Raw genomic sequence first — 143142 nt, 5'->3', positions numbered from 1 at the left:
CGCTCCTCTCTGTATACACGTGCCTCCACACAATCGTGCCTGTACTGACTACAATTTCGTGCCTCCTTTTGATCAATCCACGTGCCTCACATAAAACCAACAGTAACTCTACGTACTACACACACGTGCCTCTCGCATGAAACCCATAGTATCTCTATGTGTTCGGCACGCGTGATCGCCCGTGCAACTTTGGTGTTGCACACACGTTCCTCACAGTATACCCGTGCCTCCACACAACCGTGCCTGTACTGATTGCAATTCCGTGCCTCCGTTTGCTGAATCCACTTGCCTCACATGAAACCCACGGTAATTCTACGTGCTCCGCACACGTCATCGCCCGTGCAACTTTGGTGCTGCACATACGCTACTCTCAGTATACACGTGCCTCCACAGAACCGTGCATGTACTGACTTCAATCCACGTGCCTCACATAAAAGACATGCACAGCCGTGCCTCAGAGTAAACAACACACGTGCCTCTACTGTATTTATAACTATGACCCCAATTAAATAACATCCGTCCAAAAAAATATCTTTAAAAGAAATGCACAGCCATACCTCTTCTACAAACGAACAACAGCAATGAACAGTTAGGTTCATATCGTTTCATATATCTAAATAACATTAAACCGTAGCATAGATTTTTAAACAAAATCCATTATGTTCAAAGGCTATAAGTAACATCACTGCGGCAGAAGATTGAAGATAACAACAAGCCTCCCATCACGCTCTTTGAAAGTTATCAACACCAAGCTGTTTACTTCAATAGACGATGCTTGGAGAAAATCACTGAAACCTTCCTGTTTGAACACCATTCTATTACCCAAGCCAAAGAAGTAGGAGCAAGGAGTGCTCACATATATATCACCATCACCAGATTCCAAAGTAACTTCAAGAGTTAAAACGCCAGTCCTAGGAAAAGTCACAAACTCCTTCAAACTCCTCACAACAATACCAGAAATAACCTGACAAAAAACATCAAGCTATCAGAAATAGAACAAAAATTCAAAACTATAAATAGAAGAGATAATAAAAATAAATAATAAATAAACAGAAACAAAGAAAAAACAGTGGAAAAAAATTTGACCATATGATGACCATTAACATTCATGGAATCAATCCTGTGAACAAAAGGACAATAGGGTATGTAGTCATCATCAAAGAGTTGACACCTCATGAAATACATCTGCTGATAATTAAGAAAAACAACACGGGTGTAATAATAACTCCCAACAAGTTCCATCTCGGAGTCGCTCAAACCATCAAGAGCTACAAAATATAATTACACAGGCTCAAGGGAACAGAAAAATCATCATGTATAATAAAACAAGCTAAAAACTTACTTAAAAATAAACCTTACCAACATACGGTAAAGGAGACAACGCATCTCCATGACCAACACGATAAAAATCAATACCAATCCACGTTCCATAATGTTCAATCCTAATGGTCATTATATCACGAGGACGAACACCATAATCACTGACCAATCGTTCCCAGGAAGGACCATGGAATTTGCTCCTCACCCGACCATGACTAAACATAACACCATACAAATAACCCTCATTGCACTGAAGAGCAACATCAGTATCTTCGTCACCCCTCCTTATGGCTAAAGCCCTACACTCCTCGATGTAACGAGCAAGATGAGCTCTAACACTGCACGGAACATACTGCACAACAAATCAAAACAAGGATCATAATCAAAATCTAAACAGCATGGGCAGCACCAAAAGAAATAATCGTGTGTGCCAAAAATTGAACAATTATAAAATGATATTCTTACAACACGCCTCCAACAACGCCGATCCAGGACCACACTGAACCCATCTACAGAAAAATCAACAGAAGAACACGGGCCACCAAGCGTACGGCAAAAAGGACAAGCCATAACTGCAAGGAACACAATGGTTATCAAGAACTAATCCCACAAAACCCAGTTGAAACTTGACATCTGGTAGTGTTGGTAGTCCCCACCCGTAACTACCCCATAAATCTCCATATCCCGAAAATATAATGGGAACAAAAAGAGAAACAAGAAAGGGAAACAGGGAACCCACGAATGCAACCGGTAAGGAACGACGATATCGCGAACGGGGAAGCGCGGTCGACGCTAAAGAAGGACCGCCGTAAGAGCAGGCAACAAGCGCGGCGGCCGGGACAGGGGCTGCCGTAACCACGCGACAAGAGCGGCGACCGCGACGGGCGAAGACGACGGCAAAGAAAGAACAGTGCACGACGACGGTTCGCCCACACCAGAGAGAAACAGATCTCAAAACAGATCAAAAGGTATTACAAAACATTAAAAGTATAAGGACTAAAATGAAAAATAAAAAACCACAAAGGAAAACCGGAAACCGGAAATCACGGAAGAAGCCGTGCGCACGACAAGTGTCACGCGCGGAGCGCCTCAGAAAGGTCTCACGAGCGCTCCGCGGGTGACACTTGGCGCGCGGGGAGCGCTCCTCAATTATTAGTGATTTCGCTCTTCCCCTCTCCCTCGATTCTCCTCGGGCCACCACCCTCGTTCTGCCTCCATCCTTCCAAGCAACGTCCTCTCTCTGTCGACCGCGACGCTAGGGTTCCTAGCCGCCGCCGCCGCCGCCGCACCACAGCCGGCCGGAGCTACCTCAACTCTGGCGCACGTCCTCTCCACCGTCGCCCGAGCTGCTCCGCCCATCTCCGTAGGGTCTTCAAACTGGGGGTGCAGGAGCTGGGGAGGGCGAAGATGCAGACGGTGCGGGGTGGAGCAGGGAGGCCGAAGACCCAGGCGGTGGACGCCTGACGGAGTGGAGGAGAGGCCAACGATAGGGACAAGGAGGAGCAGCATCATGGATCTGCAAGGAAGGGGAGGACCGCTGGAGATGCTCGTCGGCGAGCCTCCGAACAGGGAACCGGTGGGGAGTACGCCACCGTAGGGGAAGGAAGGGGGAGACATGGCGGCGACTGGCTGGGCCAAGCCACGAACGCCTATCCGCGACTTCGGTTGGGGGCCATCCCGTTCTTCCTCCCCACACTCTGATGCCAAAACCAGTAGCATCAGCAAGAAGGTCAATCACCAACGAGGTGCACATGGGTGGCGTGAACAGATGGCTACCCCATGAACTAGGTGCTCATCTATCTCTATCTCTCACTCACTCACGTTTTATGTGATTCATGTTTTTCTTTATTTCTTGTTCATTTTCATCTTGATCCCATTCAGGTAGAATGCTGCTCTGTTTTTCTATAACTAAGCAAGTATGTGGCCACTATCTTATACATAGAGACAATGCTGATGCAGAAAGAATGTTTCAAGTGGTTCAGAAAGCTTATGAGGTACAGCTCAATTTGAGGGAGTACTTGATTTTTGTTCAGCGTGGATGCTCATTTTGATGATGTACGTACAGCTTTGAATAGTATTGACACATTCATTGTCGCCTCTTCTCTGTAGACTTTGAAGGATGAACAAAAAGAACACTATGATCAGGTAACAGTTTAATCCCTCTGATTATACACGTTTATGTTCCTGTGACTACCAGTGGCTGTTTCTTTTTGCATTATAAGGAATTACTTGCTTGAAGCTTAAGATAGTTAGACAACAATACCTTTTGACTAACTGTCTCATTTTTTTGCCTATACTATTTGCCAGGGTCATCAACCTGTCTAAAAAATTTAAACACCAAACTTTTAGAGTAAGCTTGCCCAGAATCTCATGCTAACATGGAATCTGCATTGATAACTTCGGCTGATTTTACTGGTTGGCGCCGAGAGAGCTTCAGCTGGAGGTGGTGGGGGTGGTTGATTCGATGTGGCTTTGGAAATCCTTTTGAGGATATTTTCCGTGCTGCTGCTGGATGTACCGGCGGAATGAATGATGTATGCCATCTGTTCTGACTTATTAATTTCATCTACTGTTTGTAGGTCCCAGTTTTGTGGTTGTGCTTCTTCTCAAATATCACGTTTTTAGCATTATTATGTATGTTTCTAACTAAACAGAAAAGGTTCTATCGTCGGAAAATTAATTTCATCTTTATAATTTTCAGTGTAGGTGCTGCATTTGTGTGTTAATCATTACGCACTAGATAGCCCCTTACATTGCTCGTCGTCAGCCGAGCAGTGATTAACGAGATGGTGAACCTGCACAGGGCGTCTTATCTTCGCGGGAGGTCAAGAAACCAATTTGGTTCCATTTATTGGACATTTTTTGAGAGCCAGCTGCATTGAAGGGTTCAATCAACAATCAGATATTCTGAAAAAACAACAACGAATTTGACAGATCGGTACTCTTTGTGACATAAAGATACCAAATCTCTAAGAAAATACTGGTGTTGCAGGCTATGTACACGGGCAAACGATGGCTAACATCTATAGCTTCTGAAACTGTTTTTCATCATCATGCTCTACAGACACCGCCGCAATTCAGAGATAGTTGAACTTCACTATTGCCTGGTGAGTGCTTCATTTTTTCCCTTTCAAGTTACCTTCCTGATTTCGGTGTGTTAAATGTAGCATTGTATGTGACATAGGGATAGATAGAGATAGATGTTTAAGTGCTTCGGCTGGCTAGATAACTTATCTCCTATAAACCGAACTCCTCTTATTCTCTCTTATCCCTTCCTCTCCAAGTATGTAATCTAAACAACTTGTATGCGCTGTTATCAGGGATGTGCGCCCCTGCCTATAAACATGCACATCGCCCCCTCATACGAGGGTAAGACGCTTTCCGCCTATCGCACATAGTAATCAGAGCATCCCTCTTCCAATACATCTAGTTTTTCCAATCTCCATTAGTGCCTAGCATGTCTTCCTCCGGCTCCTCCCAGATCGGCCTCAACAGCCAGGTCACGGAGAAGCTCACCCGTACGAACTACGTACTATGGCGCGTCCAGATCACGCCGCAGCTAAGGGGAGCAGGCGTCTTCGGCTATGCCGATGGCAGCACGCCGGAGCCAGCCCGCTACCTTCCTGGCAAGGACAAGGACGGCAAGGACTCCACCGAGCCCAACCCTCTCCACCCAATCTGGGTCCGGGAGGATCAACAAGTGCTCGGGTACCTGCTCAATAATCTCTCAAAAGAGGTGTTGGTGCAGGTGACGGCGATCACCACGATGCACGTGCTCTGGACAACTCTGGCGGCCATGTTCTCCTCGCAGTCGCTTAGCCGTGTCAACAACATCCGCACGGCTTTGCTTCATGCGCAGAAGAGAACTCAGCCGATCGCCACCTTCTTCGCCCACATGCGCGGCCTCGCTGATGAACTCGTCGCGGCCGGCAAGCCGCTGCAAGACGACGAGATCGTCTCCTACATCATCCACGCGCTGGACATGGAGTACCAGCCTCTGGTGTCGGCCCTCGATGCCCGCACCTCCCCCGTCACCCTAGATGAGTTGTTCACCATGCTAAGCAATTTTGATCAGCGCATGGCACTCTATCAGGGTTTGGGCGGGTTCAAGTCATCTGCGAACGCTGCCTCTCGTGGCCGCGGCGGCCGCCGCGGCGGACCTCCACGCGGCAAGAACCGATCGGGCGGCGGTGGCAACTCCTCCAACACCAACACTCCTCGGGCCGGCCGTTCCTCCTCCACCAACTCCAAGGGACGCGGCGGCGGTGGTGGCCGCGGCTCCAACTGAGCGCGTCCTGATGCGCCGCGCTGCCAGATCTGTGGCAAGCTCGGGCACACCGCTCGGGACTGCTGGTATCGCTATGATGAGGACGATGATGACTCCCAGGATGAGGACAAGGTGGCTGCTGCTGCGGACGGCTCCTATGGCGTCGACACCAACTGGTACGTCGACAGTGGCGCCACCGAACACATCACCAGCGAACTTGAGAAGGTGACCATGCGGGAAAAATACCGCGGCAAGGACCAAATCCACACTGCTAGTGGTGCAGGTATGAGGATTCGTCACGTTGGTCATACAATTATTAAAACTCCCCATCGCAAACTTCATCTTAGAAAATTTTTGCATGTCCCTAGTGCTAGTATGAATCTTCTCTCCGTTCATAGAATTGCCATTGACAATCATGTATTCCTCGCGTTTCATCCCTTTTTCTTTTTGATCAAGGATCAGGCAACAAAGAAAGTGGTTTATCGAGGTAGATGCATTCGAGGACTCTACCTGTTGATTCCAAAGCGTCGAAGATTCAATAAACATGCCTACAGTGTTGCCAAACTTTCGTCAACACGATGGCATGATCGATTAGGACATGCTTCTTTTTCTTTAGTTGAAAGATTGCTTAGGAAAAATAAGCTCCCGTTTGTTGGTGAGCGCAATGTTGAAACAGTTTGTGATTCATGTCAACGTGCTAAGAGTCATCAGTTGCCATATCCAATCTCAACTAGTGTGTCTACAAAACCCTTGCAATTAATTTTTTCTGATGTTTGGGGTCCTGCCCCTAGCTCCGTTGGTAGACACACATATTGCGTGAGTTTTATTGATGCCTACAGTAAATACTCTTGGATTTATCTTCTTAAGAAAAGATCCGAGGTCTTTCAAGTTTTCCAAAACTTTTAAGCTCTTGTTGAGCGCAAGTTTGACAGCAAGATCATTGCTGCTCAATCAGACTGGGGGGGGAGAGTACGAAAAGTTAAACTCTTTCTTCCAAAACCTTGGCATCTCTCATCACGTGTCCTGTCCCCACGCTCATCAACAAAACGGTTCGGCAGAACGTAAGCACAGACACATTGTGGAGGTAGGACTAGCTCTCTTAGCCGGCGCTTCTATGCCCCTTAAATTTTGGGACGAAGCTTTTCTCACGGCTGTCCACATTATCAACATGCTTCCTAGTCGTGTCATCAATAATGAAACTCCAACAGAAAGGCTACTTCATGTTAAACCTGACTACAAATCACTTCGTGTGTTTGGGTGTGCCTGTTGGCCTAATCTTCGCCCATACAACAATCGCAAACTCATGTTCCGCTCAAAGCAATGTGCTTTTCTTGGGTATAGTCCCCTTCATAAAGGTGTCAAGTGCCTTGGCATCTCCACTGGTCGTGTCTATATTTCTCGCGATGTGATCTTTCATGAAACAAAATTTCCTTTTGCTGATCTTCATCCTAATGCCGGCGCCATACTCCGCAAAGAAATCCTTCTTTTGCCATCTCATTTATCCGGCCTTGATCACGGGGGAGAAAATAATTGTGCTGATCAAATGCTGACTAACCCTCTTAACCATACCCATGAGCTTTGTGATGTTGTAGGAGAAAACAGCAGTGAAAACAGAGAAGAAAATGATGCACAAATCACTTCCCAAATGCCATATTTCATGTGTCATGGCGTGGGGGGCAAATCTTCCTTGGAACTCGCTGGATCCGCCTCGAGATCGCTGCAGGAGCAGCAGCGCAGGCAATCTGCACCGGGATCGGTGCGGGCTGACGCGTCAGAGCCGACAGCTGCGCCGCACGCCCGCGCAACCGCCAGCGACTCCGCGCGCGCCACGCAACCGACCGCAGCTGGAGGTGGCCCCGCGCCTGCTGGAGGTGGCCCCACGGCCGCTTCGCCCCGCTCGTCGCGTCACACCTGGCAGCCCCCAAGTGGCCAACGCGGCGCACGCTTCCCCGACGAGTTGCGCTGCTACAAGCGGCGCGCTGAGCCGCGGCTGACGGGCGCTGGATCTGGTGCTGATCTGCTCGGGCCCACGCAATCATGCGCACGTGATGAGCCGGTCGGCCAGCCGGGATCTTCTGCGGCCTCCACAGCGCCTGGATCACGAGATGCAGCCACAGAAGATCCAGGAGACGCACGAGGCGAATCTGCCTCGGCTGTCGCAGCGTCCAGTGCTCCTGTTCCTGCTCCGAGATCTTCTGCGCAAACTGATCCCGCTGCACTGTCACAACGAAGAACAAGACTACAACAAGGTGTGATCCAACCTGTTGATTATAAGCGTGTAACAAAATATGGCTTAGTTTGTTCCACAGGTGAGCCAGGTGAGCCAAGCACTCTTGAGGAAGCACTTCGTGATGAAAAATGGAAAAAGGCAATGAAGGAAGAATTTTTGGCACTAGAGAAAAATCACACGTGGCATCTAGTTCCTCACAGCAAGGTAAAAATCTTATTGATTGCAAATGGGTCTTCAGAATAAAAAGGAATTCTGATGGAACCATTGACCGGTACAAGGCAAGACTTGTTGCCAAGGGTTTCAAGCAACGGTATGGAATAGACTATGAGGATACCTTTAGTCCCGTTGTCAAAGCTGCAACCATACGTCTTGTTTTGTCCATTGCTATTTCCTGGAGTCTCAGACAATTAGATGTTCAGAATGCGTTTCTGCATGGCGTTCTGGAAGAGGAGGTATACATGAAACAACCTCCTGGGTTTGAGAATGAAAATACACCCTCATTTGTATGCAAACTTGACAAAGCACTTTATGGGTTAAAGCAAGCACCAAGAGCATGGTACTCACGTCTCTGTCATAAAATGTAAACACTTGGTTTTGTTCCTTCCAAGTCTGACACCTCATTGTTCATTTGTATGCAAACTTGACAAAGCACTTTATGGGTTAAAGCAAGCACCAAGAGCATGGTACTCACGTCTCTGTCATAAAATGTAAACACTTGGTTTTGTTCCTTCCAAGTCTGACACCTCATTGTTCATTTACAATAAATTGAACACAACCATATTTGTCCTCATTTATGTTGATGATATTATTGTTACAAGTTCATCTGATGAGGCAATAGCTGGATTGTTAAAGGATCTGAGTGCAGATTTTACTCTTAAGGATCTTGGAGATCTTCATTATTTCCTAGGGATTGAAGTGAAGAAACATGATGATGGGCTTCATCTCTCCCAGGAAAAATATGCCACTGATTTGCTGAAAGAGGCTGGCTTGCAAGGTTGTAAACCCTCACCTACTCCTTTGTCAAGTTCTGAGAAACTGTCTCTTACAGAAGGTACACCCCTAAGTAAAGAAGACAACACTAAATACAGGAGCTTAGTAGGTGCACTGCAGTACTTAACACTGACAAGACCTGATATTTCTTTTGCTGTCAACAAAGTATGCCAGTTTCTTCATGCACCCACCACTGTGCATTGGACTGCTGCTAAACATATAGTTAGATATGTCAAAAATACTTTGAGCATTGGTCTTAATTTCAGCAAGTCACCATCTACTTTGGTCAGTGCCTTCTCAGATTCTGATTGGGCAGGCAGCCTAGATGATAGGCGCTCCACTGGTGGTTTTGCAGTATTTTTTGGTCCTAACTTGATATCATGGAGTGCAAGGAAATAGGCAACTGTGTCTAGATCCAGTACAGAGGCAGAATACAAAGCATTGGCAAATGCAACAGTAGAAATTATATGGGTTCAATCCATTCTTAAGGAACTTGGTGTGAGAAATACTCAAGCTCCATGTTTGTGGTGTGACAATCTTGATGCTACCTATCTATCTGCTAATCATGTGTTTCATGCCAGAACAAAACACATAGAGATAGATTTTCACTTTGTCAGAGAAAGGGTTGCTAATAAGCAACTTGACATTCGGTTTGTGCACTCTAGAGATCAAGTTGCAGATGGATTCACCAAAGCTTTGCCTACACGGAGTTTTGAAGACTTCAAGCATAATCTCAACTTGATAAAGTTATGATTAAGGGAGGGTGTTAAATGTAGCATTGTACGTGACATAGGGATAGATAGAGATAGATGTTTAAGTGCTTCGGCTGGCTAGATAACTTATCTCCTGTAAACCGAACTCCTCTTATTCTCTCTTATCCCTTCCTCTCCAAGTATGTAATCTAAACAACTTGTATGCGCTGTTATCAGGGATGTGCGCCCCTGCCTATAAACATGCACAGCGCCTCCTCATACGAGGGTAAGACGCTTTCCGCCTATCGCACACGGTGGTCTGATATTGATTCCCTTAGGTGTATGGAGGCTATCCTGAAACCATCAAGAAAAAAACCCGACTCCTGTTTTCCATCATTTACCCGAGAAATTCTTGCGAACTGCTACATATTTCTGTACGTCAGAGATATAATGAGGCTGCACAGGCATGGTTTTCAAGATATAATGCCGATCTTTTATTATACTGCACCTGCCTGTGATCGGATGCTAATACATTGCATTGACATTCAGGTACTGAGTGTATGACCGACCGATCATTCTCAACCAACCAGCAGCTCAACACAGCCCTAGAGCAGCAAACATACTACAGTGTACAGGGAGAACGGTTTCTAACACAGATTGGACTGCAGGAAGAGCATGTACACGGAAGGCCCATTGCTTTTCACTTCCAAAGAGTTAGATCACTCTGCTTGACGATGATGATTGTTCTGGCTCCCAGAGGTCAGCCATATCACAATTAATATTTATTTTGTCCGTTTGTCCCCGGCGGCTGATTTGTATGTGTTCGGCTGATTTGTATGTGTTCAGTGTTCTGAATGTATTTTTATTTTCCTTTTGATTCAGGTGACAAAGCAATTTTAAGGTGCTGATTAAGTTCGCCACAATTGATAGTTCATACTTGTTCTTTTGATTATCACGCTGGATGCAATTGAGTTTAATTTATCACAAATGATACGAGTTTCTATTGGCGATGGCTCGAGCGATGCAGGACAGTGGTGAGCGCCGGTGAGTACAGCGGCCTCTACAGGTGGCGGGAGCGGCGGTCAATATCATGGGCATGGCTTGGGGAGCGGTGCTTGCATCAACCGGCGGGGAGCGCATCTGCTGCCAAAAAGCCAAGGTAAGCTTCGCTCAACCCTTCCCTCTCTCCCTCTCTGTTCCCATCTATGCTCACTCCATGCCACATCCTTCCCCATGCATGATTGACTCCATTGGGTGATATATGTCACATCCCCGGATCGATTTCAGCTACCCGGATCTAATCTCCTAAGTTTGGACATTCATGCTACCCGGATCTAATTTCCTAAGTTTGTAGAAAGTATTCTTGTGCACTTGCTACATGGTCTGACAAATATAGATGTAAGCAACATCAAGAACATAATTTGTTTATTTCGTCTTGCTTTACCTTACTGGAGTACTGTATTGATCCACACCATGGGCAGACACATATATTTAAACAATTAGAAAAAGGGCATTTAAGCCTTCGCTTCCATGATCGTAATTACTGACCGTGGAGGTCTTCAATAGCTTCCACAACTATATAAAAAACTCCTTGAGTTTCTGTCTCATTATCTGGTTATATTCAGTTAACGTTTTGAAGTTCTGTACTGCCTGGATGCCAAGAGGAGTTTTGTAGTCGTATTTATTTTTTAGACATTACCCAGCGCCAGAGTTCTTTATTTTTTTCTTCAACACTTTATCTATGGAAATATATTGAACAGAGTTAATAAGTGCAGAAAATTGGTAACACTGCACTCAGTTAGGATTATGAGACATCTGCTGCATGTACTCCCTCCGTTCCGAATTACTTGTCGCACGTATGGATGTATCTAGATGTATTTTAGTTCTAGATACATCCATTTCAGAGACGAGTAATTCGGAACGGAGGGAGTATTATTTATCAATACTACCCCATTTTCTTCCTATCGTATTTGTATGTATCCGATGCTCTTACTAATGTTTTAGCCTTCTATATTTTGTTTCGGAGTGAGCTCAGGACAATGGCTATGAGGAGGATGGAGACGCAGCTTGTACTTATTTATTGTCACAAAAAGAAACACATTATGCAGCAGAGGATTAATGAAACTGACGTGTCTTATGGTCCACGATGTTCACCTCTTCTGTTGCGGGGGAAGCCAGAAATGCTAGAAAGGCAGTGACGCAGAAGAGCTCACAGTGGAGCCCCTCGTGTTGATTGATTTTTCTCCTATGTAACTAAATTCATGTACTGAATCTTTTGCTTATGTAAGGGTTTCAATACTTCCCCAACTCTGCTCTGCACTGATGGTTGCTCAATGATTGATCGTCGGATGGTACTCTGTCTTTTATTCTGATTGTTCCTGATTAGTAAAATGGAGCTCGTAAAGAACCATGGAGGTAGAATCGCTCCTCCCTTAAGCCAGCCTGTTGTTCTCTTTTTGATAGGTGTTGCTGCTCTTCTTACTGCTCCTCTATGGTGTTCTTTTGCCAGGTTGGTGTTAAGTGACTGCCAGATCTCTTGATGTTCATCGATCGCTCTTCCTGTTCCTCCCTCTTCGCTGCGCCTTTCATCACCGCCGAGGTACGTTTCGTGCTCTGTTCATCTCTATTGATGTGTGTCCGTGTGTTCATTTTCGGTTCCTGGCTATATCGCTTCATTCATGCTCATCACGTGTTTGTTGTTATGTCTACTCCGTGTGACGCCTTGGATTTTCTTTCCTTTCTTCAGAAATCACAGTTCCTGGATCATCATCAGATTTGGTTTGTTTGTCTCTCATTCAGGTACTGTTTGCAATACCTTTCTTAGCATGGCGGTCAACTCTGCTTTTTGTTTTATGTGGTTTTGAGCAAGATTGTTGCATTTGGTTTCATGAAGATTCATGTCAAATCAGAAGTGTTGTGATGCAGACCATAAAATATGCTACTGCCATTTGCAACAAAATCTTAGAACTGCTAAAAGAAATAGGGTGTGAGATGAATTGAATAGGACACTCATGTATGAAGGTTACCCCTACCCTATTACATCTACCACACGCTCTTTGTTTTCTTCCGATTACACAGAATTCTTAAAAGGTAACTTCGAGAGCTTTGTATACTGTTTAATACAACATACAGGACACTCTTTGGTTTGTTTGAGAAAAGCAGTATATAGTCAGCTCAGATAAAATTCTATTTCAGCTCACATACCTATCATTGGCCCACTAAATTATGAAATGAGTGTATACTAACATACGTGGTCCCTAATATCTTATCAGCATCGTACAATGGATACGATTGAAGTTCCACCTAGGGTCATCTTTGAGACCATAATGAATAAACTCCAGTTACCTCCACCAACATAACCCAGCCATGGAGATGTCAATGGGAAAACAACAGTAGGTGTGCATTTCTACCCATCCAGGTCCACCATGCCTTATCCTTCCTGTGAGGTACGCCTATCAAGCAGTCCGTCAACGACACCGGAAGCTGCTGAACACGAAGCAGCAACTAAGGCTATAAGATACATGCTATCAATTGAGGAAAAAGGAAATGAAGGACCACAACTATGTAAAACTGAAGAGCATGGAAGATTCTAACAAAAAGCTCATCAAACGGTTAGCTACAAAAAATGGTATACTATGCGCGAAGAACAGAAGAATTGGGCAGCTCACAACAGCCTTTCGCATCTTCATAGCCACGTCAACACTGCATTGCCAAGAAATTCACACACTTGTAGCAGACAACCAATCGAATAGAGAAGCAGAGGTTGCCACACCTTCCGGCTCGTGTTTCATGGAACTGGAGAAGCTCACATCAGATCTTCAGTGTCTGATCATTAAAGCAACTGAGAAAGTGCAGTCCGTTGGTGGTTACGAGGATCAATCACAGTCTGACGATAGCGAGGCCGATCAGTTTCCACCATACTTTGGACCAGAAGATGAATACACTGGACCAAGCTGCCTTGCCGATGAACCTTACTACGATACAGACGAGTAGCTCTTTCAATCTCGAGGCTCCTAGGCTATATGTATCTCCTGTTAAAGGCATGTACTGTTTGCGCCTGTCGATGCCTGTCGATGCATGTATCGACAGAAGTTAAGTTGAACACTAAGTGTAACTATATCCAATACTATGTACTTCTGTTTACTTTTGAACACTGCCCTACAAAGCATCCGGTGTATCAATATATGAGTCATAAATTTGTATGCAATGCCATCTGCTATGATTATGTCCTTTACATCTCTATTATTTACAGAAACTTAAAAGGTTTGGATTTTGAAATGTTTAATACAAAAATTAGTGTTTAAATATTTATTTATCACCCATACCTTCTATTCACTCTTTCTTGATTATATTGACCACACATTGCCACATCAAATCAACCTTATTGCATGTTATTGCTCGTTCTTACTTGGTATCTTATTTTATCCCTGTAGCTCCTAGAGTGCTTGGCTAATTTTTTTAAAATAATACATTTTTTTATTAATTTGCACAAATATTACGCTGAAAAAATAATTTTCAAAAATAATACACCGTCGGCCCGCTGCAGGCCGACTGGGCCTAGTCAGCCCACAGCAGGCCGACTGGGCGTACTCGGCCAGTAGCAGGCCGACAGCTGGCTCACCTGCCACTTGTCGCACGCGCATTGGGCAGGCCACGTCGCGGGGTGGGGAGAGGGAGCTGTCGGCGCGGCGATCACGGGGTGAGCCCCTGTCAGCCTACTGCGGGCCGATCGGCCAGCTGCGGGCCGACAGGGTGCGGCCCCACCTGCAGCACACCCGGCTCCCTGCGGCTCGAGCATATCTGTTCGCTATCCCACTTGAGCATATATGTTCTTCCTCTGTTCTTTCCTTCTCCCTTCTGTACACGAAAATGCCTTCAATTTCTACACCTAAATGAGCCAGTTTTTTGCGGATTTGGCACCGTGAATGGATTCAACTTAGTTAGGGCAGCCAAAAGAGTCCTCAGTCTACTGATGGGGTAGCTCGTGGTGGTCGTGGTGAGCATTTTGGTAGCTCGTGGAGGTGAAGGTGGTGGTGGTGAAGTTGGGGCAGTGTGGTGGAGGTGGTGGAGGTGAAGCTCATCGTTCGTCGTTCTTCGTTGGAGGCGGAGTACCGGCAGTTTGGTGGCTGCCGTTCGTCGTTCTTCGTTCGCACGCACGCTTCAAGGGTATATTTTAGCAAACATTTTATTTTTCATAGGTGCTCCGGTAGTATTTGTTAATATGTTTCGATGTGAAATAAATTAGGTGTGCGATTATTGTTATTTGCCCCGGTAGTATACGTAAATATATTTAGATGTCAACTAATTATTTGTGTAAAAATGTGTAGTTGCTCCGGTAATATTCCGTACTATATGTGGATGTGAAGTATTTAGGAGTGTCAGTATTTGGAGTAGCTCCGGTAAAATCCGTAACATAGGTAGTCAAATATTAAAATCTGTAAATATTTGTAGTTGCTCCAGCAAATATTTGTAATATACTTGTAGGTGTGTGAATTGTATTAGTTGCTCCGTTAATATTTTGTAATATATATATAGACATGTCTAATATTTTTTAGTGAATTGTATTTCGTTGTTGAAAAAAAATAGGTGAGCCGAGATGTCTGATGTAGTGAAGTTCAGATTTTACTATGGTCCTGGTACTGTCCAAACAACTGAGATGGGAGCAGATCTGAGTGAATTTACTCACATAGAGGTGCCAATGAGCGCACCTCAAACATGGTCTGTCTGTCAGTTGAAAGAATGGATTGCGGTAAGTTTAGGTCTTGATACTGAAACACACACCGTCGGTGTTCATGCATTATGGACACGGTCAAGTACAATAATTTACTTTTATTTGAGGCCGATAGAGCGAGACTCCGATTGGGTGCGGTGGTTACAAGGTTGTGAACGAAGGGGATGCAATCATGTTGCTTTATTGCTTCCCGTCTTGAAGGAGGTCACTGCACATGAAGGCGATGGTGGCTACGATCCTGGTCATAGCAGTGTAGGGAGGCAGTTATCTATGTCAAATGCTGGAGATGATGGTTACGAACAAGGACAGAGCAGTCAGGTAGAAGGAGGAAATGCTTATGGTTATGAATCAGGGCAGAGTAGTCAGGTACAAGGAGGAAATGCCGATGGTGATTACAATGGCGAGGTGGACGCTAACGTGGTAGATGGGCACATGCAGGACCAGATGGAAGAAAAAGACACCGATGTTGAAAGGGGTCATGCCGATGATTCTGACGAGTCAGATGAAGAAGAAAATGCAGAGGAGGTCCCGAATCCTGCATCGTGGAATCATGACTTCTCATCTGCAATGACCGTGAATGATGGACATGACAGCCTGGCAATATCACCAGAACAATATTGCGACGGGTGCTATGTATCCGAACAAGCAAGCCCTGAAGGATGCAATAATTAATTGGGCAATGTCCATGCAAAGGGTTTTCACAGCTCAGGTGTCCAGTCAGAAATTCCTGACAATGGTATGCAAGAACGCAGATTGTCCCGCCAGGGTGCACGGCTTTCTCCCTAAGTATGGCACAAGTTGGGTGATAAGTGACTTAGTTAATCACACTTGTCTTATTCCCTGCATCCCTCAAGATCATGCCAACCTTTCATCCACGCTTATTGCTCAGTTGTTTTACGATGAGATAGTGCAGGGCAAAGCTATGGAAGTGAAGGTAGTCCAGACAAAAGTCTTCGCCAGGTTCAAGTACAGAATTTCTTATGGCAAGGCTTGGAGGGCTAAGCATGCGGCGCTTGAGAGGAGATTTGGTTCTTATTTTGATGCATATGACTCTGTTGTCCAGCTCCTCCACACCCTGCAGCAGCGGAATCCAGGCACCTATATCAATATCCAAGACATGTTCATGCCAGAGTTCCCAACTGTGAGGGTGTTGCATCGTCTCTTCTTCTCTTTCAGTGTATGCATCGAAGCTTTCAGGCATTGCCGACCGGTGATATGTGTTGACGGTACTTTTCTCACAGGCAACTACAAGGGTCAGATCCTGACAGCCATAGGTCAAGACGGCCAAAATCAAGTCGTCCCACTGGCATTTGCTTTTGTGGAGAGTGAGAACATCGAAAGTTGGACATGGTTCTTCAGGCAGTTGAAAATATCAGTTGTGAAGGAGAAGCCCAATGTGTGCATCCTTCATGACAGGCATGCAGGTATACTCAGTGCGATAAGGACACTGACAAACCCAGGCCCTGAGGAACAAGTTCCATGGCAGGACTTGCAGAGCCGTTGGTGCATGCGCCATCTGGGGGCTAATTTCTTCTCGCAGTTTAGAAATAAGAACCTGATGAATCTGTTCAAAAAACTCTGCAAGCAGAACCAGTTATGGAAGTACAATTTGATACGCGACAGACTTAATGTGTGCACGCAGAGACACGTGAGGGACAGGAAAGCTGCAAGAGATGCAGCGGTGAGGGCACATGTTGAAGCAGTAGCTGCATAGTTGGCAACAGGAACAGCGGCCGTGGAGGAGGAGCCTGTTGGGCTATGTGACCTGCCAGGCTTTGACCCACCTGGTACTAGGAGAAGGCTCGGGAGGTCGATTAAAACCTTCGAGCAGTGGATAGAGCATGAGCCTCTGGAGAGGTGGTCTTTGCTACATGACACACATGGAGCAAGGTACGGTGTCATGACAACGAACCTCGCGGAAACATACAACTTTGTCCTCAGAGGAAACCAGGCATTGCCACTTACAGCCATCGTTGAGGGTATTTTCTATGGCACCGTCAAGTATTTCAGAGATAGACGTCAAAAAGCAGAGCAGCATATCTTAAACAACCCAAATACACGGTACTGCGAAAGAGTCACGAAGTACATGGACAACAAGATGCAAAAAGCTAGGTCACACACTGTAGTCGCCATCGGTAATCAAGAAAGAAGGTTTGAGCTCCGCTTAGCCAACAACAAATTCGGATGTGCAAATGAATTGAGGACGCATGAGGTGAAAATTGGTAATGAAGCCTGGCCAACGTGTGAGTGCACATGCAACAAACTGAAATTGCTTCACCTACCTTGCTCACATGTACTTGCTGCTTGCGGGCAGCTTGGAATGGACGCAATATCGTTTGTGTCTCCATTTTTTCTGAAAGAGACTGTCCTCAATACCTGGACAGGTGAGCTGATGGGTTTTCGATCAATGGGTAATTTCAACAGCGTCAACCCCGCTGAAAGGCGTTACATTCCAAACCCAGAGCATATGCGTACAAGTAGAGGCAGACGGCAGTGTCAGCGCATCCGGAATGATATGGATGAATCTGAAGCAGGAGATCCGACTAGGCAATGCATTCTATGCAATGAATTTGGCCATAGGGACACTAATTGTCCCACTTTCGTCACTGGGCGTGGACGAGGCAACCGGGGAAGAAGAGGAGGTAGAGGCAGTAGAGGAGTAAGGGCGAGATGAAGAAGCTAAGCTAGCAGTAGTATGTTCTGAATTTGTATTAAGTGTGGCACTATGTTCTGAATTTGTATTAAGTGTGGCACTATGTTCTGAATTTTTATTAAGTGTGGCACTATGTTCTGAATTTTTATTAAGTATGGCACTATGTTCTGAATTTGTATTAAGTGTGGCACTATGTTCTGAATTTTTATTAAGTGTGGCACTATGTTCTGAATTTTTATTAAGTGTGACACTATGTTCCGAATTTTTATTAAGTGTGACACTATGTTCTGAATTTGTATGCATGCGGCGCTTGAGAGGAGATTTGTATTAAGTGTGACACTATGTTCTGAATTTTTTATGTGCAGGAATGTCAGGATTGTGGTTGCTGAATGGGGACATTGATAGGGGTCATCGTGCCGCGATATGGTATGAGCGCAAGCTTGAGCCTCTGGTCACTCGCACTCCTAAGGAAAACTGGATGATACACCCAGGATGGCTTCAGCGGTACGTGCTTTATTAATTTGCACACTGACATGCATATTAATGGGAGACACTAACTGAAATGTTCTCTGATGAAGGTTGAAATGGGCCGGCCTTTTACCTTTCGCGCGTCTAGTTGAGTCTATCCCGGGTGAGAAACGCCTCGCCATCGATGGGTCCTTGCTGAGCTGCTTAGTGGACCGTTGGAGGTCAGAGACCCACACGTTTCACTTCAGATGGGGAGAGATGGCTCCTACTCTGGAGGATGTGTCACTTTTGCTCGGACTACCGTTGGCAGGTCATGCCGTAGGACCGTTGGACGCACCGGCTGGTTGGGAGCGAGCTCTTACACAACGTTTTCATGGTGTTTTTCCGGATGCTCCGGATCCGGTATGGGAGCATCATGGACCTAAGTATGAGTGGTTGCTCAATTTCCGGGTAATTTCCCCTATCTCTTATCTTCAAGTTATCGTGCATACGGTTTTACAGAAAATAACTGCGGCTTACTAAAACTTTCTCTTTGCTTAATGCAGATCCAGAACTTCCGGGCGCCGTTGACTGTGGAACAGATCACTCGGAGCCTGGAGGCCTACTTAATGTGGCTTTTCGGCAAGGTGATGTTCACAGAGAACCATGTCACCACTATTAGCGCGCTCTACATCCCTATGGCACTCGAGATAGCGAGCGCTCAGACGGCTGATCAGATCGGACAGAGGAGTTGGGGTTCGGCGGTCTTGGCGGCTACATACCAAGGTATGTGCAACGGTTGCCAGCTTACATCGAGAAAGCCAGCCCTTCTTGGATGCCCTCTATTTCTACAGCTGTGGTCGTGGGAGAGGTTCTATATAGGGCGACCAGACGTACGTGTTCGTGAGCCTATAGACGCCATGTTTGATGTTGACGGCATCGACATGCCTACTTTCGGTCTGTGTTGGACACGTCGCGAGGTATGCACCGTGTTGTAGTTTAATGCAACTTTTTTCTGCACAAGAGATAGTTCGATGCTAGCGGCTACTAACTTTTGTTTTCTGCAGAGACGCTTTGCTAGTGATCAGACCAGGAAGGCATACACAGCATTGAACGAGCAGTTCGATGCGTACACCGGGGTCATCTGACAGCCCTACACGGAAGCAGCCATACAAGCGAGATACCCTGGTGGTATGTCTGTGCTATGCGCGCACAAGGGACCGAGATTACTGTATGACAAAATCAAAGATCATCTTCAATGTCTTCATCAAGGAGATGGCACAACAGAGGGTTATGAGGCAATTTGGTCTTCTGCAGTTGGAGCTGCCTCCCCCTATAGAGAACCCGACGCCAGCACACATCCACAGGTATTAACCAGTTTTTCAATGTTACATTATATTTCATAGTACTTCATTCGAAGCTTTAGGTAATTGTTGAACACACACCACAATTTTAGGACGACAAGGAAGGGCATGACCAGGACAACTGCTGACTGGCTAGTTAGACTAGAGCCGTATGTTATAGAATGGGAGACAGCAAACACAAATCTATGGCACGAGACGCGCGTTTTTTATCTCAATCAATTCAATCTCTATTTGCGGCGCTACATGACCGGAACACGGTTACGCATCGTTGAGCACTCCCACCCAGAGGAGATACCGGATCCTACTCTGTCAAATATGTACCCGAGCTATGACACTTCGGGCTCTAGGCAGTACGGGGTAAGATATATTTTCTTTAAGTAATGTTGTCACATACTTTGATGTGCAAGAGACAGACATTATTAATCGTCATGGAAATTTGCAGGCTACCTTGACACACGAACTCTACGAAGACGTGACCATCTTTGGACGATCACTGTCGTCTGGACCTCTTCTTCAGCACCGTCCAGTGCTACAGCCCTTCTTGGAAAGAATTCAGAATAAGATACGGACTGTGTACGAGGCTATCACGTGCACCCGGAGAACCGACGTTGTTCAGCACCAGCAGCAGCAGCCGCGTCACTCCACGTACCGACATCAACCACGTCCACGTCTAGCACATCAGCCGACAACCAGGCCACCCCGTCCTGACCAACCTGGCAGTTCAACGTGGCAGCAACCACAGCACTATGGTCCCACGTCGAGCTTCGTGTTTTCTCCACAGCCACAGCAGCACGGTCCCTCGTCGAGCTTCATGTTTTCTCCACAGCCACAGCAGCACGGTCCCTCGTCCAGCTTCGTGTTTGAGCCAGAGCAGCCGTCACATCCAGCAGGTATGTGGGCCTCATTCTTCATGATGAAACGTTCCATCGCGCAGGAGCATACGGATATCAGGCATCTATGTCGGCATCACATGATACGTGGGGGAGTGATCAACATCCCGAGGAGAACATACAGGCTCAGATGTCGCAGCACACCCAGTGGATGAACATGTTTTCGACTCCTCCACCAGGCCCCACACAGGATACACATCATGACCAGGAAGAGTTTGAGATTCCTCCTCGTCACATTAGGCCACCCGACAGGTGGGGATGGTCGCCGCTTCCAGATCCGCCTCCCCGCCAGGCCAGACGTCGTCACTGACGCTTCTATCTATCAGTACAGACATTACCATCTATTTCTGTGTGAGACTTATGTCTATTCTATGTATGAGACAAATGACTATGTACTTATGTATGAGACATATGCCTACTCTATTTTAGTACTCTGTTATCTGAACTACAAGATCATATTTAGATAGAACATAATGCTCATACAACAAGACATTACAAACAACTAGATAGAACTACATCTAAATTAAACCGTACGTACGATTGAACTTGCAACATACAACATAAAAACTACATGAAGTCATCATCGTCATTCTCGATCGATGCAGAACTCTTGCCCTTCGACGATGAAGAACTCTTGCCCTTCGACGATGAAGAAGTCGTGCCCTTCGACGATGCAGAAACCTTGCCCTTCGACGATGCAGAACCCGGAAGCGGCGGCATGAAGATATCATCTTCGTCCTCGCTCTCCTCAGTCCATAAACATGGATTATTTGCTGCAATCCTTCTGAAAGTTTCACTCTTCGGCACCACTACCTTCTTCCACCTTTCATGTAACCTAAGAAGTTCTTTACGTACCTCCTCATAGGTCCTTTCAGGCCACCCAGACCTACGTAATTCGTGAGCCAACTCATCCATTATGGTGTCACTACCGGTGAGTTCGTCCCATGGAACTATCCTATTGTCCATCCTGAAATCGGTAGCTAGCCTCAGAAGAGTCCTGCTCATCCCAGGGTGAAAACTACGATCGAAAGGATAATGCGACATCTCAACTACACTACACTGGAATGCTTATCCACCTCCGTCTGAAGGGGGTTTTATAGGTAGAGAGGAGAAAATGGCGGGAAAGAACGACTGCAGTATGGCGGGAAAGAGTTGGCGGGAACATATGGCGGGAAACGGGTGGCGGGAAAAAGTTGGCGGGAACATATGGCAGGAAACGGGTGGTGGGAAAGAGTTGGTGGGAATATATGGCGGGAAACGGTGGATAAGAAATGGGTGGCGGGAAAGAGTTGGCGGAAAAATATTGAGGGGAAAGGGTTGCGCGAAAATACGTCATAGTTTTGAAAAAAAATCTGTAATATCGTACGGGACAAAAAAAATCTGTAATATGGTATGCATGCACCAGTCGGCCCACAGCAGGCCAATTAGTTCCTGTCGGCCCACATCATGCCGACTGGACCTTGTCAAACCCCAGTTGGCCGACTGGACTTTACCTGGTGGCCGATAGGCCAATCGTCCAGCAGCAAGCGGATAGGCCCCTAGTCGGCCTGCTGTGGGCCGACGATGTATTATTTTTAAAAATCATTTTTTTGGCGTAATATTTATGCAAATTAATAAAAAAATTATTATTTAAAAAAAATAGCGAGTGCTTGTGTGTAAAACCGACGACTGTGGCTGTGATGGACTTGGACGAACTTGTCGAGCAAGGTTCACCTGGCTCTGCTTCATCCACCGACAAAAAATTGTCTCCACCTACAAAGGTTAGCCCAAACTTATGAATACGCTTTATATCTCGCAGCTCATTTAAAATTGATATATTCTCCTATGCTTAGACATCCCTTTGCTGCTCATTTATCAGTTACATATTTTTTCGTGTCTGAACCATTTACAAACATCCAGGTTGACCATACCACTTTGACAATTTCTGCAAGAATGATTCTTGATATTATGTTGGAGAATCCTCAGATTCCTAAAGCTGTTTATCAGAGAAGGATGTACAGCGCTGGTGCCTCTCCATCACAAATGGTGATTACAGGGGTCAATCTGCCAACGAAGAGATAGCAGAGGATTCCGCTGCGATGGAGGCTGTTAGATACATGGAACGCGCTACAGGTATTGTTGTGAAGGACCTAAATTATGGACGACTAGAGAAAATGCAACAAGAGAATGGTTTTCGAAAGCTTCAACTGGATGAAGCTTTTGACATGATCAACAAGCTAGTCAGACTTTGTATGCTTGCTGTTAGATACATGTCCTCCTTCTCAAACCAGCTCCAAAATATCATGGTAATTGGCTTTCCTCCCACACGTCTTGGCAATGGGCATTTCTACACACTTCCGACCAGAGCCCTCTAGGGTTTCCTTTCGCCGCCATGCGCGGCTGCGAGCGATGCAGGCTGTACGAGAAGCACCTCACGGAGGTACACGGTCACACAAAGACCACGACCTCGGCATCCACCTCGCGAAACTCGACCGCCACCAGATCCGCAAGAAATGAACACACCGGCACCGGCAACACGCTCCGATCGCGCCGGTCGCACTCAACGACGCCGTCAACCATCAGGTACGGTCATTCAACTCTCTAATCATTGAACTTTACATCAAAAAGTACAGATTCGCTGCTCATACATCACATGAATCGATTGACACTTCGAATCTCCTGTATGCACATTAAGATTCAGTTTCGCCTACTGTTTCAGTTACATGAATATCTTTGTCATCACTACATTGATTATATATTAATCTATTTTACTAACTGTTTTATATTTTGCCTTCCCGATTAATCACATACATGCTCACCTGCACACATAATTCTCATCACTGTCGGGGTGAGGTGTCGTTTTTTTTTCCTTTCCCGATCGAACTACCGAACGCCACGGTATGCGTACGACGCGGGCGTACGGGGCGGGAAGTACACGGGCGGACGGCCCTACGACGGATGGCGGTACACAAATACGAAATTTAGTATGGACAATTCCACCCCTTCCACGTTTATTGGGGGGGAGGGGGGGTTGTACTCTGCTCTACCACCATGTGTTGTCTCAGTCGTTATGTGGATGTACAACAACTATAAGAATAAATGATATATCTGTAACCTTATACATTCATCACAGCTATCTCTAAATGGTACCACCAGCTTTCCATATCGATTATATCGCCATTTTATCAATTGCTTCAGCGACATCTATAGCGCCATGGAGTACATATCATGCTTGCTTATTTCCTGCCTGTCCCATTGTATGAACGTCGCCCGCTACACAGACTAATTCAACCTAATTCAGAGAACATAGCTCACTAGCTTTCTGTGCAATTTTATAAGCAACAAAACATGTTTAACATTCTTCACTGCCGTTTTACTCTTCTTTCGAAGTTAATAGTTTCATTCTTATGTTTCACCATCTCCAGTGGCAATAATCACATTTCGTATTTCTAACGCTATATTTTATCATACGATGAACAGACCGAAGAGAATGAGCAGCAAGAGTGCATCATCCGCGGTGAGCACATGGCTTATTTTTTTTGTTTTTTATATGTGAAACAGCAAACTCACAGCTTCATAACCCACCATGTATCAGTGTATTTCTTTATGGATTTCTTTATGGACTGCCTTCAGCTATTTACTAAGTCTGCTAGATTAATATTTATTTCCTTTCCTACTGATTGGTCTCACCATCGGGAACGACTATACAATAGAAAAAGGCCCACAGGTGCAAAAATAGAAAAAACGAGTCTGGGCCTTCTGATCCTGGATGAATGGTCCAGATTATAGTGGAAGGATCTGAACGCACATGTACTAGGATCTTTGCAGAAAACTCCTTTGCTTCTACTTATTTCGCAGGAACGTTTCTTGGCCTTCTTCTTCCTAAGAACGCAGCAGCGCGAACCAAATCCCCAACGCGTAGCAGCCGGCTCCAGCACCAACCCTCCAGCTTGCCGACGGTGGCGACGGGCGAGATCCGGTGCCTAGCTGGCCGATTGAGCCCGGCGGAGGTCCAGATCCACATCCTCGACCGTCCTCTCGCCGGTGTTTTGGCGGCCCCGACAGACCTCCCTTGTTCGAAGCCGAGACCTTGTGCGGATCTCCAAGGTACTCTGCTCTGACCTCCAGAGAAAAACCTCACTCCATTCTTTCTCCTACCCCACCAGCCCATTCTCCACACGTTGCCCACACCCCCGCGTCTAGCTCCGCCATCTGGAAACGTCGAAGAAGAAATCTTCAGTCTTCAGGTATGCTTGTCTGAAAGGTTGGTACCAATTTGCATACTTGATTCTGTAGCATTTATTTAGGAAATCACTTTTGTTCAACTTTTACTGCAAACTGTGCATGTCATCTACTCCTCACAAACAAGAACATGATATTATGGACAAAATTTTATGACATGTAAGTCGAAAAAGTAAATGTCCTGAAAATAGACTTGTGCTTGGAGTTCAGACTGAAAGTACCAAGCATTCTGCAAATGTTATGTACCAAATTTCAGACTTGTGCTTGGACAGTTTGAAAGTACTCCACGGAGTAAAATTTCAGACTTTCAGACTTGTGCTTTGACATTCTGGAAGTACTTGTGCTTGTACCAAATTTCATACTTTTAGACTGACAGTCTACAAGATAACATTAACAAAGATGACAGTCTGAAAATTACTTGTGCTTGTACCAAAATTCAGACTTTCAGACTTGTGCTTGGACGGTCTGAAAATGCGAAATTTCAGACTAGTGCTTGGACAGTGTGAAAGTCTGAAAGTACCAAATACTTGTGCTTGTACATGTCATCTATGGCATACATAATATTAGTACTTCCAGACTTCTTCGGCGTAAAGAGTACTTGCAGTACATAATATTATGTTAGGAAATCATTTTTGTCAACTCTTACTGCAAAATCCAAGCACAATTCTGTATCATGTCATGTTTATTTAGAAGTACATAATATTTTAGCATAGATATCTGAAAGTACTCTTTGCTTTAAAATAGTGCTTGGAGCATATGTTGTATCCTCTAGGGTAAGATTAAAAAATTCTGGATCTTTGGAAATGATATGAATGGCAAGCATATGAACATTTTGTGAAAATGATATATTTTAATCGTCCGACTAACAGTATCTTGGAAGCTTACAATGATTTTTAGGCAAAGGCGAGCAGTACAATAGCTAACCCACTAGCAACACAATATGTTATACATACAGAGAGCTAAAAGAAATTACTAAGGACAAAACATCCATCAATCTAACAATTTATGAGGGGTGTGAAAATAATGAATTGCCAAGAATTTATGTTCTTAAGCGGTGGGAGAGAAATTGCAAAAGGTATATTTCTCTTCACGTAGATGTAGAAGCATTTATACTTATCTACCTTGACACACATCATGATGTAATATGTTTCACGTTGCTAGGGACATTGTCTTCGATAGGGAAGGGAACATGCTTGAAGAGAATTTAATTGACCCGGTTGACATGGCTATGAAAAGGAAGATAGCTCTCGTTAGAAACAAGCTAGAAGATCTCATACGGAATTCTAAAAGTTCAATGGAAGGAATTGAATTCTTGCACACCAGTTTGTGCAACGCTGAGATGGCTTTAGCCCAGCTTGTACCAGCTGTAGCATACAACACACACGAAAATGAGGAGTCATTTATCGGGAGCAACGGAGCATCATTCCAAAGCACGTTACCATCCACACACCTACTGATATCAATGCAAGGGGCACTTGCTCTATAATAAAGGGACACAGGGATGCTGTGAGGAGTGGGTCGGGCGAGAAGAAAAGAAGGCCTGGAATCCATCAAAAGGTCGCACGCAAATGTCGCATTTGTAAGGAAGTGGCGTTCCACGATGCAAGGACATGCTCTAAGAAACAAATGACACAACAGTAGAGGTTTGCACTTCTAGCTTTGAAGATTCCTTTAGTTGCTGAAATTCCTCACATGCTTCCATCAACAGAGGTAGATTAAAGTTCTGTGAGAGCTCATCATCATGTGAAAAGAAAAATAACCATTTTGTGGTTCACTGGTTATAGGTATTATTATTCTTCTCGAACTCATGACTGCTCTTAAGTGATTAAACTGTCCAGTAGCTTTCTCTGTCCAGCATAGACGCATTTAGGTTGTGTTTTGCGTTGAATTTGTCTCTAATTTTTCTTCCATCTGGTATGTGCAGCAAACAATCAAATGGTATTATTCATGCATATTCATTTCATTATATAATGATGATTAAAAAAATTAAGTACGAATGCATGACACTTGCATGGTCTTGTGCTAACTGAATCTCATTTGCTAGGTCTGACGTCTCCCAGGACAAGAAGATTGATAGGCAAGAGGCACTAATACGGGAGGCAAAAGGCTGTAGCTTTTCTGTTGTATACCATCAACAGAGCAAAACCTAATGCAAATTCTAATGGCAAGCTTGTTCAGTGGATATCGGTGCTTTCTTTAGTCCTTCATACTTAGTGTTGTCTGTGATGTACCAAAAATGCTTTTCTCGTGCTATGTAACACTTTATATGTATGTGTTTTTTTTCTGTTCTGTTTTGTCTGGGATCGTGCAATTTCGAATGTATGTTTAGTTATGATTTAAAGTGGATGGATTAATTTTCTCATGTCTCAAATATTTGTGATGATGTTCTCATACATTTTAGCGACCAACATGTTTGGATTTCTTGCATGATTCCGGATGTAGCAGAAGCTACTAATGAAATCAAATATATATCAAATTCCGTACAGTACATATGCAATTTTTTGTGGACCGGTACAGATCTGAGAATTTGTCTTATTTATGAGGTACAGAATGATTGATATATCAGAAATTTGGGGTGGTTATTGCAAAAGTTCCCTTCCATATGTAACTACTAGTAGGGGTTTTTGAAGAAATGTACACTTACAACCCTCCAATCAATCTGTACCAATCATCTTCCATCCAATGGCCATAGTTGGTTTTTCTATTCTTTCACCGTACACCCTTTTTCTATTGTAGTCGTTCCCCAATACATCTCTCACAAAATTTGCAATCACACTGCTCTGTTCTACTTTTTCTTGCTCAATGTTTGTTTCCTTTTGTAGTCATTACTTTCAGCATGTCAGACAATGCTGATCTGAATCTGTATGCAATCGTTTGTGTTTTCTCTATTCTACAAACTGCTTTCACCATCCGCTATATTTTAGAACTTCACTTCTCTATTTTAAAAATTAATCTTCAATTTTTACTTGTATGACCTCATGTCTAAGGTCCTGTTTGGATGGCTACCAAAGGCTACCCTTCCAAAATTCTCGTTGTTCACCAAAGCGTGGGCAACCGTTTCGAAGAGCCAGACATCAAGTACTATGTGTGCACAATCAACAGAACATTTGCCAAGCCAAGCCAGCGCATGGTAACCTTAAAAACACAATCTTATCTTCCATATCACACAACAATTTATGCCCATGTAAATCACTTGCTTTCTTGTACCAGTATTTTCAGGTACACTATACTGAAGAGAACTTGCTGGACTACATTGATCCAAACAATGATACACTCATGTCAGACTTGCAAATGGACGTCTTCTCGCCGAATGTCGCATCATGCTAGGAACTGACAAAAGGGCCACTATAACCACCAACTGGTCTGAGTTTTGTCGCGGGGCCAACATTCACGAAGGAGACATCTATGCTTTTCATTTCAGGATCACTTCAAAGCGCTGCCTGGTTCTCACTGTGCACCGCCTCTAGATGCACCATCGAAGACACCGCAACCCCTGTGTCAATATAATCGAGCACCAAGTACTCCTAATTATGCTCTATCCCAGGATGAATCTGTGGTTTGCTTTTGGGCCCTCTTATCGCATGCTTTTGAAGATGCTAAACTTATGTCGTTGCTTATGTAAACTGCACTATTCTCAGTCACATGGTTCATGTTCAGATCCATAATGGGGCTTATATATTAGGATCACCCAGAATGCAGAATAAGTTATTCTTCACCCGAGGTAATCTTACGATCACTTCATAAATAAATTACATTTGAAATACAAATAATTACATTCATATTGACTCACTATGTAAAATTTGTTTGGAATACAAATAGTTACATTCATATTGATTCACTATGTAAAATTTGGTAGAAAAAAAAGGTTATAAGGCCAGAAATATCGCATTTTATATATATTTCGGTTGCTATTCTCTGCTTCAGATCTCAGTTTCTTAATTAAAGCAATCATCTCACACGCTAATCAGAACAGAAAAGAGTGTTAAAGGGTCGACTACTACCAGGCACCGCCTAGCTCCCCCTCAAGAGGCGCGCCACGGGCGCGCCCCAACACCTAGTAGAAGACCAACGCGTGCATGGCTACCAATTTTTGTTGTCCACACCAAAACAAAACATTGCTATAGGATTGGTATATTTGGCTAATAGGCTCTGCACTAGCACAAAAGCAAAACGAACACCGTACCGCAGAACCCTAACCGTCCCGTCTGAAAATTTTCCATACTTGTATCGCCTCCCGCCATGACCACCACCGGCCATCGGGTCGCCAAGGAAGGCATCCCTGACGCGACCACTACTGCCGCCAGCCTCCCCACGGCTCCCACACTAGGCTAGCAGTCACCCCCCTATCGTTTTCACATTGTCGATGGCAAGAAGTCGAAGCCCGTCCGCTGCCAAGGGCATGCGCCACCACAAACCGTTGCCGCGACCGCCGGGGAAGCGCCCCAGGACCCCACCGTAGCAGCCGCCGTGGGATCGACGATCGCGGTTGCGGCCGGCGCGAAGAAGAAGGTGGCGACTACGCCAGCGGTGATCCCTCACATAGCGGCACTGGTTCCTCCAGCATCGCCTGGGCCACTTGATCTCCCTTCCCACCACAACACGAGGACGAGCCGGCGTCACACGTCGCCATAGTTTTTAGCATCTCCAACGTGTTCGATGAAATGACTGGGAGGTAGATGGAATTATCTTTTTTGTTTTTTCATTGATTTTTCGTGGGCCTTTTCATTTTGTATGCAATTATCATGTGATATGTATGTATTTGTTGTGGATGCATGGCAGAAAAATGGCCTTGATCTAGCCATCGACGTTGAGGAACAAATGTCAAGTTATTGGGAGTGTATTTATGAGTGCTTCAAGGCACGTAACAATAGCGGCATCTATCGATCACAAATTTCGCTCCAAAATCGATGGCAAGTTACAGCGGCGGATCGTCAAAAGTGGTCGGTGGCGAGGCGAACACGAGGAGCCAAGTGGCATTGTGTTTAATGCCGGCTGGCTAGCGAACGGACGTGTGGCCGGAGTAGGTTTCTTGGCGAATGCATGTGCTCAATGAAGGTAGGCGGGGCAGTCTGAAGCCGGTTGAATGCGGCTAGGAGGCTTGTTCAGCCGGGCGTGCAGGGGAGGCGCTCTCTCGGCCAGCGCGCCGCTTCAATACAGGCGCCAGTGAGAGGTCGCAGCCGCTCTGGCCAGCCTCAATGCGGAGCAGACGGTCTACAACAGCATGAATGCGGGCAGATGATGCCGATCAAGAAGCGTGCGTGGACAAGGAAGGATATTTTCGGTTGGCCAGAACAGTCAGGAGCAGGAGTGACAGTGGTCCGAATACCTGCGAAGTCTCCTAAATTCTCTTCAGTTTATGAAGAAAAGCACGTCGGACCATCGAGTGGACCGATCCAAGCCCGGCGCGAATCTGAAACACGCAGCAATCAGGAGAATCGTCGACCGCCACCGTCGGTGCGGTAAGAATACGTTATCATGCGCGAGGATGCATGCAGACAAATGAAAACGATTGGCATAGTTTGTTGCCCTGACAGCCCCATTTCGGCGGTACGGTGATTGTGGTGAGGTAAGCTAACACAGACAGTTAGCTAGCTGTTGAGTAATTTATGGACGGGTAGTGTCACTAATCACTGCAAACTTACTTTCAGGAAATCAACCCCAATAATTTTCATTTAATTAAAATACTATTTGCATAAGTTTTCAGTTTGTAAGCTTGTGGGTTAGTGGATGGTCGGCCGTGTCTAATCATGGCGAAAGGCATCAACCCAGCTTTCCCTTTCTTTCACAATCAACAGGCAAAAGATGAAAAAACGAAAACCAAAACCAAAAGAATGTTTCTGCTTCACAGTCATGTCAAGGTACCAACAACTGTAACAATGACAACGATGAAAACGTAATGGTAACTGTGATATAAATACGTTATAAATATGAATAAAATTAACAATAATACACAGGCAGCGTCCCCTCCCCCTCGCATCCGTCTCTCGTACCATATCATCTGTGACACTCTGGCTTCTCTCCCGTCTCTCTCAACACAAAAGCAAAGCAAAAGAATCGCGACACTGTGAATGTGAGCTCTAGTGCACGACACAGGAAAGGAAAAAGGCTCAAAGCCCATCACCCCTCGTAAATAATTACACAAAACCAAAAGAGAAAAAGGGTGACATGGCCGACGCGCGCATCATCACGGCCCGATCGACGGGGATCGTCGGTCTAGGCGAGCATCGCCGCCGCGCCGAGCGCCGCCACGATCACGGCCGCCGCCATCCCGGTGCTCCTCCCCGGTGCACTCTGCAAAACAACCATGGACAACAATGCACACGTTAAGTAGCTTGGATGCAAAACTGCGAGCCGACGATGAAGTAAACAATAGTGTGCATGGTCCAGGCAGCAGCCAGCAGGGACAGCCCTCCATGCTGGTGTCAACGGTGTGATTTGATTTGATTCTCATGTCAGGCAAGTTAATGCCCCAACTAATGTCATGTCAGGCAAGTTAATTAGCCAGTCAGGAGCACGTGCGTGTCGGGCTGACCCAACAGTGCGCGCCGACACACTGGCCGCCGTGGCCATGCCGTCCGGGTGGCAGCCTCGTAAATTTGCTTAATGGAGTGTGCATGGCTTGGACCCCAAACCCAGTGATCACGGTTGGCAAGTTAGTGAGCGTAGGACGTACCGCGGTGTCGGCGGCGGTGGAGTCGCCGCTGGGCCCGGGAGCCGCGGCGGCCTGGGCGGTGGTGGGCGCCACGGCCTTGGCCTTGACGGGGGCCGCGGCGGCTGGGGCGGGCGCGGGCGCCTTCGTCTTCTTCTTGGAGGAGCGCTTCTTCTTGGACGGCGCCGGCGCGGGGGCGTCGGTGGGCTTGGTCAACGGGGCCGGCGCGGCGGCAGGCACCTCGGGGACGAGCGTTGGCGCGGCGGCCGCGGGTACGTCTGCGGTGGGAGGGAGTGCTGCGGGGGCAGGGGCGGTGGCTTTGGCTGGTGGTGCGGCCGCGGGCGCCTTGGCCTTGGGCTTCGGTGCGGGAGTGGGAGCAGCCGCGGCGGGGGCAGTGACGGGGGCGGGAGTGGCAACTGGAGTGGTGGGCGGTGCGGCAGCAGGCGCAGGGGTGGCCGGGGCCTTGATGACCGGTGCCGGTGCGGCGGGGGTGGTGGGCGGCGCGGCCGCAGGAGCGGTGGTGGCCGGCGCCTTGAACGGCGCCGGGGTGGTCTGCGCAGCCGCGGGGGCGGGAGTGGCCGGGGCGTTGACTGGCGCCGGGGTCGTCTGCGCGGCCGCCGGGGCGGGTGTTGCCGGGGCCTTCACTGGCGCCGGCGTGGCAGGAGTGTTGGTCGGCGCCGGGGCGGCCGGGGCCTTCACCGGTGCCGGCGTTGTGGGAGTGGGAGTGGTGGTCGGCGCGGGGGTGGCCGGGGCCTTTACCGGCGCCGGCGTGGCGGGAGTGTTGGTCGGCGCGGGGGCGGCCGGGGCCTTCACCGGCGCCGGCGTGGCGGGAGCGGTGGTCGGCGCGGGGGTGGCCTGGGAAGACTTGGGCGCGGGGGCAGACGGGGTAGCAGTGGGCGGCGCGGACGCGTCGGCGGCGGGCGGGGCGGGGGAAGCGGTGGGCGTGGCCGCGGCCGCCGCGGGGGCCGGCGTCGCGCTGGGCGACTTGGGCGGGGCGTTGCCGGCCGGGGCGGGCGCCTGCGCGAGGGAGTGCGTCGCCGAGAGGAGGCAGAGCAGCGCGGCGCAGAGGAGGACGGTGGCAGCCCGTGGCGCCATTGCCAACTTTTTGTGCCTGCCGGTTTGTCCGAGTGTGAGTCGGGGAGTGTGAGTGTGGGAGACGAGGAGGAAGGAGGCGCGGGCTGCTGGTGATGGAAGTGGCACGGCGTGGCGCGAGGTATAAATAGGGCCTCCGCTCCGCGTCGCATTCCCGCCGAGTAAGGAGGCGCGCTCTGGAGCGTGCCGTTGGGGCGGTGGGTGCGGCGGGGCCGGGGCGCAGCGCGCGCGGGGGCCGGGCTCGGCTGTCTGTCCGGTGCCGTTGGCTCGCTCGCTGGCCGACGCAATGGCGGGCGCTCTCGTCCCGTTCGTCGGTGCGTGCGCCGGCCGTGCGCGCGGATGGTGAAGTGAAGCCGCTACGCGTTCGGTTACTTGGCAAGTAACTGGTGAGGTACAGTGGCGTGCGCCGTCGTGGTACGTGAGCATCGTCGCCGGGCCGGTGCGGCGTCGCATCGGCCTACTGGCGGTTGTTGTGCGTGCGTCGTAGGGGTATGCCTACGTGTACAGGCAGAGGCGTGTCGGTGCGTCAAGTTCTGGTTGGGAGTCCAGGTCCAGCCACGCGATGATCGATCCATCGAGTAGCCGAGCTTTCGGCTTCTCTTTCGTCGTCGATTGATCGTCGTGAGGTGAAAGCTCGGCAGTAGCAGTACTTTCATACCGACGCTAGAAGGGATCATACGAGCGCAAATCCGGGAAAGCGCGAAATCACTTGGCCCCGAAGGCTGGGACGCCGATACGTTGGACTAGCTTCCAAGCATCATTGGCAATGCCACACTAGTAGAAAAAGGGTCATCTGTCCAGGTTGGTAAGGGCCTTTTGTCCCGGTTTTTGAACCGGGACTAAAGGGTCGTTACTAATGTCCTAGCCCTTTAGTCTCGGTTCTTAGACGAACCGGGACAGATGGGCCTCCACGTGGCCGGTGCGGCGAGCCCAGACAGGAGGGTCTTTGGTCCCGGTTGGTGGCATTAATCGGGACCAATAGGCATCCACGCGTCAGTATTTCAGGGGCTGGGTTTTTTTTTTTTTTGGGGGGGGGGTTGAGGGTTTTGGGGGTTAATTTAGGTGTTTCATATATTGTGTTAGCTAGCTAATTAATAGAGAGAAGTGTCCTTTCTATCTCCGTGCTTGGTCGACGCTGCGTACTATATACGTATAGAGAGGACTAGACACGCTAGCTAGTAAGAAAATGAAGGAAACAGAAGATCGTCATGAACATATGCATACAGAGAGAAGTGATATCGACCACCTCTCCTTCTCCGAGAGATTGGTCGAACAACAAGTTCTCGTATATCTATCCGACACTACTGGCTACATATATACAATAATTATCTCTGACAATATAATCTCCTAATTATATACGAAGTCAAGGTCCACATGGTATTCTCCGTCTTCAGCGATCACGTGGTCAAGGAAGAATGCCGCCAATTCCTCTTGAATTGCTCGCATACGATCTGGTGCTAGGAGTTCATCCCGCATCCGAAAGATCTAATTTGAAGAAGGGGTCAATACATATATATATGAATAAATGAAACTCAACACAAATGATGGTAATAAAATAAAATTGTGAATATTATTGCTTACGCACTTCATATTGTTCGTCAGAGTAGTCCCGCTCACAGGTCGTGTGCACTACGGGAAACAGTTAATTTGCCGTCAGGAGGCGTCTTTGCCGTCAGCTTTTCGTCGGGCAGACGGCAAAGAAAGGGTTTGCCGTCATCAACAGACGGCAAAGAAAAACTAACGGTAAAATAGACTTTGCCGTCTGCAAAAAAAAACACAGACGATATATCGCTCACTTTGCCGTCTGAAAAAAAAACACAGACGACAAATCGGTCACTTTGCCGTTTGCAAAGCAAAACACAGACGGCAAAGATCTTTGCCGTCTGCTTTTTTTGTTACAGACGGCAAAGATCTTTGCCGTCTGCTTTTTTTGTTACAGACGGCAAAGAGCATGTTTTGCCATCTATAATATAAAACACAGACGGCAAAGATATTACAGACAGCAAAATATGCTATTTGCCGTCTGTAATAGAAAACACGGACGGCAAAGAAGAAACACACCTCGCGGATCGATCTCCTGGATCGATGAGGTGGCATGATCCTTACCACTCGCTGTATCCCGCATCTCTCGCACGCCCCCACGTCCTCTCTCTCTTCCCACGTTCTCTTTCTGTGTCCACCCACCGACGCAACCGGACGGCCCCACCCACCTCGCCCGTCCTCTCACCCACGACAGCCACAAATCCCACCGAGTGGCCCGCGCCCGTGCTCCCCCTGAGAGGCCCCCGCCCGTGCTCCCTCCGGCCGGCGCATCGCCGTCGCGCGCCTCTGGCGCGGTCTGCTGCCTCTCGCGCACCCCTCCCGCACGCATGCCTCTGCGCCGCCCGAGCTCTCACCTCCTCCCCCGACTCTCCTCGTCCAGGCGGGCACCAGCGCCGGCGGGCACCACGCGCCGGCCAGGCGACTAGTGCGGCAGGTCAACCGCCGCCGCCAGAGACGGGCGGCTCCTCGTACGCGTGCGGTTGACCCTGGCCGAACTACTCTGCGGCTGCCCCTCGCCGAAGCCCGCTGCGCTCGAGACTCCCCACCCTCTTTCTTTCCGCCCCTCGCCGGACCCAGCCACGGCCATCCCTCACCGGACCCCGCCACGGCCGCCCCTCGCCGGACCCAGCCGCGGCCATCCCTCACCGGACTCCGCCACGGCCGCCCCTCGCCGGACCACACCGCAGCCGTCACTCACCGGACCCCGCCGCGACCGTCCCTCACCAGACCTCACCGGAGACCGGACCCCGCCGTGGCCGCCCCTCGCCAGACCTCGCCGCGCCGGAGACTCCCCAGCCTCCTCCTCCCTGCCCCAAGCGCCAGAGCTCCTCCGACAGTGGTAGAAGTTGCCGGAGTTGGCAACTCCGGTGACCAATGAAGCAGCAGCCACCCTGTGAACGATTTGACTGGCGTATTTTTTTAAATAAAATACAATCTTCACCGTCTGTATTTTGGTCCGGATGACGGCAAGAAAACGTTTTGCCTCACGGCAAAGAGTGCATACTTTGCCATCTGTTATTTTTGCGGCAGACGGCAAATCTGTAGTTGGCTGTCAGCAAATTCTTTGCCGTCTGCCCGATGAAAAGCTGACGGCAAAGCAGCCTTTGCCGCGACCCTCTTTGCCGTCTATGTTTGCCGTCAGCCGGCTGACGGCAAACTCTTTGCCGTCAGTATTTCGCTCTTTGCCGTCTGTACTCGCCAGACGGCAAATTAACTGTTTCCCGTAGTGGTGGCGGATGGACTCGCAAACGTAGTATCCACAGAAATCATTCCCTTGTTCCTGCCACAACCACTTTACAAGAAATAGAGGTCAATCAAACTGATAAGCAAGCATGCTAAATGGTATTGATGAAACTAGCGCTTGAATCACTAGGAGATGCGCGGAACATGCTACTATAGTACTTACTTTCGGGTGTCTAAATTGCAGCTTCTTCGGCAGTCCCGGAGCTTTTTTGGTGAATTTTCTCCAAACCCTGCTAGACAAAGAAAACAATTACTCGATATTAGGAAATGAACAAAGTTGCTAATATGGTGGATAATGATCGATTTAACTTACTTCTCGAGCATTTGAGTCATGTCCGCATAATCCTGGGGATCTTTTCGTCTCGAGTCTAAGACGGTTACTACTCCTTGGTCAAGCTTAATCTCTAGGAGAATATAGTGGAAGCTACGCACGCATGCATAAGTCATCAATTACATTACTATAACCTGGACTAATAAGGGAAACCGAATATGCACAAGACAGTAACACTCACTTGAAGTTGTAAGGAAAGAGTGTTATATCTTTGTTTTCATTTATTACCAACGATCGTAGCAAGTTGGCCTCGGTATTTTCGGCATGATATTTAACCTCAGCTGTATCTATGAGATTTGTGTTAATGAATCCAATATCACCGATTTGTCTTTTCTTCAATTCGGCGATCTTCAATCTTCATAATATAGTGAGGGTAATTATAAATACATGCGATGAAAGAGCTGACCTATATAGAGAGACTTAATGACAGAAGTAGTACTACTTACAGACAGTAGCAAGTGACCGTTGATTTATCGAGGGCCTTTTGATTGAAAAACTGGAAGAACTCCTCAAATGGAACATTCAACGGTTCAATTCCAACGAGGTCATGCTCCTCTTTAACTCTCAGCATCAAAGTATCCCTCCCCCCAGACTCTCTGCAGGTTTTCATGTACCAATCATGTAATCTTCGCATCATCGTTGTTAGAGATCTTTCATCTTTGACGAGAGGCTTTCCGTAATGGTATTTTTGTTCGTCCACCTCCAAGAAATCATAATGTACATCGTCGGGCAGGTAATCTCCAAGATTGCTATAACCGGCCACCATCCTCGAATCATTAGCGACGATGTCGCTAGACACCTTGAGCGGGGGGCACGATTGGTTCGCTTGTTCGCCGAGCTGGGCAATTTTTTTCCCAGCTCGTCGTTCTTTTAACCTTTGATCACTGACAGTACTTCTCAACCGCTCCGCTTCGGCAAATGTCTTTCCAATAATGCGCTCATAGTTTCCTTTTGGCGGAGAATTTGGTGGTTTTGTCAGGGCAGCCAAAGTGCGCTTCGCTTTCACCGGATCTACCTTCTCCTCCGGAGGTGGATGTTTCTTTGCTTTCACCCCTTCAAAGAAGTTCTTCACTTCGGCTCGCACGACCTTCGTGGTTTCCTCCTCGGTCCTCTCGTATGGTAACTTCTCTGGAGTCTTCAGAGAAGGACCGAATCTGTATTGCCTCCCGCCTCTGGCTGTACTGCTAGACGCCGGCAGAGCAGACGGAGCGGCTGCGACTGTCTTCTTTCCTTGCTTACGAGGCGGAGGAGAAGGACTACGATGCGCCGGAGCAGCCGGAGCGGCGGCGGGTCTCTTCCGCCCTTGCTGACGAGGCGGAGAAGGAGCAGGCTGGCTGCTCCGGTGCGCCGGCGCAGGAGGAGAAGGAGGCGGAGTGCCGCCACGCGCCGGAGAAGGAGGCTGAGTGCCCTGATCACTCGCCGGAGGAGGAGGTCGAGGAGGAGGCGGAGTGCTGCCACGCGCCGGAGAAAGAGGATGAGTGCCCTGATCACTCGCCGGAGGAGGAGGCGGAGTGCCCTTACTCGCCGGAGGCGTCCAGTTCGGAAGGTTGATGAGCTCCTTCCGCCATAGGCATGGAGTCTTCAGAGCAGAACCCAGCCGAGTCTCCCCTTCACCGGGAGGGTGGTCAAGCTGGAGGTCCTCAAATCCCTCCGTTATTTCGTCCACCGTCACCCTAGCATATCCTTCTGGAATCGGACGACAGTGAAAAGTTGCGCCGGGTTCAGGAGGTCGAACAGAGCCGACAGCCGCCTTGACTTTGAAGTTCTCCCATCGCGTCATAAGGTGGCAATGTTGAGACTCCGTGATAGCATCAACGGGGTAGCTAGCAGGAGCCGTCAAGACATGCTCCGGCTGAAGCAGCTCGGTGGAAGCCACGCTGCTTCTCCGCTGAGATGGCGGGGTAGCTTCGGGGGTAGTTTCGGCAGGTCGATTGCTGCGAGCTACATCTCGTTCCTCTAGCGCTTGAAGCCTTTCGTGCAGCTTCTGAATTTGGGTCTGCTCCACTTTTTTCCTCCTCTCCTGGCATTTGTAACCGCCTGCGTCCGAAAAACCAGCCTTCCACAGAACGGAGCCTGGCGTGCCTCGTGTCCGTCCAGGGTACTCAGGATTCCCGAGGGCCATTGTGAGCTCGTCGTTCTCTCTGTCTGGAACGAACGTCCCTTGGTGTGCTGCATCGATATAGTGCTGAAGCCTCTTGACTGGTATTCTCATTTGCTCGTCCGTCCAAATGCACTTCCCTGATACAGGGTCCAAGGTTCCGCCACCCCGAAGAACCAAGTCCGGCAACGGTCTGGCCAGTTCATTGTCTCTGGTTCGATCCCTTTATCAAGCAGATCATTCTCAGCCTTGGCCCACTTAGGCCGGGCTTTGAGGTAGCCACCTGACCCCGTGCGATGGTGAAGCTTCTTCTTCGCAGCATTTTTCTTGTTTGTCGCTGACAACTTCTTACTCTTTTCCGATGTCTTGTGGGCCACAAATGCGGGCCAGTGATCTCTGGTCTTCTCATATTTGCCGATGAATTCTGGTGTCTCTTCTTTGTCGACAAACGTTTTCAGCTCATTCTTCCACCTCCTGAATAGGTCTGCCATCTTCTTAAGAGCATGAGACTTGATTAATTGCTCTTTAACTGGCTTCTCCGGATCCTCCTCTGGCGGTAGGGTGAAATTTGCCTTCAGCTCAGTCCAAAGATCATCTTTCTGCATATCATTGACATAAGACACCTCAGGGTCTTCCTTCTTAGGCTTATACCATTGGTGGATGCTGATCGGGATCTTGTCCCTAACAAGAACCCCGCACTGAGCAGCAAATGCTTTCTTTGTCCGGATGGGTTCAATCGGTTGGCCGTCGCGCGCGATTGCTGTGATCTCAAACCTTTCATCCGAGCGCAACTTTCTCTTCAGGCCTCGCCTCTTTACCGAAGTTGTGCTCGATCCGGAGGGCTAGAAAAAAGAAGAAAGACGAGAGTTAATTAATATGTGTACATACCAAAACAATGAATGCATCAATTAGCTAGTCAGCACAGGCTTAACTAATATATTTACCTGGCCGGACTCTGTTCGGTCACCGAAGCCGTCACCACGGGCTCCTTCTTGCACCAGCATTGGGTCACCGGAGCCATCATAATCATGTCTTTCCTCCTCCACTCTTCGATCACCGTAGCCTGCTTCTTCACCCTGTTCTTCCAGACTGTCGTTAAGATACGACAAGACATCACCTCCGGCTAAGATTATGTCCCCCAACACCTCTTCTGCTTCCTCGTCTCGTTCGTGCTCCATTGTTTCTGCAAATATTACAACATGGCAATTATTACACAAACATGACAGCAGGTGGATATATTAGTGCAAACGTAGACCTAGCTTATTCCAGGTTTGGGGTGGCCTCGGCAACGCTTCAAGGGTAGGGGCGCGGCGGGAGGGGGTAGGAGACCGACATCATTTTTTTCTAGGGTTTGGGTGTCCTCGAGAGTTTTGGTCGAGCGACAGGGCCGGGGGGGTGCTCCCGTGGTATAAGTTATCACGGTCGAAGTTATCCGGGAGGGGGTTATATCGACAACGACGACATACATACATGGGAAAATAATGTTATCGGGAGGGGGTAGGTCGAACCCCCCCCCCCCCTCGTGTTGAAGTTATCGGGACACGGGGTATATCGACAACGACATATCCAATAAAAAATAAGAAGACGAAGAAGAAATAAAAATAGGAGAAGAAGATATTAATAGAGGAGAAGATTGAAGAAAAAAAAGAAGAAAAAAAAAGAGGAGAAGAAGAAAGGAATAGAGGAGAAGAAGAGAAAATAGAATTCTATTTTCTCTTCTTCTCCTCTATTCCTTTCTTCTGCTCCTCTTATTTTTTTTCTTTTTTCTTCTTCTTATTTCCCTTTTTCCTCTCCTTCTTTTTCTTCTTCTTCATTATCTTCCTAGCTAGATATATAATACTTTTCTAAAAATGTAACTTTTGCATATATAAAACTTTTTCTTCTTCTTCCTTCTTCCTTCTCTTCCTTCTTTTCCTAAATATATAAAACTTTTCTAAAAATGAAACTAACCTAAAATGTACCCAAATGTACTAAAAAAATCTAACTTTTATATGCACAGAGAACATACATACATATATACATTTTTATAAAAATGCAAAAAACAAATCATCATATATATGAACAAAAAATCTGAAGAAAAAAAATCATATATATGAAAAAAAAACAGAGAGGAAGGCCGGCGGCCGGACCGAACGTGGCGGCGGTGTGTGGTCGGGGCAGGCCGGGGGCGTGGGGCGGCGTCGGGGCAGGGGCTCGGGCCGGGGCGGCGCGTCGGGGCAGGGGCGCGCGGGCCGGGGCAGCGCGTCGGGGCAGGGACACGGGCCGGGGCGGTGCGTCGGGGCAGGGCAACGGCGCGGGGCGACGGCGACGAGGAGTGGGCGGTGACGAGGAGCGGGCGGCGGGGCGGCGACGGCGAGCACGGGCAGCCTGACGGCGTCGGCGAGCACGGGCAGCAAGGGCGCGGGGCGGCGACGGCGAGCACGGGCAGCCTGGCGGCGTCGATGAGTTCGGCGTCGTCGGGGGGCAAATGTTCGATGGATCTGGAAAATTTACAAGTCCTGCTTATATACGGAGAGCATTGGTACCGGTTCATGGCAGCAACCGAGACCAATGCCCCTTTTAGTCCCGGTTGGTGCCACCAACCAGGACCAAAGGTCTCTTTTCAGCAGCCCAAAGGGCGGGAAGCGGCGGCCTTTGGTCCCGGTTGGTGGCACCAACCGGGACTAAAGGGGGTGCATTGGTACCGGTTAGTGCCTTGTGCTGCTGCGCCCGCGTCGAAAGTTTAGTCCCACCTCGCTAGTTAAGAGGGGCGCGCAGTGGTTTATAAGCCCCACTGCCGCTCCCCTCTCGAGCTCCTCTCCATTGCAGACTTACGGGCCTAATTGTCACTGCTATGCCTGACGGGCCTACTGGGCCTTCTGCGGGCCTGAATCCTGGCCCATCGATGGGTTTCTAGTCGTATTCAAGCCGTGGTGGCCCAATAGGTGGCATATTTTTTATTTTTTGCCTTTTTTGTTTTCTTTTTTGCTTTATTTATTTTGTTTTGTTTCTACTTACAACAAAAAACTTATTTATTTTATTTTATTTTGTTTCTAATTACTTATTTATTTTATTTTATGATAATTCTTTTTGCTATTAAAGTTTCTAACAAAAAAAGTTCTTTATGAATTTTTTTTGCTTTCAATGATTTTGAACGGAAAATACTTCGATAATTTTAGTTGCATCAATTTTATATAATTTTAGTTTCAATAATACTAGAGGTTGCTTATAATGTTTTGAATAGAAAATACTTTGATAATTTTAGTTTCATAAATTTTATTTATGTTATTAAAGTTTATTTTATTTTGTTTGTACTTATATATTTTATTAAAGTTTATATTATTTTGTTTCTAATTAATTATTTATTTTATTTGTTATTTTTCATGCACCATTTTTCATGGATTTACTGATTATTTTGAGCTATAAGACCCTAAAATTGAAAAACATTTCAAATGAACTCTGAAAAGGTTGAAAGTTGGCATGGTATCATCATTTCATCCACATAGCATGTGCAAGAAAGTTGAGAGGGTTACGGCAAAAACTGGATGCACTTCGTGTACAAAACGGACAATCTCTTTCGAAGTATCAGGATTTCATACGGAAACTCGTCTGTTACAAAGGGATTTTATTTTTAAAACTTATTTTAACTCCTGACTTTTTGTGTGTTCAAAATGCACCATTCAAAGCCACATTATCAATTTTCAACCCTTTCTGACTTCATTTCTTATTTTTCATGCATTTATTGATAATTTTGAGCTATAAGACCCTGAAATTGAAAAGCATTTCAAATGAACTCTGAAAAGGTTGAAAGTTGGCATGGTATCATCATTTCATCCACATAGCATGTGCAAGAAATTTAAGAGGGTTACGGCAAAAACTAGATGCACTTCGTGTACAAAACGGACAATGGTATCATACTCGTATGTTACAAAGTTGGCATGGTATCATCATAATAGTTGCGGGAGAAAGTCTTCACTTTTTCTTCGCTTGTGTCATTTGCTTATTGCGCCGTAACCATGGATAATCTTCATCGTTTATCAGGATGCTTGGGTCAGCCTTGACTTTGAAGGGAGGAATTTCATGAAACTTTTCATAATCTTCAGACATGTCTGTCTTGCCCTCCACTCCTACGATGTCCCTTTTTCCTGAAAGAACTATGTGGCGCTTTGGCTCATCGTATGATGTATTCGCTTCCTTATCTTTTCTTTTCCTCGGTTTGGTAGACATGTCCTTCACATAGATAACCTGTGCCACATCATTGGCTAGGACGAACGGTTCATCAGTGTACCCAAGATTTTTCAGATCCACTGTTGTCATTCCGTACTGTGGGTCTACCTGTACCCCGCCTCCTGACAGATTGACCCATTTGCACTTAAACAAAGGGACCTTAAAATCATGTCCGTAGTCAAGTTCCCATATGTCCACTATGTAACCATAATATGTGTCATTTCCCCTCTCGGTTGCTGCATCAAAGCGGACACCGCTGTTTTGGTTGGTGCTCTTTTGATCTTGGGCGATCGTGTAAAACGTATTCCCATTTATCTCGTATCCTTGGACAACGAGTACAGCTCATCACAAATAGTGTTGTCACCTCTGAGACGTGTTTCCAACCAACTGCTGAAAGTCCTGATGTGTTCACATGTAATCCAGTCGTCGCACTGCTCCAGGTGTTTGGAGCGCAGACTGTTCTTGTTTTCATCGACATACGGGGTCACCAAGGTAGAGTTCTGTAGAACTGTGTAGTGTGCTTGAGACCAAGAATGCCCGTCCCCGCATATTATTTCGCTGTCAACATCACCAGGGTCATCTCGTCTGATCTTATAGCGCAATGCACCGCATACCGGGCATGCGTTCAGATCCTTGTACGCACCGCGGTAGAGGATCCAGTCATTAGGGCATGCATGTATCTTCTGCACCTCCAATCCTAGAGGGCATACGACCTTCTTTGCTGCGTATGTACTGTCGGGCAATTCGTTATCCTTTGGAAGCTTCTTCTTCAATATTTTCAATAGCTTCTCAAATCCTTTGTCAGGCACAGCATTCTCTGCCTTCCACTGCAGCAATTCCAGTACGGTACCGAGCTTTGTGTTGCCATCTTCGCAATTGGGGTACAACCCTTTTTTGTGATCCTCTAACATGCGATCGAACTTCAGCTTCTCCTTTTGACTTTCGCATTGCGTCCTTGCATCGACAATGACCCGGCGGAGATCATCATCATCGGGCACTGGTTCCTCTTGATCTTCAGCAGCTTCCCCCGTTGCAGCATCACTGGGCACATCGTCTGGTTCCTCTTGATCTTCAGCAGCTTCCCCCGTTGCAGCATCACCATATTCAGGGGGCACATAGTTGTCATCGTCCTCTTCTTCTTCGCCGTCTTCCATCATAACCCCTATTTCTCCGTGCCTCGTCCAAACATTATAGTGTGGCATGAAACCCTTGTAAAGCAGGTGGGTGTGAAGGATTTTCCGGTCAGAGTAAGACTTCGTATTCCCACATTTAGGGCATGGACAACACATAAAACCATTCTGCTTGTTTGCCTCAGCCACTTTGAGAAAATCATGCACGCCCTTAATGTACTCGGAGGTGTGTCTGTCACCGTACATCCATTGTCGGTTCATCTGCGTGCATTATATATAATTAAGTGTGTCAAAAACCATTACAGAACATCATGAATAGATAATTAAGTGACCAAATTAATAGAAGTTCATCATCATATTAAAACCAAAGTACATACATAGTACTCATCTAACAACATATAGCTCTCCAGAGCATCTAATTAATTAAACCATACATTTAAACTATGTAAAACATTTCAATGCGAAAACAAATGCGATCATAATCGCAACCAAGGTAACAATTGATCCAACGGCATAATGATACCAAGCCTTGGTATGAATGGCATATTTTCTAATCTTTCTAATCTTCAAGCACATTGCATCCATCTTGATCTTGTGATCATCGACGACATCCGCAACATGCAACTCCAATATCATCTTCTCCTCCTCAATTTTTTTCATTTTTTCCTTCAAGAAATTGTTTTCTTCTTCAACTAAATTTAACCTCTCGACAATAGGGTCGGTTGGAATTTCCTGTTCACATACCTCCTAGATAAATAAAATCTATGTCACGTTGGTCGGCATAATTTTCATAAACAATAAATGAACCAATAGTTATAAAGATAATATATACCACATCCGAATCATAGTTAGGGACGAGGGCCGACGGGGGCGGATACCAAAACCATCGCACTATATAATAACAAGCAATAAAATAGTAAGAAAATTAGACAAGTATCTATCTAAAGTAAGAATTTTTTTCTTTCAGAAAGAAGATAAGAACAAGAGGCTCACCACGATGGTGCCGACGACGAGATCGGCGTGGGCGATCAACGGCGGTGAAGACGGGAATGGGACGTGACGGGCCGCTAAACCTAGACAAATCTCGAGGAAAATGGAGCTTTGAGGTCGAGCTTCGAGAGGAGAAAGCTTAACTAGTGTGGCTCGGGCATTTCATCGAACACCTCATGTGCATAGGAGGTGAGCTAGAGCACCACAAAGCCCTCCCCTCGCCGGCCAGAGAAAAACAGAGCACTGGAGTGCTCTGCTCACGGGCGAGGGGTATATATAGGCACCTCATTGGTCCCGGTTCGTGGCATGAACCGGGACTAAAGGGCAGCCTGTGGTCCCGGTTCAAGCCACCAACCGGGACCAATGGTGGTGGGCCAGGAGCGAGGCCCATTGGTCCCGGTTCGTCCCACCAACCGGGACCAAAGGGGCCTGACGAACCGGGACCAATGCCCCCACGAGGCCCGGCAGGCCCCTGGCCTCACGAACCGGGACCAGTGCCCCCATTGGTCCCGGTTCTGGACTGAACCGGGACTAATGGGCTGACCCGGCCTGAACCAAAGCCCTCTTTTCTACTAGTGGCAGCCGATCATGTCTCGTGTCTCATGCATGTTGTTTGTCGGTACGACATGGAGTTACCAAATACTCCCTCCGTGCCATAATATAAAAACGTTTTTGATACTAGTGTAGTGTTAAAACGTTCTTATATTATGGGACAGAGGGAGTAAATAGATATGCACGCATTTGCTCGATCGGCGTCGCAAAACGTGGTGCACGTTTTATATACTCCATAAAAAACTACTCCCTCCGTATGACAGTTTTGCAGTTTAAATTTAACCATAAAAATTTCTTATATTTAGATACAGAGGAAGTAGTGGTAAATTGTGCAATTGATTGTACTAAACCGTTCATTCGTACCCCTCCGGGTCTGAGCACACCCTTCTTCCCGCTCACTTTGCATCCTCGGTGCGTCATGCCTCCCTATGTATGTTGCCTCAGGATTGCACTCAGTATTTTCACCCCTTCTATCAATGCAAAGATACGCATCTAGTGTATTCGTGAAAAAAAACAATCATGCATTTCAACTCTATTTTTTCACGCGGGGGGGGGGGGGGGGGGAGGAACTTCTGATCTGTTAATCAAATATCATGACACTACAAAGGACAACAAACGTAACAAAATTATATTCAGGTCCATAGACCATCTCGTGATTGCAAGCTGATTAACCTACCCGGGATAATACAGGGAATAATCCCAAAAATGATATTAGCTATAGCAGCTTTGACAAGCATTCGTGAAAACACATCAGCTACCAGGTTGAAAAGCTTGGGTGACAGAGGGTCCCCTTGTTTCCCTCCTGCAAACAAAGGGCATTTTCATCATCAATTCTAACACAAAAGAACATCTGTTGTAGAAGAGATAGGATCCACCCAATCCATTTCTTCCAAACATCTAGAGATAAGCATTTTCACTAGGAAATCCCAGTTTGTAAGCTACCTCTTACCAACCTTCATGACAAGCTATACTGCTACATACATCGTCCACACTTAAACGCAAAAGGAGAACACCACGACAATGGTGTTGTAATCGGCAAAGCAGGGGGAAAACAACACTGTTGAATGCCATGATCCATGTTCACCCCCACCTGCCAGTCTTGCATCATTTTGAAGACTTCACTTGCTATCATTTTGAACATTCCTACTCCCCACCTCAAAGTTTCTTGACTTTTCTGTTTTTTCTGCAAAATCAGCCAATCATTAAGTCACCTCGCAATCATATTAACTGAAACACAATGATCATTTATCTTGTTTTTATCAGACACAACACTATTCCTTACTCCCTCCGTTCCTAAATATAAGTATTTTTAAAGATTTCAATATGGGACTACATACGGAGCAAAATGAGTGAATCTACAGTCTAAAGTATGTCTATATACATTTGTACGTAGTTTGTATTGAAATCCCTAAAAGACTTATATTTAGGAACGCAGGGATTAATTTCCAAAAATTGTCCAAAACAGGGCGAAACACCAGCCATCATCAATTGTTCCTCAGTTTTACTAAGAATTTTGATCTAACTATCAAACAAATCCTGAATGTTATCAGGCACATCCATCATGTTGAAAGCACATTTGAAAAATATTCCAAAGCATCCTGGAAATAAAACATTGCATGAAGAGATGATCAATCGACTCAGCCATCCCACAAAAAGGGCAAGCTTTGCTGCCGGTCCACACTCTTCTGATCAAATTCTGAGATCTACCGTACACTAGCTGGAGAACTTTTACGAACGCACTTGTGTCCATCAGAGGAGATTTGGCTCCGATTCCAATCAGGGGATGCTTAATGAAGTAGGGCGCTTTCTTAGTTGGCATGGCCGGCCATGCCTCATCACAACTGCTACTGGCTAGGCACATTTCAAATGGACCAGAGCTAGTCATAATCAAATAGTAGTAGCCGCTGGTCGGGTGAAACGTCAATGTTACGAGAAAAAGATAGTCACCGTGGAGGAAACTGTATAATAATGATCCACATAAGCTCTAGCCGTAGAAAAACTGATCTTAGGGTAGTTGTTGCACGCGTCATTACCATGTGGACTAAAGTGGAAATCAAAAGGGCCAAAAAGAAGACCCGCTAGAAGGATCGGCGGTAGTCGTTAAACCGTTACTGTCAACGGGGAATATGTAAATGGAATGAAGACATGTGGTCAAAAAGAAGGATCACTCGTCTCGTGCCCCAACATATGCGACCCTACCTACATTCCCAATTAAGAGCCACAATTCTTCTTCCCTTCTGCTTGATGCGATGCAAAGACTTATTATCTTGAACTGAAGGGATTACCTATGCTATTCTGATGTATTTCCTCCGTCCGAAAAAGTTTGTCCCTCAAATGAATGTATCTAGCACCATACATCCATTTAAGGAACAAATTTAGGACAAGATTTCTTGTACGGAGGAAGTAGATAATACTATAATGGTACTGTAATTGCTCGGACAGATTACAAGACAAGATAATACTGAGCTCCTCCTCGTGTCTTACCTGTTCATTTTCTTTTGATCGTTAGGGTAGTTATGTGCCCAACCGCAGGAGTTAGGTGCTCATCCGATCGATCGAGCTAACTATTCGGTGCAGTTCTCAAGAGCTTCTCGCCACATACGCTGAATAAAATAATACATAGGGACACGGATCTTACAACACACACTGATGCATGCACGCATGCATGCTAATCAAGTTGGACAGTTGAGAAGGGCCCCTTCCACAGCGTGTGGATTGAGAGCTTCGTTCAACCTGCAGCTCCAACAGCTACGCATGACGTCTACTCTGAAACGGCAGCCTTGATCTTATGGACTCGATGAATGACCGGATCGGTGAGTCGCAACGGACGCAGCGGGAGTAGGAGCGTCGCTTTCCATCCAGCAGAAGAAGGATGGACCGGCGTCCAAGTATTGGTTTGTTTGTTGTGTTGTTGATTGATCGTATGATTTGGACTGCATGCACGTCTTTGCGTAGCGTCACTGTCGTGCGATAATCTAGCAACCCAGAGGAGGTAAGTTCGGGCGATCGTTCAGTCCCGTCCCTGCACCGACAGTTTCTTTCCGACCATTACCTAGGCAGCTGTAGGTCTGCTGAAATGGCTGTTTTTCTTGCTAGATTTGCCCGCGGAGGCTTTGTCTTTGGATGTTTTTCTGAGTTTTCTTAGGGTTTGTGTCCTGCTCGGAGAGATGAGACGCCGGCGGTTCTCTGAAGATGGAATAAGTTTCTCCCCGCTTAGCCCTCGTCTCGTGGTGCTTCTATTGTCATTGGAGGGTGTGTGGACATTTGTCTCTGCGGGATTAGGCCGGCGTTTGTCTTCCGTGGATCCGGTCTTTGTTCGTGTGTCCATAGGTTGGATCCTTCCGATCTAAACTTCTTTTCAATGGCGGCGGTTGCTGTTCTGGTGCGCTGGTTCTTTATGGCCTTAGCACGATGACTTCCCCATTGTCTATTATAATAAGTTTTGCTCGGCTCCAGTGAGGGAGGGGCCATGATGGCGGCGCGACTTCGGCTTGCTTCGGTGATTGTAGTCGCCGCTAGGTGGTCCATGGATCTGGATGTATTTTTATTATTTTCGGCATTCGTTGTATTATCATGATTGATGATGAATAGATTGAAAGTTTTTCGCAAAAGAATATATTACACCTGATCGTACTCAATGTAAGGCTTAGAACATCTACAACCACAATGTTCTAATTACAAGCGCCCGTTCACCTCTCATTCGTCCGCGTCTACAATCATCTCCCTCCTACACAAACCTTCAAATCCATACAATATCATGCAAAGTAGATCAAACGACGTAAATTAGTCATAGCACATAGTTTATACGAGACATAACAAACTATATGGTGTAGCATAGGGAAGTTCATCGTGCATGCCGTCGGTCTACTAGTTAAAATCGGGCTATAAAGGAAGTTCACCCAGCGCCGCCCTTGCTCACCCATGCCCTTGCCATTGCGTTGTCTGGTTGGTAGAGATTATAGCGCTCGAAGACGACATAGAGGTCGAGGCAGATCTGCTTGGCGCCGGAGCTGGAGGTGTCGAATGTGGCACCAGTATCCTCCACCTCCTCTTTGGGAGGCAAGCCGATGAGGGCACAGACGGCCCGGGTTTGCTCCACCGTGAGCACACGCGCCACTGGGTTTGTCGCTTCGCTAAGAATCGAGCACAGATATCATCCACGGCCTTGTTGTCCTCCGCAGGCTTGTCCGACGTGGCCCGGTGCAACTCGCCCTTCGCGGCACGATGCCCTTGGCCATCTCAAGGCGGGCACGACGCTCCTCGGACTCGAAGCCCGGGACCGTGGGGACAAGGACCATCGTAGGGCTTGCTCGGCCGATGCCATCACCGCTTGCTCTGGCTCTGAAGCTGACACGCGCCTCAAGCCACCGATGGACTCATTGTCGTCACCGAATCCAAACCCCACTGGATCGTACTTCATGGAGGCATGGGTGAGGGAACGTCTGGCCCTCCAATCGGCGCATGCCTGCTGCTTGACTCATCGCGAGCTTTCGACATTTGATTCAAGCTAGAACGGATCCGACGCTGGAGCTTGGGTATCCTCCTGGGGCCGGCGGAGAGCCAGTGGGACAGCCATCCCCTCCTCGTCCATGCAGGGGACGAGGTCCCAGTCGACGGATCTGGATTTGTCGGACTCTGATCCGCTGCCCGTCATGCCGAAAATGGCCGGAGATCACCGGAAAGGAGCTGGGCGGATCGAACTGGAAGTGGAGTGGACTGGCAAAAGTAGCTAGGGTTTGGTCTGGAATGTGGATAGGGACATATGATATATGTGGGGTCGGGGTGGGCTAGTCCAACGTGGCAGACGCGCTAGAGCAGCCCCAAATCTGCCCCACATATGAGCTCGGGGTTGATGGGCGTTGGACAGCTTAGAAGTTTGGACTAGCTTTTGGGGGTCCGGTTGGATGGCAATTTCGTGACCAGGCAGGGTTGTCCGCCACATCCTCGTCTTTACTTTAAGAAACAACTCTTCTCTTTCTCTGTCAAATGGCTTGCGACGCGGATGTTTGGGGAGGGTTTGAGGGGTCCGGTTGTAGATGCTTTTACCAAAGCCTGGTCTAAAAAAATATCAAGCCAATCACAAAACAAAATAAACAATACCTTTTCATTTGACGTAATATTTTTTAGGATATAAAAATATTTTATTATACAATATATAATTTCAAGTAAAATAGGTTTCACCCGTTTCAACTTTTCTTAGAGTTTTGAGCTATGCCTTGGCGGGATAGTTAAGGCTAAACCTAGACTGGTTACCGGGCTTTCGAGGCCGGACCGTCGGGCCAGCCCACAAGAATAAATGTAGGACAAGGATCGTGGTCTCGAAATCATGATAGTTACATGAACTCATAAAGTAGTGGCGCGTGATTTGTAATTTTCATGTTTATTTTCTTTTATTTTTTCTCCTATGTGTTTCTAGTTTTCTGTTTTACTTTAATTTTTGTTAAATATTTTCTGGTATATTGTTTCTTTTTTTTCTTTCTTTCTTGGGATAAAAGCATGAACGTTTTTCCCAAAGTATGTGAACATATATAACGATATATGCGCAAATAACTCTTTTCCAAAGAGCGCGAACTCTTTTTCTAAATACATAAATAGTTTTTATCCAGGAACATTTTCTAATCACTCAATGATTATTTGATTGCATTTTTTTGTAGAAGAGGGGAATTTTATTTTGAATATAGGACCTTCAGGCGATTTGACCCCTATCCTTTTTTTTGGAGTGGAATAGGGTTCTTTATTCAACTGAAACGTTCAAGGGAATACAAAAAATATCAGGTACAAAACCCAACCATACATAACAGCCTGCGTCCAAAGATGATGCTGCCTTAGCTAAAATATGAGTTTCGGCAGTGGTCTCCTGCTTCTCATGCACGACGGTCAACTTGACGAAGATGCGAGGCTCGCTGCTCCACTTCCCGTAAGATCGCCGAGTAAGGGCATACCGCCTTCTTGTGGTAGTTTGTCACCATCTCTAAACAGTCCGAAGCCAAACACACGGTACCAATGTTCAGATCTTGAGCTAGTGCGAGGCCTTCATTGCATGCTACAGCTTCAAGGCAAGCTGGGTCATTCTGGCCATCAAGAATGGGGATGGCAATGGGTATCCATTACCCATGTACCCTGCAGGTAAAAACCCTATTAGGAAAAGGGTATGGGACAAAAATGTATCCATGGGTATATAAATAGAAAATTCTCAAACCCATTGGGTAGAGCGGGTATGGGTATGAGATCATATAACCCATATCCACATACACATGTACTCTTATAAAATCTAACAAGTACGGAAAAGTTACCTTTACACTTCGTTATGAGTTTGTGAATTTAATATATATGACGTTGCACTAGTGTTTATGACTATGTATTGAAAGTGTTGATGTTTATAGAATGTGTTCTTGTTTATGGTGTGTTGTTGCTTATAAGTATGTATTGATGTTATTATGTGTTGTAGTTTATAAATTATGATTATATGTTGTTGTTTATGATTATGTGCTGCTCAAATTTATGTTATGCAAACATGGGTATTTTTATCCGCGGGGTACCCATTTACCCTGTCGGGTGACGGGTATGAGAAAAAAAAATATACCCACTAGCGGGTATGGGTACGGATGATGGATAAATCAAAATAGGACGGGTAAGGGTATGAGGTGTTTCCACCCGTACCCAAACCCTGCGGGGCCAAATACAGTGTAAATGGTACAGGGCGCACCCCCCCCCCCCCCCCGCGCGACGCGGGCCAGCGCAAATTCCCTTTTTTCTTTCCTAAACTGATGCAAAAAACAAGTACGGGAGGATTCGAACCCGCGGGGCCAAATTCTATCGTGAAGTACGTTTTCTTACCTCTTTTGTTCTTTTTTTTCTTTTTCGTTTTTACTTACTTTTTTTCATTTTCTAATTTGGTGAAAAAGTTCACCGGATTTCATGAACTATTTTTCAACTTTTTCGATGAACTTTTCCAAAATTTGATGAACTGTTTTTCAAGTTCGATGAACTTTTTTCAAATGCGATGAATTTTTTCCAAATTCGGTGAACTTTTTTGGAAATGCAACGTTTTTTTCAAAACCAATGAACTTTTTTCAAATTCGATGAACTCTTTTTTAAGTCGATGATTTTTTTAAATTTGATGAAATTTTTTCAATTCGATGAACTCTTTTTTAAGCCGATGAACTGTTTTTAAAATATGATGAACTTTTATTCAAATTCGTGCACTTTTTTTTGTAAATCGATGATTTGTTTTTTCCTGAACGAACAACACAAGACAGCCAAAAAAAATTAAAAAAATGCAAGCGTGTTGATCGAGCGAATGAAGCGAAGCGGAAGCGAGCGAGGTAGCGACGGGTTAACGGGCCGGCCCACGAAGGGGCTTGCGTGGGCGCCGGTTGGTGGAAGTGGCGCTGAAGGCGCCGACGAGGAGGTCTCCCCTGCGGGTGGCATCCCTAATCAAGAACAACAGATGCTCCCACAATTTGAGCCCTATCCTTTCACGTGCTTAATTAGATTTCAAATTCGAGCCCATTTCCAGCTGAACCGAAGCACGCAGTCGCCGTCGCAGCGGCTGCCTCCACATCTCCAGCCCCCAACCTCCAAAATGGCTTCGACCGCCGAGGCGGCGGCGATAGGCTATGCGGCCCCCCGAAACTCCGTCCAGCCTGGGTTTTCCGGCGAGCTGCTCCGCTCGGCTGCCGTCCTCGTTGATAAATCGGGGGATCCTGATGGTGAGATCCCGCCTCCTCTGTTTCTGTTTTCTGAATAAATCCTCTGTTTCTGTTTCCTCTAGTTGAGTGAATGGTTGCGGACGGCAACGCTATCCGTGCTTAGTTTAGAAGCAACGCTGTCAGTGCTATCCGTGCGGCATTGTCACTAGTGATTCAACTACTTGCCTTGCTTTAATTTCAAAATAAATAAATAAATGTGTGTCATTCGGAGCAAGATGGATAAACCAATTATGACATGAGTGTCGATCAAGTGCTTCCCACTTCCCGGTGACGCCTCTTTAATTTCCTGGGGAGGTATGATTGGGGTGGGTAACCGTAGTACTAACATTCATAAGGACGTGCGTGGTACAGTATCTGATGATGTTGTGCTGTCCTCTAGTATATTTGTTTTAACATATGCGTTAGCGAACATGATATGGGAGATTAAGGCAATGCATGATAAAGCGTAATGGGAACAAGTGTAAATTGATCATTATTTGTTCCTACTGTATATGTTTTCCTTTGTTAACCTTCTCTTCTCGAACAATTTATACTGTTTTTAGAGTTGGACAATATTGGATTACTGGCGCGCTGTTAATTTTTGTGCGTGCATACATCAGGAGTGACGATTTCTTGTGTTGCTTGACTTGTGCGGGCAATTTCTTCTACATATTTCACTGATTTGCTTTCCCTTTTCTGTTTGTGTGCGCTAGGGCCCTTTTGTGGCATCTGTATATATCACTTCTAAACACATGATTTTTAAGCGATGCTAGAGAAAGAAATTAGAAGGCCCTTTGTCCGAGAATAATTTTTGGAAGAAAGACCGTGATCAATCAAATTATCAGGTGATGCAACAGGTATGTTCGCACTTGTGCAATGAATTAGATCCATTCCTTTTCCTTTCCAGTCACTGCTCCGTATGGTAACCTTCAATGTCGGTGAAGGATTAGTGGTAACACTGACACTAACAATTACAACAGTTTTGGTTCATGGAGTATGTACCTAGTTTTTGTTTATGATATGAAAAACTTAAAAGAACCCTCGCAATATAAACAGAAATCTAAATTCGCATCGACAGAATTGAACTCAGATAGTGGGTTTGTACATTTAAGTCCCCAAAACCAAGTGAGATTGGTTCCTTGAGTTTAGTTTTTCGTGAATTGTGACAATGCATCCATAACAGGGGAATCGGCTACAGTACGTTAAGGCTCCAAGGTTAGTCTGGTAGGGGACTGCAAGATGGCTTTGGTAGGAAACAGAAATGCAGTTAGTTAAAGGAACCCGTAGGTAAATATTCTAAAAACTAAAGAGGACAGTACTGGCATCAAGTAATAACTGAGAAATTCGGTGCTACAAGTCATAATGCTTACGATCTTGATCTTGAGATCCACAACCACCTTCCGGAGGATCCCTAGAGTGTTTCTGCAAATTCAGGTACCTGTCCATATCAAAACTAAGCTTTGCACATAGCTTTCTCCTCCTTGCCAAGAACAGCCTATGCTTGAAGTCCTGTAACGTCGGATTACTTGCGGTACGCAGGAAATAGCCGTAGCAGAAAATCAGCTGGAGTCCGGCCAAGAAGTAGGCGAGCGGCTCCATGATACTCCAAGAGAACTCCCAGAACGTAAGGTGGAAGAAGAGGGCAAACTGGAGTATGAATGACGCGAAGCCAACACATAGAATCCGCACGGCATGCCTGCGCGCCTTGTCGTCGATCTCTTGCATCTTCATCTGGAGTTGTCTGAACTCTTCTTTCCTCGCGTCATCCTCTGGGGCGAGTGCAAATGGCACGGCCCTTCTGATCAGGTCCGCAATCTGAAAATGGAACAATTCATTGATATTATTCATTCTATATGAAACAGCTATTGGCACTTTTTATGCCATGGCATAAAAGTCACTCCTGAAATGTGGCGCTACAGCAAAGCAAAGTTAACAACTCCAGTGTGGCAATGTGCAAAGTGAGCAGTTTTTTTATAAACTATGGCAAAGTGAAAAACAGGCACGATACTTGGTCCAATGTGCAAGATATGATAATACACAGATACTATTGGCCAGCACGTGATCTGAACAAACTTTTCAATATGTAACTTTGATTGCTGATCTGTTACATGAATATGTTAGTGCAAGGTTATAAAGTTGTGATATATTATGGTGATATTTTTCACCACAGATCCGATGATATTATTTTCATCATGTGAATTTATATATCATTGCCCTGCAATATTAGTCTCCCTTAGAGAATTTGAAGTGTTTTGGTACATGGTTTTAGGTATTAGAGAGAGGTGTAAATGGAGAACCTAACAATTTTGTGATATCACCTTCTTGTGGTTGAGGTAGGTCTTTCCCCTGACGAGCAGCACCAAGCTCATCTCGTCCATCTTCTGCACGAGTGCCTCCGCCTCCGTGGGCGTGAGGCCGCTCTCCATCAACGCACCGAGAGGCTCGCCATGGCTGATCACCCCGTCCTGCATCCGTCGCTCGATTTCTCCGAAGATCGCTTTGGTAGCAGCTGTTGACCAGTCGGTATAAAATTTGGTGTTAAAAGAAGGTCAACAAACAACTGAGAAATTTGCTGGTGGCCGGTGCTATACTTATGAATGAAGCTTACTACCTTGAGAATAATCACCTCCCAGAGGACACCTCATGTGCCTCTCCATTTCCAGGTACCTTTCTATGTCAAAATCATGCTTTGTGCAAAGCGCTCTCCTCCTTATTTTAAACAGCCTCTCCATGTAGGTTCGATATGACAGGTTGCGCGAGGTGATGAGGAAATAGGCGTAGCCGGAAAGCAGGTGGGCGCCAGCCACGAAGAAGGTGATCGGCGCTACAACGTCCCACGTGAACTCCCAGAATGTGAAACGGAAGCAAAGGCCGACCGTGGCTTGCACGAACCAGAAGCCTGACCACAGGATTCGCCTCACTTGCTTGCACGCCTGCCGATCGATCTCTCCTTTCTTTTTCTTCAGTAGCTCAAACTCTTCCCTTCTCGCATCATTCTCTATCTCGAGCACAGGCGGCAAGGCGCTTCTAACCAGGTCTACTATCTAATGATGGCCAATAACAAATACAAATGTATTAGCTGAAAATTGTATAACCGATGATGGGCAGTGAAATGTACGAAGTATGACACAAATCACATGTCGGTTGTAATAACATCTTATATTATGAACAGCGGGAGTATGAGACAAATCTGACTATATAAGGATCCCGAAGGCCTCGGCAGAGAGAAGATCACATCCACTACCAACAGACATGAAAGGCTGTGAAAGTCTATGTTGAATTCTTTCAGTTTGTACTATTTGTATGAGAGAAGTGCACATCTCGACACTGAAATTATGCCCTTGTTTCAAAACCGGTTAGAATACACCGTCAAACTTTGATACCGTTTACTCGTCATCCCAGTTGACAACTCTTTGTTAATGTACAAAAATGTAAGACGTTTTTTGGTTTTGCATATGACATGAAAAACGTCTTATATTGTTGTCTCTCAAATGTGAAATAGTATAGTTTGACATCTTGAAGATGTTTTGGGATAATGTGGCGGCAGGTTCGCATCCTCAGTTAGCGCATGACAAAAATGACAACTTCAGAAAATATGAAATTTCATAAGAAACAGGGAAAGTTTGAGAAACCTAGTTGAGGTTCAGGTGCTAGTTAAACCGAAGAACAAGAATGTTAAAAATGCTTTAAATGTCACCTTCTCAGGATGGAGGTAGACCTTTCCCCGGAAGAGCACAATGCTGCCCGACTGGTCCATCGCTCCGGCGAGCGCCTCCGCCTGGCCGTGAGTCGGTGCCGCTCCGGCCTCAACGCACGCGTCCAGGAACTCCCGGTATGTTACCACCTCGTCTTCCCTGTTCTGCAGACGCCTCTTGAGCACCTCGAGTCCAACAAGCCGCACCATTCGCTGAGCTTCCGCCAGCGTGAAGAACTCCGCCTCCGCCCGGCGCGGCTGCGGGGTCAACAGTGAGAAGTGGCGGAGGTTCCACACAGTAGGCGTTGCCGTGGCGGCTGCCGGAGACAACAGCCGTCGGGGAATGAGCAGGCGGGAGGCGGCTGCTCGCAACATGGTGTGCTTCCCTGGCGATGAGCAGCGAGCGTAGAGAGAGACGCCAGTAAAATGCAGGGGTATTTCAACTAAACTAATAGGGTGTTTGTTGCAGCTCTGCTCATGAATGATTGGCTTTGTGTTTTCCATTACAACTCCGCAAGCATGGGACATCGTGGAAAGAAAATCAGCTAAGCACAGTTGGCATCGCTGCCCATCAATAGTTTGTCATTTCTCTTTGCCTTTGTAATATTTTTTTCACTTTGCCAGGAAGAAAAGGAAGCTCCTTTAGCTTTGGAGGAAAAGGAGGTCATTCTACAGCAAAACATGTGTTGAAAGTTGAACTCGTGGGAAGTTCTCTTCTTTTCTTTTTGATCCGGAAATGATAAAATCCAAATGCTCAGGATTTGATCATGACAAATCAAACGTTTTTATGGCAACTTTAGTTGACACGAGGATGGCAAGTTTAGTTAGCAAGCACATCAATTTCCTGGCAAAAAACGAAATAAGAGCGGATTTGCCATGCTTACAAATTAAACTTGCCATGATCAACAAACATAAATAGCCACAGAAAATGTTCGATTTGCCATAGTCAAGTCCCGAACGTTCGGAACTTATTGGCGTCTTTTTGATTTGACGAAAACGTTGCTTCCAGGGAGGTTTTTGGTTCGCGAGTTTGTTTCACCTCAGACGTGATCAGTTACAGGCCTACTGAAAATCTTTCTTCACCCAAGATCATACGACCTCCTCTAAAAGAAAGGAAAAAAAAATCTTGCGTATAAGCTCATCCCCATGAGACCATGATGGTTTCTCCACAAACTCCTCCGGCTACATGGCACTGCCGTCGCCACAAACCTGTCGCACCGTATTCCCCTTTCCTCAAACTGCCAAACCGACTCATTCTCCATGATTATACCTTGCAATGGGTGACAGACTCCCTCCATTCCAAAACAATTGAAGTTTTAGAATTGTCTGAAGTCAAACTTTTTCTAAGTTTAGCCTCCAACGCGGCAGCTGACTCGAAAGGAGAGAAGGGATTGGTCATTTTGGAGTACTATCAAAGGATGTAGGGCGGCTCCATGACGACCCTCCGGCCGTCACTTCATGTAAGAAACTCAATCATAAAATTTAACACGATTAAAAGATGTGAATAAGGTACCTACTTTGCTAGCTGAGGATCTGAAGGTGCCAAGTGGCACACGAATTAGATAAGTTTTTTTTTTTGCATGACTGCTAAGTTTTTTTCAGCATTGAAAACAATTTATTAACTTAAAATGTTTTCAGGAATATGGTGGTTGGTCTAACGGAAACTCAAGCATGGCGACTTCTTTGTTAGCTTCTCGCTTCTCATGGATGATCTTAACTGACATCAATTCTTTCATCCTTTCCTTCATCTCATATATACTCGCTCCGTAAACATCTTATATTTTCGTACAGGAGAAAAGCATGTTTTTGGTCCCTCAAGTTTCCCAAAAATAGATTTGGTCCCTCAAGAATTTTTTTTATAGACATTTGGTCTTTTAAGTCTCAAAACCGGATAAATTTGGCCCAAAACAAGATTTTGACCATGTTGACCAGGTTTTGACCGATGAACAGTAAATTCTAAAAAAATAGCAAACAAACTCAAAATAATCTGAAATTGTGTGACAACTAAGATGCTTGGGTGCGCTAGGTGCGTGCCAAAATTTGTTTTTTATCACGATCTCTTCGAATGTCGAAACACCACACAAATTTTCACGCACCTAGCGCACATAAGTATCATGGTTGCCACAAAATTGCAGATTTTTTTTTTTGCTATTTTTTTAAATTTAATGTTCATCGGTCAAACCCGATCAACATGGTCAAACCCGGTCAACATGGCCAAATTTTGGTTTTAGACGAAACTTATCCGATTTTGAGACTTAAAGGAGCAAATGTCCACCAATAAATCTTGAGGAACCAAATCTATATTTTTGGGAAACTTGAGAGACCAAGAACATACTTTTCTCTTACGTACAGAGGTAGTACAATGGATATTCCCCTAAAAATATATACGATGGATCTTGAAGTACCCAGGAATCAAATGATACGCCGTTGCTATACAATCTGTAGCTACGACAATCTTGCTGCAGGAAAGATTCATAGCCAAGGACAAAGCGTCGTCGCTGGCCATAGCCTCGACAATCTCCGGCGACACTAGATCGGGGATTGAATTTGCTGACTCCCGTACTCTCGAAAAAAAAAATTGCTGACTCCCCCAAGAACAAACCTAAAGCATCCTGGCATATCGCAGCTATTGCTCCCCTCCCACAATGTCTACCAACTCCTGCATCGATGTGTATCATAACAGAACCACCTGGTGGAGTAGTTCACTTGGCCTTTTTTTGCGGGATAGTCCACCTGGCTTCACCATTATGGACTGGGGACGATGATGTTCCCTATCCGGAAGCTCTTGAAGATCAGACAGGTAACTCTGAGAAAGTAGTCGGTGGCGATTGGAACTGCTCCTCATGGATAGCTTTTCTCCTTGCCCACGAAATGGATCAGAGTGTCACAAGCATTTTAACAAAAATTGTCTTGGCTCATGGATTAATTTCAGCATCTCAACCAGCCATATCCTAGCATCCTCATGACAGCGTGCAGGACGGCTAAGTCTAATGTGAGATTTAGCATGATATTCCAATCAGAGAGGGCGGAGCTAGCCCTGGGCGTCTACTGTATGGGCCGGCCCAGTCCGGTATATTTTCCACCCAGTTTTGGGAAAGGTTCTAGTACCTTCCCTGATCTATTTTTCCTTTGTATTTTCTTCTAATTTTTCTTTCTCGTTTTTCCTTTTTTTTTTAAATTTTATTGTTTTCTTTTAAAAAATATTTTTCATTTATGTTTTTATTTTTTATTCATGTTATTTTATTTTATTTTTCCTTTTTCATTCTGTGAACTTCTTTCAAATTCGAGAATATTTTTTTAAAAATGTGAACATTTTTTTCGAAAGAAATTTTTTCAAATTCGTGAACATTTTGTTTTGGTAATCATGAACATTTTTCAAATTTGTGAAATTTCCTAACAATTTCACGAATAGTTTTTCTCAAAACGTGCGGGTTCCCTTCCTACTTGGCGGGCAGGTTGCAAATACGGGGTCCCTGGGCCCTGGGCACCCAGGGATACGGGTGGCCCTGGCTATAAAGATTTGCAACCCACCCATTTTCTTCATTTTGATAGTGTGCTTCACAAACCAAACCCAACATATCATACGGAGCAGCCTATTGGTACTCATGACCAGAACTGGAACCATGCTCGTCTCGAAAGGATAATGGAAGCATGCTGAGATTTCGTGAGTCCTCTTTTGGATTAGTTTGAATTGCTTATCACATATGTCACGTGTTGAGATTTCGTGAGTCCTAAACAGAAGAAAAGGTGTGGCGTGACGATGTGGCAACTTTGTGGCGGCGGCTTGAAGCGGGATCCCTTTTGCTGAAGAGGCATATATAATGAAAGTGTGCGCTCTCCGGGATGGGGCTTACTCCTAGAGAGACCACTCAGTTGCTACAAACGGATGGTTAAAGCAGGCTGCATGTATGTTGTTGAGGTAACAAACGATGAAGTCCAGCAGCAGCAATCTTCGAACAATGCTCGTTCATAATCGTTGTTTTGATTTTATCTCCTTTTGTTATTGTCTAGTGAAGCAAGTATGACCACAGATTTGCTTGGGAGTAGAACAGAGGGCTCTACTACCACAGCGTGGCCGAAAAAACCTCCTAGTTTTCTGCTTGATGTAATTTCAAACAATGTATGTGCGCTCCCCCAATTAATATAATCTGTCATGATGACTTTTACTCTCTTTTTTGCGGGAAATGATGGGTTTTACTCAAAAAAAAAGAGATATGTGGGTTCAGGTAGCCATTTAGGCCTTCTTTGGTTTACATCAATTTTATAGGAATCATACATGATAGGTTTTTGTAGATATTTTTTTCTTTGAAGTCCTTCAGTTTGCATGAATAAAATCATATTCATATACAAGATCATATCCCTCATGCATCAAAGGAAAAGAAATATGAGCTTAGACGCAAACTGAGCGTAGCATACATTGTCAGCCTTTTGTGGTGGAACATATTCACTCGGGTTTAAGTCCTAAACTTAGGAATAGGGTGTACATGTACGTGTGCATTCATAAGGGTATGTCTTTATTGTGTTTTGAAAAAGAAAAAACACACACTCAGATACAATGAAAAAAAAACACCTTATCCTGTGAGATATGCATATCATATTACTTTCGATAATTTTTCTATTTCTACCATCAAAGGAGGACTTACAGTATGAAAAGAACCGTCATCGCGCTATGCTTCATGGACAGTTGTAGAATTTGGACTACAAATAACAACATTACTAATGATAATGGGAGCCACGGTTTCTCAGGTGCCTGAAAAAACAGTTACATCGGTCATTTTTTATATGGACCATCAGATCTTCATCCAACCGCTCAAAATAGTATCACGCCATTGTTCATATTCTTCCTTCTTCCGAACACCCCCGCCCTACCCCTCCCTAACCGCCGGCCTCCACCACCTGCGGTTGGCGGGCACTACCGTGCACCGCCTCCCCGCCCCGCCCACCACCGTTGCTGGTCACGGCCCCGGCCTGAGCCTGACACCATCCATGAAAACCTTCGACCACGACCCCCCACCCCCACCCCTAAGATAGATAATGGGTTTGTGACATCATCCTAAGATAGATGGTGGGGCTAGTTCTTCTCCGGCAAGGTCAGTAAGGAAGAAGGAAGAAAGTGACTTACACGAAGAGAAATTTCAGGCACGTGAGAAATAGCATCCGAGTGATAATCTTATCCCACAAGAAGATAAGAATAAGATTATTTTCGCAAAAAAGAGACAAGAATAATTAAGATGGCGTGTTTTTTAGAGTAGATGGCGTGTTATGTTGACATGTACATAAGACAGATGAGTAATCCAATCACGAAATCTTGGCGAGAAAGACTGCGACGTGTACTTCCACGTTGTGACGTCCATTATTCAGTGACCACGACGGGCACGGCCTTGAGCGGGACAGCCATCACGTTGGCGGTGGTGAACCTCTCGCTCACGTCCAGCTCCTCGGCCCACACGCCGTCCGGCAGCCGCCACTCGAACGCGCGCAGCAGCGAGGCCAGGATGAACGGCACGACGCGCTCCGCCATCGGCACGCCGGGGCACAGCCTCCGGCCGGACCCGAACGGGATGAACTCGAACGCCTTGCCCCGGAAGTCCACCACCTGGTCTGCCACGCCGAGGAACCTCTCCGGGACGAACTCGTCGGGCCTCTCCCACGCCGCCGGGTCCCGCATTATCGCCCACGCGTTGAAGATGACCGTCGAGCCCTCCGGCACGGCGTAGCCGCCGATCTCCACGCCTTCCTCCACGGCCCGGTGGGGCAGCAGTATCGGCGCCACCGGGTGCAGCCGCATGGCCTCCTTCACCACGGCCTGGAGGTACGGCAGGCCCGCCGCGTCGGTCTCGCCGATGGTCTCCTTGCCGCCGAGAGTGTCGTCTATCTCCGTGCGGACCTTTGCCATGACGCCTGGGTTCCGGAGCAGCTCCGCCATTGCCCACTCGACGGTGAGGGCCATGGTGTCGCTCCCGGCTGAGAAGAGGTCGAACAGTATGGCCGTCAGGCCGTCGCGGGCGATCTTGCCCGTGGAGAAGAGCTCGAGGAGCACGTCCAGGAAATCACCATGCTTCTCCTCCGTGGACGTGTTGGCAGCCGCAGCTGTCAATGCCATACGACGGTCGATTATGCCGTCCAATATGCGGAAGATTTTCCCGATCCGTATCGCCGACCAGCGACGCCACCCTTGCAAGTCGAGCCCCCGGAGGAAAGGGACGAGGTCGGAGACGTTGGGCTTGGCGATCACCGCGACGAGGTCCTCGACGAGCTCCCGCACGCCCTGCCCCGGCTCGGCGGCGCCCATGTCGACCACGTCGACGGAGCAGAGCGCGCTCGACACGAGGTTGAGCACGCCGGCGTACAAGGCCTGGCCGACGTCCACCTCCCTCCCGGCGCGGCCGCGGAAGTGGCCCACCATGTCGCGCACCTTGCGCTCGCGGACGCCGCGCGCCGCGGCGAGGGCGCGCGGGGAGAAGGCGTGGGCGGCCGCGATGCCGCGCAGGCTCTTCCAGAGCGAGTCGGAGCTGGGCAGCCACACCATGGACCGGTCGGCGAAGCCGAGGCCGCGCGCGGCGTCAGGGACGGCGCGCGCGGCCAGGCGGCGGTCGTGCCTGGTGAACGCCTCCCGGGCCGCGTCGCGCGAGGACACCACCACGGCGGTGGTGAGGCCGAGCCTGAGCGTCATGACGGGGCCGTGGGCGCGCGCGAGGCGCGCGAGGGTGTGGTGGAGGTTGCCGCCGCGGAGGCTGAGCACGTTGCCGATGACGGGCAGCGGCGTGGGGCCCGGCGGCATCCGCCGGGTGCCCGCACGGCGTGTCGGGTTGGCCAGGAAGTAGAGGAGCGAGACGACCGCGAGCGTCGCACAGATGAGCCAGAGCTCGATCTCCATTGGCTCGTTCTTGTGGTGCGGGTTGCTCAGGCGGGAGCCCGTCTGTCTATGTAGTAGTAGATGTAGATTGTGGTGTGGATATCGAACTCGTGGCTGGTTAACAGAATGGTACGACGAACTTTTTTCAGAAGGAGCTTCACAGAAAAATGCCAATGGAGGCCGAGGAACTCGTGCAGTTTTCATCCCGGCCATTCACATGCACTAGGGATCTGAGCTGGCCCGTGTCCTGTCACCCCTATCGCTGCACCGCAGCATGCATCCACGCAGAAAGGAGGCTCCATACTCGAAAAATGCGTTTGGTGGCCGTGCTACAGGCAGGCCGCTATCCCTGCCGTCTGGCCAGCATTGGGATTCCCGCTGTGAGTGTATACCGCCTGTATTCTATTTATTTTCAGCTTGTATTCAACCAGCTCTGGCCCACCCACATGCAAAAGCACCTAGGGCTCTTACACTCAACTGACATGTACGCACAGCGTTGGGCTTTTTAGTACTGATGCCCCATGCGCGTGCAGACTTGTACGACCCGTGCATGCACGTCGTGGTCGATTGGTGATCAGAGGAGAGCGCCCGTGTAGAACCAGAGAGGCCCCACGCACATGCAAAGTCATCTAAACTCAGACGTGCCCCTGACATGTACGCACTGCTATGGGAGCTGTAGACCTGTGCGTGCATGCCGTGGAGGATCGTTGGCCAGCGGAGACCACTAGCTGGTCAAGGGCGGACGTGGAGCACTGGCGGCCAGCGAACACGCATGTTCGTTCACCATTAGCTCTCCACGAACTAAGCAAGTTTATTTTGTTTGATGTTAATTCGTCTGTCCGTTTTGACTAGCAAATGCAGCACGGTTACGCCGCTGTTTGTGTTTAAAAGCCAGTAGCACTAAACTTGGACTTGAGTTTTATCTGTTTTACACGCTAGAAATTTGGAACAGCTTAGCCACATGTGCGTCCTAATGGTGAATGCGATAGATCCAGAAGTATTAGTCTTGACTAATTGCGCCATGTTCATCTATAATGGCCGATTTGCATTAGCGCTTCACGTCTGCGACCTCACTTTGGTCGCAGCCAGGTAGGTCCCATCACATGCAAACGAATCTAAACTTCCACCACTTGGTCTGACATGTACGCACACCGCGTCGAGCTGAGTGCATAGCCATGCACAGTAAGACGCAGACCTGTACGTGACCGGATTCCATGGCTGGCCACAAGTTCGACTAGAGGGATCGTGGAGCAATGCCGGCCAGCTGACTGTTAAGATTTGTTCTTCATTAGCCACCCTTGATTAAGCGCATCCAGATTAATTTGTTTTTTGCGGCTGCACAAATAAAACTCCTCAAGTTCTGCCCGTTAGTGTGAAAACTTCTATATTTAATCTGGGAATCAATTTTATCTATTTGACATCCTACACTCGTTAGTCTACCAGAAGTTTGAATGTGCACGTAGATGAACCATGACCTGTAGGCTCGAGTTTGATAAATTAATGCCAATGCTGTTAACTTATTTAACCTGTATAAACAGCCACGCATTAACATGTTTACAAGGTTTCATGAACACTTGTACAGAACTGACCAGTACGCTGTAAGCGACTGGCACAAGTTCTTTGCTCCAATCACGCGCCGACTGTGCCGTGAGTACTGGCAAATAAAATTAACCGCTCTCCCGATTACAATATTGGATTAGAGAGTAAACAGGACGAGGACTTACACATCAGAGTGTATGTAATGATAGCAAGGTAGTTAACTGGTACTCCCTCTAAAGAAATAGGAGTATAAGAGTGTTTAGATCACTACTTTAATAATCTAAACGCTCTTATATTTTTTTACGGAGGGAGTAGTATTTACTGACAAATATCTAATGTTAGTTGAAACTCAGTATTAACTTCCACGGATGACTATGCACATTGCTTATCCATTTCCATAACCTGTTTGTGATTACCAATCGCTGGCACAACATTTTCAATCGAAAGCATAGTCACACATTTGTGCCATGAAATTCTTTGGACCCTTGATCACCTCCTAACTCCAATGTACCATCACCATATGCACGATATATCACATGTATTTAATTTTGCACAGATTAGCATGCAGACCACAACTGAGGGGGTGTTTGTTTCCAGGGACTTTTTTGTGTAGGGACTAGAAAAAGTCCCTCTTAGAGACTTTTTTACCAAACGGGAGGGACTTTTTAGGGACTAAACTAGGCATTTGGGACTAAATGAAGAAGACTCTTAAGGAGAGTCTTTTTGGGACTTTTTGGGACTTTTCCAACAATGCCCCTCCATGCACCCATTGGCCCGCCACCCCATGGTGTTGTTTGATTGTTATTTTTCTATATACTAGGGGCAACATGGTCATTTAATAACCTCTAGAAAGGGACTAGGGACTTTTTAGTCTCTGGAAACAAACAGGGAGGAACTTTTTAGGGACTAGGGACTTTTTAGTTGGGACTAGAAAAAGTCCTAGGACTAGAGAACCAAACACCACCTGAATCGAAGTCGAAAATGACTGAAATATCAACTGCCTTACATTGACAGCTAAGTCATCTTTTTAATTACCCACTCAAGCCCTCTTTACCAACCAGCTTGCAGTTAGCTTGCGAGCACTTTTTCGGTCAGGCCTCCCTCTCCAAATTCTCCAGATATGCTTTTCCCACACTCACCCTGATGAGACAACACAAACCATTATCACTAGAACTGAATTGAAAATCGACACATTTTGACAAAATAACTTAAGCTAACACACAACATGTGCTGATTTTTACTAATACACACATCATGTTCTACGTACAGAACTAGGAACTATGCATAATTGGAATACCCATCACCCACCTTAGCAATTTGATATGGTTCACAAACGGTACAAATACATTACAGTATTTACAAACATACGCCCTAGTGAGTCAAATGGATCGCTGACAGGGAACTTTATTTTTTGACGCTTCAACGGTAGGCTTACGCCTGCCTGAACCTTTATTGCCAACCGTCGGGGTGTTACAGATCTCAGGGAGAACAGAGAGTACATGGGGGTTAAGGAGGGAATAAAATTACATGTAGCGGGGGGCTAAATTCTCCCGGCAAGGTGGAACAACATGGAGCCCCAGTCCCTGAGTTGAATTTGTTTTTGAATATTATTACAGCGATGGGACCAATGTTTAAGATCTTCCGCAGCGGAGCTTGCCACATCATGAAGCCCAAGATGTATGTTCCAAGAGACCTTGGCGTTCCGTCGCTTCCAGATATTCCAAAGAACGGCTAGTAGAACTGTTGATCTAGTTTTGTTGTGCCATTCGCCCTCCCAAGCTTGGAGCAGCCCCTGTGGCGCACCCGGACAGAGGCTGTCGAGCTCCCCCGAAAGTGGAGCTAGGTGCTGACATTCGATAAGGAGGTGGTTGATGGATTCACAGTGGTCGCAGAAGGGGCATGCGGCTGAAGTAGCAATGCCCCGTCTGAACCGTCGTTCATTCGTGAAGAGGCAGTCCTAGCGGGCAAGCCAGAGGTAGAGTCGACATTTATTTGGGGCGTAGTTCCGCCAGATGGCCGGGGCGAGCGTGTCCGTGGGCTTTGTCCTCCAAACCGCTTGGTAAGCAAGCTTAGCGGTGAAAGGTTTCTCAGCGTCCCTTGTAGTTCTCCTGTCAGCAACCTGCATATTTAAGTTCACCGTGGCCAATATAGTGCGTAGTTCAAGCAGTTCGCATTCGGCTGCGTGAGACAACCTAGGTGTTAGATCCAAGGTGAGGTTGTTCGATGTCAAAGCGCGTGCCACTGATGTGTGGACTCGATTGGAGTGTGAAAACAGAGCCAGAAATTGTAGGGCTAGGGTTTGAGCTGAGCGAGGGAGCCAAAGGTCAAGCCAAAAGGAGGTAGTGGTTCCATTACCGATGCTGACCCGGGTGGTGTCCCGGAAGAGGGCGAGGCCTTTCATAATGTCTTTCCAAATCGGGGTATGCTGGTTGTCTGACATGCCTACATCGTTAGCGGTCGACCATCCGTATTTGGTGATCAAGTACCTAGTCTCTCCTGAGGTTTGCTCGTCGTGTAGCTTGGAAATGTGTTTGAGAAGAAGACACATGTTCATGTGGGGAACTTATCAAATGCGTATCTATATGATGGCAGATTTCAGTCCAAAACTATTGATACATTTCACAATTTACCAGGAAGAAACTTTCAGCAGCTCGTGCAAAAAACCAAGATTTCTGTTTGGTAAACAGCAGCACATTGTAAGACACGAGCGGTTGATCTGAATTTACACATACGTACCGTGCAAAAAACCAGGAAGAAGCATGCTTTTTTTTTTAGACAAACGTACCGCGCATGCACACACAATCTCTTGCATACATCTTGTTCTCTGCACATTGAGCCTGCTCTTCGCCAGCAGTATACCAAACCCAGTTTCCCATGAATATAGGTTGTAGAACTCATATGCCTCATCCAACGAGTCAAATTCCGTGCCAATTGTTGGATTGATGACATGCCCTTCACATTTTTCAGCATAAGCACGGACAGACAGCTCAACCGCGGTTTTCCTGTCGTGGTTCATGTCCCTCTCACCAGGTGCTTTCCCGAGCCTCACCCTGAGCCAGTGTGTCGCATCAAAAAGAACAGCCATCAATTAGTTATCTATTCATGGTATAGCACTAGCATAAATCAATAACAGCAAAAGATCTGTATGTGCCGGAAAACTTCGTATGATCAAGATACCTACTACCACAAGAGACTAGAGAAATCCAAAAAAAAAAACTAATGAAATATGGCTCCCCGCTGCATAGATATCAAACGCCACAGTAGAAATCACATACACATATCCAGCTCACTATTAGCTGAAAAAATGCATTTCTCCTGTCACCATCGGAAACCAGCTCTACTTACAGAAGCCAAATCCACAACCATAATTGGTATAACTCATCCTCTTTTTTTTCAGACTTTTTGAATACAGAATCAGCCATCTTTTTAAGGTCCAGCACACTCATCCTAGAATCCAAACAAGACAGATTTTGTGTCTGCATGCGTGGTGAGTCTCAGTACTCCAGCCATAATCACAACAAAAAGTTATCTCGCTTACTCTTGCCTAAATGTCAGACGCCACGCTTAAAATCAAAAAACTACATAGTTCAGTATCGCCTACTAATTTGCATTTATGTATTTCACCATAAGAAAGCAGCTCTAGTTACGTAATCCAAATATGCACGCCCATGATTAGCATAACTCATTCTATCTATTTTTGCAGCCTGCTACATCCACAAAAAACACCCATAATTTCAAGATCCAACAGAGCATGCTAGGAATCCAAACATCACAGATACTGTGTGTCAATGACAGGTTTGTCTTATTAATCCTAGAATCCAAAAAACAAACCAGAAAGCTATTCAGAAATCTAAAACGAACAACTTGAAACCATTACTCTCTGCGTCTCCTACTACGGACACGACTCAAACAGCACAAATCAGAGACTTAACTGTTTGATATTTGGTCTTTCTAAATAATCCATCACAGGATTGTACCAGCAGGGTATGTCGAGAATGCATCTCTTAAGCTGAACAGATGCGAATGAAGCATGATGGGGGACAGAAAAAACCGCACCTCCTCGTCCAGCCGCTTGTAGCTTCAGAGCACACCTCGTATCTCTGCCCATCTCCAACCACCGCTGCTTCTTCGTCCTTCTCGAGCTCTAGGGATGGAGCACTCATGGAATCTTGGGATTCCACCGGGAACACATCACTTTTCCATCCGGTGATGTTAGCTCCACCGCTCCTGCAGTCAAACCGCCATCAGTGAATGGATTTGCAAAGAAAAGTGGGGGGAGGAACTAGGGGGAGAGAGAACTTGGAGGAACAAGAACATACCCGTTGACCTCCAGTCCGTCCGTCGAAATCTCGCCGGTGGGGAATCGCCGCCGCAGCGCGCCCGTGTGGAAAAAGAGAGCAGCCGCGGACGCAAGCTTTCTGTGGAGGAGAGGGTAATGCCGAGGAAACCCACACGCGTGGATCCACCTGCTCCACACATGTCACCGGGCCCATATAACATGTGCTGTTTCGAAAGATCGCTCTGTACCAAAACTGCTGTCCAGGCCACCGAGGGACGCCGCGGGCTGGGGTACAGGAACGGGTGATGGGCCGAACACAATACGCCTATTGAAGCCTAGCTGTATCACGGACAGTAATTCACCCACTAGACCTGCCATCCCACAGCAGTGAAATGACGGATCGCCAATCCCAAAGCCCATTCGAATGGACGAGATTGCGGCCTGCCTGTAGCCCGGCCACCAAAAGTCCTCACTCGCTCCATACTCCATTACTAGCTAGGGTCTGTTTGGATGGATTACCAACGCTGGATTGAAGCCAATTTAGTGGTTGTGCCCGACTGCCCGTGACTTGTCGTGATACAGCTTGGATTGAAGCCAATTTTGCCTCGCCCAGCTCAGATCGGCCACGCCCCTACAGGATTTTCTCCAACGAGCGGCGAAACGAAGGCGCGAAAACGTCCGCCAATAATTTGGCAGCCAAATCATGCGCGCACCATCGCCGGAGCCAGGATTTTTCAAAGCCTAGGGCTATAACTAAGCGGCTATGAAAAGCCAAGACTAGTATACCACATATATCAATGCACGTCAGAAATACACTACATATTCACATTTCGTAGGAAAGATGAACTCCGTTATTAAAACAAGAGAAAATTCATAAAAATGTGTAAAAAGTTTAACAAAATGAATCATTGCACAAGCTGGTACCAAGTTAATAAAGGCTTGATTAATTTGATCTCATTGTTTCTTCATCAGTAGTAGAAGGACCTGGAGCTGTGAAGGTAAAATTCAGTATTCAAGACCAAGACAATGGACATAGGCTAAGTCAATTGTACATTACTTTTAAAAATAAGAACATAATATACCATTTATCTCGAAGTGTGTAGTAGCACGGGATGTAATTGACCGAGTATGCTTCGTCTTGGATTTCTAGTTTTCTGTTTGCAACGAAAGAGAATTGAGTGAAGTTGTACAATTTACCAAAATAAATTTGACTTAAGTTGTACAATTTAACAATACCAAGTAATTGATTTCGTATATGATACAGAAGAACTTGGGAATAGATGGCACTTCCTCCATTCTTTCAACTAAAACCACGACAAAAATTATGAAACGGAGCTTGGTGGGAATTACCTGTACAGGGCATTGGATAAATTACGTAGTTGAAATAAGTAGGACGATATATACTAGGAACAGGTTTACATAAAAACCGATAGAGTTACTAAGCTCCCATGATTTACTCACTTCAGGTTTCCACCATGCTCCCGATCTATTTTTCACTCTCGCACGCGCCCCCTTCGCGCTAGGGTTCAGGTGCCGCCCTCCTTGCTCCAGCCGCTGCAGCCTCCCCGGTCCGACCGGCCTCCACCCGCCACCCCCACCCCACCAGATCAGCAACCGACCCGAAGATTGGTTGCTGCCCACTCGTCCTGCGCTCCTTCCCCGTATGGCATCGGCCAGTCAACCGCTGGATCCGGTGAGTCGGGAGTCATGGGAGAGGACGGCGAGCACGTAGCTGGAGAGTGGAGGTTCCTGGTGCGTGGTGTTGAGGACGATGACTACTTGGAGGTGTTGACAACGGCGTCTGGATCCGGGGCTTCGTCGGGCTGTTCGTGTTCCTGTGCTACATGCCTACATGTAATGGTTCAATTTCTTTCCTCTTTTTTTTTGTTTCCTTATGTCTTGATTGTTACTTTGATTGTGTGATGAGGGAGCTCTGAATTTTTTTAGTTTTATTGGGCGCTTGAGGTGTCACTGTTTGTCCTGGGGCCTATTTTTGTGGTCGGGGGTGTGCTTCTTCATGTCCGTTGTGATGAATATCCCTGATGGGGTTTGTAGTTTGTTACTCATTATCTTCAATATAGCAATAGCAGGCTTGTGATGTTTCGAGGTTTGATTTCATGCTTAAGTAAACAAACCGCTGGATGTGCATTCATATATTTTTTAAATCACTTGTTTAGCTTACAAGAATGTACCTCATACTTAACAAACAGATGCTAGAATATGTAGGCTCCAGAAAATGTTATTTGCTTTTAGACTTTAAATAAATCGTGCGTCATAGAAGTGCTTTCGTTAAGGGTAACCGACACGTGGCATCCACCGTAACGGGTCGCCGTTAAGCTATCGGGTTCCGGTTTGGATCCGATAACCCGTTAATAGCCCGGACCAATGGTGATTTTCCATGTGTAAAATTCTCATTCGCCGACGATCCACGTGTCGGCTCAGCGTTGGGACAGATGTCAACCATCCATTTGACAAGAATTGCCAATGAAACATTGACACGTGGGACGGCCCAATAGAGGCCCATATAGGTTTAAAAGCCGGCCCAGGAACAGACCCACAAGATTTCGTCAGATCTAATGGGCCGGCACGTTAACAGCCTAACATTTTCTGGACCAAATTATAGCCCACATCAGATACAGGCCGTTAAATGACTGCACTATTCTAGGCCAGTTTACGGCCCATATCAGATCCAGCCCGTTAACAACCTGCAATAGTTTGGGCCAAATTACAGTCCATACCTGATCCGGCCCGCTAACTGACTTTCATTTCTTGGGCCAAATTACGGCCCATAACAGATACAGCCCTTTAACAGCTACTGAGCCATCGGGCCCATTGGGGGCCTGATTTGCTCTTCGGCCTCTTAATGACCCGTTTAACAGTTTGGCCCGATATTAGTTTTGGCCTATCAGCGGCCCTTTCTACATATGGGCCTCTTTCGGCCTGGTTTCACTTTCGGCCATTTAAAGGCCCGAGTTGCACCTGGGCCTAATTCTGGTCCGTAGTTACTTTCAGCCTCTTAACGGCCCGTAGTCTTCGTGGATACATTCTAGCCCAAACTGCATATCATCCCGTTAAAGGACCTTGAGAGTGTTGGGCCTAATTTTGGCCCGTTATACATCCGGCCTGCTTCCCGCCCGTCATGTAATTGGGTCAGCCAAGGCCCCAAAACATTTCAGCATGTTCATGGCCCGTCACCCGAATGGGCCAATAATGGGCCGATTTATATTATAGCCGCTGTCGGCCCATGATTTGTTCGCCATACGGAGTGACAAATCCCAATCTTTATCCATGCCAACTCAACAGACACCCTCGGAGATACCTGTAGAGCACCTTTATAGTCACCCAGTTACGTTGCAACGTTTGGTACACACAAGGTACTCCTCCGGTGTCAGTGAGTTGCATGATCTCATGGTCATAGGAACATATACTTGACATGCAGAAAACGATAGCAATAAAATTGACACGATCATATGCTATGTTTATAGTTTGGGTCTTGTCCATCACATCATTCTCCTAATGATGTGATCCCATTATCAAATGACAACTCATGTCTATGGCAAGGAAACCATAGCCATCTTTGATCAACGAGCTAGTCTAGTAGAGGCTCACTAGGGACACATTGTTGTCTATGTACCCACACATGTATCTGAGTTTCTGATCAATACAATTCTAGAATGGATAATAAACGATTATCATGAACAGGGAAATATAATAATAACTAATTTATTATTGCCTCTAGGGCATATTTCCAATAGTACAAAGCAGGGGAAACCCTATTTCGTTATTGTTAGAACCATGTTTTACAAAATACAATCCTTATAATAATTAGTTCACAGATTATTAAAAGACTACCTTGGTCTTTAAAAGGACTATGTTGGAAAGTCCATCATCCAACACTGTGTGTAAGCAAAGGAAATATCCACATTAGAATACTCATGATCCATTATTCCCAAGTATCGAACCTTTGACCTATTTAAATAATAAGCAAATGTTGCGCTTCTATAATCATCACGAAAAAGGGCAATTTCTTTGTAAGGATGAAATCCCAGACACCAAAAAAGGTGAGCTGGAGCATAATGGATGTCCTTTTTGGGCCAGTCCACAGTTGTAACAACATTTTCATCAACAGAAACCCATTCAAAATCATCTTTGGATAGTTCCTTGTTGTATTCATTTGCAACTTCAAGGTTGGCATCCAACAAAGATTCTTTCTAATCAAGCGACTGTGAGATCCATGGTCCGCGGTCATGTTTACAAGGATACTAGTGGCAGGGGCGTGCCTCCTCCGCGTCACTGTGCGCACCAACCTTGTTTGTGCACTTGTTAGCGTGTAATGAGCAGTAGTTGCTAAAATAAAATATAGCAAGTTATAAGTGCTGCTACACAGTATTCATTCATAAAACACATCTTGCATAGCAGTCATGTGGGCACATATATGGATTATGCACGTCCGCAGGTCTAGGCTAATCTTGATGGCACTTATGTACAGCAAAAGTGATTTGACTACAGGTGAATCTTTGCCGACTTTAACCTATTGAGGAGTTCCAGAAATACATCAGTATGGATTGTATCTATGACGTTATCATAAGTGCCCAGTTAAATCAAAATGGCCCAAATGATTCAGTCCTGAATTCCCATACTTAAAACCGGGTCTTAACCTCCACTTCATTCACCCCTGAGATGAATATTAAATCAGGCTCATGGCTGGAAGTTGCAAAAGAAACGGTAGGTCAACTCTATGTTCTGTTAGTAAGTGACAGAAAATTTGCAGGCAAAGTTCGGTCTTACAGTTTCTCTCCCTCTTCGTAACCATAACTTGATGCCACAGCAAGCAGATGCCCATCCTTACTGAACGACAGACCAGCAATGTTTGACACATACTTTTGAGTACTGCGATCAAAGCGTAATAGCATGAACACCTAGAACACTTCAGATAATCATACTCCCAAAGCAAGACTGTCACCGAGTGAACTGATACAACCTCTTCTTGTTTGTGCGATCCCAGCACGAATCCATCATGGCCTCGAGTGGCAATTGTAGCATATCTACAGACAATACATAACAGTTCAAGAAACTGAGAACAGATTAACCTATTCGAGATCACCAAGAAAATTAAACACTGAAACTTTACATTGGATGGAATGCAATGGCATCGACAGGATAAGGCATCACATAAGCTTTACTCCATTGAGCAAAGAATAATACAAAGTGAATTCAAACTTTGTACCTCCATGAATCAGCTATGCTTGGCACCACATCAACATCTTGCCATCGATTGCCGATCTTCCCCATCTACACACTAGCAAAATAAAGAACAACTTCTTCAAAAGTGTTCAACTGAAATATAAGCAGATATACAATGTGGAGATTTCCCCCAGCCCTGGCCTTGCCAAAATAGATTAAAATGCATGGGTGCTTAAATTTTTGGAATGGGTGTCATGGGAATGTGTACTATAAAAAGAAGGGGGTATTTTCTTTTAGTCATTTGAACAAACAAGCAAGGTGCACCTTTTGTATCACATATAAATGCAACCATCAGCACAAAAAGTTGTAAGAGTGGGGATCAAAGATCCATGAAAAGAATTTGTCGTTTGCTGCGATCATCTGCTTCAATTTATAAGTATAAGCACTTCAAATTCCTTAAATGGTTGGGAGACATATGAATTTAGATTACACTACTATTTCAGTTACTGGATGGTTCTTTTCAATGTTATGTGATCATTTCTGTATGTTACAGTTAAATGTATAGTGTACCGTAGCGCCATAGCACCCATAATCTAAGTACAAATAGCAATGAGCAATGATTTCTCGGGCTATAAAAATTTCTGCTATGTCACTCAAGAGCAATAAATATACCCATTGAAGACTGATAGAAAACTGTAACCTTACTTTGAACAGTGATCTGACAATAACAACTCTCTTCTCTTTTTACATGTTTAGAAATCTGCATATTTTCTTGGAATGATTTCAGTAACATAATTCAATGGCTCGGTATATGCTCACATATACCCACTCTTACAAGCTACCATAAGGCTTGTTTCAGACTGGTAGTCTATACTATATTGCTAACCCTGAGATTGGATTTTGTGTTAACTATAGATAACAAAAACAAAGCCTTTAGTCCCAAACAAGTTTGCGTTAACTATAGAATCTTGAAAAAAGAAATAGTGGGCTGATTAGATATAATAAGATTTAAATGGAAAATAAACGATGAATAGAAAATGACCATTTTTTAATCAAGCGCTAGAAGTCGCTACAGACTTATAAAAAAAGCTAATTTCACATTAGCTCCGTCTCGATTCGGTGCCACTTTAGAAATTAAAGAGATTTAGAGAGGCAGATCACATTCTTTGTTTGTCTAATGCCAACTTTAATCATACACCATGAAGCTACAAAGTTGAGGCGTCCAATAGATTTCTGAATTTAATTAGTGTGACTACTTGTTGGAAACAAATCATCATCATATGACAAAACAAAATACCCGAAATATTTTCCCATCACATCACACAACCAAGATGTGCAGTCAAGCATGAGGTTGCAATGCAATGTAAGAACAAAGGATTACAATCGGTTGAGTGGGTTGTGGTCACGTGTGACGAGGACTGTCAGCCCGCGGCGTAAACGCCGTCAGTTACCCGCTCCTCCGTGGACGCTGACAGAAACACACTGGCACCTGACTTGCCGGAGATGAGCAACAAGATACCCATCTGGTCCTCGATTGACTCCCTAACAGAAGGGAGCCCATAAATAGGAGGTAGAAAAAGAAACAAAACAGAGTGTGAGTCCCCAAGAACCACATAACGACCAGTTCAAAAAAGAGAAAGAGCCACAAATCGATTCTCACCTGATAGGTTGTCCTCAGCGTATTGCACCTGGAAGTACTATTGGGAGATAGAAAAGGAGTAAGCGCACAGCAGAATACAATATCATGTCATGGTGAGTAAAGGTGTATGTTTGAACATACCATCCTATGGCCTCGTTTGGCAAATATCTTGGTATTCCCTGAAGAAAAGGTTGGCCAGTAGCACAAGTTTAGGTCCTGGTTTTCAGTACAATCAATTATGAAATTAAGAAAATGTTGCAAGACACAAACTTCTGCCTGGCAATGATGGGAAGCCGTGTAACAATCATTTCGGTTCAATAATCTAATTCATTTGCTTCTTTTAGTTGTTGTGAAAACTAATTCCTTTGCTTCTTTTAGTTGTTGTGAAAACTAATTCCTTTATTTCAATGGGTAACATAGGAACTAGATTACATCACACACGTTGCTGCGGGGATTGGTGAGATTCGCTTGTATGGTATATGAATATTTGGATTAATAATATGAGACTTTACACTACTAGGAAAAAGCCTAGTAGTAGCGCGGGTTAAAAGCTAGTAGTAGCGCGGGCGCCTGCGCTACTACTACAGTGCTACAGCTAACTAGTAGTAGTAGCGCGGTGCATCCCGCGCTACTAGTACGTGTCTTAGTAGTAGCGCGGGTTCGACACGCGCTACTACTAACTATCTGTAGCGCGTGTCTGTGACCTACGCTACTACTATTAATTTGAAAACCCCCCAAAAAAATCTCGACCCCGTGCGTGCTGTCAATCGTGCAGGGAGATCTCGGCCATGATGCGCGCCTCATGGAAGCCGTCGAGGGCGGCCGCGGAGGCCAGCCCGGCGTGGGCCGGGAGCTGGAGGACCTGGATCTTGGCATCGTGCGTGGGGAGCAGCACCTAGCGGCGGCCACCGCCGTTGAGGTCGGCGACGAGCGGCGGCGGGAGGCGGTCCACGTCATGCTTGATCGGGAAGCCGTCGTCCGACAGGTGGTACCACGCCTCCCGGAATGAGAAGTCGCCCTCGTGCTGCCGGAGGAGGAGGGGGATGGGTCAGCTAGGGATCCGGATCGAATCGGAGAGGGGGGAGGAGGAGGAGGGCTGACCTGGAGCAAGAAGAAGACGGTGAAGGCAGCGAGGAGGAGAATGCCGAGGTCGCGCTTCCGCATCTTGGCGGCAGCGAGGAGCTCAGGCGACCGCCCACCGGAGGGATCTCGGAGAGGGAGGGGGGAAGAAAGCAGAGTGTACCAGCAGCGGCCACCGCTGGAGTACGAGGGAGAGAGGAGGAAAGTGAGAGAGGGGGAAACTGAGGGAGAGAGGAGGGATTCGGCCGAGGATATGGGAATTTCACCTACCCCGTACTTAGTAGTAGCGAGGGATATAAAACCGCGCTACTACTATCAACTTAGTAGTAGCGCGGGTTTGTACCCCTCGCTACTAGTATGGCATGTCCCGGGAGGGCACGGTAGAGACCGCTTAGTAGTAGCGCGGGTTAAAAACCCGCGCTACTAGTATCAACTTAGTAGTAGCGAGGGGTAAAAACCCGCGCTACTAGTAAGTAGCAGTAGCGAGGGTTTATTTAAGAATACATAAGATATACATTCAATTATTGTATAACTGTAAAATATTTATTCAGTATAAGTAGCATAAGTGAATGAAAGCTCACTTCCATGGTTTCATGTTAAAGTGAGCCTTTTGCCATAAGGATGGCTGCATGTTTGAGATGTCATGTTTACAATATAAGATAAATGTGTTAGTCGGATCACCTATTTAGTTATATTTAGTGGATCACCTTTGAATTGATCTCGAAAATGCCTACGTGAAAAATTACAGAATTCCTCTGTATGGCGAACTTATTTTCCTTCAACATCAGTTTTACACACACACACACACAAGCAAAAGAGCCCGTACATTACAACGGGAGAGAAAATAACGCACGCTCTTAACCCAATAACCATGACTCAAGACCCTAGTACCTAATAGGTCCACGTCCTATATTTTCACATGGCATCACATTTGTGTTGCCGACGGTGGCCTCAGTATTCACACAATGAAAACACATTTGAATATGGTCAGTCCTAAGGCCTCTCTCTCTCTCTTGCGTGCGCGCTTGCTCCGAATAAGATGAGAAATATGTTGTTTCCCCTATGAGATTTTTCAGAGGTGTGCATGCATGGTTATCGATGTTTTCTTTCCTCTCAATCTGATTTTAATGGGTGTTTATTTGCAATTCGGATTGCCGCCGGTACGAAAGAATAATGGACCGTGCACTATAGCTTAAATTTGCACCAAAAATAATATTTAAGAAATATTTACAGCTACAAATAATATAATATTTATATTCTACATATTTTCTTAATCAAATTTCACATATAACATGTTAACATCAGAGTTACGGTTTAAAAGATATGAATAATTTTATTTTAGATAAGTTGTGGGTTGATTAACCGAAAAGTCGGGGGGGGGGGGGGGGGGTTCTGTTAAAACAAAAAAAATCGTTGGACTTAAATATGGGCGGCGGGTTGATTACCTAAAATGTTAGGGGGTTTTCTAAGAACATGGTCAGATGATTTGGTTGAGCATATGTGGGCTTACTTTGACAACCAATAGATGTATCGGCTATCTTTTTTTAAATGTATTTGAGACAATTTAATTTTTATTTGGCTTATAAACTATGACATATTTATGTTGTGAACCTATGAGATATTTGTATTTTGTTTAGATTTGTGAGCTAGGGGCTAAATTTTCTTATATTTGAAAAAAAACACGATAGGCCAGCCGCAAGGGAAAAATGCATCCGCACGTTGGACGCACGACCGACCCAAACGCAAAAGAGGGCGGACGTCGAGCGGACGGGCGGCCGACCCAAACAGGCATAAAACAGATAAAACAGTTAAACCATGTTGAGTCGCGCACGTAAAATGACAAAAAATGATACAGACAACTAAACACGGCCTGAGGCATTTTTGTGCTGCTAGCACATGCTATAGCCAGCCAACAATAGCACACAAGGTTTGGGACTGACTATGGGTCAGTCGAGTGAAAATTAAATTTAGATCAGTCGACTGACCAAACTTGTTTCAGCAATTCGTACGCGCAGCGCTGAATAGTGTACGTACATAAGCAACGTACATACTTTATCCATCCTTAAAAGAGTATAATTATAATTTTGTTGTAAAGTCGACATTTTTAATGTTCGACCATATTTATACAATAATACACCAATATTTATACCATGAAATTAGTAACATTAGATTCATGATAAAATATATTTTTACCATATACCTATTTAGTTTCACAAATGTTGATTTTTTTTTTACAAACTAGGTCAAACTTAAGATAGTTTAACCCTCCAACAAAGCTGGAAGTACACTCTTTTAAGAACAGAAAGAGTACGTACCTAAACCAACGCTACTAGCTAGCTACCTTCCTCTTCCAAATTATTTTTCTTTTGGGTCGGAGGACGCAACCTTCTTTTTTTTACGAGAAACTTCCAATCTATTCATCTTCAATTATGGCAGTAAAAAGAACAACAAAGATAATAAAAATTACAACCATGTTCGTGGACCACTTAGCGACGGCTACAAACACTGGAGCGAGCCGAAGGCGCGCCGCCGTCATCGCCCCTCCCTCATCGGAGTCGGGCAAACATTGTTGTAGTAGACAGTCGGGAAGTCGTCGTGCTAAGGCCTCATAGGACCAGTGCACCAGAGTAGCGACCATCACCGATGAAGAAAGTCATAGATCAAAAAAACCAAACATGTAAACACCTAAACGAAGACAAATACGGATCCAATTAGATCCACCCAAGACCAACATCGACCAAATCCCGCAAGATCCGACAGAGACAAACCTCCACACGCCATCCGACGATGCTAGACGCACCATCGGGATGAGGATAGAACGTGGGAGACATTATTCCTACTAAGGGACGTCGCCGCCGCCACACAGCCTCAACCAAGACGCTGACTCTAACAAGAACAAGAACAGGGTCCCTCCCGCCGGCGGGGGCCGAGATCCTGCGCACCTCCATGGCCTAGAGGCCATCGGAGATGGGACGGACCGGCGGCGGCACCGACAGGAGGACAAGAGCTTTTCTTGTGGAGGAGGAAAGAGAATCTCTCTTTTCTATTTAAACTAAACAAAGCCTACCTAATTAATAAACCCGCAGATTGATCACGTATGGACGCTGGGGAGGACGCAACCTTCAAACGCATGCATGGATGCATCTCAAGTATTATAGGAGTACATGACTATTTCGAAACAAAGTATTGTAGGTCACTGCAAGTGCACATGCAATCTCTCTCATCGGTTGAAACAAAGTATTGTATGTCACTGCAAGTCCCTGTACGCACATGCACTCTCTCCCATCGATCGCTAGTAGCTAAATAAATGCATGTCAATCTAGTACTAACAACCCATGCATGTTAGTCGACTGAAATACAATTCGGGTTAGTTAACTGACTCAAAATAAACAAATAGTGATCTTTTTTGCATACAATTTACGTATAAGTTATTATTATTTTCAAAGAAAGAATGAATGTGGCATTGGTACACATTAAAAAGAAAGGGGATGACAAAAGTTTAAAAAACTTGCACACAACCTTGCACTGAAATTGCACTTTTTGTAATATGCAAAGAATAAACATATAATAATTTAATTTTCATACTCTAATATAATTTAAAAACATATCGTGTGTTACCTACATGTATACATTTTATAAGGATGAATGGACATTGGCGTTACCATTGGAAAAAAAAAGCGAACCAACCTGTGGTTGGATGCTTAGAGGGACAGTGGTATCCCCAGCCCACCAGGGTTCAGGTCCTGGTGCTTACATTATTCCTGGATTCATTTCAGGATTTCCGGCGATGCGCTTTCAATGGGAGGAGACGTTGCCGTTGACGACGAGGCGCCCACGGTGACTTCGTAAATCTCAAGATGATATGCTGGCTCAGTCTCTCGAAAGTGCTCATAGGGGTAGCATATGCGTGTGTGCGTTCATAGGGGTGAGTGTATGCGTGTATGTATGGGCGCTTGCGTTTGTACTATGTTAAAAATAAAAAATTATTTTTTCACACAATTTACAAAGAAATTGCACTTTTTAAATTTGCAAGAATTAGTATATACTAGTGTAATTTCCAAAAAAGAAGTTTTCTAATATGGAATGAATTGGTGGCATTAGTATTGTCCTTGAAAAAGAAACAAAATAAATATAAACTAAAACAATATAAAAATAATGAACTTTTCTAAGAAAGAATGAATTAGTGACATTGGAATTACCCTTTGAGAAGAAAGAAAATAAAAAATAATGACAAAATTTGCATGAAATTTACACAGAAATTGCGTCATTTCATAATATATAAGAACAATTGTATAATAGTGCAATTTCCGTCAGAAGGAATAGATTAACAACATTGGTATTACCTTCAAAGAAAATGAAAGAAAAATAAAATAAGATAAAAATAATGAACTTTTCTGAGGAAGAATGAATTAGTTGCATTAGTATTACCCTTTAAGAATAAAGAAAATAAAAGAAAAATAAAATAAAACAAAAAATAATGGGACGGTTGTCGAGGGCTAGCTGTTCCCTGTGCTAGATTCCAATGGAGCATCCTTTCTGCCTGAATGCATGCTTCAGTGCAGCGATAGGGGGAACAGGACGCTACAATACCGGGTCAGCTCAGTGCATGTGACTGCCGGGATGAATTTAAGTCCACGAGGTGCTCGGCCTCCATCGGCATTTTTCTGTGAAGCTTCCTCTGAAAAAAGTTCGTCGTGGCATTTCTCTTAACCAGCCACGAGTAGCTAGTACACCAACCAACGAAACAGCATCGGCATTAGCTGTGCAATCTACATCTATAACATAGACCGACGGGCCCCCGCCTGAGCAACCCGCATCACAAGAACGAGCTAATGGAGATCGAGCTCTGGCCGATATGGGCGACGCTCGCGGTCGCCTCGCTCCTCTACTTCCTGGCCAGCCCCGCGCGCCGTGCCGGCACGGGGGGCGGGCGGATTCCGCCGGGCCCCACGCCGCTGCCGCTCGTCGGCAACCTGCTCTGCCTTCGCCGCGGCAACCTCCACCACACGCTCGCGCGCCTCGCGCGCGCCCACGGCCCCGTCATGACGCTCAGGCTCGGCCTCACCACCGCCGTGGTGGTGTCCTCGCGCGACGCGGCCCGGGAGGCGTTCACTAGGCACGACCGGCGCCTGGCCGCCCGCGCCGTCCCGGACGCCGCGCGCGGCCTCGGCTTCGCCGACCGGTCTATGTTGTGGCTGCCCAGCTCCGACCCGCTCTGGAAGAGCCTGCGCGGCATCGTGGCCGCCCACGCCTTCTCGCCGCGCGCCCTCGCCGCAGCGCGCGGCGTCCGGGAGCGCAAGGTGCGCGACATGGTGAGCTACTTCCGCGGCCGCGCCGGGAGGGAGGTGGACGTAGGCCAGGTCATGTACGCCGGCGTGCTCAACCTCGTGTCGAGCGCGCTCTGCTCCGTCGACGTGGTCGACATGGGCGCCGCCGAGTCGGGGCAGGGCATGCGGGAGCTCGTCGAGGACCTCGTCGCGGTGATCGCCAAGCCCAACATCTCCGACCTCGTCCCTTTCCTTCGGCGGCTCGACTTGCAAGGGTGGCGTCGCTGGTCGGCGATGCGGATCGATAAAATCTTGCTCATATTGGATGGCATAATCGACCGTCGTATGGCCAACACCTCCACGGAGGAGAAGCTCTCTCACGGTGACTTCCTGGACTCGCTCCTGGAGCTCTTCTCCACGGGCAAGATCGCCCGCGACGGCCTGACGGCCATATTGTTCGACTTGTTCACGGCCGGGAGCGACACCATGGCCCTCACCGTCGAGTGGGCGATGGCCGAGCTGCTCCGGAACCCAGGAGTCATGGCCAAGGTCCGCGCGGAGATACACGACGCTGTCGGCGGCAAGGAGAGCATCGGCGAGACCGACGTGGCGGGCTTGCCGTACCTCCAAGCCGTGTTGAAGGAGGCCATGCGGCTGCACCCGGTGGGGCCGATACTGCTGCCCCACCGGGCCGTGGAGGAAGGCGTGGAGATCGGCGGCTACACCGTGCCGGAGGGCTCGACAGTCATCTTCAACGCGTGGGCGATAATGCGCGACCCGGCGGCGTGGGAGAGGCCCGACAAGTTCGTGCCGGAGAGGTTCCTGAGCATGGCCGATGCGGACCAGGCGGTGGACTTCCGGGGCAAGGCGTTCGAGTTCATCCCGTTCGGGTCCGGCCGGAGGCTGTGCCCCGGCCTGCCGATGGCGGAGCGCGTCCTGCCGTTCATCCTGGCCTCGCTGCTGCACGCGTTCGAGTGGCGGCTGCCGGACGGCATGTCGGCCGAGGAGCTGGACGTGAGCGAGAGGTTCACCACCGCCAATATGATGGCTGTCCCACTCAAGGCCGTGCCCGTGGTGGTTACCTAATTAATGGACGTCACAACGTGAAAGTACATGTCACTGTCTTTCTTCACCAAGATTTCGTGATTGGATGACTCTTCTGTCGTACGTACAGTAGAAGTCAACATAACATTTTGTCTTATCCTTATCTTTTTTCTGCGGGGACATAACATGTTATCTTATTCTTATCTTATGGGATAAGATTATCATTTCTTTTGCGATAAGGATAAGATTATCATTAGAACTTCCTCCATATGTTGATCGTAATAACATCTCATATTGTAGGACACGGATGGAGTAACTTTTGTGGTCAAAATTCTCTAAGTGTCTATGCAACATGGCACGATGAGGCGTCCTTTCGTATCCGAAGGCATCTTTTGGTCATATTATATTATTAAGAAAAATTAGAGTAAGATGACATGTATCCCAAATTTATGAATAAAGATAAAAAGATGTTATACGATTCACAAGATAAGATTCTTTTTATGGGTAAACAACTTCTTTTTCTGAAACACGTTGCAGGCACACCCGATGAGCGCACATGTCCTTTGATAGGGCATTACCTCTACAACATCTATATAGTCTGCTTTAACCATGTTTTTTTCCATCCGACTGACACCAACCCGAGGAATTGTTCAGTACCTCAACAACACCAATGTACTCCCCCGCAAAAAATAACACGTATGTAGTCCGATAATTGCTAGGCGCGGACGAGCTCGCGCGCTCCCGGAATCTCCATCCGTTCGATCCGCTGGAGGCGCGAGGTGCCCGCTGTATTGTACGTGACGGGTGAGGACAGTTAATGTGCGTAACGGGCAAGAGACGTTGGTGGCGCCGGCGTTAGACGAGGATTTCACGGTGTTTATGTAACGCGCCGTCTGTCTACTGTTCTGGACTTGTGTATACCGGAAGTACGAGATGGCCTGTAACGGTGAGGTACAGTAAGTAGTTGGCCGGCCCGCTGGATGTATTTAACGCAATCCACGGTTGCTTCTGGATCTGGTCCCCATTCGATCCCCAAATCGCAAGATCAAACCCTAGACTCGCCCCACAGTTTCTTCTAGGTCGTCCCAAATCGGAGAAGATAGAAGCCTAGGTATCGAAGATGGCAGATCCAGTAGCGGATCCAGCTGCTCTGCCAATCGTGCCTTGTCCGGATTGCGGCAGGAACGTGGTGACCTACGTTGCTAGGCGCGGGCAGAACGCCGGTCAGCGTTTCTACAAGTGCCGGAATCACAACGTAAGTCAAGTTTCTTGGATTGGGTATGGGTGTTTTTTGAGATGTTTAGCTTGGTAGATTATCACGAGGTCCGTGTTCTTGTGGATCCATTGCAGCCTTCAGCGGGCGGATGCGATTTATACAGGTGGCAGCAAGGCTATGCGGCGCATCTCGCCAATCTTGAAGGAGGAGAAGCTGCTGTGGGTCAAATCGGTCCGGGTCAGATGCAGGGTGGGCAAGCGGTCCAAGCTCAAGTTGTGCAGGCGCTTCACGGCCAGCCGGTGCAGCAAAATGGGCCGCCGGAGGCGTCGCAGGCTGCATCGTTTGCAAGTGCTGTCGCAGGATATATGCTCGCGGCTGCTCCAGTTGCCGGTCGGCAGGGTGTGACAGTCGCCGACGCCGCGTCCATCAACCTGGTCGTATCAGTAGCAAACCTGGTAATTGGGGTGGCAATTCTGCTGTTGCTTGTGGCAGATGTTGTCCTGCGCGTGGTTAATTAGGCGATGTGGCCGTTCTTATGTGGCCGAGATGGCAGCGTGGCTAAGTAGGATTAGGCTTAGTGTTATGTATATGATTTTGTAGTTGGTCGAAGCGTGGACGCCAAGTGTGAGTGACGATGTAACCATGTAGTGCTAAGTGTGGACGAGCTGCAGATGTAATGTCGTGTTATCTAAATGCTATGGATGAACTGATGGTTTGATGCCTACGGTGTGTGAATTACGTCGTTTTTTATTCTGTCAGAATGGGAGTTAGGAGAGAAGGCTTTTTAGAATGAATGTCATTTTTTCTTTTTTGGATTTTAAGTCGTGTTTTTTAGGAGCTGGCGTGCATGTCTGAAACGGATGGTCACCAAGAGGGTTAGCCATTGTTTGTATGCAGATATTCAGGCATAAATGTTTTTATCCCTTTTGTGTTGTATTGATTTAGTATTCACCCTTATTCATGCATGGCAAAGATATATTTTTAAAATACAAGCTTAATATTTTTTATATGTGTGCACAATTTTTTATATGCATATTTTTTTAGTATGGTTTTGAAATGCCCGATAAAGATTTTTTTGAAAATAAAAGAATTACATCTTTTATATTTATGGTCAACATTTTTATAAACACAGTTAAATTTTTTAAAACAGAAGTGTTGTTTTTTTATGGGTAGTCATTCTTTTTTTTAACGCATTTACATTTTTTTATAGTGGATGACAACATTTTTTGAATACTTGTTTTCACCATTTTTCAAATGCTTGATAATTTTTATAAGTAATAATTAACCCCTTTCACACATGCTTTATATAATTGGTATACACTCTTAGGGAAGAGAAACATTTTATTTATACACTTTGAACATTCCTTGCATATGCTGATTAATTTTGCTTACATGGTTACCACCTGTTTATTCGCAACTTTCTACATTTCTCAAATGATTGATTATCCTTTTGATATACTTTATTATCGATTTTTATGCAAAAAAATTATACTATCAGATGCTTGCTTAACATTTGTCAAGCACAAGTTTTTTTGTTTTTTAATATCCGGTCAGTAATATTCACGCATAGGAGGTGAAACAAGCGTGTAACAGTAGTACTCCTCGTCCCTCACGGTTATTGGGCTGTCCGTTCATGTGGGCTGGCCCGTCGTCCGTAGACTGGCCTGGCTCGTGCATCCCTTGGCATCGAAATCGCCCGGAGCCTTGTCGGATGTGCTCGACCACCTACGCCCTTATCCGCATCTGAATGGCTATCCAGTCAGAGACGCCACAGCCGGAGCTTCAGTTCAAAGAAAGGTCGCTGGATCTGGATCTCGTGAAGCAGGTATCTGCTCCGTCGGCTCTGAAGGCAGGATTGCAGTAGCTGCTCGGGTGCTGCCCTTGGCGCCTCGCCGCGCGGGTATTCGCTGGTACGTTTTTCATGGCGTCAGATCTAATTTCGGTTGTGGCATGTAGTTTTGCATATAGATTTTGTAGCTTGGAATTGAGGAGTAGATCCATGTCGTGATTTAGTTGCAATATTGTAGATGGACGAAGAGTTTGAGGACCAAGATTTTTCTGATGGAGCGGTGGGTGAGGGTGAGCCTGAACTTGATCGGACAGAAGAACATCAGCCAGTTATTACTTCTCGGTTGTCAGTTAAGCGTGTTGTAGAGATGGTTGCAAAATTTGACGAATACAAGAGATGGCTTGTAACCGAAATTGGTTTTGGTGGAATCCTGAAGATCCCAATGCTTGTCAAGTTGGATCTGAGGATGAGTGCTTGGGTTATGAGGAAGGTAAATGCTCGGTGTCGTGTAATCGTCATTGATAATGAAAATATGATTGGTTTCACAACAGAAGATTTCCACAAGGTTTTTGGCATCCCATGCGGTAATCGAGATGTGGGTGGCAGGGATGCACAAATTTCTCAGTCTGCAATCAATTTCATCAAGCAGTCAATTGGGATGGACAGTACAGTCGCTCATAATCTGAAGGCGGCTGAAAGTTTCTTAAGTAGAGATATTTCAGAGGATTCGAGTAAAATTGAAAAGGATTGTTTTCAAATTGCATTCGTCATCTTTGTCATGGGCTATTTGATAGCACCGTGTACCAAGCATGACACCATGACGATCGATTTCTGGGGTGCTCTGGCCAATCCGGAATTGATCCCACAGTTCAATTGGTGTGAGTATGCTATGCAGAAATTGATGTCAGCTGTTGTGAAGTTGCAAAATGATTATCAAAGCAAAGCGGCAACGGTTCATATGTTTGCGTGCCACCTTTTTTTACAGGTGAACACATGTGTTAGTTTTTTATAGTTTGGGTGTGGATTTTCACGAAGCGATGTGTGTGTACTATTGAATTCTTGTCCCTTACTTGATTATAATCCATGGCAGTTTTTCTTGCTGGACAACATTGACCTTGGATTGTTCAATATGCCGCCATCTGAATTGCCCCGCGTGCAGTGTTTTGAACAGAAAAGGTTTCGGCAGATGATCATAATGGCTTATGGCATGAAGCATGGGAAGTGGGGTTATGTCCCTGGAGGGGTATGTTTTTTGTAGTTGTTGGTCTAAAAATTCAGTTCGGTAGAGGTTGAGAAGTGATTGCGTTTGTCTATGTTTTTTTGTTCAATGCTTGTAGGTGCGGCCTGCGGAGCTAGTTATGTACACGCGGCCAGACATGATGCGCCAAGGATGTATTGACTCCCATGCATCATCAGGTTCAGTGAAACAATCAGTTCCAAGGATGCCTGATAGAGTGGACCAACGGACTCCGGATTTGGGTGTGCATGCAACGACGGCAGCAGCTGACTCTTTGGGTGATGTGAGGTCGGCATACCATTCACTTGGGCCAAGGGATTTTGCAAATCATTTGCGCCGGACTTGCTATGGCGATCCGGTAAGTTATGTTCATCTAATTAGGTGGGGTTGTGGGTGGGTAATGCAATGACTTTTTATTGTTGAAATTTTGATGGATATCGGTATTTAAGACAAGCATTGTGCATTCTGCAGGTCCTTGAAGAGCTGAGCCTGATGCTGAAGCAGCATAATGCAAAGTGCACGCTGAGCATGTCGTTGCTGCGGAGTAGGATGCAGTCTGACATGCTTAGCTTTGCTAATAGAATTGTATTACTTGTGCGGGATCGTTGTAGGTGCTGTCAAGCGCGCGGGCTGTCAAAGTGTGTCACACTGGATGGATCTTCCAAGTGCTATGATGGTATTTTTGTCCACTATATCTGAGTATACGAGTTTATTGAAAACAATCAGGATAGGATTGGTTACGGTTATTGTTTTTATGGATGCAGATGCTCAGGCCATGCATTCAAGGGTATCCCGATGGTTGCTCGGCGGCTCGAAATGTCGGATGATGAAGGTGCCGTAGGTGTGCATACATTGTGGAGGTCAGCCAGATAGGATGTATGTTAACTTTAATTCGTTCATGCAGGTGGTAGTTCAAGCAAGGCCCGTTTTGAACGTAATTCAGTGAAGAAGCCTCGGGTTGATTCTTGTGATGTGCGAGGTGATCAAATTTTTTTATGCGTCATATTCACCTCATGAAACTGTTGTCGGTGATGTTTAATTAAGTTGGTTCTTGTAGTTAACACGGTTTAATTCAGTCTGTTTTGTTTGCTGTGTTAGATATGAAGTTGGGGTCATCACAGCAGCCAAATGATGCCCCTGTGTATGATAACCCAGTTGCTGAGGAACGACAAATGGAAGAGAAGAATGTAGTATTAGACAGGATTATTCTATATGCTCGAGTAATTACGGACACAGTTAACTGTCTGTATGACATTGGAGAGGGCGAGCCCAGTGTTGTTTATTTTGGGACCATGGTAGCTACGTTGCCGAAGAGGAAGTATGCTACCTCTGCAACCCATGGGTGAGTGGGTGTCTAGCTCAGCCCCCACCAATCCCCTTGGTGGATAAGTTCTATAACTGGGTATCTGGAAACAACGATTTTGACCTTGACAGGTATAATGTTGGTGTTCTTTTTTTGAAGTTCACGTCGTTAGTTAGATGGTTAAAGCAATTTTATAAATCGTGCTTATGTTTGTGCGATTTTATGCAGCATGTGGATTGAGCATAAAACTCCGCGGATGCTTCGGGTAAATGCTGTGTGTGTTCAGCAACAATTAATTGGGGGAGATCCTCTTGATCATGAGGTGGCTGTGCTTGCAATCAGGAGGTTTAATCAGCTTGATGTTGGTGCACACGCTGTGAACCAGTATATGCTATGGAGGGAAGTACTTGAACCAGATTTCTCGGTCAGCATCCCCTTTTTCCTTGTTTTGTGTAGACATCTTGTAAATGTTTGCCAGGTTGCAATTGGCCATGAAACGTGTTTGTTTTTTTACTGTGTCTATAACAGACGCATGCTCTTGCCGGGGAGAAAGTTGTGCATATAAAAGCTATTCAGTTGCAATTTTCGCAGTCTCTTCATGATGTCACGGCATGTCAGACGGTAAGGTTTCGGCCAGTTTCTGTCAACTAGTTTGCAATTTCGTTAATGTGGAAAAGTATTATTCATGCAAGCGTTTGTTGGTTGCAGTTCTTTGTGCCAGCCATTCTTGACCATGGTTGGGCAGCATACATGTGGGATATGATTAGGAAGGAGATTCACATACTGGATCCTTTGTGTGCTCAAATAGTGGGAGCAGAGCAGCGACATACCACCCATCACGAGGTGGTGTCACAGATTCATAGTGTGCTATTTAGTTGCCTTAATGAGTTCTTTGCAAAATGGCACTGCACACCTGACAGATGGAACCGGAAGTTCCCAAACATAACCCGTGAAGTTTTTACAAGGTAAATGACACTTTGTGCCGGACATATTTTTTCGCAGATTTTTTTACATGCTCGGCAGAGAGGTGATGCATGCACACTTCTGTATATGTGACAGGGATGAGTCTGGTATCTGCATGCTGCATGCGATCAGGCAGTACGACGGTGAAAAGATGATGTGGCCTCTGACGAAGGTAAGAGAATCTGTCATTTTTTTGGGTCTTCTCATATGATGTGCCTTTTTGTTGTATCTCAAGATAGATGTTTGTGTCGTTGCATGTGACAATGAAATGTGCAGAAAAATTTGGCCACTTTCCGAAAGACAACTATTTTTGAGCTTTTCCGTCTGCGAGATGAGCAGGGCAATATTGTGGGTGATGATGTCTTGCGTGCTGCTCTGGAAGGAGGCGAGGGATGAGGACATTTGTATTTGTGTAGGTCGCGTGGAGTTTGCTTTAAAAATGGTGGATTGCTTTGATGTGGTGTCGTGGGCAGAGGATATCTAGTCATCTTGAATAAATGAACATAGGTTTAATTCGCGTGTAGTATGATATTTTAAATGTGTGGACGTATGACATGTATGGAGGCTGGTGCAGTAGTTTGTGTGGATTTGGTTGAGTTGGGTCTGTCTGAATATTTGTTTGTCTGGGATTTATTTTATGTGTATCAACGGAGAGGATACTATTATGAGTGGTTGGTAGCTGTTTCAATATCATTTTTAAGGTCTTAGCTCGAAGGTCCCTTCTGAAATGGCAATATCTCCTGCATGCGCTAATTGTGTGACGAATGAAATCATGCATCATTTTGTTTCAGATGCCTCTGTATTAAATATCTACACAAATTGACTTGATGAATTTATAACAAAAGAACCCTTTCCGTGTGTGTGACCATTTTTTTCAGTCTCCTGTTGATTGCCACCAGTCCCCCTCTTTGCTTCGCTGCGTTGCGCATGCAATTAAAAAAAACACGATGCGTCTAGATGGAAATGAGAAGGTCAAATTTCATTTGTTTCTTTTTTATTTATTTAACCTTTTGTCGGTGAACACTCATGCATTTTCAAGGGTCATGTTTTGATGAACGAGTAATTGTGCTTCCCGTTTCCCAAAAGGACTTTAGTTGCCTAGGCTCGTTTTGTTTTGATTATGATGGTAATTCAATATGATGTGGAGTTACTGTTGACAGTTTTGTTATTTCAATCTAGGAGCATATAAAACTGTTCCAAGGTGCCATCATGGAAGTTTGTAGTCGTGCTCATATGTACAAATTCATGATCCATAGGTAGTTGCCAATGTTGCGTGTGTTTATGCATGAGTGTGAAATGGGCATGGGCATATATGTGAATGCGGATCCAGTGGTTTTGCACTACATTCCTTCTTTTTTAAATAGATTTTGGAGAAAAATATAAAGATGCACAATAGCAGATGTGTTAACATGACATAGGTAATATGTTGGTTATATTATCATATCGTGCATTTTCATAATTTTAAGCAAGAGAGCAAATTGATTATAATGGGTTATATCTAAGATAACATTTAGCATAGCAATTTTCTGGTATAGATAAGATAAGGCAAATTCATTGTACTGGAAGTGTCAACCAGATAATAGCATATCAGTTCAATGCAGCATAGTAGTCGATTACATGGCAGCAAGGCCAGATAGAAATACTTGTACTGGTAGTGCATAGATAGGTAGAGATAAGTCTTAAAGCAGAGAAGCATAGAGTGACTTAGTCATGGTGATACTATTAATCCCTCTGCACAGGAAAGCTTGTCCAAAGCTTGTAACTCAAACGGATGTAACATCAATTTGAGGGGCAAGCTTTTCAGCACAGAGGGAGTAGCCGCAACCCTGTTGCATCGGTCATAGGTTTGATATTGGTTTGTTTTTTTGAAGCAAGCAACTCCTCCTAGTCCTGCTTCCGACCGCAGAGGTAGCTGGCCAATTCAGCCTTGTTGCCTTTCATCATCAGGACTTCATAAGCCATTTGTTTCCTCAGTTGTGCAATGATTTCCTAGGAAACATAGATGGAAAATGCTTGAAGATGATGTATAGTGACGTGAAATATAAAATGTTATTGAATATGTACTTTGCATACCTCAGTAGGAATTATTTGCAGGATATCTCCATCAAACTCCTTTATGTAGTGTAGCACATAGAATCCACTGTCAGCTCTGCATTTGTTTTTGGATCTTTATTAGGTTACTAGGATTAGGAGCACATATATAGAAATGATGGGGGTATTGCATAGTGGACTGTACTTGCTGCAGCTGGGGTGCATGCCATAATTGCACTTGTAACTCCATGGAAATGTTGAAAAATGCCAGTTTGGATACCATTCACGAAGACGATTGAAAAAGGAATCTAGTATAAGTTCAGCCATACGCATATGTTTTATCTCCATACTCCCCTGTTCTGACATGGTCATAGTTGGGTCCATTATGAACATAGTTTTTTCAGCTATGTCAATTTGATAGAGGCACCATGAATTGTCGACAATGTGTACCACCATGAACTGAATGAGGAACATGGATTAGTTATATCAGTCTTTTATGTTTTTAGATTGTTTTATTGTGTAACATTCAGTTAGCAACAAGCAATGCATTGTTTTTTAGTGCTTACCTTTTTGCATTCTACCAGGTTTGTTTCATTGAACATCCAGAAGAGTGTGTCTGTCTTGTGATGGTCCTGGCAGTTGATGGCTTGTTCCTGTAGGACACATTTTAACAGATGAATAACATTATGAGGTATGGATTAGGATGGAAGTGTCGCATATGAGAAATGTGTTGTGCTGAGACTCACCGCAAAGCTTGGAGGAAATAGCTTCCTCCACCGAGGAGTTCTGTATTTGTATAGTTTGCTGTCCTTCATGTCTAGCGCCAAAACACCTGCTGACATCCCGTTTGGTTTGAGGTCTTTATTTTCACCATAGTTCCGCAGGATTGAGTGGCCAGTCATCTCCAGGTGGCAAGGGTCATCAATTGAAAGCCATTTCCTGTTGTTAGCACACCATCAATTTCAGTTATATTTATATTACAATTGGGAGTGCAGACTCAAAGTTTGCAGGTACATTTCAAGATGCAAGATATAAAGAGATGAAGCTCTTTGGTAGCCTGCAACCAGAATTATTATTTTTCATGTGCACTTGTGGGTTTATTGTCAACGATAAAGATGCTTATCAGGTGAGAAGATGATGTGCTTTTTCAAAAGGTTCAGATGCGATGTTGAGCTGAGTAGTTGACGGCAGAGCTTATTTGCTGAAAAGTTATGAATGTATGTCAAGGAGTAATGCTCACATGGAACGTTCACTCAGCTTGCATTTTCTTATCTTCTTGTACCAGTTGTCCACATCAATGGGGGGATCTGTTGTTATCCTCAGCTACGTGAATGTCTGGCTCTATTTTTGGAACTGATGAATTGTCTGCAATATATGTCAGGAGAAAATTTGAGTTAGACAATGACAGTACACAAAGAATAACAGCTTGCTTCTCGGTAGCAAAAACCATATGGATGATATGGTACATTGGTTTTCAGAAACAAGATTTTTTTTGGATGGGATCATCATTTGGAAAGCAAGAGAAGTGTAGATGGGAATATGAAGGACATGGTGATGGATGGAATGTACCTTTATGCGCCGGGTCAATGCGAATACCAGTGATTACCACAGCTGTGTCAGCATCAATAGCTTCCAGAGATTTGATTTTAGGAGCCTTGACCTTTACGTGATCTGCACAGGTGTATGAACAATTTTTGAATCATTGCCAAATTGTATAACATATGTACAGGGCGAGCACGAGATTTTAAAATTTGACAAGTTAGATACAGGTAGGCTTGTTTCATCACATTTATGGTTCTAAAACAATTTTTTTATTGAAAGTTATGTGATTAGATAGAAGTTGCCATGCATTTGCTTGTACCTCTGCTCCTTTTAGCTTTTTCACTAGGTGCAGCTGAATCAGCGCTATCAGATGTAGGCTGCCATGGGTCTGATGAGTTTTTGTTTGTCTTTGTTGGAGTTTCTGATTCTGCCGCGTCTACATTATCTCTGATAGCTGCAAGTTTGAAATTTTACGCAAGAGCGTTAAAGCAATGATCTATTTGAAATCATGATACGCTCATACAACATTCGTTCACACGTTCCTAAACATAATTGATGTGTTGTGTGTTCATACAGGAGAAGATGGTTAATGGACAGTAGCGACAATGTACCTTCATCGCGGAGCAGCGTGTGAGTAGGAGTCACTTCAACATTAGTAATGTCTCCAGCCTCCCCGGCAACTGTATGGTGAGCGCGACATATTATTTTTTGCAGCTGGAGTTTTTTTTGGTTGATCGGTTGGTACATCAATGCTACAGCGTAGAGTTTTACCTTGTGACAACAAGTCTATGCCATATGTTGTTTTTTGTACGGAAGTTGCTGGGCTCATGTCCCACAATGGTTGATTCATTGCCAAAGTGCTTGCTGGAACTGGAAGAAGGATCATTGTAGTTTAGCATTTTGGAACATATCATGAATGAGAAGGCAGGCGACATGTACCTGTGTCCGTGGATGCACGTCCTGTTGTTGTAGTTTCCATAGGTTGCTGATTAGCTGCAGCAGAAATGACACGTGGTGTGCGTTGTCGTCGTTTGTAAGCTATCACACAGCAGGATCTGATGGCTTTTTCATATTAGTCTGAGTTTGAGCTGATGGTGTACTACACATACTCTGGACTTGCCCTATAAGAAGGAGATTTATGCAAATTGAGTTATATGCTTGCAGGCTGAGGTAACCAAGCAACAAAAAATGTGTATCACTGATACCTTCCGTAGAAGTGCCAGCAACATCCTTTTTACCAACAGCATGCTTTGCCTGAGGTGCATGTTTCTTTGTTTTATAGTCAGGGGGTTGATCAACAGAAGCTGCTTCTGATGTTCTATGCCTCTTAGCGTCTACCATCATTACAATATTTGATCTCGGACGTTTCATTGTCCACGTTGGATTTCGAGTGACTTCAGTGATATACCTACGGCTCCTTAAATGATAAGGTGTCCGCGGACAATGAGCTGATATTGGCACACCTGCAGATATAGGAAGAGCGTGGACAGAATGTTTAGCCTGAACTGTGGCTTGTATCACAGAATGTTTAGTCTGAACTGCAGATTGGTACCTTTGTTGCTTGGCTCATTGTCGGGAGATATATCAGTGAAACGAAGCACACGAGGCGCAAGGGGCACCTTTGTTACAATGAGAGTTTCTGCTTCTCCAGGAATGGTAGGTGCTGGCAATCTAGCTTCAGGAGTCTTGTCAACACATGGAGGTTGTTGATCTGTTGATGGGATGACAAACATTAGACATAATGCGAGCGCTGAGTTGTCATTTTAAAAAGGAAAAGGGTATGTTATGTTAAGTACATGGTTGAGAGACTGATTTAGCCATCTGTACAAGAGTGCGTGCGCATGCATTTGCAAATGGCGATCCTTGAGGGAGCTCTGTCTGCAGGGCTGTATCAACAAGCATGAAGTTTAGATATTCTGCTGCTGTTGGTACAATGACAAAGCTAATCAGAGGAAATTTTCCATGACTCACGTGTTACGAATCTTGGGGTGGAATTTGTTTTTTGTAATTCAGAGCCAGTGCAGTCCTGTTTCTCCCTGCGTGCCTTTGCTAATTGTTCTTCATGGGTCTGTGTTGAAGCTTGCACCAACTGCCCTGCTGATGTAGCTGGAAGAAGCAAGGGGGGCAGATATAATCAAGTGGTTAGTAATTTTTTAGCGGTGGTAATGAAATGGAGGAAAAAGGAGTGAGATTTTGTCAGGAACGAACATTGAGTAACCACAACAGCTTTTGTAGCGCCGACCAAGGGGCTTGGAGTTAGCCGGACACGTTGTGTGCTCAACCGTGTTTTTTCTGTAGCGGCAATCAAGGCCATGAACTCATCATACATCAGAGAAGCAGCTTCCTCGAGATCGCCACAAATACGATTAATGAGAGTTTTGCAACGCTCTTGGTGTTCAGCAGACAACACCTCATCAGGAGGGCAGTGATTTTCAGCAAAATGCAACACAGCGCTCCGCATCCGAGTGCAGACTCTAGAAGTGATGTAGTGACGGGCAGCAGTCTTGACTGTCTGAATTGGAATCATGGACCCCTGGAGCAGGATTGGATGGATATACCACGACCCTTCAGAGGCCCTTGTTAAAGGTTTTGTCTGTTTGTGCAGCAATTTTAGTTAGATATCGCTCCTAATGTAATAGATTGATAAGTTTTGAAATGATAGGATTAGGCACTCACCTTCAATCTTTTGTCTGGATCCCTTGCTATAGTAAATATGTCCTTCAAGGTGTCATTGCTATATGCAGATATGCGTGGCCAGATACTGGCTGTCATGTTGGTTTCAAAATCAATCCATTCCGCAAAGAACACCTGAAGGAGATGAGGACAAGAAGTACCTTTTTGCATTAGCTTTTTGCATCTACTTTTTGGTAATCATGCACAAGGATGAAAAGGACACAATCATAAAGAGCTTTTTCCATTATTCCATACCTGAAGACATAGTTGAAATCCTCCCATTGGGCACGCCCCTATTTTGCTTTTGTTTTTGTAGTGAAGCTGCACATCTTTTGCGTTCTGCATGATGTGGTCAATGATGAACTTCCCCCAGTTAAATGAACCGATTTTATCTGGCTTAATGACGCAGTGAAGCACCTCGTCAGGCACTAACCCACAGCTGGCTTGCGGCGCAATCATCGTTGCACACACAAGGAGAGTGTAGCCGACATTTGTTGCGTCCAAGTGCTTTTTATTTGTGGAACGCGGATCTATGTTCCTAAGTACTGTCACCACCTCCTTAACCTGGATTTTCCCTCTTTTGGCCCTTCCCTCTGCCACCCGATCTATCCCAAGTAATTCTAGAACAGCAGCCCGATTTGTATTGATCTCGCTTTGCAGGGTTTCTGATACTAATGGGATGGGCTTAGATCCTGACTTTATCCCCGTAACAAACTCTATAGCTGCTTCATTTAGGGGTCTATTCTGGCCATCTGGGAATGTCATGGTTTTTTTATCTGTATCGATGTTCATAAGAAAACTCCAGTACATCTTGTTGTCTCCTCCACCGGATGCACGAGTCGTTAACAGGGATGCTAGTCCAGTTGGTTTCACCTGTTCGTACATCAGGGGCGAGAGGGTGCCGACGTACGCCGTCGTGAAGCCGCATCGAACATTGGGGATGTCATCAGCGTCAGAGCCTTGCAAGCCCGTTGGCTTGTGCGGGCCGCTCCCCTTCCTCCTTGGAACTTCGGCCACCAATGCGTCCGATGCGGCTCGATCTGGGTCGGCGTCGTCGCCCTCTTCCAGCGGGGGCATCGTGTTGCTAGCACGTACGGACGAGCTACCAGCTGCATGCAAACACGCCGTAAAAAATGCAATTAGATGCGAGATTAGATGCAAGCTACAGTGCTACAGCGCAAGATCCATCTCAGAGACAGAGAAGAAGAATGCGGAAGCGAAGACATGTACCTCGCTCGATGGAGCTTCACGCTCCGCTGAGCTTTCCGATTCGGTCAGCGGCGTCGAGTCGCGTGTATTGCCGCCGTTGCACTGAGGGGCGGGAAGGAGCGCTGTGAGGAGCGCGGAGGGGATATTGAGGAAGAAGAAAGAAGATGTGGCCTGCATTGCTAGATGCTCCTAGCAGAGCGTGTAGATAAGGCAAGGGCTGGATGCCGGAAGCGAGGCACACCCGCATGCACAGTGTTCAGTTTCACGGGGCCCAGCATCAGCGACGTAACCACTGCACGGTCTCATGGGTTCGGACCAAATTCAACGCACCCGCTTTTTGTTGCCTTACCTCATTTGTATCGACGACGCGGGCTAGAGACAGGGGAAAATAAGGCAAAGGTGGGCACGTGGCGAAGCGTATCTGAGAAGAAGCGCGTGCGTCCGACACGCATCCCGGGCTGGGCCAAGCCAGATGAATTGCAGTTGTGGGTTGGTCGGCTGAAATAATGCCGTTCGTTTCCCAAAAGTGCTACTGTATCTCACTGGTCTAGATTTGGCCGGATGCATCAGTGTTGGATTGTGCCAACTGGCTCCCTCGCGGGCAGCACGGACGCATGCATAGACAATTGTTTGTTTGTCCAGGGGATCAGCTCAGATTAATAATGCAGACGATCCACCATCTGGAGTGTGCTGCCTTGCCTAATGTGTATTTGGCTGTCAGCGCAGCTCATTAAACCATTGTTCGTGGCTGAACACACAAACCTCCTGATTAGTGTGTGGGCGGTGGACAAGGAACTGATTATAACTAAAAAATAATTCATCAACTAAGGAGAGAGTTACTGCTGCTGTAAAAAAATACATTAAAATGTCTTTATTGCAAAACATGCATATTACAACAGAAATTCATAAAAAAATTATTAAAACACATGGAGTATTTAACCAAAAACTACCACATTTCACGGACATGTGATAGAAAACTACCACTTTACGTTTTTGTTCGGAAAACTACCAAATTTGTCCTAAACCGTGGCAAAAAACTACCAACTCGCGTAAGCGCTCGCTTCGCCCGCGCTAACCTCGAATCTGACTGGTTGGGCCCGTGAATCAGTTGCCACGCTGGCAATGGATGGCCGCCGCGCGTTGACGGCTGTTAACGGCCCGTCCGCTGTCGGAACAGCGGCTGTCGGCGGTCCAATAAGTGAGAGCGAGCTCAGGCACTCGCTCAGTCTCTTCCTCCTCGCTCGCTCTCACTCGTCCTCTTCCTCTCCCTCTCCCTGGTGCCGTCGCCGTCGCCGCCGCGGCCATTGCTGCTAGTAGAAGTTGAGGATGCCATCTTGGAATGACGAGGAGAGCTCGGACGAGGACACCAACATGGTTTCAATGGATCCTCATCTCTTTGTAAGTGCATAATGGTGGAACAAAGTTAGGGTTAGGGTTAGTTCATCCAAATTGGAGATTCCAATTTGCTTTATGTTTGATTCGAAGTTTCTTTTTGCAGGAAACCCCTGACAGTGTGGTGGAACCAACTTTTTGTGGTTCTTACACTAAATCTGAACCAAATTTTTGCTGGTGGAGATGTGTGATGTGAAGCTCGAGGTCCGCCTGCCACCCCATCTGCGGTGTAGAGGAGTATGAGTGCTACAGGGACAGTGTGGCTGGTGTAAGAAGCAGAGGACGCGAGAGGCCCAAGCCTGTCTCGCTGCAGACATGGCGAAGGCGGCGGTTCGCGCTGCCGCCGAGCAGGAAGCAGTTCTTGACCGCAACATTCAGAAGCGACAGGGTGCGAACACGCGCGCTCTCGCCCAACAGTAGAACCGGGTGATCTATGCCATGGTCGGACTGCCTCCCAAAGAGGAGAAGGAGGACAATGATGGGTCACACAACTCCGGCGATGAGCCAATATGGCTTGATGCATGTTGTGTCTTTGAGCGCTACTTCCACTACAAAGACGGAAAGGGCGCCGGCAAGAGCAAGAACAATCTTGGATGATCTTTTTTCATAGTTAGTATGTGTTGAACATGTCAATTTCTTGGTTGTTTGATGACATGTGTTGATCTAGTAGCCGGATGTTTTGTGGGCATCATAGAGATAGTTTACAATGCATATGGTTATATGAATTTGAGGATTTCTAAATGAGGTACCCTATTGTGGAAATGAAAATTTAAGGTGTGACCGGTCATTAGCTGTGGACGCGAAAAGGCGGGGCTTGTTGTATCTAGTTGTAGATGCTCTTAGGGAGATGCTTAGTAAAATAAACCGAGTTTTCTTAAGCACCGATGCTTATTTTCATAGGAGACGTGCCTATTAAGCATTTATTCTCTATAAATAAGTGCTAGTTCCTAAAGAAAAAATAATTTATTTCTTTAAGCATATTGCCTAAGCACAAGGCCTTAGGCATCCATGCAAAGATGATAAACATTTGGGACATGACCGCAAACACCAGGGCTGTTCTAGACTGACACATCTACTACAGATAATCTGGCTAATAAAAAATTTCATGCTTTTAAAAATAAAATTGTCATGCTATATACACAAGAAGGTGCCATAACCATTATACAGTTTTTAATGTATGACGGGACCATCTAGCGTGGCCCATGCAACAGAGGAGGCCATTATACTTACAATGGAAAGCTTACGACATTTTGGTTCCAAAAGAAGCATGGCAAAAATTCTAACGACAACTTTTCTAATACTCGCACGGAAAATTCCAGAATTATTTGTTTCTATTTCGCTAAAAGAGCAGACATTCTTAATATTTTGTAGTGCTCACATGGCAAATTTTGCAATGCTCAGATGGGAATTCATGAAAAAAACTCTATAACACATGACAATTCTTGAAACACCCCTACTATCTTTACACCATGAAAAATATATTTTTTGTATAACTTTGCAGGCAAAACTAGATAGTGGACCAAGGCAACTTCAATTTTTTTTATGCTTTTCATGTCATGACAGATTCACTTCCCTATGTTTTCTTAAATGATGGCAATTAATGGCATGGAGAAAATCGTAGATTGTATACAATAAATTTGATGAGCTATGTTCCAAAAATGAATTTGCGATGGTAGCCACAAGTAAAAATGCCCTGGTCAATACAATATTTTTTCCATAAATACAATTATTGAAATGTAGTATAAACCTAAAATTGCCCATGGCAGAAAAATCGAAAAGTTTTGCCATGGCCAATTTATAGCTAAAAAGGAAGTAAATTTTCATGTAGTGAACAAATATCACGAATTCAGATGACGTGGCAGAAACATCTTTAATTTTTTTGCCATGACATGTCTATATATGCATTACAAAACTTAAGTTGGCATGGCAAAAAAGACATTGTTTTTATGCCATGGTAGCTATATAGATGTAGAACAACTATGTAAGGTGCCATGCCAAAAACATATTGAAGTTTGCCATGACTATTATATAGATGTAGTACAAAACTTGAACTGCCCATGAAAAAGGTAACATAAAATTTTTCCATGTCAAAAAATATAGCTAAAAAACCAAGTAAACTGTCATGTCACGTACATAGTTGGAGGGGAATAAAACATCATAAGTAGTCAAAGCCAAAAAATCACGATATCAAAAAAATGACAAATGTGTGTAAAAATTACCATCACACTACTTGCCATGATGTTGAAAAAAACAAAGTACGGCAATTGTGTATCATGATATGTACGCAAATACGTGCTATCATACTCTTAAAGGCAACGCACGTCATGGAAACTAAAGAATTCTGTTCTTTTAAAAAAGATGGCAAATTTAGGATTTTGTTATGGGCACATGACAAAAACTTAGGAAATTTGTTCTCTTGACAAATTTAGGTTTTTATTAAAAATGCCATGGCTAAAAAAATAAAAAGTTAACTTGCCATGGTAGCTACAATGATAAGTACAATTGCCATGATTAGAAAACACAATTCGTTTCGAGAATTGCCATGGGATACCTATAATTTTGTTTCAAGAATTTGCCGTTATTTAGAAAACAGAATCCGTAAAATTGTTGTGTCATAGTTACATCTTTCCCTAAAATTTGCCATGTGATGGGAAACATGATGTTCCGAGTTTGTTGTGTGGCTCATAGAAATTCTTTTAAACTTGTCATGTTATAGAGAAAACAAATTCGTTGACGAATGTCATGGACCACTACAAGACATTCTCAAAAAAATCGCCCAAGGTAGATACAGTTCAGTAGCGTACACACTACTTAAACGCTTCAAATGCTATTCGCAGCATGTGGTGCAGAGATGTGTGATGTGCAGGGATGTCTGCTGTAGTTTACAACTGAAACTTAAAAGTGCCATACATATGCAGAGATCTTTACTGTACTGTGAACTGAATGTATTAGTTAGGTGTTTCCTGAATATAGCTGTTAACTGAAAAAGAACAGAGTTAAATGAATTTATATCTACTGCTAAATATAGCTGTTAACCGAATTTATCTCTGATGCTAAGTCAGGTGTTGTGTGCTTACTGTGAAAGAATTATGTTTGCATAATTCAGAGAACATATACGCTGCATAATATCATGTGTGGATAACTGAGAGTAGTGACATAGTTGGAAGTAGCAATTGCATCAGCTTAGATAGTCTGACAAATAACTTGATTTAGTCTGACATAGATAGATAGTACTGACATTGCCTGACGAAACTGAACCTAGGAACTTACTGAACTTACGAAAGTTTAGGACTGACGAAACTGAACATTACTGCATAACTGAAGGCAGCACTTCACTCCTCCTTCTTCAGCTTCTGCAGGCGCAGGGAGTGGCGCACCGCAGTCACGACCGCCCTCTTCTTCTTGTTCTTCTTGGCCGGCGCTGGCTCCAGCACATCTTCCTCGCCGCCATCTTGTTCTTGCTTCACGACGACGCCGTCTGGGAGATCGGCGACCTCCGGCAGGGCATCCACGTGGATTGGGAGGTTCCTGTCCCCCTCCACGGCGTCGAGGACTGGAGCCAGCAGCTGCACTCCAGGCTCGTCGTCGGAGAGGACGACGACCTCATCCACCTCGTCGTCAGATGGCTCGTCCTCATCATCGTCACTGGACTCGCCGTCAGAGTCGTCAGAGGGCCCAAGGACCCATGGATTGCGCCTCTCCCAGTAGGCGTTGTTGATCGGGGCTGGGACAGCGAGCACGGCGTCGGTGGCGTGGTCCGCGGCGGCCGGCACCGTGGTGGATGAGCGGTACATCCACCATCGGGCGCGCTGCCTGGGGTCGGGGGAGAGCTGCACCTCGCGCATCGCCCACAGCAGAAGGGTCGGCGGCGGGATGGTGCGACCGGCAGGGAAGGCACGCTGCTTTTCAGCAGCTGTCATCACCTTCACGAGGCCGTGGGCGTGGTTCCTCAACATCGCCAGACTGGGGAACCAGCGCGCGATCTCCCTGTATTGCGCGCGCATCTCCTGGTTGTTGCCGGCGAGAGCTTCGATGGCCAGCTGCCAGTCCATGGCGACGGCGGTGGGGGTGCTTGTCGGCGGCGATTTCGACAGGAGAGAGGGGGAAGTGGAGTGGGCGGTGCGAGCGGCGAATGGGCAGAGAGAGTGGTGGTGGGTGGCGTATTAAAGCCGTAGAATCTGAAACGTCTGGTGTTACTCAACGCTGCCGGCTAACAACATATAACAAGTTTGGCGGATGCTAGTTAAACAAATCAGAAGCACTAGCCCATTGGTATTGAACGCATGGTTACAACCAACCGTTCCTGGGTTTGAGCCCCAGGCCAGACTTTTTTTGTGCAGATTTTTCTTTTCTAAAATGAATTTGGCAGTAAATGGCAATGTAACTTCTAACCTGTTTAAATGGCAATGTAAAACAAATAAAACAAGTTAAAACAATTTCAAAATGCACCTAAACAAGTTAAAAATTTTATCTCATTCTTCATCTATCGTTGCTCTTTCTAGACAATCATGGGTACGCTTATAAATCTATTCCACAAGATCATAGTGTCCTTCATCCATGTCTTATGCCTGAATTAATAATGTTTGATATGCATTTACAGGTGCATATCAAAGAAAACCCGTAGCCATAGCTATTATGAAATAAAAGAAAAGACAAAAGTCCAAATCCAATGGATATGCATTTACACGTGCCATAGCTATTATGAAATAAATTACTCATAATTTATGACAGAGTGAAACAGAACCTAGATCCAGAGTTGCACAGACGGTCAACTTCGTCAACTAGATACCATACAATGCACCTAGCCGTGGTGGGAGATACAGTTATATTTCAATACAAATCTAACTCAATACCACCCACATGCTCGGATTTGCCTAATACAGCGCTAAAGGGGGAAACGGAAAGAGTCTTATTTTAGTTGACCGGCTAATCTCATCTACGGTTTCTACCATCTTAGCAGATGTTAAGAAAAGCCGTAGGTTTTTCATTCGTGCAGGCGTGCCCGCTTAGCTGGTGTAGCGCCATCGTCGTTGTCCGTACTGGATCCACGGACGAATCTGGTAGTTGACTCGCAACAGCTGCTCGTGTTTGTGGGGTCGTCATCGCCAGCTAAAACATGTTCTTCTGGATCATATGTACCCATCCCCTCGACAGCTGAAAGACGAGATTCGACTTCAGGTTCTTCTGCCTGATTTCCATCCGCCATTGAGAGGCCATCAGCCCTCCCGTGAACTGATTCCTACATGCAGAAGCCAAAACTTTTTTAGATCTGCATTATTACTGCCAGAACATGCGAAAGGGGAAGAACAGACCAGAAACAACAAAGATCATATGTACATACCGCGATCAAAGAGCAGCTGCGGGAGACAACATCATGATGCGGATCACTGCCGCTCGACTGATCTCGCTTGTCGAGCAATCGAATGCCGACCGAAGCAGATCTTGATGACACATGCGCATCAGATTTTGCGCTCGATAGAGCTGCAGACATATCTATACTCGTATGCGGTACGCACACACCGATTTGCTTTTAGCACGCCTCGCTCACAAGCAGCAGGATGTAGAGGGCTTGGGGGATTAGGGTGGCAAGTGGTGGAGGTTGGTGTGAAAGACGGGAGTGCTGCACGACAGGCAAGGTATCGGTCTTTAAGTACCGCGTGGTTCCCCGAGCGCGCTCGTTCTGTATGAAATTCAAACGGCGAGCGGTTCGCGCTCAGCGCACTCATCAGGGTATGTGTTCACAGCTGGCATCCACGCCAGTGATACGATGTTAATGCTGCATGCGAGTACTAAGGTAGAAGTTAATATATCGGGAGAATAAACTTACAGAAAAATAAACTTCCATTCTGAAAATACAGAGCACAAAACTTGTTCAGTCCACAATTAAGTTAGAAGATTTGTGGCACACAGCGACAAATGTTGTGTCTTATTACAGAGAGTTATGATCTATTGGCTGCAAAGCCCTCAACATCGTGGATCCCATGACTTCAAACCAAAGCACTAATTCTATTTGTGTCTATATCAGTGTTGGCAGCAATATGGAGAACAACTTTTGGGTTGTTGCAGGTGTTTCTCCTATGGCCACCAACGCCGCAATTTGAGCATTTTGCCTCCTTCCTTTCCTTCTGAGGAAGATCACCTCTCTGCGGACAAGTTGTGCTCTTGTGTCCAGGTTCGCAGCATATGCTGCAGAAACGAGTGCGCTTGCTTGTGCTGCACTTCTCAACATCTTCACCGGTTTTGCACTGTTTTAACCTTTTGCTTTTTGCACCCCGATCATCGTATGGAGGTTTATCTCTGCTGTTGGTAGGTCGTCCAGCTTTCCTTTTACGCTCTGGTGCTTTCAACCCGACAAAATCACCAATAGCACTGCCTTCTGCATCACTTGTATTGCTGTTCGTGTATGCGATTGCTGGAACGGCTTCCTTGTCTTTAAGTTGCATCCGCTGAGTTCTGTCCTCCAGTCCCGTGCCATCACGGACAGCAGCTACAGGAGTGAGCTTATCCATTGTTATCTTGAGCATTTCCATTGCTATCCCATATGCTTCTGGATTTGCATCCCCTAACCTCATGACTTCAAGTGCATGGATGTAGAGATTTGAATGTCTGAATGTTACTGACTTTACAGAAATGCTATCCTTCTGAAGGTATGAGAGATGGGCTGGCAGTATATCTCGTGCATCTTTCGTCCAACGTTTGAGAATATGCTTCTCTGGTATGTGATCTATGCCGATGAAATCCAGTACCTGTCACACATAGGTGGTGTTTCATTATGCAGGCATTCAAAAGAGAACTTTGCAGATATTTTATCAGCAGCATGGGGCAGGGTATCACCTTGACAGCATGGCAGCAGAGCAGGCTAGTGTGCTCGAAATTGCCGCATTCACATAACACTTGTGGTCCATCATCAACCAGTTCTACCTTATATAGAATCCTGCACCACATTTCATGTTTTTCTGGATGGTGTCGTCTGACAAAGTATGTTTTACCTTTTTCAACTTCTTCAACTCTGTACTGTGATGCTTCATATGTGATTTGGCCAAACATGTCAAATATAGCTCGAGTGTACACCTTGCTGGCATGATGCTCCAAGGGTGTGTTCATTCTCATTACAGGGGACACCTGAAAAAACAGACATTGTATTATGAAGATGACATGACATCACCCACTAACAAAATCCGAGCAACACTTTCTGAAAAACTTACTATTTTCGTCCTCCTCTCTTCATAGTTCTCACTTGCCTCTCTATCAAAAAGAAGCCGCATGTACTGACGAACAAATAGATGCATTGGACAACTAGCTGGAACATAAGTCTTCAACATGTGGTTGGCACTTTCACTGCGCTGCGTACTGGTCATCTTAGCACAAAACTTGCCATGGAAATATGGCTTCGCCCATTTCTCTCTTATCTCATATATCTGGGTGAGATAATTGTTCTTATGCAGACCATATGTGTCAATCATCTGCTCCCATGCCAATTCAAATTCGTCTACTGTCAACATGTGCTGTACTATTTTGTGGAAATCTGACTTGAATTTGCTGCGCTTCGTGTAATATGATCCAAGATATTCCTTTGCTTTTTTGAGCACATGCCATTTGCACCATCGATGTGTTGTGTCAGGCATAACTTTCGCAATAGCTAATTCCATTGCTCTGCATTGGTCTACAAGAAAAATTGTAAGTCATCATATTATGTCAGTACAGTGATACCACAGTGTTCTACAATGCAAGAGATTAATCAAAATATCTCATTCCATTCCTCACCGGTTAGTATTGTTTGTGGATGCTTCCCACCCATCATGCGGATGAATTCAGCAAACACCCACTGGAAACTTTCCTCTGTCTCGTCCCTGATCAGCACACCAGCAAAGATCACACTCTGGAAGTGATTGTTGACTCCAACGAACAGCCCAAATGGCATGTCATACATGTTTGTACGGTAAGTTGTATCAAAGGTTATTGCATCTCCAAAGTAGTAGTACTGTGCTCTGCTGGCACCAGTTGACCATAACAGATTGCGTATGCGGCTTTCTTCGTCAGGTTGTACTCTGTAGTACAACCCAGAATCTTTTGCTCCTAACTCTGCAAAAACATCCATTGTCTTCTTTACATCATTATCAGCTTGTTCACGACTGATCTTGCCACACAACCCTCGGAGAGCTCTTTTGCTGAACGGTACATTGCTCATTGAACCGAAGAAACTTCCGATTATATTGTAAACTTTGCCAACGCTAATGTTGTTTTCACAAAGTTGTTTAATCACATCACGTGTGTATATATCAATATGCTTGTGTGAAGGCCAGTAAACTTTCTCACCACATCTTTCAGTGAGAGCATGGTTGTGATCTGTCATGTACTCATTTATATACCAGCCATTATCGGCTGAACGCAGCAGCCGTATCATAGCAGGGCATCTACATCGGCATGTACGTTTGTTATCCTTCTTTGGTATTCCCTGAAAACGTTAAAAAAACGTACATCACAGTGATTGTCAATAACATCTTCACTCATAGGCAGTGATATGAGATAGTAAATGACTACTCACCGAACATCTACAAACTATCTCCTGCATGCATTTGGTTCTTTCAACATTTAGCCGGCTTTTGCCATATCTTACTCCAAACCCAACCTCCCATGAATATAGATTGTAGTAATCATAAGCTTCACCCAGTGTATCAAAGTTCCTCCCCACAGCAGGAACTATGACAGTTTCAGTTTTGTTTTCTGCATAGCTTCGCAGTGTTAGTTCCAGCGCACTCATCCTAGCAGCACATGGGGGTCTTTCATCAGGTACAAGCCCAACTCGGATTCTGCATGTATAGAGATGTATATTTTCAGAATTTTTGTTCACTTAGCTGTTTTAGCACACGACATGCACATGGAGCAACAAATAGTACACACATCAAACGCAATAAACCCAATGCCGTGCAGATGTACCTCTTCGTCCAGCCAGGGGCTTCAGGGTTGTCTTTCCCTGTAGACTGCTCTGAAGCTGCTGCAGAAAGCACTACTGCTTCGCAAGTGCTGTTCAGATCCGTTTCCATGGCTACTATGGCATCTCCCGCTTCTGCAATGCTGGATTCAGCAGGCCCGCACATTGGCGCTTGGTTCGCACCGTGTTTCAACAGCGCCTCTGCTTCGGGCAGATCCGGCAGTGGAAATCTATTTCAATCAGGACGAGTATGAAAGTAAGGAATTGATCTATCCTAACATAGAGAACATAAAGTGGGAGCGGCAAGGTTCACCTGTCAACTGGATCCGACAAGAAATCGATTTCCTCCTCTCCGGCGTTCGCGACCTCCATAGCCATGAGCTCCTCGCTATCGCCACCGTCCCAGGGAAGAAGATAGATCTGCTTTTACTTTTGAGAGCCGGACGGATGGCAGTGGCCCACATTACAGTATTCACCCACGCATCCGGCACGAGGCGTTTATGTAACGGACGCATGAGACGGATTCGTAACGTGAGCATTCTCAACCCATCTGTACCAACGGAACAATAATATCGTGTACCGAATCTCCCCCGTTAGTCTCGACGTCACCGTTTCGGCAACTCGCTTGCGGACGTACGTAACAAGGATTTGTACATACGGTTGCATTTAATACTATACGCCACCCGTCGCCGCTCCGTCCTTGCCAGATAGCATGAGCGTGCGAGCTCGTCCGCGCCATCGCCGCATTCGTATGTAGTCTGCTTTTACCATCAGCCTATTGAAACCGACTGACACTGCTAGAAGCCATCCTGAAGGGCACGCACTTCCGTTGTACTCGTGCCTTCAGCAAAAGGAATCTTGCTGCAAGCTGCTGCCACAAAGTAGCCATGGTTGTCCCTGGTATGTTTTAAAAATTATTACATTTTTTTTACGAAATCACCAAACCATAACCCCGTTTGAAGAAATTTCAGTTTTATCATCCATTTGTTGCCATCACGAATGAAGAGTTACTCTTCATTGCCATCATGAATGAAGAATCCTCTTCATTGCCGTTACCAACCGGCATTATGGTCTTCGTTGTCACCCGCAGCGAAGAGTTCCTTTTCATTTGCGCCGCAATTGAAATGGCACGGGATAACTCCGCGGTTCTCTCTCTCTCTCTCTCTCTCTCTCTCTCTCTCTCTCTCTCTCTGATTTCTTCATCTTGCCCACTCCCAATCGCCCAAAATCCAAGCTGGAGAGCCACCAAATCCAGCAGATCGGGCCATTTTTCGATGGTTTGTGACCCGATCTGGCGATGGCCTAGAGGAATTTGTCCAGTGAGGCATGTGGTGGCGGGGCTATGGTGGATGTCGACCATCGGAGCGCTCTAGTGGCGTGCGATGGAGGGGTTGGAGCGGGGGCAGTGGTGGCGTGGGGTTGAAGCATGGAGAAGGGCTCAGGGCTGAGGTGTCCGACTCTAGGTTGAATCGGACGTTGGCATGGTGCGGAATGAGGACGAATCTCGACACGACGATCAGTCGGCAAGCAGATCTGACAGCACCTCAAAGCCAGCAACATACACATCAAGGGTATAATCATTGTCTCTAGCATTATCCTCTAATTAGGATTCAATCTACTAGTTGAGTTTAGTTTTTTAGGGGAACTAGTTGAGTTTAGTTAGCGTAGATATATGCCACTGATTATGGTTAGGATATATTATATAAAAGAATATGTTCGTAGACGGGGAAGCAAGGAATCGAGTATGCGGTGATGGCTTTATGTTGTACCGCGTAATAGATTAAATTGCATTAATAATTACTCCCTCCGTTTCATAATTATTGTCGTGGTTTAAGTTTAATTCCAAACTAAAACCACGATAACAAGTATGATATGGAGGGAGTAGTCTTTTTTCTTTTACAAAAAGAAAGGATTGTATTAATCAAGAAAGATTATCAAAATTGCGATGGCATAAGGTGCCAATTTCATCAGGTCCATGACGAAGCCAAACAGAGGAAGTAGTTAGTGTTTCCAGATGATGCACCGCACGTTGCTGTGGAAACCTTGGTAAAACAAGTGCTTAAATAGATGCTAACAAAACTAAAACTATGGCAAAAACAAATGATCTCAGGATATATTTCAAAAAAAACAGTAAAATATCTGAACTATGTGACAAATGTTGTATAAAAAGAGATAACTATTGGATTGAAGTCAAACGGGGTGCTATTTTCTAACAAAAATGTGTAACATCACTTACATATACTTGCTCCAAGCGTCCAACATTCAAATATATATAGGTCATGCTATAACAAATTAGTGAAACTAATTGACATGCATAATTGTTGAGGTGACATGATTGCATGAATAAATTAGTACACAAATTGTAACTTATGACCACATCCGTGAATCAAAAATGCGTAACATCACATACATATATTTGCTCCAAGCATCCAATATACAAATATATATAGGTCATACTACAAAAATTTGTAGCATGACTGTCTATGCCCGCACAAAAATTAGTGAAAGACATGCATGATTGCTGAGGTGGCATGGTTGCATGAATAAATTAGTGCATAAATTATAACTTATGACCACATGTATGACTTGATGATGTGACATAGTTGCATAAAGAGGAAAAAATAGATAATGGGTTGCAACCATTTAAGAAGAGGATGAGCGAGTCGTCTAACTCACATGTGTTTAACCACAGTGTCGCGCCACATCTCTTCTTTCTTTGAGGACTCACGAAAAACTCAGCATGCTACCAGTTCTGGTCTTTTTTTTTTTTTAGAAACACTTCCAGTTCTGGTCGTGAGGGCTTGGTTTGTGCACCGATGATATGTGTTGCCCATACGAGCATTAGAGCGCTGTTGCCTATGGGCCGGCCCATCAAGTACTACCGGGCATTTTCGTGGGAGAGTCTAGAAGCTTCTCAGCCGGTTTTGGGAAGCTTCCGGATCGGTTATTCATTTTTTTTAAATTATCATTCTGTTCCGGATTTTTATTTTTATTTAATTTTTTTAGTTTTAAAATTCGTAAAAAAATTCATTACTATTTTAAAATTTATAAAATTCATGAACATATTTTATTTTTGAATTTTTAAATTCGAAAATATTTTCCAAAGTCATGCTGTTTAAAAATTAACAATCATTTTTTCAAATTGTGAACATTTTTAAAAATTGCAAATATTTTTCTGATTCATTAAATGTTAAAATTCATGTCTATTTTCAAATTTGTGAACATTTTTTTAATTCATGAACACTGTTTGAAATTCAGATTTTTTTAAAAGAATGTATTTTTTATTAAAATAAAAGTAGCTATAATAAAAAATCAAGGAAATTATGCACTCCCTTGCTCGCTGGGAGGCTTGCACATAGTGATCAAATTTACCCCCTAGCGATCGGAAGCAGATGGGTCGTCCCACCTGAAGTTGGCATTGGCAAGCATGCGTTGCTGCTCGCGCGCGCGATACATAGCATCACCCTGGTTTGTGAAGCAAACTACAAAATGTAGAAAACGAATGGACTACTGTAAGTGCATCTAGTGCCCCTTAGTGATTTTGGTATATTGAAGACTTATAGGTTAAGGCACTGATGCGTTTGTGAGTGTACACAGGTCTATAAGTCTATGAGGAGTTTGATATTTACAGAGAAAGTCGACCCCTAAAAATGAAATTCTTCGACTGTAGACTTTGGATTTCTGAAGACTTTGAAAGTGAAGAAATTAGTGTGACCTTGAAGACTTGGTATTCATTCGAGGAACATGAAGCGTGAAGAATTTTGTTTTCGTAGTTTCATTTTCTCTTTCTTGAGTCATAGGAAACACCGTACTGTTAAAGGGGTCGAGGAAATATTAAGAAAAAATTCCAAGTGATGCTCAACTCAAAATCCTACACCTACAATCCTTTCGAGTGAAGCCATTGGAAATCTCATACAGCTCAGTCAATTTCTCTAGTGACAAAGATGAAGTTCTTCTGGTCTCTGAGGAATTTGTTCTGGCTGAGGAGTTAGGAATTCGCCAGTGCGGATTGCCTACAAGTGAGGAACATGATAGCCCTGAGGATTTTGATAGTCAAATTTTCGAACGTTGCTGTGCTATGCGCCAGCTGTCCCAAAATATCTACCCACCTAACGGTCATATCATTGAAGGGCATTTATGTCTTATCATGTCGGACTGCTCCCTAGGCTATAAATAGCCTCCCCCTACAACCACTAGCTGGTTGGCTGCTCCGAGAGAAACTGACACTTGTCATTTGAGAGCATCCCATCCTCCGAGGACTTTGACCGAAAATCATCAAGTGAGGAAACCCAAACCCAAACACCTACAAACCCAAAGTGATTGAGCATCACTGAAGAGATTGATCCAGCGTGGATCCGACGCTTGTTACCTTTGAAGACTGTGCATCTTTCGGACGGTTAAGCGTCATGGTCTAGAGCATCCAAAAGGAAATTGTGGATCGCTGAGTGACCGATTTTGTGAAGGTTTGAAAGTCACCTGAAGACTTACCACGAGTGATTGGGCGAGGTCTGTGTGACCTTAGCTCAAGGAGAATACGGTGAGGACCGTGTGTCCGGGACTGTGTGTCCTCAGATTTAAATACCTAGCCGCTCCAACCAGACGTACAACTATCACAGCAGTTGGAACTGGTCTACGAAATCACTATCTTCACCAAGCCTACTGGTTCTATTTCCTCAACTCTTTCATTTCCTCATTACTATGTTGTGTGCTTGTTCATATCTGTTTGAAGACTTTGACTGAAGACTTTCTCAATTTCCTAAGTTCAATTTCTTTAATCTGTTTGTCTTCATCCTGTTTTATCCTGTGCTTACGCTTCCTGTACTCTGTGTCTGTTTTCATTTCTTCATGATGTCCATGTTTATGTTATGTCATGTATGCATCTGAGTACTTATTCCGCTGCAAGTAGTTCTTCGCTTAGGAATTTCCTCACCCTGAATTTCCTCAGTGAAGAATTCATAAAAATCGCCTATTCACCCCCCTCTAGTCGACTTAACGCACTTTCAATTGGTATCAGAGCAAGGTACTCCCTTGTTCTGTGTGATTTTGGTTTAACCGCCTGGAATTTTAGTTATGTCGACCACAGGAATGAAGACTATGTCATGCCCCATCTTTGACGGTCATTGTAACACCCCGAGAATCATGCTACAGTAACCCTCTGTGATTAAGCTAATCATGTTGCTAAACAGGGCTTGATCACATTGGAATCACATTTCTTTTCAAACTCCTAATTCAAACTTCAATTAAAATTAAATTGGAAAATAAAAGTTTTCAAAAATTTAAACAAAAATGTTCGGTGGGTGCCAAATAATACACTGGTAATTATTGTGGAGAAAACTCCTTTTTAGAAAATGCCTAATTATTTTAAAATGGATTAAAAGGTGAAAGAAAATAAATAAAAGAAAATGCAAAACAAAACAGAAAACAAAAATAAAATAAAAACAAAAGCCCCCCCCACTGGACCTGGCCCAACTGGGCCAACCCCAGGCCCAGCCGGCCAGCACCATTCCCCCCCCCCCCGGCCGAAAGGCCCAGCTCCACCCCGGCCCACCTCTCCCGCTCGCCCTCCCCTTCCCTGTTCCCCGACCGGGGTCGGAACAGGGGCCGGTCCCCACCGCACCCCCTCGCCGGCGACGGGGAGGATAAGGACGCCAGCCCCCCGCCTCCTCGGGCCCCTCTCCCACTCACCCCCGCTCACCTCTCGGCCTCTTCGCCTCTCTCTTCCCCCCAGATCCACGCCGCTCCTTCCTTCCCCACGCCCGACGCGGTCGCCGCCGTTCACCGTCGTTCCCGCGGCCACCATGCCCCAATCGCCACTTCGCCGTGTCGTACGCCGTCGCCGCCCTCGACTACGTCACCTCCGCCTCTCCGTTGAAGCTTGGAGCCACTGCACCGACCTCCCCGAGCTCGTCTTCCCCGCACGGCCGCCGTCGATCGCCGCCCCGTTTCGCCGCCTCGAGCCTCCCCGAGCACGCTGCCGTCCCCCTACAGCCTCGCCGTGAGCTTCTTCCCCCTCCTCCCCTGTCCTTTCGCTCTCGCGCGCCCTCTAGTTGCTTCCCCACGCGCGCCCCAACGCAGCGCTGCGGAGCTCGTCGCCGGCGGGTCTCCGGTGACCAATTGGTCATGGGCGTAGGCCCGTTAGCTTGACCGCACCGTGCAGCACCCGCCTAGCTAGTTAGTTTGGCCGCTCGCGCGCTCTAACGCCGCACCCGCTCCAGCCCGAACTCCGGCGCCGCTTTTGCTCGTCGCCGGCGCCGTTCCGGCAGCTCCAGCTCCGGCCGGTCTCACCACGCGACGCGGCGGGCTCTCCCCGTTCGAGCGCACCCACCCGCGCCCGTGTAGGCCCCCTGTAGGCGAATCCCGACGGGGCCGAGCGCCCTCCGCCGCGTTTTCGTGCTCGCCGGCGTTCAGCCGCCGGCCTGCTGAACTGGCACACCTGGGGCCACCCCTGGGTCACTGCCAGCGGGCCCCGCAGGCCCCGTTGACTGGGTCAATCCAGTCAACGTGCTGACTGGGCAGGCCCAGCCACTGACATGCGGGCCCCGCCGCATAATTAAAAAAAAGAAATGTTTTTATAATTAAAACTATTTAATTAATATAATTAGGCACTGACAGGTGGGGTCCAGTAGTTAATTAACTAAAATTAGTTAGTTTAATCTTCTGATTAGCCCACTGTCTATGACAGGTAGGGCCCACTGGTCAGTTTGACCTGGTCAGCCGCTCTGTTGACCTGCTGACGTCAGCATTACCTCATGCTGACGTCATATCCCTTTTCTGTTAATTAAATAATTCCAGAAATTCAAATAATCTTTGAAAATTCATATCTTTTAAACCGTAACTCGGATGAAAATGTTTTCTATATGAAAGTTGCTCAGAACGACGAGACGAATCCGAATACGCAGTCCGTTCGTCCACCACACCTACCTAACCTATCGAACTAGCAACTTTCCCCCTCCGGTCCGTCTGTCCGAAAACGCGAAACATCGGGAATACCTCCCGGATGTCCCCCCCCTTCGCCGGTACCACCTACTGTCGCATTAGGGCACACCTAGCACTGTTCATTGTCATGTCACGCATCGTCATGCTTATGTTTGCATTGTATTTACTGTTTCTTCCCCCTCTTCTCTCCGGTAGACTACGAGACCGACACTGCTGCTGCCCAGTTCGACTACGGAGTTGACGACCCCTCCTACTTGCCAGAGCAACCAGGCAAGCCCCCCCCCTTGATCACCAGATATCGCCTATTCTTCTCTATACTGCTTGCATTAGAGTAGTGTAGCATGTTATTGCTTTTCGATATCCTATCCTGATGCATAGCCTATCCTTGCTACTACTGTTGATACCTTTACCTGCAATCCTACATGCTTAGTATAGGATGCTAGATTTCCATCAGTGGCCCTACATTCTTGTCCGTCTGCTGTGCTATACTATCGGGCCGTGATCACCTGGGCGGTGATCACGGGTATATACTTATATACTATATACATGACACATGTGATGACTAAAGTCGGGTCGGCTCGTAGGAGTACCCGCAAGTGGATCTTTGTGGCGGAGCGACAGGGCAGGTTGAGACCGCCTAGGTGAGAGGTGGGCCTGGCCCTGGTCGGCGTTCGCGGATACTTAACACGCTTAACGAGATCTTGGTATTTGATCTGAGTCTGGCCATTTGGTCTATACGCACTAACCATCTACGCGGGAGTAGTTATGGGTATCCCGGCGTCGTGGTATCAGCCGAAGCCTTCTTGACGTCAGCGACTGAGTGGCGCGCGCCGGATTGGACTGGAACGCCACTAGGCTAGGTCTGCTTCCGGCCGCGTACGCAACGTGCAGGTGTGCATAGGGCGATGGGCCCAGACCCCTGCGCGCATAGGGTTAGACCGGCGTGCTGACCGCTCTGTTGTGCTTAGGTGGGGCTGCGACGCGTTGATCTTACGAGGCCGGGCATGACCCAGAAAAGTGTGTCCGGCCAAATGGGATCGAGCGTGTTGGGTTATGTGGTGCACCCCTGCAGGGAAGTTTATCTATTCGAATAGCCGTGTCCCTCGGTAAAAGGACGACCCGGAGTTGTACCTTGACCTTATGACAACTAGAACTGGATACTGAATAAAATACACCCTTCCAAGTGCCAGATACAACCCGGTGATCGCTCTCTAACAGGGCGACGAGGAGGGGATCGCCGGGTAGGATTATGCTATGCGATGCTACTTGGAGGACTTCAATCTACTCTCTTCTACATGCTGCAAGATGGAGATGGCCAGAAGCGTAGTCTTCGACAGGACTAGCTATCCCCCTTTTATTCTGGCATTCTGCAGTTCAGTCCACTGATATGCCCCTTTACACATATACCCATGCATATGTAGTGTAGCTCCTTGCTTGCGAGTACTTTGGATGAGTACTCACGGTTGCTTCTCTCCCTCTTTTCCCCCTTTCCTTTCTATCTGGTTGTCGCAACCAGATGCTGGAGTCCAGGAGCCAGACGCCACCGTCGACGACGACACCTACGACACTGGAGGTGCCTACTACTACGTGCAGGCCGCTGACGACGACCAGGAGTAGTTAGGAGGATCCCAGGCAGGAGGCCTGCGCCTCGTTCGATCTGTATCCCAGTTTGTGCTAGCCTTCTTAAGGCAAACTTGTTTAACTTATGTCTGTACTCAGATATTGTTGCTTCCGCTGACTCGTCTGTGATCGAGCACTTGTATTCGAGCCCTCGAGGCCCCTGGCTTGTATTATGATGCTTGTATGACTTATTTATGTTTTAGAGTTGTGTTGTGATATCTTCCCGTGAGTCCCTGATCTTGGTCGTACACATTTGCGTGCATGATTAGTGTACGGTCAAATCGGGGGCGTCACAAGTTGGTATCAGAGCCGACTGCCTGTAGGAATCCCCCTTTCCACACTCCTTGGCCGAAGTCGAGTCTAGACATTACAAAACTTTTACTAACATGGCTGTGTGTCTTACGGGCCCACGTCGCCATTGGGTGGTACTAGGATCTTTTACTCCTCGACCTTTACTCTGGGACTCTGAACTCTCTTCTACTCGGGTTAAACGAATTTACTAACTCTAACACTAGGATCCCGTGACCGCATTCACCCCAAAGTTGGATAAGCCATAGTTGTTTCTTAGAATAGTATTTTGAACAATTCACACACTGTCATTTGACTCCTTTGAAACGTCTTTGCTTTCAGATGGAACCCACGAGGCAGGTCGTTCGCCACACGACGGCCATTGGTGCCTCGGGATCACCTGCGGTGCTAGCTGAGATGATGACCTATCTGGGTTATCGCTGGCACCCTGAGTACACCGTCTACGAGGAGTACCAGGACTTTAACCAGGAGCAGTACCGTGCCATCGTCCACCTCTACTCGCGGGAGTATGACTCCACTACTGTGCTGCACACCGCACATGGTGTTGGTGTGACCATCGATATGGCTGTCCACGATGCTGCCTATGCTGCTCTGACACGTCTTCGTGGAGAGTATCGGGAGTTGGACACCTCCCCTTTCAGGCACATTGCTATCGCATCTGATGTTGGTGCGGAGGGATACTATACTGCTGCCTACTCCACTGTCACCCGAGAGCCCTTCTACCATCAGCACCTGGTTCTGCATGCTGATGGGCTGGATCGAGCTAACCGAGCTCTTCGCCACGAGATGTACACCACCCGTCAGCACCTTTACCGTGCTCTGACGCTGCTGCACCCCTTTGTCCGATCTGGACAGGTACCGCGTACTGCGATCTACCCAGCCAGGACCGTGATGCCCCACGGTGTCGGTTGGCCAGAGGTGGGAGGCTACTCTCCCGCACTTGGTCCTCTTCTGCCACCTGAGCGTCGGGCTCTACACCTGAGTATCCGCGGCCCCCAGTCTGCTGACGTGGAGGGCTATCCGTTGCCTCACTACCAGCTGTCGGGCTACGATTACCTCCACAGTACCTCTTGGGACTGATGTAGTCTTGCTTAGTTAAGTATTAGTTGCAGTCGCCGCGAGCCTGTGTGCCGCCTATGATGTTTTAGTCTATGTACTGAACTCTATGTACTGAACTCTATGCATGACCCCTTTTGTAAGTTATGCCGACTACTATGTAGTAGCTATCGTGCTCCTTTCGTTATGCATGTTTCATCATGAATGATTCTTGTCTTTGCAAATATTTCTCAATGCTGAACTACCCCTGTTATATATTAGCAGGATGGTTAGACCAGGTGGTCGTGGTCGTGGTGGCGATGCCCCACCACCACCTGAGTACATGGCTGGTATGATCCAACAGTTTGAACTGAACCGCCAATTCATGGAAAATATGATGGCTCAGTTTCCTCGCCCCAATATGAACCAGCAGCCAGCCCAAGTGACTCTTCAAGATTTCATACGCCTCAACCCAACCATCTACCGCAGCTCAACTCAGCCTCTGGATGCTGATGACTGGCTCCGTGACATCACCTATGAGATGGAGTCTGCTGATGTAGCCCCTGCCAGCTATGTCACCTTTGCTTCCTTCTTCTTGAAGGGACCCGCAGCTCAATGGTGGGACAGCCACAGGCGTACTCTGCCAGCTGGAACAATCATCACATGGCCAGACTTCCAAGCAGCTTTCCGTGCCCGCTTCATTCCTCAGGGAGTCATGGACCGGAAGAAGCGTGAGTTCCGCAACCTCACCCAAGGCAACAAAACTGTTGAAGCTTATCAGCGGGAGTTTCTGGACTTGTCCCGCTATGCTGAAGAAGACATTGCAACTGATGCACGCAGACAGGAGAAGTTCCGTGATGGCCTTCAAGCTGACATCAAGCTCGCACTTCTAGTGCATGACTTTGCTGATTTCGCCACCTTGGTGAACAAGGCCATCAATGTCGAAACTGGTCTGCAGGAATACCAGAGCTCTCACAGGCGCAACCGTGACACGGGCTCATCTTCGGGCTCGCCCTCACAGAAGCGTAAGATATGGATCCCGAACAGCATGTACCGTCCAAATGCATCTGCCCCAAGGCAGACCTATGCTGCACCTCGTCTGCCTCCACCACCATCTAGGCAGTCAAGACTTCCAGCTCCACCATCCCAAGCTCCTGTTCCCACTCCGAATAATGGCTTGTGCTTCAGGTGTGGTCAACCAGGACACCGTGCTAAAGAATGCAACCAGAACCAGAATCAACTGGCCCTTCCAGCAACTGGCCGTGGTAACAATCAGCCCCGCAACAACAATGCTAAGTCTTATGGTCGTGCTCATGCCAACCACGTTGATCTCAACGAAGCTCAAGACCAGCCTGCTACTGTGATGGGTACACTCCTCGTAAATTCAGTACCAGCATCCGTTTTATTTGATACAGGTGCATCGCATTCATTCATGTCAGAAGATTTTGCATACAAGCACGACGTTAAATGTGAGGAGATGAACACCTCTGTATTGGTCAAAACCCCCGTGGGACAGTGTCAAACCTCCTTGGTTGGCATCGATGTCCCCGTGGAAATCGAAGGGCTGGAATTCTATGCCTCTCCCATTATCCTGAAGTCGTCTAACATCGACCTCATTTTGGGTATGGATTGGTGAAAGCGCATACTGCTTCTATAGTTTGCGCCACTAAGACCGTCCATCTGCTACACCCTTCAGATGAAATAGTTGCTTACCAAGCTCATCTGGTGCAAAATGCCGAGGCAAGGCTCTATGCATTGAATGCATTGAACGCTGCACCACTCGAGGGCATTGAAAACATTCCCGTCGTGCGTGAATTCCTCGACGTCTTTCCTGAAGAACTTCCAGGGATTCCCCCTGCTAGAGCTGTCGAATTCATCATCGACTTGAAACCAGGCACCACTCCTATAGCCAAGCGACCCTACAAAATGCCGCCGCATGAACTCCTTGAGCTTAAGGAGGAAATCGACAAATCTCTTCGCAAAGGATTCATTCGCCCAAGTTGCTCTCCTTGGGGAGCACCTTCTCTCTTTGTCAAGAAGAAGGATGGGACAAACCGGTTAGTTCAAGACTACCGTCCTATAAACCAAGCTACCATTCAGAATAAATACCCTCTTCCTCGGATCAATGATCTGTATGATCAACTGGCGGGTTCGTCAGTGTTCTCTAAGCTCGACTTGAGGTTGGGCTACCACCAGATCCGTGTTCGCGAAGAGGATATCCCAAAGACCGCCTTCGTGACTCGCTATGGTTCATACGAGTACACCGTCATGTCTTTCGGTTTAACCAATGCTCCAGCCACCTTCTCTCGTCTGATGAACTATATATTCATGGATTACCTCGACAAGTTCGTCGTGGTTTATCTGGATGATATCCTGGTATTTTCCAAGAACGAAGAAGAACATGCTGAACATCTTCGACTTGTGCTGGAAAAGCTACGAGAGCATCAACTATATGCCAAGTTCTCCAAATGTGAATTCTGGCTACCGGAAGTAACCTATCTTGGGCATGTCATCTCTAAGGATGGTATTGCCGTCAACCCTGAGCGAGTTCAGGCTATTCTTGATTGGACTCCTCCCAAGAACGTTAAGCAAGTCAGAAGTTTTCTCGGTCTCGCCAGCTATTGCCGTCGATTCGTCGAGAACTTCTCCAAGATCGCCAGGCCTCTGACTAACCTGTTGCATAAGGGCGTCAAGTTCCAATGGACAGACAAATGTCAGGAAAGTTTCCAGGCACTCAAAGACAAGTTGACTTCTGCCCCAGTTCTAGCTCCACCTGATACTAAGAAGGACTTCGTCATTTACTGCGACGCTTCCCGTCAAGGATTAGGCTGTGTCCTAATGCAAGACCGCAAAGTGATTGCTTATGCCTCTCGGCAATTGCGCCCTCACGAAGAGAACTACCCAGTTCACGACCTCGAACTTGCTGCTGTCATTCATGCGCTGAAGCAGTGGCGACATTACCTTCTCGGTAATCGTTGCGAGATCTTCACTGACCACCAAAGTCTGAAGTATCTGTTTACTCAGCCAGATCTGAACCTCCGTCAACAGAGATGGATGGAGCTTGTTGCAGACTTTGACTTGGGTATTTCCTATACGCCAGGCAAGGCTAATGTAATGGCTGATGCCTTGAGCCGCAAGTCTTACTGCAACCACCTCCAGGTTCACAAAGTTCAGCCCTCGCTTGTTGAAGAATTCAGGAAGCTGAACCTCCATATTGTTCCTCCGGGTGCACTCGCTCCCCCTCCTAAGGAGTTTGGCAAGGTGAACCTCCACGTTGTTACCCAGGGTTCCCTCAATACCCTAGTTGCTAAACCAGATCTCGAGGACAGCATCAAAAGGCTACAGAAGTATGACTCTGAAGCCCACAAGATTAAGCGCTACCTCGCAGAAGGAAAGCCCTCATTCTTCACCATTGCTGAAGATGGCACCCTATACTTCAAGGGCCGCCTAGTGGTGCCATGTGCAGAGAAAAACCTGGATATGACACAGGAAGTTATGAAAGAAGCTCATGATACGCCTCTATGTATCCATCCTGGTAGTACAAAGATGTACCAAGACATCCGTCAGAGATTCTGGTGGTCTAATATGAAGCAAGCCATTGCTCGTTATGTTGCTGAGTGTGACGTTTGCCGTCGTATCAAAGCAGAACATCAAAGGCCTGCTGGAACTCTGCAACCTATCTCTATTCCTGAATGGAAATGGGACCATGTTGAGATGGACTTCGTCACTGGATTTCCCAAATCACAGAAAGGTAATGATGCTATTCTTGTCGTCATTGACCGGCTTTCCAAAGTTGCACATTTTCTGGCAGTCAAAGAAACGATCACTGCTAGCCAGTTGGCAACGCTCTATATGTCCAGGATTGTTTCACTCCACGGTATTCCATTGGTTATCAGCTCAGACCGTGGCAGCTTATTCACTTCAAGATTCTGGGCAAGTTTCCAAGAAGCTATGGGAACTCATCTGTCATTCAGTACTGCATTTCATCCTCAATCGCAAGGGCAAGTTGAACGCGTCAATCAAGTTCTCGAAGACATGCTTCGAGCTTGTGTTATTTCCTTCGGCAAGAAATGGGAGGAATCTCTCCCGTATGCTGAGTTCTCTTATAATAATAGCTATCAAGCTAGTCTGAAGATGGCCCCCTTCGAAGTGTTATATGGACGAAAGTGCCGAACCCCTCTGAACTGGTCAGAAACTGGGGAACGTCCACTCTTCGGTCCGGATATTATCCAAGATGCCGAAGAACAATTCCGCATTATCCGTGAGAATCTCAAGACTGCTCAGTCACGTCAGAAGAGTCAGTATGACCGTCATCATAAGGACATGGTCTATCAACCTGGCGAAAAGGCTTATCTTCGAGTCACACCTATGAAGGGTGCTCACCGCTTCGGAATCAAGGGCAAACTAGCTCCTCGCTATATTGGCCCATTCACTATTCTCGAAAGGCGTGGAAAAGTGGCATACCAACTGGAGCTACCGCCGAACCTTTCTCAGGTTCACGATGTGTTCCATGTGTCACAGCTCCGCCGTTGCTTCAAGGACCCAATCCGAGCTGTGGATCATGAAGTGCTCGAATTGCAGCAAGACCTCTCCTATAAGGAGCATCCGGTCCGCATTCTCGACCAAGCTGAACGCCGCACACGTCAGAAGGCGATCAAGTTTCTCAAAGTCCAGTGGTCGCACCATTCTGAAGATGAGGCCACTTGGGAACGAGAGGATCGTCTGCCCGAAGAATACCCCGCACTATTTCCTTCTACCTCCTAAATCTCAGGACGAGATTTCTTGTAGTGGAGGAGATTTGTAACACCCCGAGAATCATGCTACAGTAACCCTCTGTGATTAAGCTAATCATGTTGCTAAACAGGGCTTGATCACATTGGAATCACGTTTCTTTTCAAACTCCTAATTCAAACTTCAATTAAAATTAAAGTGGAAAATAAAAGTTTTCAAAAATTTAAACAAAAATGTTCGGTGGGTGCCAAATAATACACTGGTAATTATTGTGGAGAAAACTCCTTTTTAGAAAATGCCTAATTATTTTAAAATGGATTAAAAGGTGAAAGAAAATAAATAAAAGAAAATGCAAAACAAAACAGAAAACAAAAAAAATAAAAACAAAAGCCCCCCACTGGACATGGCCCAACTGGGCCAACCCCAGGCCCAGCCGGCCAGCACCATTTCCCCCCCCCCCCCGGCCGAAAGGCCCAGCTCCACCCCGGCCCACCTCTCCCGCTCGCCCTCCCCTTCCCTGTTCCCCCGACCGGGGTCGGAACAGGGGCCGGTCCCCGCCGCACCCCCTCGCCGGCGACGGGGAGGTTAAGGACGCCAGCCCCCCCGCCTCCTCGGGCCCCTCTCCCACTCACCCCCGCTCACCTCTCGGCCTCTGCGCCTCTCTCTTCCCCCCTAGATCCACGCCGCTCCTTCCTTCCCCACGCCCGACGCGGTCGCCGCCGTTCACCGTCGTTCCCGCGGCCACCGTGCCCCAATCGCCACTTCGCCGTGTCGTACGCCGTCGCCGCCCTCGACTACGTCACGTTTGCCTCTCCGTTGAAGCTTGGAGCCACTGCACCGACCTCCCCGAGCTCGTCTTCCCCGCACGGCCGCCGTCAATCGCCGCCCCGTTTCGCCGCCTCGAGCCTCCCCGAGCACGCTGCCGTCCCCCTACAGCCTCGCCGTGAGCTTCTTCCCCCTCCTCCCCTGTCCTTTCGCTCTCGCGCGCCCTCTAGCTGCTTCCCCACGCGCGCCCGAACGCAGTGCCGCGGAGCTCGTCGCCGGCGGGTCTCCGGTGACCAATTGGTCATGGGCGTAGGCCCGTTAGCTTGACCGCACCGTGCAGCACCCGCCTAGCTAGTTAGTTTGGCCGCTCACGCGCTCTAACGCCGCACCCGCTCTAGCCCGAACTCCGGCGCCGCTTTTGCTCGTCGCCGGCGCCGTTCCGGCAGCTCCAGCTCTGGCCGGTCTCACCACGCGACGCGGCGGGCTCTCCCCGTTCGAACGCACCCACCCGCGCCCGTGTAGGCCCCCTGTAGGCGAATCCCGACGGGGCCGAGCGCCCTCCGCCGCGTTTTCGTGCTCGCCGGCGTTCAGCCGCCGGCCTGCTGAGCTGGCACACCTGGGGCCACCCCTGGGTCACTGCCAGCGGGCCCCGCAGGCCCCGTTGACTGGGTCAACCCAGTCAACGTGCTGAATGGGCAGGCCCAGCCACTGACATGCGGGCCCCGCCGCATAATTAAAAAAAGAAAAGAAAAGTTTTTATAATTAAAACTATTTAATTAATATAATTAGGCACTGACAGGTGGGGTCCAGTAGTTAATTAACTAAAATTAGTTAGTTTAATCTTCTGATTAGCCCACTGTCTATGACAGGTAGGGCCCACTGGTCAGTTTGACCTGGTCAGCCGCTCTGTTGACCTGCTGACGTCAGCATTACCTCATGCTGACGTCATATCCCTTTTCTGTTAATTAAATAATTCCAGAAATTCAAATAATCTTTGAAAATTCATATCTTTTAAACCGTAACTCGGATGAAAATGTTTTCTATATGAAAGTTGCTCAGAACGACGAGACGAATCCGAATACGCAGTCCGTTCGTCCACCACACCTACCTAACCTATCGAACTAGCAACTTTCCCCCTCCGGTCCGTCTGTCCGAAAACGCGAAACATCGGGAATACCTCCCGGATGTTCCCCCCTTCGTCGGTACCACCTACTGTCGCATTAGGACACACCTAGCACCGTTCATTGTCATGTCACGCATCGTCATGCTTATGTTTGCATTGTATTTACTGTTTCTTCCCCCTCTTCTCTCCGGTAGACTACGAGACCGACACTGCTGCTGCCCAGTTCGACTACGGAGTTTACGACCCCTCCTACTTGCCAGAGCAACCAGGCAAGCCCCCCCTTGATCACCAGATATCGCCTATTCTTCTCTATACTGCTTGCATTAGAGTAGTGTAGCATGTTACTGCTTTTCGATATCCTATCCTGAGGCATAGCCTATCCTTGCTACTACTGTTGATACCTTTACCTGCAATCCTACATGCTTAGTATAGGATGCTAGATTTCCATCAGTGGCCCTACATTCTTGTCCGTCTGCTGCGCTATACTATCGGGCCGTGACCACCTGGGCGGTGATCACGGGTATATACTTATATACTATATACATGACACCTGTGATGACTAAAGTCGGGTCGGCTCGTAGGAGTACCCGCAAGTGGATCTTTGTGGCGGAGCGACAGGGCAGGTTGAGACCGCCTAAGTGAGAGGTGGGCCTGGCCCTGGTCGGCGTTCGCGGATACTTAACACGCTTAACGAGATCTTGGTATTTGATCTGAGTCTGGCCATTTGGTCTATACGCACTAACCATTTACGCGGGAGTAGTTATGGGTATCCCGGCGTCGTGGTATCAGCCGAAGCCTTCTTGACGTCAGCGACTGAGTGGCGCGCGCCGGATTGGACTGGAACGCCACTAGGCTAGGTCTGCTTCCGGCCGCGTACGCAACGTGCAGGTGTGCATAGGGCGATGGGCCCAGACCCCTGCGCGCATAGGGTTAGACCGGCGTGCTGACCGCTCTGTTGTGCTTAGGTGGGGCTGCGACGTGTTGATCTTTCGACAGGACTAGCTTTCCCCCTTTTATTCTGGCATTCTGCAGTTCAGTCCACTGATATGCCCCTTTACACATATACCCATGCATATGTAGTGTAGCTCCTTGCTTGCGAGTACTTTGGATGAGTACTCACGGTTGCTTCTCTCCCTCTTTTCCCCTTTTCCTTTCTATCTGGTTGTCGCAACCAGATGCTGGAGTCCAGGAGCCAGACGCCACCGTCGACGACGACTCCTACGACACTGGAGGTGCCTACTACTACGTGCAGGCCGCTGACGACGACCAGGAGTAGTTAGGAGGATCCCAGGCAGGAGGCCTGTGCCTCGTTCGATCTGTATCCCAGTTTGTGCTAGCCTTCTTAAGGAAACTTGTTTAACTTATGTCTGTACTCAGATATTGTTGCTTCCGCTGACTCGTCTGTGATCGAGCACTTGTATTCGAGCCCTCGAGGCCCCTGGCTTGTATTATGATGCTTGTATGACTTATTTATGTTTTAGAGTTGTGTTGTGATATCTTCCCGTGAGTCCCTGATCTTGGTCGTACACATTTGCGTGCATGATTAGTGTACGGTCAAATCAGAGGCGTCACAGTCACGATTATCCCAAGTGGAAGGCCATGATAAAGAAGCGCCTCATGGCGATGAATAGCGAGCTGTGGACCGTCACTGAGATTGGTCTTACCGATCTGTGCAAGATGGCGGAAGCTGATGACATTCGCAAGTACACTCTTCTCAACCTCACGGTGAAGGACGTCATCTGCTCCTGCCTGTCTCAAAATCAGTTCAGGAATATCATGCACCTCAGCCATGCGAAGCTTATCTGGGACCGACTCTCTGAGGTCTATGAAGGTCATCGAACTCGTCATGATCCTTAGTTTGAGGATTTCAAGTAATCACTCAAAGCTATGACATTCGAACCAAAGTCATCATCCTCTACACCATGTCTTATGGCAAAAGGTGCTAAGGTAACAGAATGCTACCTATTCGAGTCCAGTGATGATGAATCTGGTGATGAATTTGGACCCAGTTATGCCAAACTTGCTTCCCTTGCCACTAAACAACAAAGAGCTTTGGAAAAAGTTCAATACATGCTGGGTAAGAGCGATGATATGTTGGGTGAAGAAATGGATCAATCGAAAGCTTTGGCTGAAAGTCTTCAGAGACTTCACTCTAAGTTTGACACCCTTGAAAGTCATCATAACACTCTTTTATCTGATCATGAGAAGCTTTCTTATGAATTTCTTCAAAGAAAGCAAGATCTTGAAAAGCTAAGGGTGAGTTATGAAGATCTTCAAAAGGAGCGCGATTCATTACTTGCTTAACAAATCAGCGCTGCTCAGGAAGAATTTGTTCCTCCATGTTTGAAGTGCATTGAACGTGAATATGCTAATTCTTCACCTGAATGTTCAAATGCTTCTAATGTTACAAATTCTTCACCTGTCTCTGCTATCACTAATTCCTCATCTGAGGACATTTCTAGTATCACTGATGATGCAGGGCTGAAGGAATTGTATATGACAGGCATGTACAAAAGCCTCAAAGGGCATCAGGCTCTTTGTGATGTGCTTAAAAAGCAGATCCTCAACAGGAACCCTAGGAAAGAGGGTATTGCCTTTGAGAGGAAACTCAATGCTAATGGAACATACTGGAAGCCTGAGCAGTACCCCAAAACCTCATGGGTTGCTGCAAAGGGACCTCCAGTAGATCCATCTACTCTATCTGGCTTTACGTGTGAATCTCCTCATTCTTCAGATGAGTCATTTGACTCAAACTATAAACTGTTCAAAAATCAGAATGGTGATGTATTTCCTAGATATATTGGCACTAACTGCAGGAACGGTTATCCTATGAAGAAAATCTGGGTTCCCAAAAGGTGTCTTGAAAGTCTTCAGGTGAATGTCATCATGACACCACCTATGAAGAATAGGAACCCCAGATCAAATTCTTCATATGGACCAAACTCTTCATATGGATCCAAGTCCTCATACGGACCTAATTCCTCACGTGGATCAAATTCCTCAAAAGGATCAAAGTCCTCATATGAACATCATCGTGCTAACACTTCTGTTTCGCAGGGAAGAACTAAGGGCTATGAATATGAGCATTATTCTTCTAACCATTATGTTCATAAGTCCTCGAAGAATTTCTCTGCTTATTCATATTCTTATCCTAACTCCTCTTATGTGAAACAAAGTGGAATGGCTTCTATGCCACCGTTCTCTTATGGAGCTTGCAGAATGATGAACTCTTTGCCACCCCTTCAGATGTGGGTGGTGAAGAAAAAGAATTAATCTCTTATGCAGGGTCAGGTCTCCACACGTGCTTAAACGTCTGAAGAATTTGTTGGAGACCTGAAAATTGCCTGAAAGGACACAGGCTAATCATGAAGAAATGAATTGCTTGATGAAATTGATCTTATGGAATTGATGTCATATTCTTCACTGATGAAGTATATGAGTTCGTAAGTTGCACTAATTCATCTGCAGGATGATCTACCCAAAGCCACTGAGTGGGTCCTTGATAGTGGATGTACTAATCACATGACTGGTGACAAGAATCTATTGAAGGACGTTCCCTTATCTCCATCATATCTGAAGCATATCATCTTCGTTGACAAAGGCAAAAGCAAGGTATTGGGTCTAGGTAAGGTTGCGATCTCAAAGGATCGACACATGGACAAAGTCATGCTTGTCGAGTTCTTAGGATACAACCTCATGTCAGTCTCAATGCTTTGTGATCTTGATATGGTTGTTATCTTTGGAAAGTATCATTGTGTTGTGATCATGGAAGCTGACAATTCCAAAGTCTTCGAAGGCTTTAGGAGAGGAGATTTGTATATTGTTGATTTCTGTACAGGACCACAACCAGCTATATGTCTACTTGCAAAAGCTTCAGAAGGCTGGCTACGGCATCGACGACTTGGTCATGCTGGCATGAGGAATTTGCACACGCTCGCGAAGAAGAAGCATGTCATTGGCATTGAGAATGTCAAATTCCTCAAGGATCACTTGTGCGGAGCCTGTGAAGCTGGAAAGATGACCAAGGCCAAACATCCAGCAAAGACTATCATGACTACCGCTCGACCATTTGAATTGCTTCACATGGATCTCTTTGGTCCTAATCACTATTCTGCATTTACAAATGAAGCATCTCTATATGGCTTTGTTATTGTTGATGATTACTCTCGTTACACATGGGTGCATATTGTCACTTACAAACATGAAGTGCAGGAAGTCTTCAAACGATTTTCCTCGAGGGCTTCAACCAACTTTGGTGTGAAGATAAAGCACATCAGAAGTGACAATGGAACTGAGTTCAAGAATACTGGTCTTGATGACTATCTTGATGAACTTGGTATTACTCATGAGTTATCTGCTCCTTATACTCCTCAGCAGAATGGCGTCATGGAGCGCAAGAATAGGACTCTTGTTGAGATGGCTCACACTATGCTTGATGGATACAAGACACCTCGTCGTTTCTGGACTGAGGCAATTGATACTGCGTGCCACATCATCAACAGGGTATATCTTCACAAATTCTTCAAGAAGACTGCATACGAACTCCTCACTGACAAGAAACCCAATGTGAGTTATTTCAAAGTCTTCGGTGCTAAATGTTGGATTAGAGATCCTCATCACAATTCTAAATTTGCACCGAAAGCACATGAAGGTTTTATGCTTGGTTACGGAAAGGACTCGCACACCTACAGAGTCTTCAACAACGTTCACCACAAAGTTGTTGAAACTGTAGATGTGCGTTTCGATGAAACTAATGGCTCGCAAAGAGAGCACCTACCTCCTGTGCTAGATGAAAAGTACCTGAGGAATCCATCAAGTTCAAGGCAACTGAGGATGTCATTCCTACCGAAGAATCTGCTGAAGAAGTCATTCCAGAACGTGAAGAACATCATGCTGATGCACCTGAGGAAAATGGTGCTAAAGAAAATGCTGATCCAATTCCTCAACGACAACCGATCATCCTCGCGTCGCAAACGAAGTGCAGATTGAGAAAATCATCAGCGACATCAACATTCCAGGTCCTCTCACACACTCAAGAGCTTCACATTTGTCTAAATTTTGTGGGCACTTTGCTTTCGTCTCTATCACAGAGCCCACTAAGGTAAATGAAGCATTTCTGGAGCCTGAGTGGATTCAAGATATGCAAGAGGAATTACATCAATTCGACCTCAACAATGTCTGGGAACTGGTTAAACGTCCAGATCCTCGCAAGCACAATATCATTGGCACAAATTGGATCTACCGCAACAAGCAAGATGAAAATGGCCTTGTGGTAAGGAAGAAGGCACGACTTGTAGCTCAAGGCTACACAGAGGTTGAAGGAATTGATTTCGATGAAACTTTTGCACCTGTTGCTAGACTTGAGGCTATTCGCATATTACTTGCTTATGCTAACCATCATGATATCACTTTATATCAAATGGATGTGAAAAGTGCATTCCTCAATGGTAAGCTTGAGGAAGAAGTATATGTTGCTCAACCCCCAGGTTTTGAAGATCCAAAGCATCCCGACAAAGTCTTCAGACTCAATAAGGCCCTCTATGGCCTCAAGCAGGCCCCTCGGGCGTGGTATGATACTTTGAAGGAATTCCTCATGAAGAAAGGCTTCAAACCCGGTTCACTTGACCCAACTCTTTTCACTAAATCTTATGATGGTGAATTGTTTGTGTGCCAAATATATGTTGATGATATCATTTTTGGCTGTACTGACCAATGTTACACTGACGAATTTGGTTATATGATAAGGTAGGAATATGAAATATCTATGATGGGAGAATTGAAATTCTTTTTAGGTCTTCAAATTCGTCAACAGCGCAATGGCATATTCATATCTCAGGAGAAATACCTCAAGGATGTATTGAGGAAATTCGGCATGCAAGATTGCAAAGGCGTCAAAATTCCTATGCCCACAAATGGCCACCTATGCACTGATGAAAATGGTATTGACTTCGATCAAAAGGTATACCGCTCCATGATTGGTTCTTTATTGTATTTATGTGCATCTAGGCCAGACATTATGCTTAGTGTTTGCATGTGTGCCCGATTTCAAGCTACACCAAAGGAATCACACCATAGCTGTGAAGCATATTCTTCGATATCTAGCTCACACACCAACACTTGGATTATGGTACCCCAAGGGCTCGGCTTTTGATCTCATTGGATATTCAGACTCTAACTATGCTGGTGATCGTGTGGACCGCAAGTCAACATCAGGCACATGCCATTTCCTCGGATGATCCTTGGTCTGTTGGTCCTCGAAGAAACAGAACTGCATATCACTGTCTACTGCTAAAGCTGAGTACATTGCTGCTGGTTCTTGCTATGCTCAATTGCTATGGAGGAAGCAAACTCTCAAGGACTACGGCGTCAACATGAAGAATGTACCTCTCTACTGTGACAATGAGAGTGCCATCAAGATTGCTCATAACCCAGTTCAGCACTCGAAGACAAAGCACATTCAGATTTGTCATCATTTTCTTCATGATCATGTGTTGAAGGGCGTCATCTCTATTGAGCATGTGAAGACTGAAGAACAACTAGCCGATATCTTCACAAAGCCCTTGGATGAGAAGAGATTTAGCAAAATGAGATGTGAGCTAAATATCCTAGAATCTTCGAATGTCCTTTGAAAAGGACACACATCCTAACACTTATGCAAAATTGATGACTTAGATGTGCAACACACGAAGAAACGTTTTTCTTCAATCAATGAAGACAAACACTCTAAGTGTGAAGAAATTAACGAAGAATTTGATTCTCAGAACCCTACGACAATTGTACGCGGTGTATGAAATCATCATTCTTATACGGTGGGTCACGCCACCAACAAAAGTTGAAAAAATTTCAATTTGAGTTTTTCCTGAAATTCCTCAGTTGTTCATTTTCTTCAACTTTTTGAAGTCTTCACTCTTTCCGTTGTTGTTCTTCATTGGCTATATATATGTGAGTTTATGTCCTCTACATCATTCACTTATTGCTATTTCTTCAAGTTGGTTTTTCTGCTAAGTGAATGTGATCGGACCCTTCCCCCTCTATGCTAAAATCAACCCAGTCTATTAACAAATTCTTCATGTGCGTTCTATTTGAAACTCGTTCAAATCTTCACTGTGTCCTTGTCAGCTGAAGAATTTGCGAACGAAACTTTAAAATGATCTTATCTGAATTTTCAGCGTTTGCCGCTCAAACCGTTCCACATTCCACTAAATGGTTATCTATTCACCCACAATCTGGCATGATCGCCACCTCTCAGTATGTGGGTGACACATGTCACGCGAATGAGAAGGGTCAGGGGCACGTTCGTCCAATTTCTTCAGGCGAGCAGTTTTTCACTTCGGCTATAAATACCCCCTCCCCTTCCTCACTTTGTTTTTACTCCGCTTGACCTCACTCCCTCGCTCGACCTCTCAAACCCTAGCGCCGCCGCTACTTCCATCGTCGCCGGTGAGGAAGAGCTTCACTGCCTCGACCTCGTCGCCGTCGTACTCGCGCCGGCTGCGGATTTCTTCACTCTGCCTCCGCCGTAGCTGTCTTCCTCAGCCAAGTTAGGGCATGGAATATCTGAACCGATGAGCTTCAAATCTACACTTCCTTGTTCGTCGTGTTCTTCGTCAAGGGTAATTAAAAGTTAATTTTTCTGCCCTCGTTGATTCGGATGTTTCCCACAAAATCTTCAAAAGGTGTTTATTCCTCAAATCCTCACACACTAGACACCTCACAAAGCATCTGTTCCTGATCTGTTTCCCTAAGCAACATTTTTCTTCAAGATTCCTCAATTGTGTGGATTTTCAATCTATAGAACTCTGGAACCTAAGACAAAAAACACTTAGTGAAATTCTTCAAGACTCATCTGGTCAAATTCCTCAACTTGTTCTTTTTGCAAAAACTTCTGAGAACGCATATGACCTCTCCAAATTCTTCGCAACTATATTCTGTTCACAGGTACACATGTCTGCTGCTGAATCTCTAGGTTCTCATCAACTTAACTCATTTGCAGTGTTCCTCAAAAAAAGTTGCACACCTCTTCAGAGAATTCTGTTGTTCATATTCCTCAACTGAAGAAAATGGCTGACGGCAAGAGACCTCAGAAGGGAGGAAAGAGACCAGAAACAAACACTGCTTTCGAGATCCCTGATGATATTTATGATGAATATTGCACTCCAGATGAGGCCAAACATGGCAAGGAGACAAAGAATCAGCACAAAGTGCGCATCCAGAGGATAGAGAGGAGATGGGCCAGAGAATGGAGGGAATATCGCTATGTTACACCTAAGTACATGAAGAAATTCGCTGTACACCCTCCATGCCCAAGACCTCCATTGGCACCTGGCCAAGTTGCTGATCCCTCTAGCATCATAAGAGGTGAAGAATTTCCCAAGGAATGGGCCAAGCGTCAAGCTAAACTGGCCAAACTGGCAAAAGAAGCAGTGAAGAAATTTAACGAAGATTCTACTGCTGCCACTGCTGAGGCCTCTGCTAGCAAGCCTAAAAAGGCTATGCCCAAGAAGCCTGCTCACAAGCCCAATGCTTCAACTTCTATGCCCTCACGGCCAAGCTCCTCAGCAATGCCCTCACGGCCAAGTTCTTCAAAGCCCTCACGGCAAATTCCTCAAGCTGCACCAGCTCCTCCAAAGTCCTCAGCTCCTCCGTAAAAATCCTCAGCACCTGTGCATCTTGCCTCGTGCCAAAGGACAACAAGCATCTCCATTGCCTCAGGAGCCTCTGCTAGTTCTTCAGCTCCTCCAAATTCCTCAACAGGCCCCACACTGCTGAAGACAAAGGCCACTGCTGGACGAGGTTCTCGACCAAGTCCTCACAAGAAGCAGGTCGCCTTTCAAGTACCGTCCGAAGACGACGAAGCTGATGATCAAGAACTCGCTAAAATCATCAGAGACAGGCAGCTCAGGGCCGCTAGAGCCAAAGGCAGTAATGTGCCATTGATACTAGATCCAAAGTTGATCCTAGACTTCATCGACTTATGGCACAAGGACCCCGACACACCTCTGCCTGAGATGAACCTCACTCCTGGTCAAAGTCATCTATTGACTGCCTTCATTGATGAAGAGAAATGGAAATATGAACAGGGGAGGAGGGTGAAGAAAGCGCAGTACAGGAAAGAGCGCTTTCTGAAGCAAAACGTCTTGAAGCTTTCACCTGAAGAACTTGTAGCTCTGCAATCAGAGATCAAGCAACCGAGTGATGAATTTGATCGCTACTATGCTGACTGGCTTGGAGCCAAGGTCAGATTTGTGAAGATAGCTGAGAAGTTCACTACCAATGTTGCAGCCCCAACGCAACAGGAAATTCCTTAGGCTGAGTCATCTGCTCAGCCTATAGAAGAACATGCCAGCACCGCAGATGAAAATCAGGCTGATGAGGAAACTGCTAGTACCAGGGCTGATGACTGCATTCCAGCCGCTGATGAAATTGCCAGGGCAACCTCTAGTGTTGCGCCTGAAGAAACTGTCAGGACAGCTGAAGCTTCAACGGCTGTGCCTGAAGAAACTGCAAATGCCAGGGCAACTACATCAGTTGTGCTTGAAGTAAATGAGAAAATTTCCTCTGCTCCTCCTGCACCTGCCCCAAGTCCAATTCTTCCTTGTGCATCAGATGTGAAGAAGACCAAAGCTGCGGAGCGTGCAGCTGTGAAGAAAAGGAAAGCAACAACTTCATCAGATTCTTCAGCTCCGAAGAAGATGAAGACATTGACTAGCTTTTTTGAGAATCCAATTGATGTTGTTCCAGTCTCAAGCATGCCATCAAAGGAACTTGTTCCTTTTGATGAAGAATACGTGATCCCAAGCGGATCCGATGAAGATATTCCTTCTGCTTCTTCTTCAGAGTAGTTGGATGAAGAAATTGAAGTGGATGCAATCCCTTCAACTCCAGTTGTCTCATCGCCCATGCCTCAGTTCACTGCTGAAGAGGCCGGCGTTGAAGAAATGAGTGATGCAGATGAGGATGTGGACATTTGGTGCACAACGTCTGTGATGAACGATGACTTTTGGGAAAGTCAGCACCCCAATTCTCCTTTGTTCACTCCTCTGCAACAATTTCCTCAGTCCCCAGTGAATACTGAAGTTCAAATGGGATCTGAAGACCCACACCCCACTCCATCTATTCATGAAGAGATTCCAGCCACTAGTGCTGATGTAAATATTGATGAAGAATTGAAGACCCAGGCTGCCACTAAAGAAGAACCTGAAATTCCTCAGCCTGTGGATCCTGAGATTGCGATTCATGAGGTTGTGATGCAATTAACTGATACACCTCAGCCCAAGCCAAAGGATCCCTTCTCGAAGAAGCAAAAATTCAAGGTCGATGACTTCTTCGGCGAGCATGTGTTCTTGACCGAGTATAACCCATATGACACTGCTTGTCTTAGAAGGAAGTGTTTCTGGACTGCCAGCCAAACCAACTTTTATTCTTCGCAGCTTTTCAACAAATACAAAGTCTTCGACCATGAGCATATTCCTCACGTGGACATGGAATCCCTGCCTTGCTTCACACCAGTCCTCAGTGTTCTTCATGACGCAGGACTGCTCAACTTTTGCACTGACATTGTTGATTGGAATGAAGAGCTACTTCTTCAGTTCTATGCAACGCTGCACATCACAGGAGATGCTAATGATGTGAAGTCTTGGGTATTGGACTGGATGACAGAGAATACTCACTTCAAAGCACCGGCCTCTGAATTGCTTCATGCCCTGCCTGTCAGTTCTCCCCTTGAAGGTGCTCGTTGCCTATACCATGAACCTGAACTTACCGCTCACTACATGCAAGTGTTGATGAAGCCGTTGAAGCCCGGTCAAGCCCCAAGGACCAAATTCCTCGTGAAGGAATTGTTGTATGTGCCTAGGACAGTCTATCGCATTCTGACAAAGACATTGAGACCAATCAAAGGCCATGACTCAAATGATGAAGAAGTCGTTGGGATCATGAAGAATCTGCTTTTCAATATCACGCATGGCATTCCTGTCAACTACCATGATTTCTTCATGAGGACTCTGGCAAATGTTGCACTCTCTCTGATTGAGTTGAAGCCTTATGCTCCTTGGATTATGCGATTCCTCGGAACAAGGTCTTCACTCAACTACAAGGCTGATTTCAAAATCATCTCAGCTACTTGCCCCCCATTGAAGTCCTCAAACGAACATTTTCCTCAGCTGATGAAAAGGGCAAGGCCGCTGCTGTTATTGATGAAGGCATTCGTCCATTGGATGGTCAGTTTCGCAAAGCTGCATCTTATTCCACCAATGATGACTCTGCCACTCATGACTCTGCCGCAAATGCTTCAAAGCAAAATCCTCAAGGCACAGCTCCAAGGGTGATGACTGATCGTGAGCTTCTCCTCAGTCTTCACCAGAAGGTGGATCGCAACCACAAATGGGTTAAGCGTCAGTTTGGTTCAATTCTTCACAACATGACTGCTACACACAATGCAGTGAAGAAACACCATTACTACATCCATGAAGTCTTCGGTCGCACCTGGGCTGTTCTGTCACATCTGTATGGTGAAGTAGATCTGAGGCAAATGGGTCTCAAACAGGACTTTGACTGGTCTCAACCACCATCGAAGAAATTCAAGAAGGTCAAAGTTCCCTCCTTGGTGGCTAGCTCATATTCTTCATCGCGTGACACCGACGAGCATGAAGATTTGGACGACACTGCGGCCGACCCTACTACAACAACCGACCCCAACAACGCTGGCGCACCTTCCTCAACATGATATTCTTCAGGGGCGTTAGTCCTCAGTTTTCAATCCTTTTGGTCATTCGATGACAAAGGGGGAGAAATTTGAGTTAGTCTTCAAGCGGGTCTACATATATGGGCGTTTTTTTGCGAAGTTACAACTCTCATTCTTTTGAAGACTTTGCTGAATCGAGTTGTAAACTTAAACCCGATGGTGGCCGGATACTTTTGATGTGTTCTTCTGCATGCTTATTACTCATATATATTAATGCATGCATGTTGAATTACATCAGTCACCATATTTCATCATGCATTTCAAATTCTTCACATTATATGTCAAATGCGTGTATGAATTACAAGATATAGGGGGAGATCTCCATGATTCTACTCTTCAAGTGTGCATTGCTTCAAAAGCAAATTCCTCACTATGCACATCTTCAGGGGGAGTTCTTCTATATCTTGCAATCAAATTCCTCAACATCAGTATTTACACTTCATATGTTTATGCCCGTTGAAAACTTAACCTATATTGTCATCAATCACCAAAAAGGGGGAGATTGTAAGTGCATCTAGTGCCCCTTAGTGATTTTGGTGTATTGAAGACTTATAGGTTAAGGGACTGATGCATTTGCGAGTGTACACAGGTCTATAAGTCTATGAGGAGTTTGATATTTACAAAGAAAGTCGACCCCTAAAAATGAAGTTCTTTGACTGAAGACTTTGGATTTCTGAAGACTTTCTGAACACTTTGAAAGTGAAGAAATTGGTGTGACCTTGAAGACTTCGTATTCATTCGAGGAACATGAAGCGTGAAGACTTTTGTTTTCGTAGTTTCATTTTCTCTTTCTTGAGTCATAGGAAACACCGTCCTGTTAAAGGGGGCCGAGGAAATACTAAGCAAAAATTTCAAAGTGATGCTCAAATCAAAATCCTACACCTACCAATCCCTTCGAGTGAAGCCATTGGAAATCTCATACAGCTCAGTCAATTTCTTCAGTGATAGAGACGAAGTTCTTCTGGTCTCTGAGGAATTTGTTCTGATTGAGGAGTTAGGAATTCGCCAGTGCAGATTGCCTACAAGTGAGGAACATGATAGCCCTGAGGAATTTGATAGTCAAATTTACGACCGTTACTGTGCTATGCGCGAGCTGTCCCAAAATATCTACCCACCTAACGGTCATATCATTGAAGGGCATTTATGTCTTATCATGTCGGGCTGCTCCCTATGCTATAAATAGCCGCCCCTACAACCACTAGCTGGTTGGCTGCTCCGAGAGAAACTGACACTTGTCATTTGAGTGCATCCCATCCTCCGAGGACTTTGAGCGAAAATCATCAAGTGAGGAAACCCAAACCCAAACACCGACAAACCCAAAGTGATTGAGCATCACTGAAGAGATTGATCCTGCGTGGATCCGACGCTTGTTACCTTTGAAGACTGTGCATCTTAGATACGGTTAGGCGTCATGGTCTAGAGTATCCAAGAGGAAATTGTGGATCGCCGAGTGACCGAGTTTGTGAAGGTTTGCAAGTCACCTGAAGACTTACCATGAGTGATTGGGCGAGGTCTGTGTGATCTTAGTGAAGGAAATATGCCCTAGAGGCAATAATAAAGTTATTATTTATTTCCTTATATCATGATAAATGTTTATTATTCATGCTAGAATTGTATTAACCGGAAACATGATATATGTGTGAATACATAGACAAACAGAGTGTCACTAGTATGCCTCTACTTGACAAGCTCGTTGATCAAAGATGGTTATGTTTCCTAGCCATAGACATGAGTTCTCATTTGATTAACGAGGTCACATCATTAGGAGAATGACGTGATTGACTTGACCCATTCCGTTAGCTTAGCACTTGATCGTTTAGTATTCTGCTATTGCTTTCTTCATGACTTATACATGTTCCTATGACTATGAGATTATGCAACTCCCGTTTACCGGAGGAACAATTTGTGTGCTCCAAACGTCACAATGTAACTGGGTGATTATAAAGGTGCTCTACAGGTGTCTCCAAAGGTACTTGTTGGGTTGGCGTATTTCGAGATTAGGATTTGTCACTCCGATTGTCGGAGAGGTATCTCTGGGCCCACTCGGTAATGCACATCACTATAAGCCTTGCAAGCATTGTAGCTAATGATTTAGTTGCGGGATGATGTATTACGGAACGAGTAAAGAGACTTGCCGGTAACGAGATTGAACTAGGTATTGAGGTACCGACGATCGAATCTCGGGCAAGTAACATACCGATGACAAAGGGAACAACGTATGTTGTTATGCGGTTTGACCGATAAAGATCTTCGTAGAATATGTGGGAGCCAATATGAGCATCCAGGTTCCGCTATTGGTTATTGACCGGAGACGTGTCTCGGTCATGTCTACATAGTTCTCGAACCCGTAGGGTCCGCACGCTTAAAGTTCGGTGACAATCGTATTATGAGTTTTTGTGGTTTGATGTACCGAAGGTAGTTCGGAGTCCCGGATGTGATCACGGACATGACGAGGAGTCTCGAAATGGTCGAGACATAAAGATCGATATATTGGACGACTATATTTGGACACCGGAATGGTTCCGAGTGAGATCGGGATAATACCGGAGCACCAGGAGGTTATCGGAAACCCCCGGGAGGTATATGGGCCTTAACGGGCTTTAGTGGAAAGGAGGGGAAAGGAGCAAGGGAGGGGGCGCGCCCCCCAAGCCCAATCCGAATTGGGAGGGGGGGCGGCCCCCCCTTTCCTTCCTCCCTCCTTCCTCTTCCTTCCCTCTCCCTCTCCAAATAGGAAAAGGAGGAGTCCTACTCCCGGTGGGAGTAGGACTCCCCCCCTTGGCGCGCCCTCCTCCTGGCCGGCCACCTCCTCCCCTGGTTCTTTATATACGGGGGCAGGGGTGCACCCCTAGACACACAAGTTGATCAGTTGATCTCTCCCAACCGTGTGCGGTGCCCCCTCCACCATAATCCACCTCGGTCATATCGTAGCGGTGCTTAGGCGAAGCCCTGCGTCGGTAGCAACATCATCACCGTCATCACGCCATCGTGCTGACGGAACTCTCCTCGAAGCTCAGCTGGATCGGAGCTCGCGGGACGTCATCGAGATGAACGTGTGCAGAACTCGGAGGTGCCGTGCGTTCGGCACTTGGATCGGTTGGATCGTGAAGACGTACGACTACTTCCACTATGTTGTGTCAACGCTTCCGTTGTCGGTCTACGAGGGTACGTAGACATCACTCTCCCCTCTCGTTGCCATGCATCACCATGATCTTGCGTGTGCGTAGGATTTTTTTTGAAATTACTACGTTCCCCAACACTTAGCTCAAGGAGAATACGGTGAGAACTCTGTGTCCGGGACTGTGTGTCCTCAGGTTTAAATACCTAGCCACTCCAACCAGACGTACAACTGTCACAGGAGTTGGAACTGGTCTACCAAATCATTGTCTTCACCAAGCCTACTGGTTCTATTTTCTCAACTCTTTCATTTCCTCATTACTGTGTTGTGTGCTTGTTCATATCTGTTTGAAGACTTTAACTCAAGACTTTCTCAATTTCCTCAGTTCAATTTCTTCAGTCTGTTTGTCTTCATCCTGTTTTATCCTGTGCTTACGCTTCCTGTACTCTGTGTCTGTTTTCATTTCTTCATGATGTCCATGTTTATGTTATGTCATGTATGCATCCGAGTACTTATTCCGCTGCAAGTAGTTCTTCGCTTAGGAATTTCCTCACCCTGAATTTCCTCAGTGAACAATTCATAAAAATCTCCTATTCACCCCCCTCTAGTCGACTTAACGCACTTTCAACTACAAATATTATAGCCAGAGCTGAGCCTAATAAAGGGGAGCAAATTTCTCCAGGCCCGACCCTTAGCCCGGGGTGTCAGAGGCCTAGCCCCGCCCTCTACACACTGGGATATCACACTAGCTCTCACATCAAACTTAGCCGGTCTAAAGAAAAGAAAAACTTAAATGATTTGTGTGCCAATAGGCACCTTTATATCCTCGACTAGCAAAGTGGCTCTCTTAATTCATGTCTTTAAATCGACTGTTATATTTTTTGATATCAGTTCCTTATATGAAGTGACAGAACGCCTTGACCAGGGGGGGGGGGTGTTCCTTGTGGAGGCGCAGGGGAACTTCTCTTAGAGCATTTCTTACAGACCCTTCATTTTGTTCCTATACATCTAGGCAAACAACTTGGTCATTGTGCGGGGCAGGAGAGAGAGTGAAAAAGCCTAACCAGCTAGACCTCCTACACTTTGTCCTCATATGTTCGGGTTGTCAAGAAACCCTCAAACCTATCCCTCGGACCACGCGACCTCCGATCCCCAACACCTAAACCGAAGCACCCTCGCCATTTCTCGAACCACCAGGATGGCACCTCCAGGAAGGTGACGTCAAAAAAGCACCGGTTCCGCCTCATCCAAAAGGATGAGGTTTTCACCAAGGGAAAGAGGGGAGAGGGGGGAAAGTACCTCAATGGAGCCACCAAGGTGGAGCACGACACCGGCTGATGCCGTCATCGTTGTGTCCAGCCACGCCGACTAAGGATTTCTCCCGGATAGCCACCTCCCCATCACCCCAAACGCAAAAGATCTGGCGACCAAAGGCCGCCATGGACCTGCAACTGCGGGCTAGAGGGTGCTAGTATCAAGGAGGGGAATGGTCCGCAGTTCTGACGCCGTCTGGCGGGGGTGATTGCACACGAAGACCAGCCGCCACCACCCCGCCGCCTCCGCAGCCAAGGAGGCGGAGCAGCACCCACTACCGTTGCTTGCTGGAGAGCCAACGCCGCCATGCTATCTGAGGCCACTGCCTTGGCTTCCACAGCTCTCCACATGAAGGCTGAGCAGTGGATCCTCGCCGCCACCGTCCTTGTCGGCCGCACATGCTTCCCCGACGACCTTCTCTATACCGGCGAGGGGGGAGAGAGATGGCAGGGGAGGCGGCGGTGTGCTAGGGTTTTGTCGCCGCCCGAGTCGCCCCGAGTGGAGTGACGCGGGGGCCGATTGGAGCGGGCAAAAACCCTCGGCTTACTGGTAGCCGAGGCGCAATTGCACACCCTACACCTATAAGCCTCCGAGAGACTGAATCGGCATATATCTCTCGAAATTGACTACATCACGAGCACTTCATAATCGATTGGAACATCATCTCCCACTAAACTCACATTGCCAAAATGATTGAGAAAAATTCAAGAAAACGCGAGCACCCATGCCAATTCTAGAGCTCGAACTTGGGTAAATCCCAACCAGATTTCAGTTCTCTCAAAGGCTTGATTACTGCTAGTGGATATTTAATTATGGCTATCCTACAACAACAAAATTTTTTTAGAGCCGTAATGCTTCCCGCCACGCCACTGCCTTTGTCACCGATTTCAACTGGAAATTTCTAGCGAACTGCAGATCGTATGGGTGACTTTCATCGTAGCTTACCACAGCAACATACATCAAGTAAAATTACAGTTTACTGGCGCGTCAATGTCCATCAGCTAATCCATCTAATGCAGGCCAGCAAAGGAGGATTTAGCCTGATGGTTCGAGAAATCTTGTTGGTGCTTTGGTTTAGGTGTTGGGGATCGGAGGTTGGAAATCTGGTTGGGTGCTTTTTATTTATCTTTACCTTTTTCCTTTTTAGTTTTATAATTCGTAAAAAAATTCATTACTATTTTAAAATTTATTAACATTTGTAAAGTTCATTAACATATTTTATTTTTGCAATTTTTTTAGTTCGCAAATATTTTCAATATTCATGCTTTTTAAAAATTAACAATCATTTTTTCAAATTTTGAACATTTTTAAAAATTTCAAATATTTTTCTGATTCATTAAATTTTAAAATTCATGTATATTTTCAAATTTGTGAACATTTTTTTAATTCATGAACATTGTTTGCAATTCAGAATTTTTTAAAAGAATGTATTTTTAATTAAAATAAAAGTAGCTAGAACAAAATTTAAGTGAAAAAAATCAGGGAAATTATGCACTCCCTTGCTCACTGGGAGGCTCGCACGTAGGGATCAATTCTCCCCCTAGCGATCAGAAGCAAATTGGTCGTCCCACCTGAAGTTGGCGTTGGCGAGCATGCGCTGCTGCTCGCGCCCGCGATACATAGCATCACCCTGGTTTGTGAAGCAAACTACAAAAATGTAGAAAATGAATGGACTACAAATCTTATAGCTAGGGCTGAGCCTAATAAAGGGGGGCACATTTCTCCAGGCCCGACCCTTATCCCTAGGTGCCCGAGGCCCAGCCCGCCCTCTATATTTCGATCAGATCGACGGTTTTAACCATTGTTTTAAATAGCGGGCTATGGGAAATAGCGGCGGGCCTCAAAATAAGCTATAGCAGGCTAAAGCGGGCTATAGCGGGCTATTTATGAAGGCGACCATTTAGCAGCACCATGCTGAAAAGGCTATAGCGGGCTATAGCGGAGCTATAACGGTCTATTTAGAACTATGGTTTTAACTTCAAAATATTTTTAAGTTTTGAAATAGGAAGAATTTAGAATGGCATTAGCTTTTTTGTTGCACGTGGGGAGAAGGTTGGAGGACCATTTTTGATGCTCTGCTAATTTCTATATAAAAATGATGGCGAAATATGTACCACATGATAACTTACTTAGTTTGGTCCCGGTAACTTTTGACCGATGATTTAGCCAAATAAAAAAAGTCGTCGAAACATATCAACATGAGATCTAGTTTTGAAGATATTTTATGTGAAAACAATTTTTCCATCTGACCGATAATTTGAGCTATAAAACATTTTAAAATTTCAATTTTGATGAAATCTTTAATGATGTCAGTCTTTTGTTTTTATATGCATGGTTGCACAGTTCAATTAAGTTAAGAACATCGCATGCAAATTAGTAGAGCTGTTTTACACAAGAAATATGAAACAAATCGAAGTTATCTGCTCGCACGACCCTTACATACAGGAAGACTCTTCGGTAATCTTGCTTATAATTATAATGTTTTGCATATATCAAAGTCTTTAATTAAATTCAGCATCTTTACTGGAAATTACTGGTCTGTTCGCTACTCCCTTTGTTCGCTACATCATTAAAAAAAGGGCCTGTCTAAGTCTCGGTCGACTTAGACTTCGCAAAGTCTCAGTCGGTTGATGTCACCTAGGGCAGATTATACCCATTTGTTTACTCGATAGCTGCTTGGTTTTATTCTTAGCTGGGCCTTTTTTCCTTCTTTGTTGTTTGTTTGTTTATTTGGGCTGGAATGCTTGTTTCTT

General features: G+C 46.1%; 6 protein-coding genes and 1 long non-coding RNA gene across 7 annotated transcripts; 3 read left to right on the top strand and 4 right to left on the bottom strand.

Moving 5' to 3' along the window:
* Nucleotides 1-22227: 22227 nt before the first annotated feature.
* On the top strand, nucleotides 22228-28635 carry LOC123167625 (uncharacterized). Its single transcript, XM_044585460.1, has 5 exons — nucleotides 22228-22344; nucleotides 22484-23146; nucleotides 24044-24080; nucleotides 27793-27935; nucleotides 28016-28635. Exons 2-5 carry the CDS (start codon nucleotides 22956-22958, stop codon nucleotides 28137-28139), a joined length of 495 nt encoding a protein of 164 aa, XP_044441395.1. The 5' UTR covers nucleotides 22228-22344; nucleotides 22484-22955; the 3' UTR covers nucleotides 28140-28635.
* LOC123167626 (uncharacterized) lies at nucleotides 24817-27089 on the top strand. The gene is made up of 2 exons (XR_006484011.1): nucleotides 24817-26448; nucleotides 26850-27089. It is a non-coding gene; the product is annotated as an uncharacterized lncRNA (long non-coding RNA).
* A 2064-nt stretch (nucleotides 28636-30699) lies between the features above and the next one.
* LOC123169656 (vegetative cell wall protein gp1-like) lies at nucleotides 30700-32656 on the bottom strand. Its single transcript, XM_044587533.1, has 2 exons — nucleotides 31479-32656; nucleotides 30700-31096 (listed from the first exon to the last, which is right to left on the bottom strand). The coding sequence occupies exons 1-2, from the start codon at nucleotides 32547-32549 to the stop codon at nucleotides 31019-31021; spliced, it is 1149 nt and encodes a 382-aa protein (XP_044443468.1). The 5' UTR covers nucleotides 32550-32656; the 3' UTR covers nucleotides 30700-31018.
* A 22693-nt stretch (nucleotides 32657-55349) lies between these two features.
* LOC123167168 (calcium uniporter protein 5, mitochondrial) lies at nucleotides 55350-56898 on the bottom strand. Its single transcript, XM_044585004.1, has 2 exons — nucleotides 56527-56898; nucleotides 55350-55873 (listed from the first exon to the last, which is right to left on the bottom strand). Exons 1-2 carry the CDS (start codon nucleotides 56896-56898, stop codon nucleotides 55421-55423), a joined length of 825 nt encoding a protein of 274 aa, XP_044440939.1. The 3' UTR covers nucleotides 55350-55420.
* A 4807-nt stretch (nucleotides 56899-61705) lies between these two features.
* Nucleotides 61706-63551, bottom strand: LOC123168936 (cytochrome P450 76M5). The gene has a single exon (XM_044586799.1). It carries the CDS (start codon nucleotides 63398-63400, stop codon nucleotides 61877-61879), a length of 1524 nt encoding a protein of 507 aa, XP_044442734.1. The 5' UTR covers nucleotides 63401-63551; the 3' UTR covers nucleotides 61706-61876.
* A 2205-nt stretch (nucleotides 63552-65756) lies between these two features.
* Nucleotides 65757-69386, bottom strand: LOC123169103 (uncharacterized). The gene is made up of 4 exons (XM_044586948.1): nucleotides 69238-69386; nucleotides 68975-69145; nucleotides 67704-67968; nucleotides 65757-66058 (listed from the first exon to the last, which is right to left on the bottom strand). Exons 2-4 carry the CDS (start codon nucleotides 69079-69081, stop codon nucleotides 65987-65989), a joined length of 444 nt encoding a protein of 147 aa, XP_044442883.1. The 5' UTR covers nucleotides 69082-69145; nucleotides 69238-69386; the 3' UTR covers nucleotides 65757-65986.
* Nucleotides 69387-81743: 12357 nt separating this feature from the next.
* LOC123169810 (cytochrome P450 76M5) lies at nucleotides 81744-83679 on the top strand. Its single transcript, XM_044587683.1, has one exon. The coding sequence runs from the start codon at nucleotides 81933-81935 to the stop codon at nucleotides 83451-83453; it is 1521 nt and encodes a 506-aa protein (XP_044443618.1). The 5' UTR covers nucleotides 81744-81932; the 3' UTR covers nucleotides 83454-83679.
* Nucleotides 83680-143142: the final 59463 nt, after the last annotated feature.

This window comes from Triticum aestivum, chromosome 7D, assembly GCF_018294505.1.
Source record: "Triticum aestivum cultivar Chinese Spring chromosome 7D, IWGSC CS RefSeq v2.1, whole genome shotgun sequence".
Classification (NCBI taxonomy): domain Eukaryota; kingdom Viridiplantae; phylum Streptophyta; class Magnoliopsida; order Poales; family Poaceae; genus Triticum; species Triticum aestivum.
The sequence above is the reverse complement of the archived record's forward strand: the minus strand, read 5'-3'. Positions and strand labels throughout refer to the sequence as shown.

What these genes read in the sequence shown, in the direction of transcription:
- LOC123169810 (XM_044587683.1), top strand. Translation starts at nt 81,933, where the DNA reads ATGGAGATCGAGCTCTGGCCGATATGGGCGACGCTCGCGGTCGCCTCG.
- LOC123169103 (XM_044586948.1), bottom strand. Translation starts at nt 69,081, where the DNA reads ATGAGTGCTCCATCCCTAGAGCTCGAGAAGGACGAAGAAGCAGCGGTG. An exon ending in ACAAGCGGCTGGACGAGGAG is followed by an intron (nt 67,969 to 68,974) that starts GTGCGGTTTTTT and finishes ACACTGGCTCAG; the next exon opens with GGTGAGGCTCGGGAAAGCAC. An exon ending in AGATTGTGTGTGCATGCGCG is followed by an intron (nt 66,059 to 67,703) that starts GTACGTTTGTCT and finishes TTGTCTCATCAG; the next exon opens with GGTGAGTGTGGGAAAAGCAT.
- LOC123167625 (XM_044585460.1), top strand. Translation starts at nt 22,956, where the DNA reads ATGCGCGGCTGCGAGCGATGCAGGCTGTACGAGAAGCACCTCACGGAG. An exon ending in ACGACGCCGTCAACCATCAG is followed by an intron (nt 23,147 to 24,043) that starts GTACGGTCATTC and finishes TACGATGAACAG; the next exon opens with ACCGAAGAGAATGAGCAGCA. An exon ending in CCAAGCCAAGCCAGCGCATG is followed by an intron (nt 27,936 to 28,015) that starts GTAACCTTAAAA and finishes TTCTTGTACCAG; the next exon opens with TATTTTCAGGTACACTATAC.
- LOC123167168 (XM_044585004.1), bottom strand. Translation starts at nt 56,898, where the DNA reads ATGTTGCGAGCAGCCGCCTCCCGCCTGCTCATTCCCCGACGGCTGTTG. An exon ending in TCTACCTCCATCCTGAGAAG is followed by an intron (nt 55,874 to 56,526) that starts GTGACATTTAAA and finishes GGCCATCATTAG; the next exon opens with ATAGTAGACCTGGTTAGAAG.
- LOC123169656 (XM_044587533.1), bottom strand. Translation starts at nt 32,549, where the DNA reads ATGGCGCCACGGGCTGCCACCGTCCTCCTCTGCGCCGCGCTGCTCTGC. An exon ending in CCACCGCCGCCGACACCGCG is followed by an intron (nt 31,097 to 31,478) that starts GTACGTCCTACG and finishes GTTGTTTTGCAG; the next exon opens with AGTGCACCGGGGAGGAGCAC.
- LOC123168936 (XM_044586799.1), bottom strand. Translation starts at nt 63,400, where the DNA reads ATGGAGATCGAGCTCTGGCTCATCTGTGCGACGCTCGCGGTCGTCTCG.